The sequence below is a fragment of the Leptosomus discolor genome, chromosome 4 (assembly GCF_034619465.1).
Source record: "Leptosomus discolor isolate bLepDis1 chromosome 4, bLepDis1.hap2, whole genome shotgun sequence".
NCBI classification, from domain to species: Eukaryota; Metazoa; Chordata; class Aves; order Leptosomiformes; family Leptosomidae; genus Leptosomus; species Leptosomus discolor.
This window is the reverse complement of record NC_141394.1, coordinates 83,559,176-83,680,587: the sequence shown is the minus strand read 5'-3', so window position 1 is coordinate 83,680,587 and position 121,412 is coordinate 83,559,176. Positions and strand designations below refer to the sequence as shown.

The 121,412-nt window shown below is 64.7% G+C and overlaps 6 protein-coding genes across 7 annotated transcripts; 4 read left to right on the top strand and 2 right to left on the bottom strand.

The window, feature by feature from the left end:
• The first annotated feature begins 5,546 nt into the window (after positions 1-5,546).
• On the top strand, positions 5,547-16,724 carry LOXL3 (lysyl oxidase like 3). 2 transcript variants are annotated; one of them, XM_086464112.1, is made up of 15 exons: positions 5,547-5,856; positions 6,541-6,704; positions 7,852-8,063; positions 11,240-11,299; positions 11,549-11,768; positions 12,068-12,248; positions 12,531-12,685; positions 13,552-13,725; positions 13,869-14,024; positions 14,281-14,443; positions 14,717-14,960; positions 15,437-15,552; positions 15,693-15,829; positions 16,308-16,419; positions 16,651-16,724. In XM_086464112.1, exons 1-15 carry the CDS (start codon positions 5,547-5,549, stop codon positions 16,722-16,724), a joined length of 2,478 nt encoding a protein of 825 aa, XP_086320238.1. The 2 variants fall into 2 exon arrangements, with proteins under 2 accessions (XP_086320238.1, XP_086320239.1); XM_086464113.1 differs by lacking the exon at positions 13,552-13,725.
• Positions 16,725-19,307: 2,583 nt separating this feature from the next.
• HTRA2 (HtrA serine peptidase 2) lies at positions 19,308-29,669 on the bottom strand. The gene is made up of 8 exons (XM_086463803.1): positions 29,320-29,669; positions 27,212-27,416; positions 26,947-27,141; positions 26,648-26,680; positions 26,080-26,188; positions 25,177-25,246; positions 19,876-19,971; positions 19,308-19,564 (listed from the first exon to the last, which is right to left on the bottom strand). The coding sequence occupies exons 1-8, from the start codon at positions 29,667-29,669 to the stop codon at positions 19,399-19,401; spliced, it is 1,224 nt and encodes a 407-aa protein (XP_086319929.1). The 3' UTR covers positions 19,308-19,398.
• Positions 29,670-30,156: 487 nt separating this feature from the next.
• AUP1 (AUP1 lipid droplet regulating VLDL assembly factor) lies at positions 30,157-40,716 on the top strand. The gene is made up of 12 exons (XM_086464052.1): positions 30,157-30,215; positions 30,641-30,778; positions 31,314-31,464; positions 32,391-32,578; positions 32,666-32,738; positions 35,598-35,671; positions 36,565-36,631; positions 37,203-37,314; positions 37,648-37,794; positions 37,969-38,129; positions 38,339-38,427; positions 40,668-40,716. The coding sequence occupies exons 1-12, from the start codon at positions 30,166-30,168 to the stop codon at positions 40,714-40,716; spliced, it is 1,299 nt and encodes a 432-aa protein (XP_086320178.1). The 5' UTR covers positions 30,157-30,165.
• A 533-nt stretch (positions 40,717-41,249) lies between these two features.
• Positions 41,250-43,441, top strand: LOC147415772 (BCL2/adenovirus E1B 19 kDa protein-interacting protein 3-like). Its single transcript, XM_086464620.1, has 6 exons — positions 41,250-41,271; positions 41,944-42,070; positions 42,172-42,298; positions 42,394-42,488; positions 42,632-42,781; positions 43,106-43,441. Exons 1-6 carry the CDS (start codon positions 41,250-41,252, stop codon positions 43,152-43,154), a joined length of 570 nt encoding a protein of 189 aa, XP_086320746.1. The 3' UTR covers positions 43,155-43,441.
• A 1,083-nt stretch (positions 43,442-44,524) lies between these two features.
• Positions 44,525-119,334, bottom strand: LOC147415770 (dedicator of cytokinesis protein 2-like). The gene is given in 55 exon segments (XM_086463692.1): positions 44,525-44,614; positions 44,684-44,814; positions 45,408-45,519; positions 45,837-46,016; positions 46,018-46,158; positions 46,161-46,301; positions 46,370-46,519; positions 46,873-47,010; positions 47,135-47,218; positions 47,363-47,539; positions 48,860-48,946; positions 49,177-49,261; positions 49,362-49,443; positions 49,608-49,749; positions 50,225-50,329; positions 50,468-50,557; positions 51,068-51,187; positions 51,275-51,365; positions 51,610-51,650; positions 51,946-52,102; positions 52,608-52,693; positions 53,595-53,743; positions 54,609-54,667; positions 54,881-54,981; positions 55,123-55,201; positions 55,662-55,756; positions 56,067-56,165; positions 83,377-83,472; positions 85,512-85,583; positions 86,349-86,476; positions 88,089-88,195; positions 88,829-88,899; positions 95,468-95,579; positions 101,232-101,366; positions 101,534-101,634; positions 102,248-102,337; positions 102,794-102,891; positions 105,637-105,826; positions 108,455-108,558; positions 109,415-109,487; positions 109,991-110,089; positions 110,973-111,097; positions 111,210-111,335; positions 111,877-111,956; positions 112,167-112,242; positions 113,235-113,370; positions 114,489-114,570; positions 115,382-115,536; positions 115,669-115,804; positions 116,273-116,421; positions 116,499-116,595; positions 116,707-116,762; positions 116,844-116,884; positions 117,085-117,168; positions 119,277-119,334. Coding segments are annotated over 55 exon segments (5,874 nt in total). The 5' UTR covers positions 119,320-119,334.
• On the top strand, positions 69,183-79,961 carry LOC147415771 (uncharacterized). The gene is made up of 3 exons (XM_086463693.1): positions 69,183-70,717; positions 74,820-74,894; positions 79,763-79,961. The coding sequence occupies exons 1-3, from the start codon at positions 69,183-69,185 to the stop codon at positions 79,959-79,961; spliced, it is 1,809 nt and encodes a 602-aa protein (XP_086319819.1).
• Positions 119,335-121,412: the final 2,078 nt, after the last annotated feature.

Genomic DNA, 121,412 nt, shown 5'->3' with positions numbered 1-121,412 from the left:
CGTGCCCGGTGAGTGCCGAAAGGCACATTAGGCTTGGAACAGTCCTTGGGAGCCCCTTGGGCTCCAGGCACCCCTCATTGGCACTGCTCAGCCCTGCCGCCACAGCTGAGCCCCTCCAGGACGGGCAGCCCCTGGGCAAGACCCAGTCGGGGGAAGCGGCGCGATGGTGGGGACAGCGCCTGGCTGGGAGAGCTGCAGGCTCTGCTGGGGTGGCTCTGTCCTGGGGGGGCACAGGACCCCCTGTCATCTGCTGGGACAGGCAGTGGGAGCAGGTTGAGCAGTGCCATGGCTCCTGGTGCCACTCAGGGCTGCCATCTGCACCTAAAGGTCCCTTCGCCCATGCTGGCCTCGGCAGCATGGGGCTGAGGGCATGGGGGTGTGGGGAGCCCCAGGGTTTCAGCCCTGTAGGGCTCTCAGATGCCCTGCCACCACGCCAGCTGTGCCGTGGGCCGGGAGGTGGCTCGGGGCCCTGTGCACGCCCGGCCGGAACATTCCTGAGGTTTCCTGGGCAGTGGTGAGGACCTGGGCTGCTCTCCGGCTCCCACGCCCAGCCTTCGCTCAGGGCCAGCCTGTCCTCCTGAGCCCTTTCCACTTGCAGCACGAGTGCTGCCGCGCGTCTGAGCCCACTCGCACGCTGGGGCAGGCATGCTCAGCGCGGCACAGCACGGCACAGGCCGGCCGGCGGCTCTGGCAGGAGCCCCAGTCCCAGAGGAGACTGACCCTGGCCGGAGCAGGCAGCTGGCAGCAGGATGGCCGGGGCGCTGGGGCAGGTGAGGCCGGGCAGGACTGTGCCCGGCTCCTGTCCAAGACATGCAGCAGCAGCAGCAGCAGCCAGGGGACATGCCTGGACACCCCGTCCCAGTCCCAGGCAATTCCCGGCCCCCTGCCCCTTTCACATGTGCTGGCTGGCTGTGCCCAGGCTGCCGGCACCTCTGCCTTTCGCCCTCTCCAGGGGACGCGTGTGGTTCCTGCAGGTTCCTGGACTCTGAAGGCACCAGGGCTCATGTCCTCCCGCTGTGCTGCTGGTGGCACCAGCTGTCCTGTGTGCCGATAGGGTGGGAGCCATCGCCCTCGTGGGACCCTTGCTCTCAGCAGGATTAGCCCATGGAGGCTGGGCAAAGGGGCGCACCTTCCCCTGGCCAGCATTGGCAAGGAGGTGGGAAATCCCCCTTGGGGCTCTTGTGCTGGGTGATCAGCCCCTCCAGGGCAGAGGGACCCGCCCCGGCTTGTCTGTCCCAGCCAAAGAGCCCCAGCCCTGGCACAGATCTTGTGCCCTCTTTGTGCCAGCCAGCGCAGCCGCGGTCCCGTAAGGCTGTGTCAGGGCTGGCCCTCCGGCTGGAGGGAAGGGGCCCCAGGCTGAGACCGGGAGATGCCGCGCACGGAGCAGCCCCGTCCACCGACTTGCAAAGCTGTGCCGCAGCTCCCCAGGATGGCCCCGCCGGGGCTGGGGTGGGCTCCCCGTCCAGGAGCAGCAGGCAGGACAGGCAGCAAAGCCTGCCAGCAGAGCGGGGAAGTCGGGCAGCGTCACATGGCTGGAGAAGAGCAAACGCACGGCTTGCGTTTCAGAAAGTGGAAAAAGTGATCTGGACAATGAGAGCCCTGTTAGCCTGACCTCCCTGGCACATGGACTCGGAGCACGTTCGGAGAGGGAGGTGGTAGAGAAACGGGGAAGCAGCTTGTGCCTTGCCCCAGGGAGTTCGCACTGCCAGACCGTCAGCTCTCCTGGGTGGGGTGCGGGAAGCGCTGTTGGCCTGTGCAGACCTCATCAGGGCATTTCTCTGGGTAATTCCGTGATGAGTGGCAGGAGCTGAGGACAGGCTGAGCTGTGGGGGCAGAGGAAGCGCTGTGGGGATGAGGGACACTGGAGCCTGAGCAGAGGAAAGCCATCACTTGGGAGAAGAGCGCCGGGGGTGACCGCAAGCTGGGGTTAATGCAGAAATGGATGGCAGAAGTTTGAGCAGGTTCAGAAGCAACTGAAGGATGTGAGGAAGAGAAATCCACAGTGGGCTTTTAAACACAGAGGCTGAGGTAGCCGAGCTGGGGGTACCAGAGCGGGGGTGTGCAGCAGGACGTCCCTGCCCTGTCCCAGGACACCTGCTGCTGCGGTAAGGGTTGGGGTCCTGGGCTGTGGGACGTTTGTCCTGGCCTCACATGGCCATATGGCTCTCGCCCAACCACTGCGGTGTCAGGACATGGAGGCCCCCCAGCACCAGCTCCTGGGGCTGCACCCTGTGCCCAGCTGGACGTGGGGCCAGGGGCTTGTCTGGCAGGGCCATGTGACCCAGGCGCGTGGGGCGGCTCCACGTCACTGCAGGGCTGGGGCTGAGACGAGCGGTCCCACTGACGCTGGTGATTTCGGCGACCCTGTTCAGGCTGAGCATACCAGGTCCTGGAGGTCACACTGCTGGGGCTTGGTGGGGACTGGGGCTCGGAGGGCACTGGGTGCTTTGCCACACAAAGCCCAAACACTTTCTCAGGTGCCAAGTTCTGGTTGCTGGTCCTACATGCTTTGTTCCTAAATGCACAGGCTTAATTTTTCCTTGTAGTCAAGGATATTGGCTACATGATGCTGTTTTGCCAAACTGTCCAGGTCTGTCCCCATCACAGTTCTGCACACTCCCACCCATTTCTGTCTTTGCAGACTGTACTAGGAGAGGACTTTTATTCCTCCTCCAGACACACTTTTGCTTTGAAAAGCATGTGATCCTCACCAGAAAGCTCACTGAATGGCGACTTCCCCGTTACAACCACATTTTAGTTCCAGCAGGTGACCAGTTTTAATCCACTTAGTAGAAGGTGCACTGATTTTGTTGAGTGCTAATTATTCATTAAAAGGTGGTGCAAGATGAATTGAATGCCTTTCAGTCTCAGCCTGTTATATCAACACAGTCACTCCAATTAACCAAACCTGTGATCTCATAAAAGGTCATACCAGCTTTCTGACATGGGCTATTTCTGCAGAACTGTGGAAATTGGCATTAATTGTGCTGCTGTCCTTTAGCGTTGTGTTGACCTGTTGCAAAACAGCCCAGAGCCCGCCTGCAGTCTGCATCAGCAGAGATCATCTTGCTCGTTCGGTGCAAGTGCTGGTGAAGCTTTAGTCCCTACGCGTTTGCAGCTTTCCCAGGCTCCCAAGGCCTGTTACAGTTGGCACTGAGAGGGCCCAAATTTGTGTGTCAGGTGCAAAGTGGTCTAGCTCTGAGGATTTATAATGCTTTATTTGGGCAGGAGGGATGTCCCCTCGGTGACCAATGGGCGGAATAAGTGTTTTATTACTGCTGTGAGATGGTGAACTCATCCCATCGCTGCTTTCCAGACAGAGCAGAGATGTGGATGGACCGTTCCTGCCCTGCCTGCCCCTAGCGAGCCCAGAGACCCCCTTCCCTGAGCCACTGGCAGGGCTCGGGTGGCCCTTTGCGCCTGCCCTCCTCTCTTCGGCCATAACAGGCTGATTAAAAGGTTCAGCAAAGCGTTTCCCTGCTGCCTGCCCACAAATATGCTTCCTGCTGGGCTTTGTTTTGTTCTCGCAGTGCCAAAGGAGGCAGCTGAGGCGTGGGGAGCCCAGAGCTGGCTCCCGCCACCCCAGGGCTCGTGGGCTGCCCTGAGCCGGGGCGCGTTCCTGCCTGCTGCTGTGTTGCCATCAGCACTGTGGTGTCCCCCGTGCCCCAGGTTGTGACAGAGGAGAGAGATGGACCCTAGCTGATGCGGTTGCCCCAAGGGGGTTGGCGTGTTTCCCACCACCGAGTCTCGCGTTGGTCTGGCCCGGTGGTGTTGGTCCTGGCTACCCCTTGCCCTCTCTCCCTGAGCATCCCTGCGGGCACCAGGGGACTCGCTGCTCTTGGTGGCTCCTTCAGTGTTTTTTGTTGGTGTGATGGGCATGGAAAAGGGGCTGTCTCTGGACACCGTCCTGGTTCGTCCCTACCTTGGGGGTCCAGGAGGCATTCCCAGAGGCTGGAGGGGGGACCCGTCCTCCATCACCTGGAAAAGTGAACGGAGCAGGAGCGGGGCCGATGCCTGCTAGTGCAGCCTCTGCAGAAACCCTGCCTGGAGAGGCTGTGCTGTCCAAGGGGTGACTCTCCGGCCCCCTCACTCTGTGAGGACACCCTTCCCAAAGCTGCTGCAGGGACCTTGCTGTCACCCTGCAGGTGACGAGGGGCCAGGAGCAAAGGGGCAACACCCAGCCAGGCTAAGGGGAAAGGGGCTCCTACAGTGGCACGTAAAGAGCAGCCGCGGTCCCTGGGGAGGCTCCGATACACACTTGCAATCCCACCAAGCTGGCACATAGGCAGCGAGCCGTGAGAGCAGGGAGGAAGGCTCGCAGAGAAGCGTGCTGGCTAAGGAAGCATGCTGGCACCGTGGGGAGGGTCTGCGAGAAGGGTCCCTGCGGCGCAGCCCCATACCGGGAGCTTGTGCAGGGTTTGCATTTGTTTTCCTTCCTCTGTAACCCCGTAGCTAAACATTGGGGTCTTAAATCACCCCTGCGTGTGGGTAAGCCAGACCTTGTTCTTTTTAACGTTGTGCAACGACAAGCACAATCTGTGTGAGTGCGGCGTGCGGGATCTGCTGTCGAGGTGGGGGGTGTAGGGTGCAGAGACATGTTTCTAGTGGGCCTGTTCTGGAGGCTCCCAGGTTTGGGGGTGTGCTTTCCCACCCCTGGAAGGGACTGGCTGGAAGGGTGATGTGAGGCTGTGGCAGCGGGAGGCAGGCGGGTCGCCATGCTGGCGTTGCTGGTGAGCATCGGAGCTTTGCCGTGAAAAGCACAGCCTGGAGCAGGGCTGGCACCGCCCGTGCACAAATGCTGTTCTTGGGCTGCTGTGGCACCCGCGGGGTTAAATGGTCCCTGACGGGATAAATGGCAATGGTGCACTGGGAAGGGAGGGCGGTTCACAGAGAGGTATTTTCACCGTTTGCCAATGGGACCAGTGCAGGCATACCACATCTCCCTCAGGTATTCAGGGAGCCGCAGATGTTACTGGAGGGCTGAGAGATGCTGCACTGAGGAATGTGAAAGGCTCCGGCTGCCTTGCTCCTCCCAGGAGGCAGGAGCGTGGGCCAGCAGCCCCACAGCAGCCGTTACATTGCTCGTGGTGGATCAAGCTCCTGGTCGGTCCAGCCGGGCTTTCCCAGGCCCTGGTCCTGTCCCAGCTCCCTCTGCTCTGGCAGCCGAGCCCCCTCCTTTCCAGCTGGCTCTACTGGGGGACGCACACCCCTCTGCCTGTCTGCCGTCACTGCCCTGTGCCGCAGGAGATGCGACCCGGTGGTGCGGTGGGATTTCAGTAGCAGCCACTGGCGGAGGGGTGCGAGGTGCTGGGGGGCGCTGGGCAGAGCCTGCACCGGGGTGTGCAGGGGGCTGCGTGCGGAAGGCACCCAGTGGGCAGCGAGAGCGGGCTGGCTCCAGCCTGGGACGGGTGTGCTGGTGCTGAGCGGAGCTGCCTGTGAGCAGGGGTTTAACCAGCACGGGGCTGGAGGAGGGGAGCCGGTGTTTCAGCGCAGCGCGTGCGTCCCGCACACCCTGTCCCTTTCTGCCCTTGCAGAGCCAAGCTGCCATGGGAAGCTGTGGCGTGTGGGCATGGCAGGAGCTGCTGGTGCTGCTGAGCAGTGTGTGGCTGTGGGTGGGCAGCGCCCAGCCCACCCCCCCAGGCCCCACGCACCCCCCCGGACCCCAGCTGAAGTTTCGCCTGGCTGGCTACCCGCGCAAGCACAATGAGGGCCGTGTCGAGGTCTTCTACAACGACGAGTGGGGCACCATCTGCGACGACGACTTCACGCTGGCCAACGCGCACGTGCTGTGCCGGCACCTCGGCTTTGTGGCTGCCACTGGCTGGACCCACAGCGCCAAGTACGGCAAAGGCGTTGGTAAGAGAGGGGCGGTGGGCGCAGCCCCCCACACTGCATGGCTGGGGCCAGCCTGGCTGGGGCTGCTTGTCAGCCTGCTGCCATGGGGCGGTGTGTGCCACAGCGGGTCTGCAGGCGCTGTTGGTGGGGCGGGGGCAGGCAGGTCTTGTGTTTGCCACGTGTGGCAGCATGTGTGCGCGTGTGCGTGTGCACATGTGCGTGCGTGCACATGCAAAGTGGGCTGGGAAGCTGCGCGTTTGTGTGTGAGCTGCTGTGCATGACCCAGGGCGTAGGGCGGTTGCAGGCATGCACTAGAGCTGCGGGGCTGAGCGTGACCCTGGGTGGTGTATGGGCTGCAGGTCCAGGCTGGTGCGGGCATGCGGTGCAGAGGTGTAGCAGGCTGTGCTGCAGGTGAGATGCTGTGCAGACCCCGGGGCACATGTTAGGTGAGGGCTTTATGTCTGGCAGAGCAGCCCCTTCGGGAAGTGGAACCTCCCCATCTGCAGATCCCTCACTCAGGGCTTTACTCTTGGCATTTCGCTGGACTTAGCTTTGTGCCAAGGGAGGGCTGCCCCCAGCCCAACATCCACACTCGTGCTGTACGCCTGCATGGTCCCTGGCCGTGCTCCACGGGCACCTTCCCTGCTCCTGGGGGATGCTGCGTGGGCTTGGACCCCCCTCACCCCTGGCCCTGGTGTCTGGCAGGGCGGATCTGGCTGGACAACGTGAATTGTGCCGGAGGCGAGAAGAGCATTGGGGACTGCAAACACCGGGGCTGGGGGAACAGTGACTGCAGCCATGAGGAAGATGCTGGTGTCATCTGCAAAGATGAGCGCATCCCAGGCTTCAAGGACTCCAACATCATCGAGGTGAGGGAGCTGCTGGCCAGGGTGGGCAGATGGCTGCGCAGTGTCCCGCAGAGCCAGCTGTGCGGAGCACTGCCATGGGGCAGCCCTGCTATGGGGCACCCCTGCCTGGCCTCAGTCCTCCCTGAAGAGTGGGGAGGCAGCTTCCCCACCACACACTGGCAGGCTCCCATAGCCTTAGCCCTGGCACACAGGCTGTCCCCATCTCCCTGTGGAGGGGGGAATGTGCTCCCGCACTGCCCTGGCTCCCTGGACCCGCAGTGCCCCTGCGCCGCATGAGCACCTGTTTCCCTGGGGTGCACCCAGCCCAATCCGGCTCCAGGGCCACAGGGAGCAGCCAGCACTGCAGCAGGCACATCTCTCCCTGCCCTGCCTGCGAGCGCAGTGCTGCCACGGCCTCCCCTGAGCATCCCGAGCTGACGCATCCCCCAGCAGCTTTTCTCTGTGCCAGGTGCCTGTCTCGCGCCTCTGCAGCCTGTTTTCTTCTTTCTCCTGCCTGCTGGGGACCCTCGGTCCCAGACCTGCTCCTCCACACCGCACTCCTCCAGCACGCTTGGCCTCTCCCTCTCTCTGTTTCTCTCTTCAAGGCTGTTTCTCTGACCAGCTCTCGTGACTGCCCTTGCGATCCCAGCTGGGGCCCCTGTCCCTCCTAGCCACAGTGTCTGCGGAGGATGAGGCTCTGCTCAGGACGTGGCTTGGGTGTGGGGACAGGGCACAGCTTGGGGCACGGGATGCCAGGTCTCCTGCAAAGCGAGGGGAGCTGGGGCCATGTCCTGCAGGCTGTGCCCAGTGTCCCGGCACCCCCTGCTGCCATCCTGCTCTGAGTGGGTGCCCGGGCGTGAGGTGGTCTGGGCACACAGGATCCCGAGGTGACCACTGGCCGTCCTGGCTGCACTCCCAGGAGATGCACTTGGGGGCCAGGGAGACATGGGGCACTGGCTACACAGGGTGGGATTAGGTCCTTGGCCACACAGGGCCATTGGATGTGGCCTGCAGGGATGCAGAACCTGGCTGTCGCTGTTCCCCACCTGGGCCTGGGGACCCCATCTCCTGCGGGTGCCAGCATCCTCGGGGCATCTCTGGGAAAGGGCTGGCGGGGAGCCGGGGCAGTGGGGTGAAGTGCAAGCCTGGGCTGGCCTGTGTCCTGCAGACTGAGCAGAGCCACGTGGAGGAGGTCCGCCTGCGGCCGGTGGTGTCTGGGGCCCGGAGGCAGCTGCCGGTGACGGAGGGCATCGTGGAGGTCCGCTACAAGGATGGCTGGGCGCAGATCTGCGATGAGGGCTGGGACAGCCAGAACAGCCGCGTCGTCTGCGGCATGATGGGCTTCCCTGCTGAGAAGAAGGTCAACAGGAACTTCTACAAGTGAGTGAAGCCGGCAGGGAGCCCGTGGGGCTGGGGTGTCAGAGCAGAGCTGGGGGCACGGGGCTGGGGCAGAGCTGGGGACGGTGCCAGGGACACGGGGCAGTGCTGGGGGGGACAGCAGGGGGCCATGCTGTTGGGCGTTGTGGCTCCCCAGCATCCCTCGCTCCCTGCTGCTCACCAGTCCGAGCCCCAGCTGGCCGTATGGGCACTGGCTGACCAAGCTGGGTGGCCACGGCATGGCTGGGGGGCCATGGCTGCCCACCTGCCCTGTGCATTGCTGCAGAGGCTGCTCCAAGGTGGCAGCTTTTGCTCCCTGGCAGTGGCGCACCTCCACATTTCCCTCCAGCGGGGAGTGTGGGGGTCCCCATCCTGAGGGGAGGTTTGCAGCCGAGCTGGGTGGGGGTGCTCCAGCAGCACCACGGCCCGAGCAAGGGGTGCGGGGGCGTAGGCACGGACACGCTGCTCACGGTGTGGTGCCCAGCGCGGTGCCCGGCGCTCCTGACCGGGCAGCTGCGGTGTTGCTCCTGCAGGCGATTGGGGCGCGCAGCTGGGATGAAGGGCCGCAGCCCGAGTCCGGGCAGCAGGTAAGGGGCCGGGGCGCCCCGTCTGCTGAGCCCTTGGCAGAGCTGGGCTGTCCGGCCCCACCGGTCTCTGCTGCCGTAACGGATCCCAGCACAGACAGATCCGGACGGAGCAGACCGAGGGCCCAAGCTGTGCTGGACAGGCAGGACAAACCCCACGCCAGTGGGATTGCCTGTGCGTGCCGGGGTCCCCTGTCCCTCATGAGAGACAATCTTCCTCCCAGGCCGGCCGTGCCCCAGACAGGGCAGCCCCCACCCCGCACACCGGGCAGGAGTCCTGGCTCGGGGCGCAGGGTCTGTGGCGCAGACCCACCGTGGGCAGGACCCCCTGGGAGGTGCAGAGAGGGCTGCTGCGTCCTGTGCTGCGACCCCGCGGGGACCAGGAGGCCTTGGAGCGGAGCCGTCTCTCCTGGCGGATGGGGAGGGAGGGCTGTGGAAATGGGCTGCTTTCTGCAGAAAGCAGCAGTGGGGAAGCTGGGAAGGCTGTGCGCCCCTCCATTCCCCACAGGGTGGGCTGGCGCGGGCATGAGAGCACTTGCTCAGCAGTGCTCGCAGTGCTGGTCACCAGGGGGATGGGCACGGTGTGGCATGCCTTGTCCTGAGTGCTGCATCTGCTCAGGATCTCTTGCACCCTCTGCCCACTCGCTGTTGCTGCTTTTCTGCCAGTCCCAGGGGATAGTCTGGCTGCCCTTTCCCTCCATCCCTGAACCTGCTGCTGGATTTGGTGGTGGGTGTAGTGAGCCAGAGCTCATCCTCTCTGGGTTATGGCATGGCACCTCTCACCTGAGCCCACTGCTGCACGGAGACATTGCTCTGCCCCCAGCACACAACCTTGCCTGGGTCCCACCACCTTCCCTGGTGCCGAAGGTGCCCTACACTCTGGACCCGTTGTGAGCTCTTCATTACTTCCCAGCTTTGCGTCCGCAACAATCGTCCTTGCCAGCTCCTGCAGCCATGCCTGCGCTGGTGATGGAAATCCAGATGGGGTCAGCTGGTGGAGTCTCCTCAGACACCCCCCCCACAGGTCCCCCTCCCTGCAACGTGCTGTTACTGGTCTGGTTTGGTGCCGACTGCCCCTTTTCCAATGAGTGGGTATTCCCCCTGCAGCACTGGGTGAAATGCTTTGCAAAGTCCATGATGCTGCAGTCTGTTGCCTTCCCTCTGCCTGGAGCAGGAACTGCCTCCTGAAAGCCACATGCTGGTTTGCCAGGGCTGATCAATTTGGGGCTGCAGGGCTGCAGTCATATGTGGGGTCACAAGCTAATCCAGGCTAGAAGGGATCTCGGGCAGTCCTGGCCCAATCCCCCACATGGAGCAGGGCCAGCTGTGGGTAAGCCCAGGACTTCATCCAGTTGGCTTTTGAAAACCTCCAAGGATGGAGATCCCACAGCCTCGTGGCCTCTGCTCCAATGCTGAACAGTTTTCCTTACACCAGATCTGAACCTCGCGTTGCCCATCATCATGCCTGTTTTCTCTCGAGCTCTTCGCCCCCACGGCTGGACGAGCCGGGCTCTGGCTCCCTGACAGCCCCTTGCGGGTGCAGGTCAGCTGCTTCCAGAGCCCCCTGGAGCCATCTCAGCCCCAGGCTGGAGCAGCCCCGCGCCCCCGTGTCCTCCTGCCCCAGCTGTCTTGTTGGCTCTCCCCAGGGCTCACACCGCTTAGCTGGTGTCCGTCTTGTACTGGGGGCCCAGCACCGGGTGCAGAGTCGAGATGTGGTTTCATGAGTGTGAACAGGTGCTGCTGTCCTCTGGCTGGCCGTTTGAATCCCGGCTTCTGGCAGCCCCGTGCTGTGGCCTGGGGCTCGCTGGGCTGTGTGGGCTGACGTGAACCTGCCACTGGCCCACAGGGTCAGTTGCCAGGCTTGGTTTTTGCCTTGTCCCTGGGGGGTGTCAGTGCCCTGCCCTGTTTTGGGGCACGACGCTCTTCACTTCTTGTGGTCCCTGGGGTTTTGGCCCTGCTCAGCATCTTTCTCCCCGAATGGAGTGAAGCAAAGCATTTGAGCGTGTTGGGACTGTACCTACAGGGCAGCCTCCTCTTCCCTGCACTGCTCAGCGTGTGCCCGGGGAGCTCCCCTCACTGGCAGTGGGTCCTCACAAGCCTGCAGCGAGTCTCACCATGCCTGTGGCATGGGGGAGAGCACCTGCCGCCTGCCCCGCTTGCTTGGTGCTGTGCTTGCTGGGCGTCCTGCTCCACTTGGAGCACAGCACAGTGACGGTGTCTGATGTCTGGACGAGGACATGGGCACACCTCACTTGTACCCGACAGATCAAATCATTGCCGCTGGTGTTTGATCTTCTGCTGCGTGACAAGGCAGCACGGGATGTTGCTGCATCCGGCACGGTTTCCTGGTGGGATGTGGGCAGGAAACTGCACCACTGCTGTGGAGGGCAGTTGTGTTGCATTGCTGGCAGCAGATGATGCGGTTGCACCCATGCGTGACGCGAAGGGGACTTGCATGAGTCTCTCTGGGGGGCCAACGTGTCCAGTTCAGTGTTCGGTTAAAGCCGGGCAGGCTGTGCTCCCCGTGTCGCTGCAGCCGGCGGAGGTGACAGCCCGAGGCCCCAGGCTCCTTGATGGTTGTTTTCTGTTTTCCAGGCTGGCCTCCAAATCTCAGCCTAAACAAAAGCGCAGGGAGGACGTAGGGTCGAAGAAGAGGTAAATGGCTCCACTGGAGAGCCTGAGTGCCAGGAGCCCTGCTGAGCCCCACCGGAGCTGTGCGTGTCCCCGTGCTGCTGGGGACGTGGGGCAGGCGAGGGGTGGGCACCTGCGGGCACAGCGTGGCTCTCCCGGGGGACAGTGCAAGGGGCTCGGACAGCGAGTGCAGCCGCAAGCAGGGTGACCGTCGACCCCTCCGCTGCCGGCTGGCCGTGCTGGCTGTGTCTCAGGGCTCCTCTCTCTTTGCAGGCTGTTCACGGAGCGGCAGCAGCTCAACTACCGTCTGCACTCTGTGTCCTGCACGGGGACGGAGGTGCACCTCTCCATGTGTGCCTTCGAGTTCTACCGGGGCAACACCTCGGCCACCTGCGGGGCTGGCATGCCTGCCGTCGTCAGCTGCGTGCCTGGGCCCCTCTTCGCCACTGGCAATGCCCACAAGAAGAAGCAGCGCCAACAGCAGCAGGGCCAGGTGAGCCCTGCAGGGAGGGGGTCCAGTCCTGCGGTGGCCTACAGCCAGCCGCTGCCCTGCTGGTGGGCTCTGTCCCCGCGGCTGCACTTGAGAGTGGGTGAGCAGGTCCCTGGGTGACCAACGCATGGAGCAGGAGGCGGGAGCGGTGTCCTGTCCCTGCACATCCCAGAGGCACGGCCAGCAACCTCTGTGCTGTGCTGTGTTGTGCCACCCCGTGCCATGCCGTGCTGTGCCATTCAGCACCGCGCCGTACCGTGCTGTGCTGTCCCCTACTGTGCCCTGACCCTGCTCCCCTGCAGCCACGGATCCGGCTGAAGGGTGGTGCGAAGGTCGGCGAGGGACGCGTTGAGGTGCTCAAGAGCAGCGAGTGGGGCACGATCTGTGACGACCGCTGGAACCTGCTGTCAGCCAGCGTGGTGTGCCGCGAGCTGGGCTTCGGCAGCGCCAAGGAGGCCCTCACCGGGGCACGCATGGGCCAAGGTGAGGGTGCTGGGGTGGAGGGGCCAGGCATCGCCCTCCTGGGCCTGTGGACGAGGGGCTTGTCCGGGTGCAAGGCTCTACTCGGCTGGGGGGCAGCAGCGCAGGTCTTGCCCCGAGCATCCCCAGGGGACTGTGGCCACTTGACCGTGCTGCCCTGGGCAGCAGCTGTGGGGGTGAGAGCGCGCCAGCCTCCCTCAATGCATGCCGAGGAGCAAGGGCAGCCACGGGGACAGGATGATTATGGCCGTCCCTGGGCCCTGAGTCCTGCTACCCCCCCGGCAGGGACGGGGCCCATCCACATAAACGAGGTGCAGTGCCTGGGCACCGAGAAGTCCCTCTGGAGCTGCCCCTTCAAGAACATCACGCAGGAGGACTGCAAGCACACGGAGGATGCGGCCGTCCGCTGCAACATCCCCTACATGGGCTACGAGACCCTGGTGCGCACCGCGGGGGGGCTGCCGGCATCCGTGGGGCCACGGTGCCTGATGACTCCTGGCTTCGGGGCCACCGGAGCGGGGTGCTGGGGGAGGGCCCACGGGACCGCTGTAGGATGCCCCATCATCTCTCCTCCTCTGTGCTCCATTGCACCCCACACATTTCCCCCTGGTCTGAGGCAAGGGCTGTCCTGGGGGGCTTGGGGATTTTGCGGGTGGGAGGCCCAAGCTGCCCCTGGGAGGAGAGAGGTAGAAGGAAGGCCACCGGGGGCTCCAGGCACCCTGTGGTGCCCCACTGCATGGAGTGGTGTGGGGCAGCTGCTCCCTGCTGCTCTCCCTGCTGCCAGCCCCTGCCAGCTCCCCAGCAGAAGCACTAGAAAAAAAAAAAAAAAAATCGCTGTGGGACAACCAAGAGATTTTTTTTTACTGGTGATGAAATGAGCAAATGGAGCCACGTGTTCCTGTTTGCCCTGGCCTGTCGTTTCATCTGCTTTGGGCTTTTTAATAATTTTTAACTCTCTCATACCTGTCATTTCTGAAATGAGAATGCCATTTCAAAATGAACCATTATCTCTGCTTTGGTGAGACAATTCCTAAACTCACAAGCAATTTCTTGGCCCCAAACGTCCCATTTTTTGGTGAATTCCCTGCTGACCAAAGCCGTGCCTGGCTCTGCTCGGCTCCTAGCTGCCATGTCCCTGCGTGCCCCGAAGCCCCCAGCCCAGGGCCAGCTGGGGTGCTGCAGCACCGGGGATGGGGCAGCTGCAGCCGCTGCGGGACGGGCGCTGGGGAGCACCCTCCTGCGGGATGCAGCCCAGCAGCGGGAGCATCACTTGTGATGGTGCTGCTGCCACTGCCTTTCTCTGCAGATTCGGCTGAGTGGGGGCCGGAGCCGCTTCGAGGGGCGGGTCGAGGTGGCGGTGGGGGCTGCCGACGGGGACCAGCCCCGCTGGGGTCTGGTCTGCGGTGAAGGCTGGGGTACGCTGGAGGCGATGGTGGCCTGCCGCCAGCTGGGTCTGGGATTCGCTAACCACGGCTTACAAGTAGGTGCCAGCGCCAGCTTGCCCAGGGCAGCGAGCCACCACCACCACTGCTCCGTGGGGATGGGGACAGGGACAGGATGGGGACGGGACGGGAGGCGGCAGGGTGCGGGGTGCCTGCTCACGGCCCCAGGGCTTCCCCGCAGATCCGCCTGGCCGGCGGGAGGACGGCGTTTGAGGGCCGCGTGGAGGTGAAGCGAGGCAGTAAGTGGGGCATGGTGTGCAGCGACGGCTGGACCACCAAGGAGGCGATGGTGGCCTGTCGCCAGCTCGGCCTGGGCTACTCCCTGCACGCGCTGACGGTAGGTGCCGGCCGGGAGGCCCCCGGTGGCCCCCTCAGCGAGCGCAGGCACCAGCACTTCCCGGGCGGCCGTGGGGCCATATGGAGGCAAAGGGCCGTGGCTGCTCTGTGCCGCGGGACGGGACCCTTGCGGGCAGCCTGGGCGCGTGGGCAGGGCTGCGCCATGGGGGGGGTGCTGGCTGCAGCCTGGGCGTGTGGGAGCTGGGGCACCCACGGCAGCCAGCCCTGCCACCCACCCTGTCTTGCCCTCTCCCCAGGAGACCTGGTACTGGGACGCCAGCAACGTGACGGAGATGGTGCTGAGCGGGGTGAAGTGCACCGGTCATGAGATGTCCCTGAGCCACTGCCAGCACCACGGCACCAGCCTGAACTGCAGGAACACGGGCACACGCTTCGCCGCGGGGGTCATCTGCTCCGAGAGTGAGCGGCGGCAGGGCCTGCGGGCGGCGGGGTCTGCAGGGGATGGTGCTGTGGGGCCAGGGGCTGCAGATGAAGGGGCTGTGAGCAACGGGGATCCGGGCCATGGGGTTTGCAGAAGACTGGGCTGCAGGGTCAGCCTGTGCCCAGCTGATTGGGAGGGCTCGCATCCCCCCCGGCTGATGCAGCCCTGCCTACGCAGGGCGCTCGCCCCGTCCCTGCTGCTGCTGAGCACTGGGGTGAGCACCTGTCCCTGAGCCGCTGCCTGCTCCCCAGCTGCCTCCGACCTCCTGCTGCACGCCCCGCTGGTGCAGGAGACGGCGTACATCGAGGACCGGCCGCTGCACATGCTGTACTGCGCCGCCGAGGAGAACTGCCTCTCCAGCTCAGCCCGCCTGGCCAACTGGCCCTACGGGCACCGTCGCCTGCTCCGCTTCTCCTCCCAGATCCACAACAACGGCCGCGCCGACTTCCGCCCCAAGGCCGGCCGGCACTCCTGGGTCTGGCATGAGTGTCACCGGTGGGTGCACAGCACGGGCAGGGACAGGCCAGGGAACAGCCTGGGCTGGGGAAAGGGTGATGGTGCTGCTGCGGTGGGCCAGGCGAGGGTGACTCCAGGTGAGGGTACACCGGGAGAGGCACCTTCTGCTGCCCAGGGTCCAATTTTACCTGCTTTGGCTCAGGGCTGTCCCTGGATGAGCAGTGCTGGGGCTGGGCAGGGATGGGGCTGCAGACTGTGCCCTGCAGCTGAGCCCCCCGCTTCCCTGTGCCATCTGGCTGGGGACAGCCGTGTCCCCTCCCAGGGCAGGACTGAGCTCTGCCCGACCTTGCAGCGCTGTGGCCTCAGAACAGGGGCTGTAAGGACCTTCCCCGACAGCGAGGGGCTGGGCAGGCGGAGGAGGGGGGGGGGGCCTGGCGTGGGTCACCTCCTCCGCCCTAAGCTCCCCAGCGTCCGGGCACTGGTGCAGCCGGGGCGCCACGGGCTCCCTCTTGCAGGCACTACCACAGCATGGACATCTTCACCCACTATGACATCCTGACCCCCAACGGCACCAAGGTGGCAGAGGGACACAAGGCCAGCTTCTGCCTTGAGGACACCGAGTGTGAGGAAGGTGGGCGCCACGAGGCTTTGCGGCCCCGTCCCTGCCTGTGTCCCTGCCATGGGGCTGCCCATGCTGGGGCCAGGCGATGCGGGGGGCGGCATGGGGGGGGGCTGCAGCAGGGATGAGCCATGCTCTCTTCCCGCCTGCAGACGTGGCCAAGCGGTACGAGTGTGCCAACTTTGGGGAGCAAGGCATCACCGTGGGCTGCTGGGACCTCTACAGGCACGACATCGACTGCCAGTGGATCGACATCACTGATGTCAAGCCAGGCAACTACATCCTGCAGGTGCTGCAGCTGAGCCGCCCTGGCCCCTCTTGCAACCCTCCCACGTGCACCCCGCCTCTGCCCCGCACCCCCAGCTCTCCTCGTGCCCCAGCCACCCAGCCCTCTCCTCCCTTCTCTGAGCAGGCTGGAGCACGGTGGGGCTGGTGGGGTGCGCGCCGGTGTGGGATGGTGCCCGTCCTTGTGCCCAGAGACCTGCAGGGCTTGTGTGGGAACTGCTCAGGCGTGTGTCAGCCCAGGTTTCCCTGCTCTGAGCAACACTGCTCGTGGGTGCACAGTGCACAGTGACAGGGCTGCCCCACCCCAGTGGCAGCCAGCGACTCCTCGGAGCCCTCCAGCACATCCCTCTGCAGCCAGGGAGACAAGTCCTGCTGGGGCTGGGGCGCTGGGGGCCGTGTCGCAGGCAGCAGCTCCACCGAGGCTGGGAAGGTCGAGCTGACAAGGTGTGGGGGCTGCGACCCTCACTGTCAGTGCCCCACAGGTCGTGATCAACCCCAACTTCGAGGTGGCAGAGAGTGACTTCACCAACAACGCCATGAAATGCAACTGCAAGTACGACGGGCACCGCATCTGGGTGCACAGCTGCCACATCGGTAACAGCCCCGGGAGGCGGCACGGGGGGCTGAGGGCACACTGGGGCGGGGGTGTCCCGGCAGGCGTGCCCCAGGAGGAGGGCAGCGAGGGGGCGGGTGGCACTCTGGCCGGGCTGGCGCGGGGAGGCAGGGGCTGGGGTCCTGGGGGCAGCTGCAGTGGGAGCAGAGGTGCTGGCGGGGCAGGCGACGTGCAGCGCCGGAGCTGACAGTTCTTGCCCTCTGCCCGCCCAGGCGATGCGCTCAGCGAGGAGGCCAACAAGCGGTTTGAGCAGTACCCGGGTCAGCTCAACAACCAGATCTCATAGTGCACCGGCCCCAGGGGAGATGGGCATCTCCCTCCCTCACCCTGCACGGGTGGGAGGAAGCTGCTGGGGGGCCGGCAGGGAGGCCTCATGCCCGGCACCGCTGCCACCGCGTCCTGCTGGGGACTGCCCGGGACCCGCCGTCACCAGCTGCCCTTCCCCACCTCAGGGAGCTGGTGCTGGAGGTGCTGCACCCCTGCGCCTCCCAGCCTGGGGCCACCACCCCAACCACTGGCCAGAAGACTCTCCGCCCACGTCCCCTGAGCTGCAGCACATGGGTACAGTCTGGGAGGTCCTGTACCCACCTCACGCCCCCCTCCTCTCCCAGTCCCTGCTGTCCCAGCTGCGCCCCACCTCCTGCTCCCTCCTTCTGCCCCAGTTCCTCTCACCCCTGCAGCCCTCCCCAGGGCTCTGCCCTCAGCTGGCCCCAGCAGGGCCCAGGACTCACCACCCATGCAGGGACTTGCACCCCTGCACAGCCCTGGCCAAGCCCAGGGAGCCCCTTGTCCCCCGAGGATGGTGTGGCTGCCGTGCCCTGGCAGCACTGCCTCCAGCCGCCCGGCAGCGGTTCCCACACCCATCTCTTAGCTGTAATTTTATTTTCTCTATAAAGTTAAGTTCTATTTCCCCAACGGCTGCTGGCTCTTCCCTGGGGTGGGACGAGGAGCCTAGCAGGACTGGGAGACACAGCACAGCTCATGCTGCAGGGCTGGCCGGCAGACACGGCACAGTGTGGGAGCTGCCCCCCATCCCGTGCACCCCCCTCCAATACCCACACGGCCCAGGGAAGCTCCCCCCTGCCCGGGCAAGGACCAGCCTCACACCAGCACCCCGGCAGCTGCTTGCACCACCCCGGCCAGTGCTGGGCTAGAGGAAGACGGTACCAGTCCTGGGAGAAGCCCGGGTGGGTGGGAGGAAGGGGCCAGGAGGAGCCCTGGTGTTGCTGCTCTGGCCTGGCACAGCCCCACAGCACTGCACCAGAGGGGCCACCCGGGCACAGCAGGAATGTGGTGAAGTGCTGCTTCCCCCACAGCAGCTGCGATGCCGACGTTACTGAGCAGAAATCCCACCACGAGGCTGCAACCCACGAGCACTGCAGTCTCTACACTGCAGTAGAGATGGGCTCGACTGGTGTGGAGGGAGCAGAGCCCAGCAGAGGCAGGGGCAGAGACGCTCAGACACAACCCCAGGGCAAAGGCAGGGACTCCCCGTCTCCTGCAGCTCTCGCAGCCCAGGCGGACACTCGGGTCCCGCCTGCAGCAGGGAGCAGCACAGAGGCAGCTTCGGCCACCTCCACGCTGCCGCGGGACAGACGCCTCTTCCCCAGGCCCGGGGGGAGGCGAGGGGCAGCCGGCGGCTCCAGGCGGTGGAAAGCCCTGCGGTCAGCGCTGCGGAGCAGCTATGTGAGAAACGCCGCCCGGCGTCTCAGCTATTTCCCCTGCGAGCAGCCGGCTGGGCCTTGCCGGGGGAGCAAATTCCTCTGGCGAGGCCAGGGCAGCCTGAAAGGAGGCCTGTTCTCCGGGGCGGGAGGAGCGCAGCTCCCGGCCGCCCTTCGCCACAGCACCCCCAAGGAACTGTGCTTCTTTCATCTCCCAAAAATAACAGGCGGGGGCGAGGGCCGGGGAGCCCTGTCCCTGGCAGGGCCTGGCTCGACGCGCACGTTCCTGCCGCCGGAGCTGGGCCGGACGCAGCCCAAGGCAGCCCCCGCCACAGAGCCGCCTGCCCCCCGCAGCCCCTGGCTGGGGCTCCTCCGGGAAGGTGAGAAACAGCCGGAGCTGCTCCTTCCCAGAAGGGCCGGCCGGGCTCCCGGCCACCAGCTGCAGAGCACAGGGAGGGCCTCAACTGTCCCCAGGGCCCAGGCTGCGTGTGGGAGAGCAGAGCTGCAGCACGGACAGACCCCGGGCTGGGGGAGGGACAGGCAGCCCCGAGGAGGTACGTGCAGCCCCGCAGGGGCTCCCGCCTTCGGCCCTCCCGAAGCAGCTGCCCTGGCCATCTCAAGAGTCCAGCATCGACACCCCTTTCACCACTGCCCAGTGCAGATGCCGACGCAGACCTTGGGGCATTTGCAGTGCTCCCAGTGGGAGCAATCTGATCAGACCGATATCTGCCACGTCCTCTGGCCTCACGGGCACAGCCACAGCAGTGAGCACAGCAGGGAGGCAGGAGAGCCGCCCCGGCAAAGCCTGCCCCAGAGGAGGTGGCCTCACCAGCCACCGCTTGACTGGTGCCCATGTGTTAAGAGACAGAGGAGTCAGATCCCAGCCTGTGTGGGTACTAAGTGGGTGGCAGGACACCTCTGCTCTAACACTGCAGAGGTCCCTGGGGGCACAGCCAGTGTGCTCCTGCCCAGCTGGAAGGACCTGTGTGAGGACTGACAGGAGAGGCAGAGTCCCATGCAGCCCAGCCTGCCCTAGGCAACTGCAGCTGCCGCCGTGGGAAGGAGGCCACGTGGCACTGGGGGTCCCTAGAAAAGTGCTTTATTTGCACACAGAGGGGAATGCTTGCACCACAAGTCCACCCAAGCACCGGGCTGGGGCCCCCCCGCCTGGCCCCTTCCAGTCCCTTTCGAGCCCTCAGTCCGTCCCTGGCCGGCGCATGGGCACGGCTCAGCCCTGCGTCCTCGGCTCTCGGCCAGCACCGCCAGCCAGCGCCCGCAGCTGCCTGCGCGACGGCACCGCTACTCCGTGACCTCGGGGACAACGCTCACCAGCAGGGTGTCGTAGCCACGCCGCACCAGCAAGGCCAGGCTCTGCTGCGTCCGTACGGCCTCGTACACGTCCTCCGCGCGGCGTGACGCCTGCCCGTTGATCTCCAGCACGACGTCACCGGCCTTCATCCCTGCCCTGTGGGGAGAGCGACGACAGGAGGGCACAGTGGGCGAAGCAGATGCTCAGCTTCATCTCCCCAGAAGGAGGGAGAGTCAGGCACTACAGGAGCCTTGGGCTGCTGCACCAGGCGTCCCTCCAGCCGCACGGGTTCCTTGGCCCACGGGACATCGAGCCTGGGCAAGGGTCACCGGCTGGTTTCTGCTGCAGACCGACGGCTGCGGGGCCCAAGCCCGGCTGCTCTGGAGCGAAACACCCAGAGCTATACACCTTCCATCCTGGACGGCTGCTCTCTCACACCACCCCCCAAGGCACAGGGCAGCACTTACTGGTGGGCTGGGGAGCCAATGATCACCTTGTGGATTAGCACTCCGTAGGAGACATCGGGGAAGCTGGGGTCACGCAGCTTCAGCTCAGCCAGGATGCTGCAGAGTGAAAATCAGCACCAGGTGAGGAGCTGGGAGGCAGAGCAGGGCTCCCACCCCACCATGACTGCGCAGGCACAGAGACCATGGCGCAGAACCTCTCCTCCTGTGTCCCTGCGTGCTGCTAAGTACAAGTAACCGGCTGCAAACCCCAGGGGCACCCAGACACCACCATCTTCCTGACAAAAAAACACAGGGCAAAAGTCCTAAACTGCGCCAGGGAGAGCTGGGAACTAGCAGAGCAGCTGCCAGTGGGATGACGGCTGCTGGCCCTGCACGTCCCCTACCTGAGCAGCCCCACGTCAGACCCCCCCTCCTGCTATCGCGTCTACCCCTCCCTGCTGCGGTTTCCCTTCCCTGCCTTTGGCGCGCAGGACACTGAACAAAAGCTGCGCCCTCTCTTTTTGCCAGGCATGTCGAGCAGAGGCACACCCACACCCCTCCTCCAGAATCTATAGACTAAAGCAATCCCAGATCTTCCAGACTTCCTGCAGATTAGGTTTCCTAAACCTAGCTTAAATTCTGCACCTCTCACTGCTCCTCACCCCTCCTGAAAGCATCCAGAACCAGCCACAGCACTCCAGCTGGACCTCACCAGAGTGGGGGGACCATGCATCGTGTAAGCACTCTTCCCTCAAACGCTGTGCAGCAGCTCTGATCCACAGCAGCCCCAGGAATTCTCAGCCTCTCTGCCCAGCTCCTTGCTCCTCATCAGTACCTGTTCGGTCCATTACGGCTCCCCGCCTCACAATGGTCCTCACTGAACTCTGCTGTATGTTTTCACAGACCTTGGCAAGCTGACATCCCTTCCTGATTTCACAGGATTGCAGCATGGTTGAGGTTGGAAGGGATCTCTTGAGATCACCTAGCCCAACGCCCCTGCTCAAGCAGGCTCTGTCAGAGCAGGTCACTCAGGACTGTGTCCAGTCAGGTTCTGAGCATCTCCAAGGCTGGAAACTCTCTGACCCCTCAAGGCAACCTGTGCCAGGCTTTGACCATCCTCCTCACGGTAAAGAAGTGATTTCTTGTGTTGAGGTGGAATCTCCTGTGTTTCAGCCTGTGCCCGTTGCCTCCGGTCCTGTCACCGGGCACTACTGACAGAACTACCGATCTGGTGTTTACCAAGTTCAGTCTGTGGCTTCGCCTCTGCCCCCAAAGCTGAACAACACGTGCCCTTACGCAGGTCTCTACAAACAGGGTAAACGCGTGATTTTGTGATTTAGGCTACATAGCACTAAGTGTGGCTGCACCTGGCTGTGGCGAGTTGTTGACCCGGGCTGGCAAGTAAGTCCCCACCCCGTTGCTCAGTCACTCCCCCAGCAGGATGGGGGAAAGAATTTGAAGGGCCAAAGCAAGAAAACTTGTGGATCTAGATAAAGACAGTTTAACAGGCAAAGAAAGAAAAGGAAAGGAAAAGGCAAGCGATGCAAAGGCACTCGCTGACCCGCTCCCACCAGCAGACTGATGCTCAGCTAACCCCCGAGCAACGGCTACCTGGGAAAAACTGCCCCCAGTTTTACTGCTGAGCACGACATCACACAGCACGGCCAGTTCAGGCCAGCTGTCCCGGCCGTGTCCCCTCTGGCCTCCTCCCTGGCGGTGCGGAGTGAGAAACAGCGCAGGCCTTGACCCCGAGTAAGCACTGTGCAGTAACAGCCGAAACATCTGCCTGCTACCAACAGCTTTGGTCACAGACCCGATGTTACTGAGCAGAAATCCCACCACGTGGGCTGCTGTGAAGAAAACGACTCCATCCCAGCCAGACCCAGCCCACAGGTCAGTCAGATGAGGGGTCCGTCTTCCCCACCACCCCATCACCTACAACACTAGCTCTGGGTGACACAGTTCCCCAGATGCCTATGGCCTCCAGCTGCCGGCTCAATGAGCTCCAGAGCTGTAGGCTGCACCTTTGCATTTGAAAGCCAGTAAGATCTTTCTTCTGTAAAAGTCTTCTAGTTGCTCTTTTAACCCCTACATCACCAGCAAGTACTACAGAATCAGAGAATCATTTAGGTTGGAACAGACCTCTGAGATCATCAAGTCCAACCGCTGACCTAACACCACCGTGCCCACTGAACCGCGTCCCCAAGTGCCACATCTACACGGGTTTTGAACACCTGCAGGGATGGTGATGCCACCACCTCCCTGGGCAGCCTGTTCCAGTGTTTGACCACTCTTTCAGTAAAGAAATCTTTCCTGATGGCCAGTCTAAACCTCCCCTGGTGCAGCTTGAGGCTGTTCCCCCTTGTCCCATCACTTGTTCCTTTGGAGAAGAGACCGACCCCCACCTGAACACAACCTCCTTTCAGGCAGTTGCAGAGAGCGATAAAGTCTCCCCTCAGCCTCCTCCACACTAAACACCCCCAGTTCCCTCAGCCGCTCCTCACAGACCTGTTCTCCAGACCCCTCACCAGCTTCGCTGCCCCTTGCTGGACATGCTCCAGCACCTCCATGTCCTTCTTGCAGGGAGGGGCCCAAAACTGCACCCACCATTCGAGGGGTGGCCTCGCCAGTGCCCAGTACAGGGGCACGATCACCTCCCTGCTCCTGCTGGCCACACCACGGCTGACACAGGCCAGGATGCCGTTGGCCTTCTTGGCCACCCGAGCACACTGCCGGCTCATGTCCAGCCGGCTCTCGACCAGCACCCCCAGGGCCTTTCCCGCCGGGCACTTCCCAGCCACTCCTCCCCAGCCTGGAATGGACACCATAGCTGGGATGGATACCTTGGTGGAGAAGGACATCTGCGTGGGGTTGGTGGGACCCAAGGGCAGGACCCGGCACTTGCCCTTGGTGACCCTCATGGCATTGGCCTTGGCCATCGATCCAGCCTGCCCAGGTCCCCCTGCAGAGCCTTCCTGCCCTCCAGCAGATCAACACTCCCACCCAATTCCATGTCATCTGCAAACTGACTGAGGGAGCACTCGGTCCCCTCGTCCAGCTCATCGATAAAGGTGTTAAACAGGACACGTCCCACCACTGAGCCCTGGGGGACACCCCTTGTGACCGGCTGCCAGCCGGACCGAACTCCAGTCACCACCACTCTGGGCTCGGCCGCCCGGCCAGTTCCTGGCCCAGTGCAGAGGGCACCTGTCTGGGCCACGAGCCGCCAGCTTTCCCAGGAGAACGCTATGGGAGACGGTGTCACAGGTGTCACTGAAGCCCAGGTAGATGGCATCCACGGCCGTCCCCTCATCCACTAGGCGGGTCACCATGGGAGGAGATCAGGTTGGTCAAACAGGACCTGCCCTTCATGAAGCCAGGCTGGCTGGGCCTGATCCCCTGGTTGTCCTGCACGTGCCTTGTGAGCACACCCAAGATGAACTGCTCCACAACTGTCCCCGGCGCCGAGGTCAGGCTGATGGGCCTGTATTTCCCCAGGTCCTCTTTCCAGCCCTTCTTGTAGATGGGCGTCACATTGCATCAAGAACCAACTGATGTTTTGGACGTCCCTCTAGTAACACCCCTGACCAGCAGCACCCCCCAGCAGCAGCTTCATGTAGAACCTGTTCCAAATAATCAGTGTCTCTCTGCTTTGCTGTTTTCAAAGTCCTTGGCTCAGTCCCTACTTTGTGCTGAAGATGACTGCAGAGGGCTGTGCTAGCCAGGGCCCTGTCCCTTCCCATGGTTATTTGAGGCCAAGGTGAGGGTACCTACAAGCTGCACCACAGCTGAGCCCAAAGCCACCGCACACCCCCGTTCCCTTCAGGCAGCAGAGCTAAGCTGGTGTTTCAGGAAGCTCCTGCCTGCTGGACCACCTGTGCAGCAGGACCAGGATGCAGAGCAGCTTGTACCCAACACGGGGCTTCTCCTCCTTCCCGTGGCAGGGCAAGTTTGTGGCCTTTCAAATAGGCACATTCAGACAGTGTAACCACCCGATTCCAAGGCGCGCAATCCCTTGCTGGGAGATCTTCCCAGCGACTGGGACAAACAAGCCTTGCAGTCAGATGGCTGCCCTGGACCAGCTGCCAGACTGCTCGCTGGCCGTGCTGAAGCTGGACTCGCTTCCGAGGAGCCCCGTCCCAAGCATTTCACACTCCCTCCCTGACAGGCTTCGCCCCGCATGCCCGTCCAGTGAAGCAGGAGGAGGTTGGGCCCACATCCCACAGCTTTGCAGAGTACCAGCACCATCTACTGGGCACCTGCTGGGCACGCCAGCAATGCTGACGGCCCCCACCCACCCCACTGCCCCGAATCTCAGGAGGCACAGAGCGTGTGCTCCTCCGTTTGTCTCCCAGGCAGGAACCCCAGAGACTGCTCGCGGTGTCCAGAGATGCCGGCAGCCCACAAACTCAACCAACCGCAGGACCACGAGAGCTTTAGGGAAGGGAGAGCACAGCCCCAAAAGGTGTTCCTGCCAAGCACGCCACAACCACCAACCTCACCAGCACGCTGAGCCCCAAGGTCTCCTGAAAGGTGGCTGCAAGAGCCAAGGAACCAGAGCAAGGCACTCTGTCCCTGAAAAGGAGAGCTGTTCTCAGAGGTGAGAGTGCAGGTCTGGCATGCTCCTAACGCCTGCCCTTGCTGCATCCAGAAGGCTGCTGGCAGGCGTTCCATGAGGGTGAAGAGTCTCAGACCCACAAGAAGTCATCCTCTTCCCACTTGCCAGCGCTGTGCTGGTCAGCACCACAATGACTTCCCTCCAGAGGCAGCACCCAGCCTTCCTGCTGAAACCCAGGAGCCTGCTCTCCGGCCTGTCTGCCTCCTCCCTCAGTCAACTCTGCTGCGTTTCTTATTCTGAAAGGCCCATATTCAGGAACTGTTCCTGCACTGCAGCACCTCACCTGGCAGATCCCTCCTCCCAGAGTACAACTTGCCCAACCGTTTCTCACAGCTCTCGGCTGGCACGTGGCGCATCTCTCAATCACACAGTGTCTCTGGGGCCTCTTTGCTCATGCTGCGTGCCAAGGGCTCTTTATCGAACTCCTCCCAACAACAATTACAGACTGATCTGGTCCTCTTGGGGGTGGGTTCAGGGATCTGCTTAGAGATTCTGCCACAAGTGCAGAAACTTGCAAAGTTCTAGTTTACCTCTGACACAGCCTAGAGCCTAAACACAACACGAGCACAAAGAGATTTGAGAGTGAATGCTTAAGCTGTGAAGACAAACCTCCCCAAAACAGGCACTCTCAGTTTGAAAGATCCCATCACACAGTCACCATGTCCCGACAAGGTCCCTTTGCCCCCCGACCTTAGAAGACGTACCTTGGTGTAAGAGTCAGCATCATGACCCCGATGTAACGGCGCTTTGTCTCGGCATTGCCAAACCAAGAGCCTGTCAAAGGAAAGGACGTCAAACGACAAGGCTGGAAACAGGCACGCACTCAGAACAGCGCTGGGCTGAGCCAGACGAGTCACAAAGCCCACACACCTAAGGCGGACATCGTGCAGAGGGAGTCGCTCTGATTCCCTGCCAACAGCTTATTTAAGTTCCATTTACCAGTTACAGCTTCACAGTTATTGCATACTTCGTCTTCCTGGTTCGACTTGCCATTTTTTTGACTGAGAATATCACGCCACGGTGTCAGCGTGAGAACCAGATAGCAAGACCCTGCATTAACTCAATTATCACAAACATAAAGGAACAAAAAGGGACAATGTTCTACATGACTAAATTCAGTACCTGTCCTCTACAATACAGACGAATCCTGCACCCGCATTTCCATCAGCACACACAAGGCTAAGTGGCCCCCAGCGTCCAGGTCATCCTTTCCCTTTCTGAACACCAACGAACGGTCCACTGATTTTCCCATATGAAAAGTAGCAATGGACAAAAAACCCCAAAATAATCCTCACCTACTTCCGGGGCCTTAAGTGCAAGCTACCTGGGCTGCTTTAAGTCTTTATCTGCAGCGGATGCAGCCGCATCCTCCCTGCTCTGTGTCAGGCCGCTGGGGGCAGGGAGTAGCAGCACAGCTTTCCCACAGCAGAGGGGAGTTTCATGCCAGATGGGAGAATCTTCCTACCCCCAAAGACTCCTTCTCCCACCCTGCTTGCCCCTCTCCCAGAAGACGGGCCCAGAGCCCAGCTGTGCCAGAGCTCCCCTCTTTCGACCTCCTCCTCCAGGCCTCCTTCCCCCGGCACCAAGCAGGGAGGCACCCAACTCACTTTTGCGCTGCTCCTCCTTTTGCAGGAACTTCCGCAGCCGGTCCGAGGGGATGGCAAAAGAGATGCCCGATGTCACCTTCATGGTGTTCACCCCGATCACTTCGCCATCCTGCAGGGGAAAGGGCACTGTGCTATTCAGCCTGTATTGCTGGGGAGAGGAGGGGAGCCACCCTGCAAGCCTGGGGTCCTGCCTGTGCGCCCACCCCTTCCCAGCCTGCTCCCCCGGCAGCCTGCCTGACCCCTGGGCAGGGACCAGTCCCATGGGCTGCAGCCCACGCAGCCCCTCCCTCTGCCCTGCCGGCATCAGCCAAGCCAGCCTCACCAGAGCAGGGCTCGGCTCCGCCACACCAGGGTCCCATCGGCTCAGGCTCCCCAAAAAGGACACTGCCCAGGGCTCCCACACTGGGCTGACCCCCTGCTGCTCCTTGCAAGGAGCCTGGAGAACGCACAGTCCCTCCCTCCCAGCAGGCAGCCGTAGCACCCGCAAGTGCTCCCACCGAGGGGCACCGACCAACGGGCACAGCACGCCTCTGCCCTGGCCAGCGAGGGTGCAAGCAGGAGAACTCACCAAGTTGACGAGGGGGCCCCCAGAGTTCCCGAACTGCAGCAGAGGAGAGAGCAGTGAGCAGGCCACGAAAGCAACATCCTCGCCCAGCAGGACCCGCGGCAGGGCGGCAGAGTCCAGAGAACAGGGTCAGGCTGAGAAACGCAGCCAGAGCCCGGGCAACTGGACAGACTCCTGTCACCTTCCAGTGCTCTGTGTCCAGCCCCTTCTGACCTCACGGCACCCGCAGCCCCTCCCCAGCTCCCCCCTCCCCAAAGAGGGCACCCGGGATGAGGTGCTAACCCGCCGCGCACCGCCCTTACGTCGATAGCAGCGTCGGTCTGGATGTACTCCATGTCTGAGGTGGCCAGGCCCAGCTCCCGGCTGCCCCGCTGGGCAGAGCTGACGATGCCGGAGGTGATGGTGTTCTGCAGGGCGAAGGGGCTGCCCATGGCCACCACGAACTCCCCCTGCCGCACCTCAGAGGAGCGCCCGAGGGGCAGGGTGGGCAGCGGGTGCTGAAAGAGAGGAGGGCGGTGAGCAGGTGGGAGGGAACGAAGGGAGCATCTCCACAGCCACGGCACAGACCTTGGGCTTGATCTTGATGGTGGCGATGTCTGCAACCTGGTCCACGTCCTGCACCACAGCGTCGTACTGCTCGCCGCTGGCCAGCTTCACCCGCACGCGCCGCCGGTTCGCCACCACGTGCGCGTTGGTCACGATGAGCCCGTCCGGGGACACCAGGAAACCCGAGCCGTTAGAGATGGGCACGTCACGGCCTGAAAAGGGATGCCTGCAAGGTGGGCACAGGTCAGGGAGGGGTGGCAGGGACCCCGACGCCACTGGTGGAGGGCAGGCAGGGGCCAGGCAGGCTGGGTGGCCCGCACTGGTAGCCCTAGAAAGAAGCGGGGGACAGTGATGATGTCTGGGCAACACCACAATGGGGGAGGCTCGCGCCCTTCCCCGTGAAAGGTCTCCATCTCTAGAGCCTGCACAAACACGCGTGCAAGAGGGGAACAAGCAGGAAGAATCGGGAGCCTGCGCACGCCCGCAAAGGTACGACCCTGCTGGGACCCGTACACGAGGGGAGAGCTGCGATGGACGGTGCAGGCTCTTTGGGAACGAGCAGCAAGGAGGCAAGTAGGAGGGGCTGAGATCTGCACAAAGCAGCCTGACCACATAGAGCCTCGCCTCGAGGCAGGTAACAACCACGTGGGCAGTGATGGGGACATCCTCTTTAGACAGCTAAAGAAAAGGTCATGATGGCAGGCCCTGGTCCCCGTGTGGGACACCAACCACCCTGACCTCTGCGGGAAGGCTGGGCGCTGAGCGGGGCAAGGGACCCAGTGACGGAAGACACAGGAAGGGCCGAGGTGATCCATGTCTTTTTGCCTTGTTCCTCCTGAGTCCCTGCGCCCTGAGGCAGTCTATGGGAACGCAGCATTACGCAGAAGATCAAGGGAGGGATTGCTGAAGCCAACCGGACACGCACAAGCCCATGGCACCACACAGGACACACGCGAGGGGGACGGCTGATGTCCCTGTGAGCGCTCAATGTCACAGAGGGGCTCCTGACAGCTGGAAAAAGGCAAATATCACGCCAGCCTGCAAGATTGCCGAGAAAGAGGGTCCTGAAGACCGCAGGTCAGTCAGCTTCGCCCCCACCTCTGGCAAAGTTACGGTGCAAATGCTCCCAGAAACCACTGGCCATCCCACAGCACACGGGAAAGGGACTGGGGGCAGCCAGCACGGACTCACCAATGGCAAATCGTGCTCGACCGACCTTGCCGGCTCCCACGGTCAGCGAGCGGCTGTGCGGACAAGGGGTGAGTAGCGGATGTTGTTCACCTGATGCAGGGTTTTGGCGCAGCCTCCCACGGCACCCTTCCAGACACGTGGGGGACACGCGGACTGATAATCAAATCAGGTGAACGGAAAAGTGTCTGGACAGCCAAGGCCCAAGCCCAGCTGGTGGTCGGCTGCCAACAAGGAGCCTCAGGGACCGAGTGAGGGGCCAACACCACTTAACGCCTTTCGCGTTCAGGCACTGGAGGACGGGACGCTGCACACACTGGGCAGTCGACACCGCACTGGAGGGAGCAGTCCACAAGCTGACGGGCAGAGCTACTCCTCAAAGGTGCCTTGACAGGCCTGAGACGCAGGATGGCAAGAACATGATTGAGTTCAAATGCAAACACAAAGTCGAGCTTCTGGGACAGAGCAATCCTCTGCCACAGGGCAGCCTGGGGCCGCTGCCTAGAAGGCAGCTTTGCCGAAAAGGCCCCGGAGGACAGGAAGGTGGCAGCGTGACAGCGGCGCGTCCCTGTGGCGAAGGCCGACGGCATGCGCAGGCAGCGGCGTGAGGGGACGGATCCGTCCCTCCCGCGGCACCGGTGGGACCCTGCCCGGAGGCCGTGCCCGGTTCAGGCTGCCTGGGACACGAGATGGGGCGGCAGCGGGAGAGCCCAGCGGAGGCTCCCGAGGTGGCCAGGGCTGGGGGCTGCGCTGTGCGGGGGGGGCTGTGAGGGGGACACTGCAGACGGGGGGATCCCTCCCCGGGGTGTGCGGGGGGCCAGACCCTCCTCGGAGGGGCAGCACGGGAGGCGACTGGGCCAGGGTCAAGAGGGAGACTTCCCCGTCGGGCAGCGGGCAAGCCGGCTCTGCGGGGCCCGGGGGCGGCCGCCCGGTACCCGTACCTGCCCACAATCTCCACGTAGACCAGCGCGGGCGCCGTCTTCTCCACCACGTCGGCGATGAAGTTGAAGGCGGCGCGGGGCGAGGCGGGCGGCGGCGGCGGGGCGGGCACGGCGGCGCGCAGCGCAGGCAGTGCCGGCCGGCGGCCCTCGCCCTCCCGGGTCCACAGCAGCACCAGCGCCGCGGCCCCGGCGCCCAGCGCCGCCGCCAGCGCCCGGCCCCCGGCGGACGGAGGGGGTGGAGGAGGGGGCGGCGGCGGGGGGGGGGCCTCAGCGGCCCCGCACAGCGCCCGGCACCAACGCACCGCGCCTGGCCGCAGCGGGACCCGGGCCCACCGCGCCAACGCCGCCATGCTGCTGCGGGCCGCCGCGGGGCACGCCGGGAGCTACAGTTCCGCCCCGCCGGGGAGGTGAGTCCCTGCCGCGGGGCACGCCGGGAGCGGTAGTCCTGGAACGGAGGCCTGTCGGAGGCCGTGGCCCCTCCGCGGGGCACACTGGGAGCCGTAGTCCCGCCGCCGCCGCCTCTAGGGCCTGCAACCGTAGCGCAGCCCCCGGTTGGGGAGAACAGGTCGGCTTCGTGGGGAGAGCAGCTCACCGGGCCCGCCGGACGCGCCAGCCGCCCTCTCCATGTCGCCGGCCGTGAGGGCCCGCGGGGAGAGGGAGGAGCGGGAGGAGCGGGAGGAGCGGGAGGAGCGGGGGGGGCGGGGGGGCGGGGGGGCAGGCTGGCTGCGCGGTGCACGCCGGGAAGGCGCCGCGGCTCCCAGGCTGCCTCGCGCGGGCCAGGCGGGCGGCAGCGGGGCAAGATGGCGGCGGGTGCGGGGCGTCCCTGAGGCGGCGGGTGCGTCGGGCATGGAGCCTCCTGCGCCCCCGGGCCCCGAGCGGCTCTTCGACTCGCACCGGTGGGCGCCGCGGCGGCCTAGGGGGCGGGCGGGGCCCTGTCCGTTCTCCGCGGGGGCGGGCCGCGGGCGCCCAGGGGAGGCCCGGGCGTTCGGGGTGCCCTGGGGCAGGCCCGCGCAGGAATCTGGGGTGTCCCTAGCGGGAGGTCTCGGGGGTCCGCTGGGGGACGGGGAATCCCACGGAAGCCCTGTGGGGAGGGTCGGGATGTCCCGTGGGGGGACCGGTGAGGTTCCAGCGTGTGCCCAGGCGGCCCGAGGGGGTCCCGGGATGGGCTGGATGTCTCGCTGGGGAGGCCCGGGAGGTTACGCGGAGCGGGGCGCGCTGGATGGTCCCTGGGGAGGGCCTGGGGCGGGCAGCTGGGGATGCGGGTGTCCCGTACGCGTCCCAGCCGTGCTCAGGCCGTCTGTGCTGCTCTTCGGCCATACAGGTTTCCGACCGATGGGTTCCTGCTTCTGGCCCTGCTGCTTTACGCGCCCGTGGGGCTCTGCCTGCTCGTCCTGCGCCTCTTCATCGGCGTGCACGTTTTTCTGGTCAGCTGCGCCCTGCCTGACAGCGTGCTGCGACGGTGGGTGAGCCCGGCGCTGCCCGGGGCGCGGAGCTCCTGCTGCCACCTGGGGCGGGGATGCGGCGTGCGGGGCTGCTGCGGGGCGGTGGGGCTGCCCTCGCCCATCGGGGTGAGCAGCCACAGAGGCTTGCCTCGTGCCAGGGGTTACGGGGACCTGTGCTTTCGGGACTCCCTGTCCCCAGGACCCACGAAGGTGCCTTCTCTGCCAAGACCAAAGCTGGCCGTTGCCTCTTGAGTGCTCAAGGACTGATCTGAAACCCTTGGATCAGCTGGGTACCCCACTAAGAAGCTCTGTGGTGGCTTGCTGCCCCGTGGTTTGTGCTGCGGCTACAGCTCTGCAGGCAGCCTTTAGCCCCAACTGCAGCTCCCCAACAATTCCAGCCCCAGACGTCCGTCGTATCCTCGCCGTTTTGTAGCGGTGTCCTTTGCCGAGTCACACAGATTCCTGGGGCTCTGTTCTGGTGGTTGGATGTGTGAGCCAGCACCGGCTCAGGCTGCAGGACTTGGGGAAAACACTTTCCACTCCCGCCCTCAGGTTTATTGTGCGTGTGATGTGCTCAGTGCTGGGCTTATTTGTGCGGCAAAGTGATCCCAGGCTTCGTGACGTCAGCGTGAGGGTGTATATTGCCAACCACGTGACGCAGTTTGATCACAATGTCATCAATCTCCTGACCTCATGTAATACGGTGAGTGACTTGGAGCCAAGCGTGGCAGGTCTGGAAGCACCTTCTCTTTTCCACGAGGGGTGCACAGTGGGCTCTTTCAGAATTGAGGTGTTGCCGTGGCTGCCTTTAGTTCTTAATGATTAATCCAGGATTGCACAAGCCTTGAGCTGTTTTTTGTTGTTCAGTGTCACGCTCTTGGGGTCTGCATGGAAAAGTGAAACTGGGCGAGGAGGAGGAACAGGAGATGTTACAGTGGGTGTTGATTTTATTGAAGGAGAGTGGGCAAATCCTGGCATCTGTGTCTCTTTCTGGCCTTTCAGATAGGGGGTGTCGGAAGCAGGGTTGATTGCGGGGGGCTTTCCCCCAGCATTGTGTGCGGGCAGCCGGCCGTGCTGCAGGGGCGTGCGGGGGGGAGCCGCACAGTGGGGCAGCGGTGCTCGGGTTCTGCTGGGCTGGTGCTGGTGTAACTTTCCCTGTGCTCTTGTGAAATTCCTTCTGGTGGAGTTCCTGCATCCGCAGGCTATGCCTGGCAGTGAGTCTGTTGGTCCTATATCCTGAACGGTAGATTTGCACCTTACCTGGAGAAGAGTAACTCTTGGAAGTCGTGTGTCCTCTGCCAAGTGTGTCAGGAGCCGCTAGAGAGGACACGGGGAAACTCGGTCGTCGCCCAGGGCAGGGGGGAGAGTTGGTTTCTCCGGCACACAGGGCGCAGCCTGAGCTGAAGGATCCAGATTCCCAGGGAACTGGGGCCAGAGCTGTTACTGGAGCCTGGCAGTAACGTGTTTTCTGCTACTAGTTCTTTTGGCCCGCTGGTTGCTCCCTCAGCCCCCCGAAGCAGGAACTTTGTCTGCCCCTGTCGACTGGGAAAGCAGGCCCTGAGGGGAGACAGGGCAGGACAGGGAAGGGCAGGACGGGTGCTTCTTCCTTACTCTTGTTTCCTCCTGCAGCCTGCACTGAACGGTGCCCCTGGCTTCATCTGCTGGTCACGGGGCTTCATGGAGCTGGGAGTGACGGGCAGCCGCGCAGAGCTGGTGGATTCCCTGAAGGTGTACTCATCCCACGGAGGAAACCCACCGCTGCTGCTGTTCCCGGAGGAGGCCGCCACCAACGGCCGGGCCGGCTTGCTGCGCTTCAGGTGCTGGGCGTCGGGGTTCCTGCAGCAGGGCTGTTGTCGCTCTGGTTTAGCTTTGGGGTCATTCACTGCTGAATTCTTCCTTTTCAGCTCTTGGCCGTTCTCAATCTTGGATGTGGTACAGCCTGTTGCCCTACAAGTTCAGAGGCCTTTGATCACTGTGGTGAGTCAGGGACGTAGGGCAAGGAGGAGCTGTGGAGGCGTGCGCTGTGTGAGGGTCTTGGCGGTGCCGTTAACTCTGCTGTGCTTTGGAGCCTGTGGGTCGTGCAGCCTGGCCGCATGTCCTGCCGCCCAAGGACCAGCTTCTCGCTGCTAAAGCTGCTCTTCAAGCGCCTTTCCCAGGGAACCTGGCTAAGCCCACGCTCTCTTAGGTACACTGGTGATTTTGGTAAACGTTTAGTGGCTCAGCTGTCTAACGGTGTGCCATCTGGCTTCCGTGACCATGGCATCGCTGTGTCTCACCTCCTTTCTGTGAGCTCCCTTCTTTTAAAGTGCTTTGAAAGGGTCGCTCCAGCCACCCTGGAGTTGGCTGGAGTGCCAGCGGTTGTGCAAGGCTCGCTGGAGTGGGTTCTTGAACTCGTGTCTCCCAAAAGCAGATGTGTAACGTGATGCAACATTAGCTTCAGAAAAGTGGCAAAGTTCGTGGTGATAACCCTAGTGTTGCCGAATAGATTGCAATAAAACTGCTCTCAGCTTATTTACAGAGTGAGTTTTTGTTGAATTTCTTGTTTCTTGATATGTTTTGTGACTCTGTCCGATTAAAAGACACATTTTATATGTGTCTGCCTTTTTAGTTGATTCTCTTTTGTCTATCTTTTTAAGGTAGTAGGGCACAGTGGGTAGATTTAAAGCCACTTACCAGCAGGTCACAAAACATGGCTGCCCATACTGAAACGTCAGCCTGCAGGGGTTTGTACAGGGAGATTCTGTAGGGATCAGTTCTTCGCCCAGTGCTATTTGGTGCTTTTATCAACACTGCTGCAGTCCCTGCTGGTAGAGTTCAGCCTAGGGAGTCGTGAAGACGCTGGATTATTGGTAGTGGTCTGGGGAAGTGCTGGCAGCTGCCAGTGACCGGCTGCTGCCTGTAAGTGTGATGTGGTCTGTGGGTGCGTAACCAGAGGAGTATTGGGCAGGGTGAGGAACGGAGGGGTAGCTGGGTGTGTGCAGTGATGGAAAGTGCTAAAATAGTGCGTGACACTCGGGTAACCCTGCGGCCAAGGAAGGGGGGCTGTCGTAGAGAGCGTTCAGGGAGGCCGTAAGCGTGGTGCGGAATCCAGGGAGCAGCACTCAAAGGCACTCGGCTTCACCAGCTCATCAGAGGAGAGGCAGAGAGATTGGTGTGGATGGCTGCTTGCACGTTGGAGAAGAGGCTTAAGAGTGGAGAATTCTTTTTCTGCTACTGACAAAGCACACAGCAGCAGGCTTTGCAGGTGCTGGGGCTAAAAGTTGGTACTGCACCAGTTCAGTTTTGGATTAAGATGCCATTTTCTAACAGTGAGGATACTTTTAATTTTTGAACGACTACTCCAGAGAAGTGGGAGAGCTGTCCTGTCTCACAGGGGAGAATGGCTCACCTTTAGGGACACCAGCACGCACATAACTGCAGATCTGTTTAAAGATACTGGTTATTGTCACTTCTTGGCTCAGATTTTTACCTTCAGCGGTCGAGCAGGACTTTGTGCCCTTCAGGCACATTGGCTAAGCAAATCCTGGTGGATTTCGTATGTAATTTTAAACCATCAGAAGCCTCCGCGGGCTGGAGATGAGATACTTTGAATAGTTTGATCGATGCTTTACAGAAACCTTTCTGAGACACTTGTGTGATATACATCAGACCCTGGGCTGAGCAAACCACCAAATTTGGCATTAAGAAAGAATTTTCTCCAGCTCCAGTTGGCTGGAACGCTGGAGGAGGGTGTTGTTCTGTGGCACAAGGCAGCATAACTGAAGTCTGGATATTGGCATCATATAAGGCCTTTGATTTTAGGTTACTTAGATGTGTTTATCCAGGAGATGAGGCTTCTTTGTGTTACCCTTGGTGGCTGTGGTTTCTGGGCTTTTCTCATGTATAGTGCCTCTTTCCAGGCCATGGCATAAACCAGGCACGAGGCCTGTCTTGGACCCACGCTGCTTTGGTCGAGGATGAGGTCAGGTGTAAAAGAAGCTGGGGCAGCTATGTTGGGGCCGCAGATCTTGCGATGGTGCTCTCACCAGCCTGTGGAAAGTTTGGTCGCTGCAGGAGGAAAGTAGCCAACTACAAAAATCCCAGGAATGGTGTCTGTTCAACAGCAAATTCTTTAGAATCATTGAAGGGTGTAGGTTGGGGGATCCTCTGGATCTTCCTGCTCACAAACTGGCTTCCGAGTGCGGTCCAGCTGCTGGGGCTGTTGGCAGGATGGGGGCCCCTGCTCTGGAGCGCCTGTTCCAGTGCTCTCTGCTGGCAGGCGTCGCAGTACGCCTTGGGGAAAAGGTTGTTTAGTGATTTTCAGAAAAAGGAAGTAATAAATTACAGCTCCCCTTTAATGATTTATCTTCAAAGAGAAGAGTTGCCTTAGACTTCCCAGTGCAGCCGGTTTGGAAATGAAGAGATGAAGCTTACGGGAGCTGGGACGTGACATGGGCTGTTCCCGTCAGAATAATGGAGGATTGTTTGTGATTGTGGGGAAGCTTTAGTAGGTGTTGAGGCATTTTCAGTCCTTTCTAAAGGCACGGTCTAGGAGAGAATATGCGGATATTGAGGGAAAGTCTTGCTGTCCTAGTGGGAGGAGAAGATGGCTCAGAGCAGTGAGAACTTTGGCCCTTGCTCTGCCTGGTGCAGACCAAGGAAGGTGAATCTGCCCTGGGCTTGCCCTCGCTGCGTGCCGGGTCTGCCGTCCCCTCCATCCCGGTCCTCCGCGCTTCTCTGGCTCTGATCTGTCCCTTGCTGCCGTGGCTTCGCCATGTTCTGCTCACCTGCTGCCCTGGGGAGACCCGACTCGCTCGTGTTTCGTGGGGCGTGATCTCATTGTGCTCTCTTCCCCAGAGTGTGGCTGACTCCTCCTGGATTACAGAGCTGCTCTGGACCTTCTTCGTTCCCTTCACAGTTTATCAAGTAAGGTACTATCTCTCTCTCTCTCTTTCATTTGGAGCAGGGTTTAGGGTGGGCAGAGTGCCTGATGTTTTTGCCGCTGCAGTAGGAGATGCTTTGGTACGAGCTAATGCGGACCCTTGTGGTGGTGTCCCAGCACGGCTCTGCCCAGCGTCGTTTGTTCCGTGCTGGGTGCGGCTTCTGGACCAGCCTCTGACGTGGAGAGGGCTCTTGGTTCCTGCACTCAGCTGGTGGAGGAGAGGAGTCTCCGGGGCTCTTGGGTCGAGTTTGCCGGGTGTCTTTCTGAAGGCAGCCGCTCTGCTGTAGTTCACCCCGGGGCTGCTGCGGTCCCATGGGTGCTTCCCTGCGGGCAGCTCAGCCCGCTCATGCCTGCCTCTTCCCTGCAGTCCCTCGGGGATTGCAGAGGTGGTTCAGACACTGGCTGGGGCCCGGGTGAGCCCAGGCTGGCTGAGCAGCTTTGCTGTAATAAGGGGTCCACAGGCAGCAGAAGCAGCTCGGAGTCAAATTTAGGGGTCGGGGTGTTTCAGTAAAGAAAAGCCTTGTGCTGTAGCTTTCCCCAGCTGTATCTGGCCCGAGTGTCGCTGATCTGTTTTCTGCTTTCCTGTTAATGGCACTGTCTCCTCATTCGGGGCCTTTCTGGGGACTTCATTAGGAGACGCTTCGTGTGTTACGCTTGAGCGCTAATAAAGATTCAATGAGCTGGTTTTGTCTTCTGAGCTGTGCCTGGCCCTTCATTTTGCAAGCTAGTGCTGAGGTTTGGCACTCGTCCTGTGGGGAGAGATGTGGGGTGAGCAGGGACGGCTGAGGTGGGGATAGCACCTTTGCACTGTTGATCCCAGGTGGGGCTGGCTCCTCCAGCAGCCCTCGAAGCGGTCAGCCCAGTGCTGTTGTCCCCATTCAGGTGGATGCCGTCTGTCCCCAGACGAGCTGAAGAACTGAGTGAGGATTTTGCGCTCCGAGTTCAGGAGGTAGGAGGATGACGTGGGAGAGGGATATGTAGGACTGCCGCAATTTGGGATGGCCACAGAGGAGAGTGGGGTGCAAGCAGAGTTGCAGAGGGCATTTCTGGATGGGTGTACTTGTGTGATGGGAGCTCCGGCCCATATTTATTGCCCCTTACAGTTATTCCGTTTTTCCGTGGCCTATTTGCTACACCCCATTTACCCTTTCTGCCAGTTATCGTGGCTCTCCCCATTAGGTCAAACCTTTCGCTTCCTTTTCGTAGTACCACAAATCAGATAAAGCGGTTGTTTCTCCACCTCTCCCCTATGTGCTGGATGCTCCTGCACCAAAGTTCTCGTATCTCCCTGTCAGCCTGTTTTGGCAGGACGGTGATGCCTGCTCCTGGTCCTTCATGTGCTCCATGCGACACTGAAATGCATCACTGAGGCCCTGGAGAAATCTATTCTTGGTCCTCTTCCCCCCGCCGTAGCTCCACGCAGGCCTGTACATCTTGTGCTCCCCTGCAAGTCAGGAGTGCCTGGGTCACGCGTGTTGTGTGTCCTGTGCGTGGGATGACTCTTCTCTACGTTTGTGCAGCTCTTGGCCATGGAGCTGGGTGTGGTATCCACACGGCTCACTGCAGCAGATAAGGCTGAACACATGAAGAGGCTGCGACACACGTCGCTTCTCCCCTTTGCTCCAGGTGGGTGTCCTGGGCAGTGTCCTGACTATGGAACTGCCCCTTTGGCTTTGCCTTGGGGAGGCCTCAGCCTGCTCTTGGTTACTGATGCGTGGGGGGAGAGGAGGGGCCATGTTCGACGTCCTCCTGGGGAGCAGGGGCCGTCTGTGTGCTCGGGGCTGGGGGTTGTAGCTGGCTGCCAGGGAGGGGACCACTGCTCCTGAGCATGGACGGGATGGTTGCGTGCAGGAGGTCTGGTTGTTGTCCCCATGCTGGCTGGCCCCAGTGAGAGCGGAGCTGTGGCAGCTCGAAGGCTGCACCCCGCTAGGCCGCCCTCTCATGCCCACTGTTCCTCCTGTGCAGCCTCCAGCCAGCCCCTGGCAGCCCGGCCCAGGGTACCCCCCAGCCCGGCGGGGGTTGCTCCTGAGGACGTGCGGATCACGGCGATGGCTCAGCGGGTCAAGGAGGTGCTGCCTCACGTGCCTCTGGAGGTCATCAGGATAGAGCTGGGTAAGCGACGCGTGGGGCATCAGCAGGGGCGCAGGGTCGCCTTCCCTGCCGAGTCTCGTGATCCCTGAAAGCAGAGACCTTGTCCCTGCTGCGCTGCGGAGCACAATGGCAGCAAGGATGTGTGTGTGTCCTGGTGTAGCAGCTCCCTCTCTAACAGCCCCTCTGTCCTTGCAGCCCAAACCGACTGTGTGGAGACCACCATTGCCAACTTGCTGGAGGGGAGAGTACCCTTCTTCTCTGAAAGTAAGGAGGCTGGTGCTGACCTGCCTGCTCCCTCCGCCGCCCAGGCTGCAGCTGCTTCTGGCATCCAGGGCTCCGTGGTTCTGCCTTCTAAGGTACTTTTGGTGGCTGTGTTGTCTCCTATGGGCTGATGGCTTGCAGCCAGGGCATGGTGGCCTGTGTTCAGGACCAGCCGTGGTGTCAGGGGAACGGAGCGTTTTGGAGTGGAGACCAAATTGGTGTGCTGGGTCCCTGCAGAGCCACTCAGGAGGTCTCCTGGCTCTGTTTGCCTGTCTCCTGATGGCTCCTGTGCTTTCTGTTCCAGCCAGCTACAAAGCAGTTTGCAAAGTCCCCTGTGGAGCGGCATCTGTCCCTGCAGGAGCGGAAACGAGCGTTGTACGACTATGCCAGGAGGTGAGAGTCCACCCCCACCTCTGCCCTGTCAGAGCCCCAAACCGCCATCCCCAGCAGTGCCCAGATACGCCCCGAGCAAGGGTCAGCCCGTGCTTTGCCCCCTGTCCCCGTGTTCCTCTCCTCCGGCCCAAGGCAGTCGGGCTGAGGCAGGAGAGAGGGGGCAGACACTTGTCTGCTTCGCCCCTTCCACGCGCGCAGCCCCGTGCCATCCCTGGGCAGTGCTCTGCCTCCTCAGTGGCCACGGGGCTTCGGGCTTGGGCGACTGGGTGGGATGGAAGAGCTGTTTGCCAGAAACCAGCTGCTGAGGAACAGGGCTTAGCCAAAACCCCTCGTTTGGTTCTTTGGCGTAAGGGACTTGACCGGTAGAAGTCACCGTGGGACTAGAGGTTTCTCTGAAATTAGTATTGATGCTACGGAACGTTCATTTAGAAAGAAGTCTGCTGCTTGGCCACAGGGACAGCGCAGTTAGTCTTGCTCCACATAAGTGGAGAAGTAGAGGGAGCAGGGAGCGAATTTGGCCTCTGTGCAGGGTTTTGGTGAGGCAAATAGTGGAACAAGTGTCCAAGTCTGGTGTCTGGGTGTCTTTTTTAGAAGAGAGACAGAAAATTCAGAATGAGTTTGTAGGGGAAGTTCAGTCTGCTAAACCTGGTGTACGTGAGACGGCACATAGGTGTAATTCTGGGTGAAGGAACTGGGTTCTGAAGGGCTGTTTCATCTGGCAGAGAACAGAATAGCAGCTGATGGTTAGGAGCTGTCGGCAGGCAGCCTTGCACAGTGACGGGGTAGTTGTTTCTGAAAAGGACGTGGATTAATCGGTGCAATAAGCTTCCAGCAGAAACGATGGCTTCCCAGTGCCTGGGTGTTCCCCAGTGAGCCTGGCTGGACCCTTAGATGATGCTGCAGAGGAATTGCATCTCGGGGCAGTCCTGCGGCCCAGGGAATGTGAGACCGTCTTCAGAGCTGCCCCCGGCCTTGTAACGTCGGCACAGACATGGCAGAGGGCTCTTGCTGGGTCCACTGGGCGTGATCTCTCCAACAGCAAAGAAAAGAGGGTGGAAATCCTCTCTGGTGGACACCCCACCTGATTTTGTTGCTCTTCTGTGTGCCTGCCTTTTACGTCCTTTTTCTGAGGCTCCTCTGGCTGTAGAGTAGTGATCTCTGTACTTCCCTGAGAGGGGGGATTTGGAAACGTGATTGCTCCCCATCTTCACTCCGGAGAAGGGCCTTCCTTGCTGTCCTGGGCTCGAGAGCAGGTCCAGGTCTGCCTCAAGCGCTGGGTGAAGCCACAGCCCCTATCACTTGGCCATTCCGAGCTCAGGAAAGGTTCGCAGCTCGGGGCTTGCTGGGTGCTGTGTTTCCGTGCATCCCTCTGCCCAGGCTGCCGGAGGCGCTGGCGGTTCACAGCGAGGCCTGGCTGTTCTCGGGGGAGGATTTGGCTTTCGCAGCACGGTTCATTCCCAGCCGGCCGGTGCTTAACGGCAGCATGCGCAGGAGGTGGTGGAGGGTGGACATCTGTCAGCTGAGGGTGGTGGTCGCAGGAGTCTGGTGGTCTCGCAGCGTCCCCTCTTCGTTCTCCCAGGTGGAGCCTGTCGTTGGTCTGGCACCTTTTCCTGCCGCTGGGGAGCTGTTGTGCTTAGGTGTCTCGTCCAAAGCGAGGCGTGAACCTTGGCTTTCACGGTTGAGGACAGTCACAGCTTCGTACCAGCAGCCCCCCCCGCTGCCCGTGTGCTCTCTGGCTTGCCCAGGGGGAGCACTTGGCCGCAGGCTGGTGCCGTGCCTGGACTGGTTGAACTGGGAATGGCCGGGGCTGCGCTGACAGGGCGGTTCGAGAGAACCCTCGCGTCAGGAGACTTTGCTGGGAAACCTCCATCCCGAAAGCCGGGACCCCTTTGGGACCCGGCGCAGCCGCTGGCAGTCGGGCGGCTCGGTCCGGCTCCGTCCGTGCTCGGTGAATGCCCCGCCGGGCTCGTCCCCAGCAGGGTCTTCCCTCACCCGAGTTTAGGCTCTGGGGGAGCGCGGGGTCTGGGGGGCGGCCTGCTGCCCGCCCCGGCCCCTCGCCCCTCCGGCCCCGCCGCGGCCCCCGTCCTCTCACGCCCCCGGCCCCGGCCCGTTGGGGCTCTCTCCCTCATCGCCCCCTTCCCCCCTCCCGCCCCCGGGCGACGCTCGGGCGGAGCCTCCCGGCCGGGTGTCTGGGCGGAGCCGCCGGTGCCGGTCGGTGCTGACGGCGCTCTCTCCCGCAGGCGGTTCGCCGAGAAGCACGGCGCGGCGCGGGCCGGCGGCAGCCCCTGAGCGGCAGCGGCGGGGCGGGGCGGGCCCGGGAGCGCTCGTGCCCTGCGCGGCCGGGTCCGGGCCGCCCCCTGGCGGCGGCAATAAACGGCGGCAACGTCTGGCGCGGCTCGGCTGGGCTCGGCTCTGCGGGCGCGGGGGGGCGGGGCCGGCGGGGTGAGGGGGCGGGGCGCCGGGGGGGCGGGGGTCCAGGCGGGCTCCGTGCGGATCCGCACGCGCCGCGGCCGCCGCCCGCTCGCTCACCGCACGTAGGCGCCGCTTAAAAGGGCAACGCGGCGTGCCCGGTGCCTCCCGAGCGGGGCGAACGGCGGGCGGCGGCCCCGTGCCCACGGCGGCGCTGGCGGCGAACCCTGTGGGGGCCCGGTCCCCGCAGGCGCTCCCGGCCAGGTGCCGACCCGGCGGGCCCCACAGGACGGAGCTGGTGCCCTTTTAAGGCGCGGGCTCCCAGTGCCGGTGGTTTTATTTACATGGGGGCTCGCGGGCGTCACGTGACTGGCGGAGCGGCGGGGGCTGAGCGCGGCTGCACCCGCGGGGCCATGGCGTGCGCCGGCGACGACGGTCCGCGGGGTGCCCGGGGCGCGGGTCGGGGGGGCACGGGGGGCTGGGTCAGTGGGGGTCCTGGACGGGCTGGCGTGCACCGGGGGGGCGGGGTCAAGGGGGTCCTGGGGGTCCTGGGCGGGCTGCCGTGACCCGGGGGGGCCTGGATCAATGGGGGTCCCGGGGATCCTGGGCGGACTGACGTGACCGGGGGGAATCTGGATCCATGGGGGGCCCAGGAGTCCCGGGCGGGCTGACGTGCACGTGGCGGGGGTCTCGGTCGACGGGAGTCCCGGGAGGGCTGGTGTGCACCGGGGAGAGGGACGAGTCGTTGGGGAGCCTGGGCGGGGAGGTCTGAGGTGCACCGGGGGGGTTGATCCCATGGGGTCCCGGGTGGGCTGATGTGCACTCCGGGCGATCAACGGGGCTCTTGGACCGGCGGGCTGACGTGCAGCGTGGGGGCCAGGGCAGAACCAGGCGGGGGTCCCGGGGGACGAGCAGCTCCAGGCCACCCTGGGTGCTCGGGACCTGGGCAGCGGCGCGGGGGATGCCCCGCGGGGGGCTCCCGGGCGGGACGGGACAGGGTGAGCCAAAGAGGCCTCTTGGAGGGAGTGGGGTGCGCTGGTGGGCCCGGGGCAGAGCGGGGGGGGGCGGCGCGAGGCCAGGCTGGTGCTGGGCTGACGGCCCCCCCAGGCTCCTGGGTGGAGCTGCGGTGCGGCCCAGGGTGCCCGGAGCCCGAGCCCTCGCGGTTCTTCTCCTGCCACGCCGACGTGGAGCGGATGCTGCTGGAGGCCCAGCTGGAGCCGGAGAGCGGCGACGGGTGAGTCCTGGGGAGGAGCCCGGGCACCCGTGGTCCTGCCTGGCCAGGGTGGGCATCGCGAGGCAGTGCGGGCTGGGTGACCGAGGGGGTTATGTTTGCAGCACCCTGCTCACGCTGGGCTCCCCAGCCTGGAACGACGTCGGAGCCCCGGCGAGTGAGCAGCCTGGGGAGGGCGAGCTGCTCCCTCCCTGCAGCCAGCCCCCGCCGGGCTGCCTCCACCCCCAGCAGGTAAGGGAGCTGCCCCCACCCCCAGCAGGAAAGGGAGATGCGCCCTGCCGCACCAGCCGTGCCCCCCGTCTTACCTGCCTTGTGTCTCCTTCTAGCGGGATGGGCTGGAGGAAGGCGAGCGGAGGGAGCGACGCCTGCCAGTGTCCCTCGGCTGGGGCTGCGCCCGCCACCCTCAACGTCTGTCTCCAAAGTAAGGCCCGTGTCCCCCACCAGCATGTCCTGCTGTCCCCTGCCCTTGCTGTCTGCCTTGTGCCCTGTCCTGCTGCCCCCATACCCCCATGCTGTGCTCTGCCCTCTTCCCTCGTGCCCCCTTTAACCGTGCACTTTTCCCAGGGAGTTTGCCTTTGTGTGCTCCCCCCAGCCGGTGCTGTGGAGCCTGCAGGGAGGTGCAGTGGGGAGAAAGAAGAGACTTTTCAGTTCAGAGCTGCTGCTGCTCTTCATCCCCTCGCTGCTGCTCAGCCACGTGCTGACCCTGGGACTGGGGTGAGTCTCTGATGGGCCCGAGCCATGCTGTCAAGCAGTCTCGGCCGAAACTGACCCCTTGGCTGCAGGCAGGGCGAGCCCCGAACTGTTGGGTGCCTGTGCAGTCTGGGGCAGTCCAGGGGCCTCTGGCTGCCCCGAGCCAGGGGACTGTCCCCATGGGGGGTGGGGGAACGCTCCTGGATTTGGACTGCTCATCCCTGGATGCTGTTCTGCGCTGCTTCTCCCAGCAGCCACAGTCATCTCTGTGGCCACTGCCCCCTGCCTTCCTGCGGCCCAGCAGGCTGTCCCCGCGCAGGTGCCCTACAGTCGCTCTCTCCCATCCAGGATCTACATTGGGAAGCGGCTGGCAGCCTCCTCGGCAAACCCGCTGTGAAGAGCTGGGCCCGGCGAGAGACGGGTGGCTCCACTGCCCCGCTCAGGGCGTGGAGGGAGCCCAGGCACCAGCGCAGCCCGGCTGCTCCCAGACGTCGTGTTGGTGGCACGAGGCGCTGTCTCACCCTTGTCCCTTTTTCAGCCCCAGCCTGGGGAGCTGAGCCTGCTCTCTCCCACGTAGACAGGAACCCACTGACGGCAGCTCCCTGCTGCAGGCAGCCCCTGCCCTCCCGCTCCCTTGGTTACGGGTCCAGGTTCCTCCTCTTTAACACGAGACTGTAAATACGATTCCTGAGCCTGCAGCGTGCAAATAAAGAGCCCTGTGCCAGCTCGGGAGGCAGAGCAGTGTGCTGGCAGTCACGGCGCCAGCCCTGGCATGGCCTGGCCGGGGAGAACAAGCGTGCTGGCTGGCAGCGTCGGGTTCCCATGGGCTTTCCCTGCTGCGGGGCTTCAGGCTGCAGGGGGGTGAGTCCCTGTGCTTTGGGGTGCTGGGGCACAGTGCTGGGATGGTGCCTGGCTGCGGCAGGGCTCCTGGTTGGGCCGTGTGTGAGCTGGGATGAGTGCTGGGGCTCACGGGGTGCCCGGCTGATGTGTTAGTCCTTTATTAGTCGGCCGTGGCCGTGGCCTGCTGCAGCAGGGAGGCAGGGACTGGAGCCCAGCGCGGCTGGCCGAGGCAGCAGCACCACCGCGGCGCAGGCAGGGCTGCAAAGCCAGATGGAGCTGGCGCTGCAAAGCGCGGTGCTGCCCGGGGCTGCTCACAGACGTGGCTGGCTCCTGTGCGGTCACTGTGCTGGGGCCAGGAGGGTTTGTCCCGGTGCTGCAGGATGGGGTGGGTGGCCGAGGGACAGGGTGGAGGGTGGGAGGGGAGAGCTCAGGAGGGAGCTTGGTGGTTTCTCTGCGTGTGGTGTGGTCTGCGGGCAGTTCGCGTGGAGGGAAGAAGGTCCTCTTCAGCACAGCAGGGTCGCACCGTGGAGGGGCTGTGTGGGTGGGAGCTCAGTGCGGCTCTGCCTGGGAGCCGTCCTGGCGCAGGCTGGTGCGTAACTGCTTCCCCTCGGCAGGAAGGGGAGCCCGGCCTGGGGGGTGGCGCAGGGCACGGGTGGGGCAGCATCGGGGGGGAAAGGTGGGTCCCAGCCCTGGGGAGCCCCTGGAGGGTGGCAATAGCCAGACCTGGCAGGACACGGGATGGCGGTGCCTGGTGCCACCCTGCGTACCAGGGGGCCCATGGCCGTGCGGGATGCTTCTGGTGTAAATGCTGCGAGGGGTGGTCCAGTGGGCGAGGATGGAGCAGGGCCGTGCAGCCAGCAGCCAGCTGGGTGCAGGGGCACTGTGGGCTTTTCGTCCCGTGGGCAGGGGCGGCTGTGTGGGCACCGGTCACAGCTGTGACACTCGCTTGGACTTCGGTGGCGGCAGCGGCGGCGACTTCAGCCCTTTATTTCCATCCGCTGTCAACAGCATGGATGCCTGCAAGCGGGGAGGGCAGTTACGGGGGGCGGGGGGCGGCAGGGGCCGGGGGCCAGGGCCGAGCGGTACCTTCCCTCCGTTCGTGTCGCTCTGCTCCAGGAACGCCTCATACACCGTGGGGCTTATCTTGCGGGGCAGCGGCGGGACCTTGCTGGCGCTCTTCACTCGGCCGCCAAAGCCGGTAGGGGACGGGGACAGCCCTGCGCAAGCAGGGGAGATCATCCAGCCTGGGGGGCTGCGGGGGCCCTGGGAGGGCACCTGGGGCCCGACGGGGTGCCCTGGGCTGCGAGGTGCCCTGGGCTGCCAGGGCCAGCCCTCCTGCCTGCAGGAGCGCGATGGCTGTGGGCAAAGGGGCTGGGGGTGGCGCGGGGGTGTGAGCCCAGCCAGGAGCAGAGGGCTGGCTCCCGCCAGGAGCTGATCTCGGCACCAAGACCCAGCGGCAAGAGGTCGGGGATCAACGACCCCCAGCTCCATGGGGAGCATTTGGTGAGGGACGTGTGAGCTGCATGGGATCTGCCTGCGGTTTTGGCACCGAGTGCTCGCTGCCTGCTCCCGGCTGCAGGACGTCCCTGCGCCGCTGTGGGGACGGGGCGAGGGTGCCTGTGCTGGGGTGCAGAGCTGGAGGTGCTGGTGCCTGCACTGCTGGGGTGGGGGCACAGCCCTGCTCGCAGAGACAAGGGCCACATGCTGCCTGGGGCTGTAGGGGCTCGGGAAGGTGCCCCCACAAGCCGCGCCAGGAGCAGGGTGGGGTGCTGGGAAGGCACCCCGAGCCGGCAGCTGCTGTGGGGAGTACCTGTAGTGCTGGGCTGAGCACCAGTGGCATCTCGGCTTGGCAGGGGCTGTTTCCCATCGGAGCTGCCCAGGCTGCTGTCGCTCATGTTGCGGGAGAGTCTCCGCTTCTCGTTCTGGGGCGCAGAGGGGAGGATCAGCGCCTCGGGGGGGGCGGGCTGCATCACAGCACCCGCAGCCCCAGGAACACAGGAGCCCCTGGTAGGGTGTGGTGCTCCCCAGCACCCTGCCCGCAGCCCTGAGTCTCCAGCCTTGTGCCCCGCCAGCCGCTGCTCCTGCCCACTCTGCGGTCAGCCAGCTGCGCCCCGCAGCAGGGGCCGCCACCAGCTCCCCGGGGGGTCCCGTCCGTGCTAGGGCCTGGTGCTGCCGGCTGGGGAGAGTGCGAGCAGGGCCCTGGGGAGGAGGGGGGGCACCGGGGCTGTGAGAGCATCACCTTGGACTCTGGCAGCTCCGAGATGGACTGGCGCGGGTCCTGCCGCCGGTGCCCGAAGAAGGTGCTGGAGCGGTTCTCCTTGCGCTCGTTCCTGCGGTCCTCGCTCTCAGAGGTGCGAGGGGCAAGCTTTGGGGTCGGGGGTGCTTCCGTGCTGCAGAGCAACTGCAGCTGGTGAGGGGCAGGTGGGCGGCAGGGGGAATGGGGACGGGCCAGCTGGATGACGGCCAGGAGTGGCTGCCCTCAGCCAGGCACCAGCACCGTCTCTGGCAGAGCTCAGCAGCGGGTGCTTAGTGGGGACAAGACAGCAAGACAAGCATGGATGGCACTCGGGTGACAGTGGTGTCCAGGTGAGCCTGGGGGCTGCACATGGGGTGTCTCTGCTCCATGCCCCCCGTGGTGGCAAGGCAGGATGGACCCCTGAGATACGGCTTGGCATAAAGGGAAGCCGGGAGGGAGGTCAGTGGGCTGGGGAGGTGGGAGAGAGGAGTCTGGGGTGGAGGAAAGTGAGGCTGGCTCCATGGTGTAGGGCCAGCAGAGAGGGCTGAGGGTGGTGAGAGGGGGTGGTTTGGGGCCAGTGCTCCCCACCACAGCACTTGCCTGTTGCCAGCATGGCTCAGCCGGTCCCAGTCGGGTCCCCAGACCATGGATCGGGGTCGTCCACTCCGACGATCCTCGAAGCAGACCTAAGAGCACAGGGAGCCTGAGAGAGAGCCGGGAGGGATGAGAGAGCAGAGCCTTCCCCTCTCCTTCCCTTGGCTCAGCCTGGGCCAGCAGTGCCCTTTCTGCCCAGTCCTGGTTTTGTGCCAGTACCAGCTACCCCACAGCAGCGCTGTCCCCCCGCCCAGGGCACGCAGGGACCCCAAGGTTCCCCGCACGCAGTGCGCCTCACCCTGTTGCTGCTGCAGCTACGGCCCCATCAAGGTGTTCCCTGCTGCCCCAGACCCGCTTTGGCTTGTCCAGTGTCATCCCGCAGGTGCCACACGTGCCCACGCAGCCCCAGCTGTGCCCGCGCCACGCTCACCGCCCTGGCACTCACCATCTCCCGCACCCCATACTGGCTCTCCACCTTGGCCCGCAGCTGCACAAAGCACTGCTCCATGCGCTCGTGGAAGGGCCGCAGGTCCTCCGTCACCTTTCGCCCATGGATCCGGATCCCCTCTGCCAGCAGCGGGGTCTGTGGGAGAACAGGGATGGGTCCGCCTGGGCTTGTGAGGCTGCCCCGGGACGGGGAGGCTGGGCACTTGGCGCCTCAGGGTGGCTGTCCCCTCCGGCCACCTGAGGGATGCCGCAGACTGCACCTGCCAGGCGATCAGGTCCTTCAGCTTCTCGATGTTCCCCTCATCCTCGGGGTGCTCCTGCAGGTAGGACTCCTGGAAAAAGGCCTGCAACGACCTGCTCTCAGTCTCGCTGACGGGCTGGCTCGGCTCCGCGCAGGCAGGGGATGGAGTGAAGCCGTGCCAGTGCCTGCGGCTGCCAGCCCTGAGAGTGCCCACTCTGGCCCTGGCATAGCACCCCTGTGTCCTCACCGTCTCGTACTTGGCGAAGCCACCCATGACAGCAGGGTCCACGATGCCGTTCAGCAGCATGGAGAGCGGGTTGACGGGCAGGCTGGGGTCATTCTGGTGCCGGTTGATCTCGCTCATAATTTTCTCATTTGTTTTCATCATGGTCTCGATGGCATTTTCCAGGGGGGAGATGATGGCCTGTGCCCAGGGAGGGAGGGAAGGTCAGCAGCCAGCTGATCCAGCAACCTGCCCGTCCTGGTTAGGGCTGGCGGGGTGGTCTCTCCCCAGCCCCACAGGAGAGAGGCCCAGGGTTGCACATCTCACCCCACGAAGCCCCTTGGAGCCCTGTCACTGGCTGCCTGGAGCTGAGCCAAGGGTTCCCTGGGGGGACGCACTGGAAGTGCTGGTCCCCAGCTCCGAGCCCAGGCTGTGGGCAGGGTTAGTCCCACAGGCAAGAGGCTGCCGGCCAGGTGATGGGCGTGTGGCAGCGGTGAGCTGAAGGGAAACCCGGGCAAACGTCGTCGTTGTCACCAGGGCAGGGGCAGCTGTGCCACAGGAGCGTGCACAGGCCGAGCACCGCAGCAGACACACGCGTGTGCGGCAGCACTTGTGCAGCTATTCAGTCCCTGGCTCTGCAGTGCGGCTGTCCCCTAACAGCCCAGTGAGGGCATTTCAAGTGTCTCCATCGCTGCAGCGTCCAAAACACCCCGGACATGGGCCCAGCACCTCCCTGACAGCAGCGTGGAGGCCATGTGTGCAGCTGCTGTCAGCAGCAGCCCACGGAAACTCCTCCAGTGCCTTGCTGCTCCCCACACGTGGTCTCCTGCTTCCCACAGAGATGTGTGTCCCGGTGGGTGAGCCACACAAACCAGTCCCTGTCACCAGCTTGATGCTACCGGCACCAGCCGATGGAGGCTGTTGGTGCCCTGAGTGCTGGCGGCTCTCTGTGCCCAGTGTCAGCAGAGGAGCCCTTCCCTGTGGCCTGGGGACACGGTCTGGGACAGTGTTTCCATGTGGCACTGGCCTCAGATCATCCCTGGAGCTGGGCCACGGGGGCCAAGGTGATGCCAAAGGGGGGCTGTCCCCCGCTTTTTGGCAGGGTTGGTAGCTGGACTCTGTGCTCACAGAGGGAAGGGGGCTGTGCTCGCACCCTGCTCTGCAGGCAGAGGGTGTACGTGGGAGCTGGGTCCGTGCTGCCCCGGGCCACGCACGCTGAGGGGCCAAAAGGGCATGGGGACGAGCTGGGGGTGGCAGGGTTTGGGGCCTTGAGTGCTGGGTGGGCTGGATCGGGTCTGCACCGAGAGCAGAGCCTGACAGGGTTCAGGGGCAGGGACAGGGGCAGGGGCTTGGCCGGGGCACGAGGCAGGACACGCTGCCCGCACCCTGGTGGAGCTGCTCGAGCTTGGGAGGCTGGAAGGGGCTGGGGGCAGCGCACCCACCTGGATCTGGGGTTTGTGATGCTGCTCAGGGAAGGGACGCCCTGGGAGGGCCCCGCTCCCCCCACTCCCCCCTGCTCACCGTGGTGGTGGAGGTCACCACGAACCAGCGCAGGATGCCAGGCAGCGGGTAGGCTGTTACGAAGGTCGTCCGCTTGATCCACATGTTCTGCGGGGAGGGCAGCAGTCATCCTGCCGCCCTGCTCCCCATCACCCTGGGGCACCCCTGGCTCCCACCTCCCCTTCCCATGGGCATGGGACCACCACCTTCCCCAGGACGGGGGGACCCCCTTCTCTCCTGCATCCCCCTTTTTCTGGAAGCCTGGCTCCTCACAGGGCCTCCCCAGCTCTCCCCATCCCTCGCAGCCGGGGGTGCCGGCAGCCCCCACCAGCACTCACTGCAAATTCATTGTCTGGATCCTTTGGGCCTTTCTTGAAGGGCCGCGAGTAGCTGAACTTCTGGATGTGGTTGGCTTTATAGAAACTGCCGGGGAGGGAAGGGGCAGAGCGTGGAGAGATGCCCCTGTCGCGCCCCCTCCCACGCAGAGTAGAGCGGGTGCGCCCCGTCCGTGCCGGGCACTCACTTGGTGATCTGCTCCGGGATGCTCCGGTCCTTGAACCGGACCTTGGCTTCTTCCACCGGCTGCACGGTGAAACACTGGATATCTGTGGGAGTGAAGGAGCCACGGGCACACACAGTGGGGGATGGGGGCTGTGGGGGAGAGAGGCCCCAGCAGTACATGGGGGGGGGTGCTGCAGGACACACGCAGGGGGCGATGGCCCAGGGAACGAGCTGCCCTGCCAGCCCTCTCCCTGCACTCGGAGGATACACTGGCCCGGGGAGTCGGTGATGTCCTGGCCAGGTGGAGATGTGCTCTTCAGCTTCTCAGCATTGGGGAAGGGGCTCAGCAGTCGCATCTCAAAATCCTCCCGGCGCTCGTACTCCTTGCCCCGGTAAATGAAGACTTTGTTCTGCAGGGGAGGAAGATGGCAGCCCGTCCCAGCACGCTGCAGAGCGGAGCTGGGGAGCCCAGGAGTGTGTTTGCCAGCAGGGGAAAAGGGAGAGGTGCTGAGCAAGGCCCTGCCTACAGCACTGCGCTGCAGGGACGGGGAGAAGGTTGGGAGGGAGACGGTCAGCGGGGGTCCCACAGTGACCCCGGAGGTACCGGAATCTGTTCACAAATAGCACAGACCCCTCTGCCCCACTGCACGGTACAATGCCCATCTGCCCCTGCAGCCCAGGCACGACATAGTGGAGACCCGCGCTGGGGACATGGTCGTCCCCACCACCCAGGCGAGGGGCCCCATCCCTTGGGACATGGACACCACCGGGTCTTGGCTCACAGGGCGTCACCCCGAGATGGCCACAAGGCTTGGCTGGGGCTGGCCCAGGCAGGTGCAGCATGCCAGCTGCTAGCACGGCTCGGGGCAGCCGGGAGCCGCTCACCCGGAGGAAGGTGGGGAATCCTTGCCCGTAGTAGCCCACAGCGAAGTAGTCCGGGCTGGGCCGCAGCACCTTCAGGATCTTCTCGTAGAACTTGGCTTCCCGCTGCTGCAGGGGGAGAGGGGCAGGAGTGGGGACGCACCAGGGCCTTGCCATGGGACAGGAGCCCTGCAGACCCTCGTCCCTCCCCACGGCGCCCCAGGTCACTCTGCTGGCAGCCACCCCCCAGCCCCTCTGAGCACTCACCAGGATGTCACTCAGCATTTCATAGTCAAAGATTTCGCTCTCGTACTGCTCTGCCAGCTCCTTGCAGATGTGGATGGCCTCCTCCCACATCTGCAGAAGACAGGGCCAGGGTGGGGACCCCGTGGTGCGGCGTGGGCTGGGGCGGGGGGAGCACTGGGGGCTTTCAGAAGAGACCAGCCCCATCTGTGGGGGCACCCACACCGCCACTGCTGAGTGAGGGAAGAGGGCTCTCCCCATGCAGGCTGGTGGTCTGGCTGGGCACGGCGGGCTGCAGCAGGACTCAGCTTCCCGCTATCTCCAGCACCTGAGCCCCCTGCTCAGGTGAGCCCATCTCCTGGGGTGCCCCAGCTACTGGCCCCTAGGCAGTGCCAGGGCTGGGGACTGAGGCTGGGATGGGATGGGACGAAGGACAGCCGCAGCACCGGGTGGAGCATCCAGCCTGTGCTCACCGTGGAGCAGCTCCAGCCCCACCACAGTGGTGGGGTGGGCTGTGCTGAGGCTGGGGGCTTAGAGCAGGATGCAGCAGTGGCCGGGGAGCCTGGCTTGCCCTGGGACAGAGCAGGGCAAGGGGGGCTGCTGGGGGCATGCGGCTGCGCTCACCTTGCCCTGGTCGAAGTAGTCGATGATCTGGTTGTAGAGAGCCTCCTTCAGCTGGCGCTGGGTGTGCAGGCTGGGGCTGTGCAAGCCCTGCATGGGGGCTGTGTTTGCCTCGTCCGACCACTGCGCAGAGGCAGCGGGAGCCCGTCACACCGAGCCCTCAGCCCCCGGCTGGGCGGCCCCGCAGCCTCTGTGCCCCCTGCGCCCCACCTTGAGCAGCCGGGCGTGCAGCAGCAGGGTGTAGGCTCCCTCCGTGTAGTTCTCGTAGCTGACGTGCAGGTCCTTCAGCTTGTACAGGTATCTGGGAGAGAGGGTACCATGTGCGGGGCACGACGGCCGGTGCGGCTGGGGTCTGCCCTGTGCTTCCCCACAGGGCTGCACCCCACTGGCAGCTGGACTGGGGCTGAGACCCCAGGCCCCTGCCCCTCTGGCGGCTCTGCCATCCCCGTCCCACATGCCTGGGGCCAGGGCGGGGGGCTGGGGCAGCCCGGGGCCCTGGGACCCCTCACCTCAGGGCAGTGCCATCTCCCCGGGGCTGTGCTCACCTGATGTACATGGCCTGGCGGTCAATTTCCTTGTAGAAGTTCTGGGGAAGAGCAGACGAGGGTGTTTTGAGTGAGCCCAGGAGGGGTCACGTGCTGCAGCCCCCCACTCTCCCGCGCCCTGCTCTGGGCGATGGTGCTGCTGGGACTGTCCCTGTGCGGGGACTGGGCGGCCCTCAGCAGCGGGGAGCTGCACGGTGTCTCTCGGCAAGCACCTCCCAGGGGACACTGGGTCCGGCACCATATGCACCCCCCCCTCTGCTGTGCCAGCCCCTGGGGGGAACTGGGGGGACAGGGGCTGAGCTCTGGGGGAGCTGGGGCCATGGGGCAGGTGCCCACCAGGAGGTTGACGGTGCAGCTCATGCTGTAGGTTTTGTTCTCGTCGTTCATAACAGCCCGATAGTCGAGGAGCCGCTCCAGGAGCCCCGTCACCAGCGCGACGAAGTCCTCCCCGGGCTTGGCCAGCTCAGGGTGTCTCCGGCAGCAGCTGAGCAGGCTGGGGAGGAGAGGAGGCCACGGGTCTCACAGCATGCTCAGCTCCTCGGTGCTCCCACCACTGCTGCAGCTCAGCTCCCCCAAGGTGCACAGAGCTGGAGGTGGGGGGGGCAGCCCAGCGTGGGGCAAAAAGCAACACCTGGTCTGCAGCGGGACAGAGCAAGCCCCATGCTGCCCCCCAGGCACATCAGGGGTGGGGGAGAGACCCAACGGCTCCAGCCACCCTGCACAGGATCTGTGATAGATACTGCGGGGCAGGAGCGGAGCCTGGGCAGGGCAGGGGCATCCCCTGGGGCAGGGGCACTGCCGGGGGCAGGCAGGGGCAGGCTGGCCGGGGCAGCAGCCTTCCTCCCCTCAGGTCCCACTCCCCTGAGAAGTGCACTCTGGGTCAGAGCACAGCATGAGGAGGAGCGGGATGGCCGAGATTCAGCCGGGGCAGGAGGATGGTAGACAGCAAAGTGTCATGCCCTGCAGAGAAGGTTGCAGGGATGTCACTGCACACTCACATGCTCTCAAAAAGCTGCTTGTACTGCTCATCTCCCCGGCCGCCCTCCACCTCGCTGTCCAGCTTGCGCAGGATCTCGTCCTCGAACTGCGGAGATGTGCGTGAGCGTGTCTGAGGAGCCGAGGGCAACGCCGAGCTTGGCCCCGGGCTGCCGCGGGACACAGAGCCGCAGCGCTGGGACAGGAGGGGCTGCGGAGCTGGAGCCGGCTCGGGCCCCCAGACAGCCCCCCAGGCCCAGCTGCTGCAGCCCCATCCCCCAAGACTGACTGGCACAGACAGGTCCAGGTCCCTGTCCCCCTCCCAGGCCATATGCTCCGGGGTGCGGATGGGTCCTCACACTGCCCCAGCACAGACGGGGCCCCATCCTGCTCTGTGGGTCCCTGTTCTGCTCCTGCATTGGCCTCATCACTGTCCCCCAGCAGCCCAGGCCCAGCTGACCCTGGGGGTCTCTGGGAGGTGCCCTGTGCCCCCTAAAGCCACAGCCTTCCCTGTCAGGGGTGGCAGGGCTGTGCCAGCCTGGGGTCCCCCAACTCCCAGCTGATGCTCAGCCTTCAGGTCCATGGGATTTGTGCTCTTGCTACAGCCGATGGACCCAAAAGCCTGGGGGGTCCTGCACGTGCACAGTATGGGATGGGGGGGTCTGGAGCAGATATCTGATTGCTGGTACACCGCGGTACCCCTTGCTTCCACACTGGGTCCCTCCGGGCTCTGCACTTCCCAAACTTGGGGGACCTTGTCCCCCTGGGCCAGGGGCACTGCCATGGTCAGCTTCCGAGCTGCAGAGCCCCTGTGCCACAGCAGGATGGCTCGGGGACTTTTGTCCCCTGTTCCTCGTCCCTCCCTCCCAGAGCCCCACATTCCAGGATGAGAGAGGGGAAACTGAGCATCACCTCCACCCACCCCGAAAAGGATGGTCCAGCTGGGTGAGGAGCAGGATCCGGCCACACCGGCCTCCTGCTGCAGCCCAGCCACAGCCCCGGCCACTCACCCGGCTGAAGCCCTCGGTCAGCCGGTACTCGCAGAGCATCATGTCAAAGAAGATGGGGATGGTGGACTTGCGCAGCTCCAACTCCGGCACAAGTGTCATCTCCAGGATGGGGCCCACCATGCCTGGGATGAACTCGATCTTTCGACGGCCTGGGGAGGGCAGGGCAGGGCAGGCTGGGGGGCCTGGGCTCTTGCAGCCTGCTTCCTGGGCCAGCCCTGGCCTGGGGTCCTGCGGCTGCAGACGGGCAGCAACGCGTGGAAGAGGAGGGGGAGCAGCGCCAGGAGGGTTGCACGCCTGGGGCAGGCGGCCGCAGCAGAGCTGGCGACCCTCCAGGGCAGCCGTGCTGGCTGGCAGGTAATGCCATACGGCCAGGACAGCTCGGCCGACACTCGGCTGTGGTGCCATGATCTGGGGCTGTGCTGGTGTCCTGGAGGCCCCGGCACAGGTGAACAACCCACACTGGAGCCTGCGGGCACCCGTCGCTGCTCCGCCGCTGCGCTGCAGGCTGCCCCACACGCTCCCTGCTGCTCCCTGCCGGGGCGTGGGGCAGAGCCCCGAGGTGCTGCGTCCTCCCCACCTGCCGGGCCCCGGGATGCTACCGGCAGCACGACCTGCGCTGTGCAGGAGCCCGCAGGACTGGGGAACAGGAAGGCAGGGCTGCAGGTGGGCGCCAGCCCGGAGGGGGGAGGCTGCCGGCAGGGAGGGTGAGCTCATGACCGGCCACAGTCCCGTGGGCTCGCACACCTGCATCCTTGCACGCCTGCAGGCGTGTACATCCCTCAGACTCACATGTCCTGCAGACTTGCACATCCCGCAGCATCCCACAGACTGCACATGTTACAGGTTCCCACTTCCCACAGGTTTGCCCACCTGCAAATTCGCCTGCCTGCAGGCTCCCATGCCCATACTGGCAACACCCCGCTCCCCAGCACACATTTTGGGGGGCAGTGCTGATGAACGTTAGCCTGCAGAGACTTGTCAAGCCTCCTCATTGCTGGCCACACTGCAGCTCACCTAGGTTGTACCACATGTCCCGAATGGCAGCTCCGATCGTGCCTCTCATGTCCCCGTACCTGCCAGGACAGATGCTGGCATCACTCTGCAGCCTGGGGGCAGCACCCAGGCCAGGAGCCTGAGCACAGCTTGACCAGCTCATCACAAAGCCCCTGACCCCACGGTGTGGCAGCAGGCAGACAGGAGCCTGAAGCAGAGCTGCAGAGCTCAGCCCCGAGGCGATGCCGGCAGGCAGCCTGGCCGGGAGGGCCAGCAAGGCGAGGGTGACTCACTTGTCCAGGATGCTGTTGCGCTTGGCCTGGGAGAAGTTCTCCAGCTGCAGGGAATCCTGGGTGAGGAAAGCCACGGCCAGGTGGAAATAGTTGTTCCAAAGCTGCAGTGAATGCACGGGGATGAACGCCAGGCTGGGTGGCACAGGGCACTGCGGGAGCAGGCAGCACCGGGGGCCAGGCTGGGTCCCCTTGCCGGCCCTCGTGGGGCAAAGGCAGCCCTGGGCAGAGCAGCGCCCACTCACCTGCAGCTCGAAGCTGCTGTTGCTCAGGAACATCTCCGTCAAGGTGGCGGCAAAGTGGTTGATGGCACGCAGGAACTCCCTGGGGCGGGCGGTGGGGCGCTGAGCAGGGGCAGCCTTTCTGCCCACAGCAGCACGGCCGAGCGCCGCCCAAGTGCACGAGTCCTGCACGCCCGGCATCCCCATCATGCGCAGACACCCGACGTGGGAGGGATGGGGTGCCCTGCTGCCCCCTGGGAGCCCCCAAAGCACACGGACAGGGCTGCAAAGAGCAGCTCTGCCCCCGGCTCCCAGATGGGGCTGGACTGTCCCAGGACAGAGAAGGAAGTGTCTGGAGCTTCCCTGAGCCAGCCTGAGTGTGGGCCCAGGGCTGTCTAAGGGGGGTTTGGATTTGGAGGGGGGCTGAGCTAGCCTTAGGCTGCCCAGCACGGCCGTGCTGCAGTGCCAGTGTGCCCTCTGCCCAGACCCCAGCATGGCACCCTGAGTTCTCACGTCCAGCCCCCACGTCCGCCTGCAGGTCCCTCCCAGCCCAGGGTCCTCACCGGTTCTGCACCATGTTCATCACCATCCAGTCGGAGGGGTACACTGTCTTGCCAATCAGGTCCTTGAAGAGGATGAAGGTCTCCATGAGGAAGTCCTGATGGGGAGAAGGAGACGTCAGGAGCTGGGCTCAGCCATGATGCCTGACCGGGGTGATGCCGTGCTGAACACCGGGGCTGGGAGCGACCCTCGCCACCCAACAGCGAGAGCTTCACTGCCGCGGAGCAGGGATGAGGGCTGTGCCGGGGTGTAGGGCAGGCAGCACCAGTGCTGGGTGCCCATGTGCAGGCAGGGCACTGGGACCAGTGGGGTGCCCCAGCCAAGGTATGGGGTGGAGAGGCAGGGAGGTGTTTGTGCCAGTGCCAGTGACGGGGGACCCGGGTCTTGCTGCGCAGGGCAGCACTCACCATCAGCTCTGGCCGGGAGGGGAACGCCTTGATGTAGGAGCTGTAGTGGTCCGTGTCCATCTGGCTCAGGATGGCGGTCATGCAGGCCACGTAGTGACTCTGGGGGAGAGGGGCCGGTCAGGCACTGCCGAGGCCCCGTGGCCAGCACCATGGGGTGCCCTGGGGCCAACAGGGGCCCCCATGGCTGGCACCATGGGGTGTGCTGGGCTCAGGGGGTCCCCACGCGCTCTTCCACGTTCCTCCAGCCGGTCCATACCCTAGAGCCCCAGCTGCTCCGGGGGCCCTTCACCCTCCCTGGTACCCCCCTCCCTGGATCTCCAGGTTCTTCCTGCCCCACTCAGCCCCAGCTCCCACAGCCAGCCCCTGCTCTCCCGGTCCCACACATCCTGCTCTGGGGGTGGGACACCTCTGACACCTGCTGTGAGGCTGGGGAGAGCACAGACATAACCCTACAGCATATTTACTGTAGCACACATCCGTAATTCTTAAGGTAATTTAAGGCAACATCTCAATGTGAGTGTGTTTTGAAAATGGCAAGGAGCTTCTTTCTGGAGGCTGATGTGTCTAGACCGCCTCTAGCAAAGGGTCCCAAACGGAGCTGTTAGCTCCACTCCCGGGAGCCCACAGCTTTGCTGCAAGACGAGCAGTGCAGTGATGGCACAGGCTGACCGGGATGCCGGTCTCTGCTGTGCCTGAGCTCCAGATTGTGCTCAGCTGCATTGCTCGTGAAATGAAGGCACAGGTGGCAGGGTGCAACACCCACCTGCTGCTCACCACAGCGTTTCATCTTCCATTTAGCTAATTAGTGCAACAATTTCTTGACAACACTTCTAGCATAGATGAGTCTGCAATAGACTTGCTCTTGGGACAGAACTGTGGGAAAAGGCAGCCGTTTCTGGGGGTAAGAGTGTTGTCTGGCATGCTGAGGAGAAACAAAGGCCCTGCTGTGCCCCAGTGTCACCGACAGAGCTGTGGGGGTCTCCAGGGGTGTTTCAGAGAGCAAAGGGGACAGCCCAGAGCCACTTGGCTGCTGCCTGTGATCAAGTGCCCCAGGTTTGCCCAGCTGGCCCTTGTGGGTCCGGGGAGCTCCTTGGGAAGGGCTGCAGCACACGGTGGGGGATTGCTGCGGGGAAGCACCGTGCCCCACAGCCAGCCTTGGCTGCTGTCTGAGGTGCAGGCAGGTTTGCAGGGAATTACCTTATGAGAAGCAAATGAATCAAACCCAACGCTGGCACACAGCAGGACCAGCAGCACCTGCACACAGGGAGGCCATGCAGCCACGTTGCAGAGATGCCACAGACACCCAGGGCACGGGCCGCCTGCGGCTGCCTGCATGAGTCCGAGTGAGCACAACTTGCCCGCAAAGCTGGAGGCGAGACCCTCCTCGCCGTGCAGCATGGCCTGCTCCCAGGACTCAGCTCAGGGGTTGTGCTGGCAGAGTGGGAGATGGCCACAAATCTACCTGTGTTCTCTCAGCGTCCATGCGTGTGATGCCACGGAGCCCTGGTCTCCGGGGAGACCCCATCGTGGGAGCCAGGGTTGCCTCCCCCACCGACAGAGCCCTGGCTGCTCACCAGGGCAGAGCGGGAGCAGCCTGAGCCTTCGCCCAGGTTCTGGGGGGCCATTTCTCCTGTGCCAGCCGGGGGTGCACGTCATCCACCAGCACCGCAGAGAGAATTGCTGCGTGGCCAGCACAGGCCCGTGGGGAACCTGGGGCAAGGCAGGGAGGCGACGGGAGGAAACTTTTGCAGCGAGCCAGCCTGTTCTGGGGATTTGATGGGATTAGTTCAGTCACCTGGAAACAGCTGTTCCGGCGCTGCTGGAATTAGATTCAGGTGAACTCCCTGCACCGCCTGCTACACCTTCTTCAAAGGAAACTGTATTTACATTTAAATTACATTACCGGGAGCCGCACAGCCAGGCGCTGCTCCACATACGGATGCGGTTTGCGCCGTGGACGGCGTCAGCACGGGGAAGGGGCCGGGGGCAGCCCGGCACAGCATGCGGTCCCCAAACCCGCTGGGCGGTCCCAGACACGAACTGTCCCAGCCAGCCCCCGGCCGAGCCGCAGCTCCCCCGCCCAGCACCTCCCGCAGCCACCGCACCGACCCCGCATGGCCCCAGCGCGGCCGGGACACTCGGGGTACCGGGTCTCGGCACGGCGGGGCTCCGCCCGGGCACCCCGGACCCCGCGTCCCGCCGGCACCGCCGCCAGTGCCCGCCCACCGCTCCGGCGCCGACACCGGCTCCGCCCCGCCCCGCCCCCGCCGGCTCCGCCCCGTCCCGCCCCCACCGGCTCCGCCCCGGTACCGGCGAGCCCGCGCGGCTCCGCCCCGCCGTGCCCCGCGCCCGCCGCTGCCCGACCCGCGCCGCCGCCGAGCACCAGGTACCGGGCGGGCCGGGGAGCGGAACCCCAACCGGCGGAGCGGGGCGGGGCGGCGGCCGGGCCGGGCTCTGCGGGCATCGGCCCTGCGGCGCCGGCTCGCGGCACCGGGAGCGCCGCGGCGGCGGCGGCCGGCACCGGGAGCGGGACCCCGGGGCGGCGCGGCAGCCCCGCGGCCGGGGCAGGGGGAGAGCCGCGACGGGGGGGCGGGGGGCCCAGGGGCCGGGAACCGCGGAGCGGTCCGGGGAGCCCCGAAACCGGGACTCGGCGGCGGTGCGGGGACCCCGGGGCGCCGGGGCGGTACGGGCACCCGCGGCTGGGAGCCGGGAGCGGCGGCCCGAGGGATGCGCGGCGGCCGGTGGGGCCGGGGCGAGGAGCGGGGCTGGGCGGGCGGGCAGGCAGGGGGGTCAGCGGTGCCCCTTCCTCCGCGGCACCGGGGGTCGCAGCGCTCGCCGGGTCCTCCCCTCCTCTGCCCCGTCGCCGAGTAGGAGCCGCCCGGGCAAGTGCGGGAGGCGCGGGGCCGGTGGCGCCCCGCACCGAGCACCCTACGCCGGGCGCCCCGCACGGAGGTGGCCGGTGGCACCGTGCACCGGGCGAGCGGCTGGCTGCCACGGCAGGGGTCTCGGGGGGGCACAGCCATGCTGGAGGCGGTGGCGCGGCGTGCAGCCGGGAGAGATCAATCTGTGTGGGGAGCTGCTGCCTTAGCGGGGCCAAAGACCCCCGAGAGTCGGGCCCCCATGCCGCAGCCCCGCCGCCCGCTCCGCCTGCCCCGCTGTGCGCCCTGGCCCGCGGCAGCTCCGCCTGCCCGGCAGCTCCATGCTGGGAATGCGGGGACGAAGCCGCGCTCGGGAGCAGCCCGCCCGGCTCAGCCCAGCTCAGCCCGGCTCGGCTCGGCCCCGCTCCCCCTCGTTGGGAGACTCGCCTGCGGGCTGCGCTGGGCTGAGCCGCGCACCGCCCGGGCCCCGGGCTGTCCCTCTCTGCGCCGCCCGCCGCGCTGATGCCGCCCAGGGCACGGCTGCTCCCGCCGGAGGGATTCAGCCCACGTTGCTCCCGGCAGCTCCCAGCGCCGCGCTCGTTCGAGGCCTCGGCGTCCGCCGGCGGGGCTGTGGCAGCCGCCGAGGCCGGAGCGGAGCCCGCGGCAGGCTCGGCTGCTGCCCGGGGCACGGGGGGCGCCGCGTTCGGGGCTGCCCGGTCCCTCCACGCCCCGCGGGAGCGCGCACAAACCCGGGTCGAGCTGCGGCTCCTCGCAGCGGCGCGGGGGGGGCTGGAGAAGCGTCTCCGCGGGGCCTTTCTGCCTTCGGAGCACGGGGGGACACGTACGAGCGGTCGCCGGGTCCCGGGCTGCGCCGGCGGGTGCCAGCCGGGCTGCCCACCGCTCCCGGAGGCGCAGAGGTCTCCTTGCCAGGCTGCAGCGCCCCGGGGTCTCCGCACTCGGCACCTCCCGGGGGCACGGGAACGAGCCCCCTGGGACAGCCACGGCGGCAGAGGCCCCCCGGCTGTGCTGCCCGAGGAGAGGGGCCGGAGAGCCGCAGGGAAGCGAGTCCCGGGCAGAGCCGGGCTGAGGCTGGCACCCGCCGTCCCTTCCCGGCGTGTCTCCTCTCTGCCGGGGGTGTCCGGTCCTGACAGTGCGCTTGGGGGAACGGAGTGGATTTGAACGCAGAAGCTCCTTTAGACTGAGGTTATCTTCTTTATGAATCATAATTATTGTAATTATTTAATAGTATGGTAGCATCCAGAGGCCACGAATAATTAGTTGGGTCTCTTCCCATCTGTAGTAACGATACCACTTCAGTCCTACCCACTGCTTTTGGACAGGGTCTGTCTTGCGTGTGTACAAAGATGGTCTGTATCACCCTGGCTGTTCGGTGGGTGGGGAAACCGAGGCACATGGCAATGAAAGACACTTGCTAATTCCTAAATTCCCGTGGTAGCTAGTGTTGTCTAAAGCGCACAAAGATAAAGGGGGGCCGACTGCTAGATGGCATTGGAAATCCACTTAAAGGCAGGAATTTGTATTCTGAAACGACATTCTCCCTATCTGTGCTGGGAGGCTGCAGCCGCAGAGGCCTCCTGCACTGGCTGCAGGACTGTGGCCAGTGAGCGTCGGCGGGATGGTGGGGCTGCCCCACGGGGGGACCGGGGCTGCTGGGGGGGTGCTGCCTGCGCCGGGGGCCAAGGCCCCAGGAGGCTGGGCTGGCACACACGGGGTCGGCTGGGGTGGTGCGGTCGCCTCTGTGAGCTGCTGGGTGGCGAAGTCTTGCTGGCTTTTTCCAGAAACGTGCTTTGTGGACAGCTTGTGGCTTTCTGATAAGATTTCTGGCATGCGAAGGAGCACAGGGAGTCCCAGTCTGCCAGGGCTCCCCAGCCAGTCGGCTGCGCCACTCGCTGGGGCGGGCTGGCTCCCGACGGCTGCCTGAGCACCGTTTCCAAGAGGTGAGACGTTCCTCCCCAGGAGAGCGCGGAGCTGCGGGAGGTCTTGTGATGAGCTGTGTCTCCCGTGGCCGAAAGTCTTGGGCATATGTCCTCCTCCCCTTGTCCCATAATTGCTGCGGGAACAGCCCGTGTCGGAGGCACTGGCAGAGCCTGCATGCTTCGGTGCTGGGCACTGGATGAGCTCTCCTGCTCTCCAGGCCGAATCTCTGCGTTTTCCCACGTCCATGCAGCCACGCAAGGTGGCTCTGGGACTCAGAGGAAGGTGATGTTGCCCACGCCACGTTCTCTGGGAAGGAAACAGCCAAGCAGGCTGTTCTCTTCCTCCGGCAGTGGTCTTTGCTTTAGCCCCTAGGAAAGGTGCAGAACCACAGTGCCCAGCGCTGCTGCGGACTGCGAGGGACGCTCGCCTGTGCTGCCACGGAGGTGGCTGAGGGAAGCCTTGGGATGTGAGACAAACTCCTTCTGACCTCACCCTGCTCCATTCAGGCTGCCTGCCACGGTCTGCCCGTGTTCCCCTGGGTAGGTCACCCTACCTTTTCATGTCTCATTTAAGCTGGTGATATCAGTGCTCCTCTGCCTGGCAAAGAGGAGGGGAAGCAAGCGGGTAGCAGTGAGAACAGAGACGCTACTGTCATGACAGCTGTATTAGCATCCATGGGAGACAGAGGAATAATTTGGCTTCTGCAGGCTTCTGAGAGCTTTGTGCAAAGGCTTTGTACTTCTCTGTGTCTCCTGACCATGCAAAGTCTCCATCTGACAGCACCAGCATATCTGCGGTTGAAAGAGAGAGGAGCGATGCAAGTGGGAGTCGGTGACCTCTGTGTGCTGGGAGGAGGACGTTGTTGCTCCTTCCCTAATTGATGGGATCCCTTCCATGGGGCATTAGCCATGGTGTGCAGCGAGTGCGGCCGGGAGCCTCAGGCGGCCCTGGAGAGGTGCCCGCAGGGCGCCCGGGGGTGTGGGTGCTGCAGGGAGGTGGGTGGTGGGGGCTCCCTGCACTGGCCGGGTGGTGAGAGCCTTCTCCTGGGCCCTGTGGCTGGGAGAGTGACTAATTTTCCTGCAGAGCACTTCAGCCAGTGACCTAAATAGAGATCCATGCGGATCCCTTCGCTCATGCGAGCTGCCGCTTGCACCAGGCCCTGGCTGACGCAGGGGAGGACCCGGGTGTCAGTGACACTCGCCAGAGGCCCCGGCTGATGCTCGCTGGGGGTGCCAGGGTCCTGCGGAGCACCAGGCATCGGGGCATTGCCCTGGCTGCAGGGGACTGCGCCTGCCACCCTCGGCCGGGCCAGCCTGAGTGTTTCTGGTGGAGCCCCAGCGGTGTTTGAGCATAGCCCAAGACCTTGCCTTGAATGCTCCCAGGAGGCAGGAGGTCAAGCGCTGCGGGTGCGGAGGGAGGCTGCGAGGACCGTCGGAGGCGCGGGGAGCTGGCCTTGGGGCCGCAAGCAGAGCTGGACCAGCTGAGCGCCGCAACGTGCGGCCGGAGAAGGGACGGGTGTCCTCGCTGGGAACACACAAGGGCTGAACGCCGAGAAGGGAGAAGAGCTGTTCGAGCAGAAGCACTGTATTGGCACGAGCACAGTCGGATATAAACTGGCCGTGATTAAGTGCCTGCAGGAAATTAGAAGGTCTGTGAGCCTCCGAGCAGCCGGGCTCTGGAAGAGCCTCCAAGAGAACCGTGAGGGTAGGGCAAGAGCCGGCTTTGTGGTGGAGCTTCCTCAAGCGAGGAACCAGATTTTGGGGTTGCTAGCTGCCTGAGGAGATGCTCTTAGTCCTCCATCCTCAAGTCCACAGATGCTCTGATCCGAGTACAAACACGTTGAGTCCTCTTGGAGCCAAGGTGGGATTAAGCTCTGCTGCTGAGTGACGTGTTGTGAACCTGGCTCCTGCCCGGTCCTCCGCAGAGAGCAAATGCCTCATCCTCCAGTGCCGCCCCTCTCCATTGCCAGCAGCACCTCTCCTTTCCAGAGATCAGGAAAAGCAAAGGTTTTGTCCCAAGAGAAGCCATTGTACCCAGTGAGTGGAGCTGGGTAATTAGCTGTTCTCTTCTGCAGTTCCAGGAGAATATGACTTCCTCTCTCATAAATCTAATCTCCTGGCTTCCTGCGTCTTGAGGAGAAGATTTATGTGTCTGCTCTGGTTTTCCCTCTGCCACAGATGTTACCAGGAGGACGAGGTGGAGGATGGGTGGAGAAAGGGCCAAAGCTGGCCAGGGGACAGGCAGGATTGTTCACGGGTGTGGGGGGTAGCTGCACCCTCAGTTGGCACCCAGGGTCCCACTGTTCGATGGCTGTAGCTGGGGTCTGCCCAGCAGCCTCATCCGTCCCGGGCTGGTCTGTCCCACAGGACACTGACAGCCGTCGAGTCAGGAGGAAGAGCTGAGCCAGGCCTTGCTGCCCTGGAGGAAGAGGAGGAGGAGGCAGGCAGGCAGCTGGAGGCTCTCCATCTGCTCTGCAATATTTTTGGTGGACACAGGTAACTTTCCGGACAGGACGGTGTGAAGCAAGGTTCTGTTCCTCTGAGGTCAACCCTGCAGCCCGCGCGAGATGAGTCTCAAGATACAAAAGCAGGAGATGCAGTGCCTGTCCCTCACAGAATTCACCATCCATCAGTACTGGCCAAGGAAGAGTGGCCCAGCCATGGGGCCATTGGCTATCCAGGGGGAGACTCACGAGCCCTTGACAGGCTGCAGGCAGGAGCTGGCAGCGCATCGGCAAAGCACGGGCTGGTGATGTGGGACCAGGTTTTGGATCCCACCATCCAAAGTGGCACGGCACGTTCACGGCTCCGAAGGACTCTGGGCTGGGGATGGCAGCTGGGCTGATGCGTGATTCAGAGCCCCGGCGGTGCTCACAAATCCCCGTCGTTCTGAGCGGTACTTGATGTTTGTGGGGAGCGAGGACACAATCTGAGGACTGGGTGGGAGTTGGCACCTGGAGCTCAGTGGTGTCTGCAGCCGGGTCACAGGAACTGGTTCCTGGGCTCACCCAGCGGAGGAGAAGTCGTCCCCAACTGTGCTGAGCACCCAGCTGAACCGGAGAGCCCGCTGCTGTCATCTATTGCATTACAGTGGCGTCATCTGGTTTTATCCATACATCATCTGACGTGACCTGCTGTCTCACCTTATTCATGTGCTTGTAATTCCCATATGACCACGAGGAGAAAAACACTCAGAAAAATTGAAAAAAATGCCAGGATGGAGGATCCACCACCGTGCAAATCGTTTCTGAGTTGCTGCAGCACCGGCTGGCCTCACTTTTTAAGGAATTCCCTCCTCGGACTGCCCCGTCCCCGTTTTCAGCTGCCATGTTTTGCTGCTCAGTCAGAGAGGAGCCTGGGGCTCTCGCAGCAGAGACCCGCCTGGCACAGCGTCCGCTCCGCACTCGTCGCACGGCTCTGCATTGGTCCTTTTCCTTCCTTGCCCTTCTCTCAGCTCCAGTATAATCTGCACATTCTCTCAGTGCTGAGTTTTCCCTTTGGGGCTGGTGACAGACAGCGCCTGCGTGGGGCCCGCCTGCCCCTCCACAGGACCTGGGCAGAAGCACGGCTAATTGGCGATGATCGCTGGATGATTATGTCTTGAGACGTGCTGGTTAGCCAGTTTTTAATCCACTTAATGTGTGCCACATTGCTTTCGTATTACTCTGCTTTCTTCGTCAAAATGTCAAATGCCTCACAGAAATCCCAGTCTGCTCCGTTGAGGCTTTTACCATCATTGACCAAACTTGGAACCTCATCAAAACAGACAGCAAAGTGGCTCGATGAGCCGTGTCCTCCGTGGCCCCGCGCTGACTGGCATGGCGGGTACACGCTGCCGTCCTTCAGCCGTCGTTAGTCAAGCTCCGAGCCCCTTCCCCTGCTGCTGACCCTGGCCAGCCTCGGCCTGGCGGTCGCGTGCCCCGGCCGGTGCCAGCCCTCCTGCGCCCTCCTGGCCCCGCCGTGCCGGGGCTCTGCCGCTGCCCGTCCCACACCCTTGGGCTCTCCTGAGGCCCCTCTCCGACGCGCCCCAGGGAGGACCCTGATGTCCCCTGTCCCACAGGCACAGAGCCCACCTGGGCTCAGCCCCCCAGCCTCCTGCTTTGCCCTCAGGAGGTGGCGCAGCGCCGCTCCCCAGCTGAGCTCTGGCAGTACCCAGGGAGAGAGGAGCTGCTGCAGCCCCGGGCTCCTGGCAACCGGACCCTGGAAGGGGCTGCTGAGGGTTTGGGACCTCGGAGGGGCCCTGGCTTCATGGGCCCTGGCTTCATGGCACCTTGTCTCACAGCGCTGCCCTCCCGACAGCCCCCGGCACTGCAGCACTGGTCAGACCTGTGTGCACCTTGTTCTGGAGCAGGGTAGCATTAGCAGGAGATGTCCCTGCTCCTGCCCATGGGGCAGCTGGTGGGGCTCAGGAAGGCAAGCGGGGAGCGTGACTGCATGCTGGATGCACAGCGCATGAGCTGGGGTAGCCAAACACGTGCGGGACGCGGGTGAGCACGCGGCCCCGGGACTGGGGCACTGAGTGCCATTTCCCAGTAAATGTGCTTGAAGATAACAGCTGGAAAGTGCTGGTGCGGCTGGGTGCTGGGTGCCTGCGCTTCCTGTGCAGCCCCTTCCCGGTGGCCCTTTCTGCGCATCCGAAATGTCCCTGGAGCCGCGCTTCCAGACGGATCCATCAGCAGAGCGACTTTCTCGGATTCAGCTACAGTACGGGGGGGCCCATCAGATACCACAGCCACTGGGTTGCACAGTCCTGGTTCTGTCCTACAGCAGGACTCGTTATCCGCGCTCGAAGATGCCGGCACCCTGCAAACAGCGCCCGAATGCGGCCCTAAATCTGCCCGTACCATAAAGCACACACAGAGAGACAAGTGGGAGGGTCCTGGCTTTTGGTGTTTGACATCCTCAGAGCTGTTCCCAGATGGAGTTAGCGCATGTATAATTTATAGACTTTTTCTTTGTCCTTGTGGCTTGTCTCTGATCTCTCCAGCGGTGCGGTTCGGGAGGCAGAGGGTGCCTCGGCGGAGGCCCCGCTGACTGACAGCATCGCGTTTGCTGCGTAGGCAGTGGAACGGCCTCATCTCGCTCTGCCGTCAGCCGTGCCCCAGTGGGGTCCCCGCCGTGGGCTCACGGGAGCTGTATCTGTGCCCGGACCATGCCAGGGGTGCTCCTGCCCCGGGCTCAGCAGTTGGAGGGGCTCCTGGCCCCTTCTGCCCCGTGACCCTTAGCGCTCTTGTTAAGGAACCCTCCGGAGCAGGCTGCCCACGTGCAGGCTGCCCTCCAGCAGTGCCCAGCCCGGCTGCGCTGGTCCCGAACCCTGCTCAGGTGGCCGATCCGGTGCAGAGACGTGCCAGCCGGCCCCCCTCTGCCACCCACCGTGTTGCCCTCCCTGGCGCAGATACCGCCGGGGATGCTGAAGTGGTACCTGGGCAGGGGCCTGAGCTCTGGGCACCGGCCATAGCTGCGGCACGAGCAGGGAGAGGTGTCCCGGCAGCTGTGGCAGGGCCTCGGGGAGGGCTCGCCACACAGCCCCTTGCTGTCCTGGCAGGCTCTGCCCCGTCCCATGCAGGTGCCAGCATGGCCCCTGCCCAGCCCAGGCGCCCGCTGGCCGGCATGAACGTGGCTGCTCCTCCCGGGCTCGCCCGCAGCCTGCGGCAAGCGCGGGGGCCGACAGCGCTGGCTCCGTCCCCGAGCCAGCTCTCTCCTCCGCCTGTTGCTGCCCATACTAACGAGGTGCCCCAGCCCTCCGCCGTGTCTCCGTCGCGTCCTGCCTCACAAACATCTCCCGGTGTCTGGGCACGGCTCCAAGCTTGGGAAGGAAAGCGCCGGGCGGCGCGTGGAGCAGCATCCCGACGAACGCCGGGCAGGGGGTGCCGGGGCGCTGGGGCGTGAGGTGCCGGGGTGGGGGCTGGGAGGGCTGCGTGAGCCCCCCGCTCCGCTGGGTGAGTGACTTGCTGCCGGCCTGGGGAGGTAGTGGGCACCATCACGCTCAGCGCTCGGGAAGTTTGCTCGTTACCGGTGCAGGGTGACGCCAGGCCGCGGTGCTGACTCAGCTGCTTCGTTACAGCGGGAACAAGGCAAGACGGTGAGGGGGGCTGGGGGGGCTGGCTGGTGCCACGTGTCCGTCCGCAGCGAGGGCAGGAGGGCTGCGGGGTGAGCAAGGCTCTCACCTCGACGTGCCGAGGAGGGTGCAGGGGCACTGGGGGAGCACCGGGCTGTTGTACAGGGCGGGGGTCACGGTGCTGCGGGACATGGCGGGGTGTGAAGGGGCGAGTCCGTGCTGTGGGGGAGCCCACGTCGCTCTGCTCCTTGCCCATGCCACAGGTACGTCTGGGTGTCTGCAGACCTCGAATGCTGGGAGACCAAACTGCCAAGCGAGGCAGCGTCACTGCCCGCTGGGGCTGGCATCTCCATCTCTCCTGCCTTGTCCCTGGCGCTGCTTCCCAAAAGGAGCTGTTAGCCTCCTCTGCACCCCGGGGACATCCCAGGCAGGGCTCCTGGTGTGTGCCCTGTGCTCCACAGTGTCATGTGCCCGGGCAGTGCAACAGGCTGGGGCAGCAGCTGGTGACCAGGGTGGGCAGAGGCAGAGCAAGGTGGGCACAGGGGCTTGGTGCTGGTGGGGCGGGCACGGTCAGGACAGGGCTGCGGAAGGAGGTTTGCCCTGCCTGTGCGGGGAAGAGCAGCCCTGCATAGCTGTGCACGAACGATGGCAGGGACAGGGGACGATGGCAGGGATGGGACGTGGCTGGGTGTGATCCCCCTCTGTGCAAGAGCCCCTGCTGCCCCCCAGGTCCTGCTCCTGTGCCACCTGGGGAGCACTGCTGGTGACAGGGACATGTCCCCAGGCATAAGCTGTAACCTCAGTCCTGCAGCCAGGTCCCGGCAGCGGCAGGGAGCTGTGCCGTGTGCCTGCACATGAGGCAGAGCGGGCGAGAGCTGCGGTCCGTGGGCAGGCAGACTGCCCCGGGCTGCACGATGGCAGAAGGTACAATGGCCCAGGGAGACCTCGCTCTCCAGAGGCGGCCTCAGTGCAGCACCCCGAGCCACAGCCCTGCGACAGAACAGGGGGTGAGAGCTGGAGAGAAACCAGCAGCTGCCCTTCTCCGCGGTGAGGGGCAGGGAGCAATCCCCTGGTCTCACCGAAGTCGCCATCTCAGCCACAATGCCTGTTCTCCCTCTCGGCTGGTTCTCACACACCCAAAGCAGTTCAGTGTCCCTGAGCCACGGTCTCAGCTCCTGCCCCCAGAGCTGGTCCCCCACACCTGTAGCCCAGCCAGCCCTGCCACACCTCTGGCGGGCACCATGTGGAGAATGGGGCCCTGTGCCCAGTCCGGCCATGCCCCACTCACGGTAGGTCCCCTGTGCCCAGTCCGGCCATGCCCCACGCACGGCGGGTCCCCTGTGCCCAGTCCAGCCATGCCACACGCACGGCGGGTCCCCTGTGCCCAGTCCGGCCATGCCCCACGCACGTTGGGTGCCCCACACCTTGTCCAGCCCTACGCAGAGCTGGTGCCCCGTGTCCAGCAGGTGCCCCGTGTCCATCCAGCCCAGCCCAGCACTGCCCCGTGCCCGCAAGCAGCAGCCCCCCGTGCCTGCCCCACGCCTGCCCTCCTGCTGCCAGCGCCCCGCCAACACGAGGCACCCGCCCCGGCGAGGCAGAGCTATTTTTAACAGCGGCTTCTGCTTGATTTGAGCTGCGAACTTGTAACGTGTTTATGCTAAAGGGGTTTCTTTTTTTCCTTCTCTCTTTGTGCTGAAGAGGCAGCGCCGGAGATCAAAGCTTGTCTCTTCGCGTTGTGTGATGGCGGGGCTGGGAGGGAGTGCGCAGAGGCGGGCAGAGGCCAGCGGCTCCGCGGGGCAGCGCAGCACATGGGGGACGCTCCCGTCCTCGGGGGACCGCGGTGGCAGGGCCGGGGCTGACGCACCTCTCTCTGTCCCCACAGGTCCAGGAGCCCAGGAGCCATGGGCAGGGACGGCCGGCACCCGGCGCCCCGGGCAGCCTGCCGTGGGCGGCACTGAGCCGGGCTGGACGGCGACGGGACCATGGGCTGCCGGCACCGGCGGGGAGGCATGGCGGCGGCGGGCAGGGCTGCCAGGGCGGTGTGCCGGGGGCTGTAGGGCTGGGTGGCGGGCAGCATGCCCGGCGGCCCCTCGCCCACCTCCCGCGCAGCATCCCCTCTCCGCGGTGGCATGGGATGAGGCCCACCGCCGCCCCGGGCAGCTCCGGGGACGGGCGCAGCCCAGGGCTCCGGCCACCGGTGCTCGGCCCCCTGTGCCCCACCGCAGCGCCCCGCCACAGGGCAGCAGCCCTGGGGCCCTGAGCCATGGTCAGCCGGGAGCCCCTTCCCGGCCCGGCCCCCGCGGGCGAGGGCAGCCAGGAGAAAGCCATGACGGTGCGCTCGGTGCTGCTCAACCGCGACTCGCCCGACATCGAGAGCCGCCTCAAGCGCCGGCGCAACCGCACGCAGCAGGTCCGCTTCAAGGACCTGGTGGAGGCCGGCGTGGGGCGGGCGGCCAGCCCCCCTCCAGGGCCCGCAGCCGCCACTGGCCCCAATACCCCACGTGCCTCGCCGCCCCCCAGGGATGCCCCTGAGCCGGCGGCTCTCTGTGCCTCGCGGCGGAGCTGGCCCCAGGCCCAGCCGGGCTCGCTGACGCTGCCCATGCCCAGGAAGGCGTGCATGAGCACTGCCATCCAGACCTCCCCCAGCCTCCAGAAGCCCTTCCCGGCCTCCCAGCCCCGCAGCAAGAGCATCTGCGATGTGGCCGGGGACATGGTGCTGCCCGCTGCCGCGGGGAGCGCCCGGTGCCCTGACGGGGCTGCGCCCACCGGTGCCGGCCGGGCTGTGCCCTTGCAGGCGACGGGCAGCCTCCCCACGCGTGGCCATGCCGCAGCCCTCGCCCAGCATGCCACAGCGTGCCACGTGCCACCGCCACCGCCCAGGGATCCCTGTCCCCCTTATCTGGCCACGGCCAGGTGCCCCGCTGCCCGCTGCGCCTCCCCGCCGCAGAGCTGCACCCCCGAGCCCTGCCCACCACCCCCTGCCTGCCTCCGGCTCCGTGGAAACCCCGGGGGCGGCCGTGGGGCACCCCCGCGCCCAGCCTCCGTACCCTGCGGTCAGCCCCGGCTGCCCACTGAGCCGCGGGGGCTCGGCCGCAGCGACTCGGAGCGGAGCCTGCCCCGCGGGCGCCCACCGCCCCAGTCCTCACCGCACCGCCAGCAGACCGTCCCCGCCACGGACACCCACGGCCTCCACCAGCCAGCTCAGGGCAACCCACCACGGGACACCCCACCACCCCAGCACCAGCTCTGCGGCATGCCCTGGGGGGGACCCTGCTGCACCTCTCCAGCCCCCATCCCACCAGCGCCAGGCTGGCACGGCTCCGCCACCACTGCGCCGGAGAAGACATCAGCTGCACTCGGCCACCTGGACCCCCGTAGCATCTGCAGCCGGCCACATGCCGCCGAGCCTGGGCATGGCCGGGCAGGACCGGAGGGGCCTCGGGAGCCGCTGCCCCCGGCCCCACAGGGCCCCGGCATGGGGACACAGCAAGCCGGATGGGCACCGGAGGTCCCCCAGTATGTGCAGCCCTGCCTCACCGCTGAGCAGTCGGAGACGCTGCACCACGTCCAGGACCTTCTGCAGCTGGTGGTGGTGGCCAAGGGGCCGGTGGGACCACCAGTGGGGAGTGGGGACACCCGGACATCTCAGGGAGAGGGCCCCCGGGGGCCCGGGGAGCAGGGGGACCTGCAGTCCCAGCTGCAGTCCCTGGAAGGGGTGCTGGAGACCAGCCAACAAACCATCCGGGTGCTGCTGGATGTCATCCAGGACCTGGAGAAGAAGGAGGCCCAGCGGGACGGGTGAGCAGGCAGGGATGGAGTGGGGGACAGGGGGGGTGATTTGCCTTGGGGGGGGCCTTGCCAGAGACTTGGGTGCTGCCACCTCCCGGATGCATTTCCCTCTGAGAAACTCAGAGCTGCCATCCAGGCCTACATGGCACCATGTCTTGGTGCGATGTCTCACCCACCCCAGCTTGTTCTGCATGTGCCAGCAGTGCCCTCCCCGCGCCCAGGGAAAGGGTGCGGGGGGTGCAGGCCGGGGGGCGAGGGGAGCAGGGCACTCTGCCCGGCTCCAGCACAGCTGACGTGCCCATCGTGTCACTGGGAGCAGAGACGTGGGATGTTGCATCCAGACACAGGGTCAGCCCTGCCATGGCGGATGCCCCGGGGACAGCCACCATGCCCCGGGGACAGCCTCCCTGCCGTGTCCCAGGGACAGCCACCATTCCAATTTGCCAAGCGGAGCAAGGTGTTAGAGGTTAGTCTGTGATGGCCCAGAGCTGAGACCCTCCAAATTCATCTCACGCAAGGGCTACCAACCAAGGAGGTGCAAGCTGCTGCTCGCCCCGTGCTGGTCCTGGCACCCTCCTGTAAAACCCTCTGGGGCTGATTTCCCATGCCCCGGGACAGGCAGCTCCCACCAGCTCAGTGCAACGATCCTTTCATTAAATTAAGCCCGTGTTGGCCGTAACTGAAGTGCAGGCAAAGCTGCCCTCCTGGAGCAGTGCTGGTGGGAAGGGACCAGCGCAGGTCTCCGGCCCAATGCCCACCGGAGGTGGGTGCAGCCAGGACAGGCTGCTTGGGACTTTCCCCAGCTGCGGTTCAGCATCCGAGGGGATGGAGATCCCCCACCTCTTGGGCCACTGTCATCACATTTGACCACCCTCGGGGTGGAAACGTGCTCCCAGTCTCTAGTACTTGTGCAGCTCATGCCCTCCGCTCCTCGCAGGGAAAAAAGCAGCCAAGATAAACGCACGTGCATCCTTCTCGGTACCAAGCGCTGGCTGCAGCTCAGGATATTCCCATTAAGGTCCTGCCGCGATTCCCCTGGGTCAGCCATCAGCCTGGGCGCCCATGCTGGGAGCGCCGGTGCTGGGCTGGAGGGATGGCCTGTGAGGGTCTGCGCGGAGTGTCACGGCTTGGCCTGTCTTGCCCTCAACGACCCGTCTGCCTGCGAGGTGGCCCTGGGGCACTGGGGACTGCGGTGGTGGGGAGCATCCCCAGCACGGCTTATGGGCGGCATTTCAGGTACAGCCGTGCTGTGCCTCAGGCGTGTGGGGACAGCCCAGGGCGCTGGGACGGGAGAGCTCGTTAGCTTGGCAGCTCGTTAGTTCAGTGGAGAGGGACCCAGCTTGCTGGGGACGCTGTGCTCGGTGTGTGCCATGGCAATATTGGTATGTCTCATTTGGCATGCGGTTTTGGGGAGGCAGGGTGGCACACGGGAGGAGATCTGGACCTGCCAGATGGGCAGCTCCTGGTAGTCCTGGCCCTGGTGCCTGCACACTTGTTTAATTGTTTTATCTAAAACAAATGACTGCTAAGTACCTCCTTCCAATTAGGGCAATAAAGGCAGTGTGGAGCCCGCAGAGGTGTTAGCAAGGGCATGCGAGCCGAAGCAGCATTTAGGCAGGGTGTGCAGCACCACGCTCCCTCCCCGGCACAGGCTGCCCGGACGCAGGCACAGCCCCTGTGTTCCCTCCCAGCCGGGAGCCACCAGCAGCCCCAGGACACCGGCTCCCATGGGCCCTTCCCTGTACTCTGAGCACCCGTTATCCCCGGCCACACACGAGCTGCCTGCCCCGGCTGCCTTCATGGGTACCCGTCTTGGGGCCGAGCACAGCCGTGCTGCTCCTGCCCCTGCGGGCAGGGACCTGCGAGCGGTGCCGGGGGCTCTGGCCAGGACCAGGGCTGGGGTTTGCTCCTCCCGCGAGCGCCGCTGCTGCTGTTGGGCATGAGCGTGCAGCCCCGGCCCAGCCCGCGTGCTCCTCGCCATGCAGCCCCGGCACAGCCCTCTCGCCCTTCACATGTCAGGGTTGCACAGGGGTCTGCTGCCCCCAGGGCTGTGCGGCTGCTTGGAGGGGAAAGGCTGGGGAGTGACCCCTGCCCGCAGCGCTGCCCTCGGGGTGCCCGCAGCCCTGCAGCCGTGCCGTGGCCCTGCGGAGCCTTGTCCCTGCGGGGTGCAGCGAGTGCATGTGCCGAGCGGAGCCTGTCGAGAGGGCAGGTTTGCCCCCACGGCCAGAACTGCGCTTGTCTGCTCGGGAAGCTGATTTAGCTTCACTGTGGGCAGCTTAATTATGATCTCGGCTCCATGTACCGTTGCAGTCAAATGAGCAAACAAGATGCCTGGAGACATAAGGAATGGGGTAGGAAATCACATAAGAAATTATCCTGGTGTCCTTATGCTGAGGAACAGCGTGGCCTCGTTTGCCACGGGTCAGCGTCCTGCAGGCGTGCGGTGGCTCTGAGGCGCCTGCCATGCACCAGAGCAGGGCCACCAGCCCCGATGCTGCTCACGGTATAATGTGTCCTCACAGAGCCCAGGCGTCCACTGCCAGCACCTTTCCACACCACACACCTATCCCAGGATGAGCTCGTCCTGGTAGAGAGGCGCAGTTTACACAGCGTTAGATACCCACGCACGCACACACACACACACACATACATACCTTATATATATATATATATATATATATATATATAAAAGGTATCATGATCTAATTTATGTGCTAACAGTGTAATCCCAATTGTAATATATAATTTGGTGCATCAAAAGACCTAGTTTCTGAGGGCTGAGAACAATCATAATCAAGGTCAAGGAACAGGAGGAAGATTTAAACAGGAAAATGTGACTACTATGTGGGACATGGGGGTGTTTTCTCAGCTGTCCCCCCAGAAAGCCGCAGCCTGCTCTGCCTAAGAGCGGCAATGGAGACGTGGGGCTGGAGTCCGCAAGGGTGACCAAAAGCATTTCACAGGGGCCTTTTCTTACAGCTCTGAGAGGAACCAGAGTCAGGTCACCAGCTGGGAGCACCCACCAGCAGTGCTGAGGTGCCAGGGATCCACAGGCAGCAACCAGGCACAGCCCCGGCACAGCCCTGGGGGCCTGGGGGGCTGCAAAGCCAAAGGCACACCAGCTCCGTGCAGAGAAGCTGCAGGAGAGGCAGCGGTGGACCATTTCCCTGGGGAGGTAGTGGCGGCTCTCCTGCCGGCAGCCAAAGCCAGGGCCGACGGTGGCACATGGAGGCTACTGGGCTGGCACTGGGGCCGGGCAAGAGGTTCGCTGATGGTCCCTGGTGCCCCGTAGCTGCCCGGCCCCTGGGACATCGGGACACTCAGTCTGCGTGGCGGGGCCAGAGCATGGAGCGGGTCCTGGGGAGCAGGCGCCCCGGGGAGCTCCGGGCGGGAGGGTGGCAGCGCAGGCAGCCAGCGTTCGCACGGTGCCCGCTCCCGGCACAGCGTGCGGCTGGCCTGGGGACGCGTCGGGGCTGGTGTTCACCGTCAGCGGGAACACTCAGGGCACGGAGACCCCCTGCAGAGACCGGGGAGGAGGGCTGCGCTGGTATGGAGCTGAGCTTTGGCACTCATCAGCTTAGTTTGAGCCCTATGAACCTTGTCTGGAGGAGGATGCTTCTCTGGTACAAAAGCACCACAAAGAGATAAATCCTGAGTTTGGCGTAGACTGGGGATTAGTCTGGAGCATCTCCCCCTGCCCATCTGTCAGGGCACTGCTGTGTGCCCGCACAGACCTCGCGCTGCCCACGGTCCTGCTCCCTGCGTGGCACCGTGTGTGGGGAGGTGCGTGGTGACCAGCGGTGGCTGCGGGCATGAGGCACAGCTCTGGGATGGAGACAAAAGGAGGCAGACACAGCGTGAAGGATTCGGGGCTTCTGCCGTGCCTGTCTCTGGTTTGCACCCATCTGAGACCTCTGCAGAGCTGAGAGGCACCACACGTGCCCTGGCACCAACAGGATCACACAGGATGAGAGGAGCTGGGACCCAGGGAGGAGAGTCCTGGCTGCTGACTGCTGGAGTATGAACTCCAGAGGCAGCTGAGGGGCCGGGGGGGGGCACAGGCAGATCGAGGCCGGGTCTCCAGGCTCACAGCTCTTCTGCTCTGTCGCAGGCGACACTCGTACCGGACTGGGCAAGACATCGCCAACTGCGGGACCTGCCGGGACTGCGCCTGTATCATCTACAGGTAAGCGCCAGCTCTGGCCCCTGCACATCCCCCGTGGGGGCCCGGCTCTGCGCTGCCCCTCAGACTCCTAATTGGGCTGTGAGACAGAGGTGCGGGGTGGGGGTTGCGAGTCTTTGCTCCTGGGGACCGCACTGGGGGCAGGAGGTCCCTGTGGCAGGGTGGATGCTCAGGGCACCCCGAGCCACGAGAGGCTGCAGGGTCTCGTTCTGTCCAGGCCCGAGCTGTCCCTGGGAGGACATGGCACTAACACAGTCACAGCTTTTCCTCTCCTGTCCCTCCTAGTGCAGGAGCTCTCTGTTCGTAGCAGAAATGCCTCCAGCACATTAGGACAGGCACAGCCCGGCTGTACGGGGCCAGCTAAGTCCCCCTGGGCCAGGTCCTGTCCCTGGCAGAGGCCGTTGCAGGAAGCCCAAAGGTGACAAGGCACGTGGGGAGCATCTGTCCCCATGCCATGTGTGCAGCACCGTGTCCTTGTGCCTTGTCCTGCTCATCCACGTCCCAAGAGACCTGTGCTGTCTGTGGCCCCACAGCAGCCGGGTACGCAGAGGCTGTCAGCCCTGCAACCGCCCCTGCTTCTGGGGCGCCACGTACAGACCGCTCTCGGTGCCAGGAGCACGACGTACGGACTGCTCTCGGCCATCTCGCCCTCATTACAGCCACCAAAGCCACCCAAGCCCACTTCAGCGTGAAGGCCTTTGCCACTGATCACGAGTCACGGGGGCAACATCCCGCAGGGAGGAGAGGGCCAGCGCCGCACAGCCTGCAGCACACCTTCATCTCGCACCAGCCTCGGGGGACACCTGCCTCCAGCCCCTGCCAGGCTGCGGGTGAGGGCCAGTGGGTGCTGATTTGCCAAAGAAAGGCCATTGCCCAGGTCCCTGCACCTGCCGGGAGGGTCCCACAGGACTGGAGAGAAGATGGCAGAGCCTGTCATGCCAAAAGACAGTTCGGTGCACAATGCAGGCAACCGTGCACCCCGAGGGAGGCAGAGGTGTGCCCATCGGCGCTTTGGGTGGCACAGGGTAACCTGGGGGCCCGGGCAGAGCTGCGGCAGAGCGGGGGATGTGGCAGAGCTGGGGATGGGGCAGAGCTGGGGCTGTGGCAGAACTGGGGATGCATTCCCGTGCCTTGGCTGGACCCAGAGGACCATCACTCCCTGGGCTCTGCTGCCACCAGGGCAGGTGGGACCGGGGCAGCAGGGACAGATGCCACTTGAGCCAGAGCCTGGGCTGTGCTGTGCTGAGGGCAGGGCTGTGCAGCTGCCTGTCCCTGGACTGTGTCTGTCTTTGCCGAGTGACCCCTTCCTGGCTAGTCAGGGCTCACAGGCTGCTCCCACCAGCAGCAGGCTCCAGCCGTGAGCTCGCAGCCTCCCCTCTCTCCTCACAGCTCTCTGTGGCCCTAAGGGCAGGTGACGCCGTGCCAGGGCATGGTCACAGAGCTGCCCTGCCAGCCCCGAGCCAGGCAGGACACTGCAGCCACCTCTGGGCACGGCTGGCATGGTGTGCCGGGACTCCTCAGGGGCAGGTTTGGAGGGTGTGGGTGCTAGCACGGCGTGGGTGCTCGCTGTCCTTTGAGCAGGGCTTGTCTCACTGGGCCAGCCCAGGAGACGTTTGGGCACACCGGTGCCAGCTCTTCCCCCAGTGTGCTGCCGGGGCTCCCAGCAGCGGTGCAGCCACCTCACCAGTCTGCAGCCAGCTCCTTCCACATGCCGAAAGGCCAGAGCAGGTCCTGGTGTTACTTGGCCTGAATGTGGTCCCTTTATCTCTGCGGGAGCAGCTCCTGCTCCCTGGAGCAGATGGGGTGATTTCCATGAAGGACAGCTGGCTGGCTGCAGCTGGAAGGAGAGGTGCTCTGGTTCGACAACAGAGCATTTATCTTCTGTAAAAGCGATGTATCGGGGAAAGCCTCATTAGTGGCTGGTGGGTGGGCTTGCTCGCTTGCTCAGAGTCCAGGCTGCAGCTCGTTGTCCCTGTGCCAGCTTTGCACAGATGCTGCAGGCGGACTGCTGGTCACACAGGGGGTTCCTGCCCCTCGCCGGGGTCTGGGACCTCGGGGCCTTGGCTCTGCTTCTCCAGTGTTGCCTTTGGGTCAGGGCATGGAAGCCCCTTCCTCCACTGCCCTCTCTCCTCAGAGCCCATTTGGTCTACAGGGTGTCTCACACCCTCCCGGTGCAGGCAGTGACGTGGCCGGGGCCCTCTCCCTGTCAGTCTGGTGGGAATCGGGGAGCTGCAGTTTCGCCCGAGCCTTCTGCCCGTCCAGGTGTCCGTGGAGGTCCGGTGGTCCCCTGGCCGTGCCGCCTGCCGCCTCCCGCTGCGCGTGCGGTGGCTGGCCAGGCGTGTTCTCGGTTTGCTGTGAATGAGCCTTGCTCTTGGCGCGGAGCTGGTGCTGAGCAGCGCTCGGCAGTGCACGCACGGGGCGGCTGAGCCGCTGCCCTGCTGTGTTGCTGTGAGCGCCCGCGCGTGGCAGGGACGCACGCCACTCACCTCCGGGCCCCTCCGGGCTGGGGGTGCCCCGGCTCTGGCCCCCGCTGCGCACAAGCATCCCCACACCCCCTGTGCCAGCCGCCCTGTGTGCCCACGCCGCCACGGCAGTGCTGCGTCTGTCTCTCTTGCTCTTTGCTTATTTACACCACGAGCTCCCCCGCTGTAGCTCATGGGGGACTTCAGTGCTAATTGGGTCTGACGAGCCTGTCTCCACGTGGCATCGTGGTGGAGAGAGATGTCACATCTGGGGGAGGTGGCTCCCTGTAATTGCCAGGCTCCCGCTGGGGACTCCCCCTGGGCTTCGCTGCCGTCCGCGTGATGAGAAGAGGCTCCGGTGGGACACGGGGCAGGGGGAGCGGGGGCAGCACCGAGTGTGGAGTGTACCAGGTGCCAGGAGCTGGGGCAGTGCTCCCGGCACTGGACCCTGGGGATTGCCCGTGAGGGCGTCCCAGGGCCACGCACGAGCGTGCCAGCTGTGCACCCCCATAGCAGTCCCGAGCCCTTCCACTGCGCCTGTGCCGGGGAGTCGGGGTCCCTTCCCACGCTGCCCCCTGCTATGGGACTGTCTGCTGCGGCTCGCCCTTTTTGCGAGAAATAGCTGGGGACAATCCATGTCCTAGCAGGGCGAGGTGACGGGAGGTGACAGGAGGTGACAGGAAGCGTCAGCGTGCTGTGCTGAGCGGGGGCTCATGGGGCGCTCCCCGTGTGCGGGGCGGCTGTGCCACGTGCCTGGTCCTGGGCACACACCGCGGCACCTCGCTGATCCGATGGGACGTGGCTGGTGTTAGGAGACTGGAGTGGTTTCCATGTGAGGGAGCATCACGGCACATGGCCGCCAGCAGCCAGCCTGCACGCCGCGGGGTGCTGCGGGGACACCGGAGGGCTCTGGCACTTGCAGGAAACCTGAGGGCTCTGGTGGGGGCACAGCCCCCCTTGCCTACCCAGACCCAGGGCGCCCTAATTCCTTGCATCATCAGTGGTGTGACAGGCAGCAGCACAGCCCTTGCATGCTCATGCCAGCTCCGTGGGGGCCAGGTGCAATGCTGGTGGCAGCAGAGGCAGGACGAGGTACCCTGGCCCCAGGGACATGCAGCCCCTCTCCGGGGGGCTCATAATTAACTGTGGTCCCCCAGACCCTGGGCTCATCCCCCTGCATCAGCACCAGTCCCTAGCTAGGGTGGTTGGCCGGCTCCCCACTGGTTGTGGGAGCCCCAGGGGGATGGAGCACCACAAGAAGCCATGTCCTGCTCAGGGGAGCACATCGTGGTCCTGCAGCAAAGGAACGGCAGCGAGGGAATGGTGTTGCTGTGGCCAGCGACTACAGGGTGCACGGCGTGGCTGGAGCCTTCCTCTGCCCTCCCCTCCGTGCTGGGAGCGCACCTGCCTTGCCAGGGGGGATGGCAGCCCCTGCAGCAGTGGCACCGGTCCCTGTGGGGCACTAACAGGCATTGCCACGGATGGTGTGGGCAGAGCAGAGCAGCCGCTGCACTCCCGCTGCTGCAGGAAACCCCAATTACCCGGTGCCCGAGGGCCACCTAAGTGCCACCAGCACAGTGTGCCGGGAACAACGCCCTGGCACTTCGGAAGGCCCCGTGCAGCAGATCAGCCCCCACCCCAGGAGGGACTTGGCAAATTTGTCCTTGTTTAGGGTGAAGGAGCTCTGCTGAGCGGGTGAAACGGAGGAAAAAGCACAGTCAAGCCCAAGAGAAAGGCAGGGGCAGCACCAGGCTCTGAGGATGGACGAGAAGAAAGGTGGGGGGGAGCAGCTGAGGGTGACCCATCCCAAAAGACCCCCTGCTACCAGGTCAGGGGTGGTTTATCAGTCTGTCCCTCTGGAAGGCAAGATCCCTGGATGCTCTGGCACATCTGGTCTAGCCGTGTGGTGCCATGTGCCCGGCTGCAGACCGCACTGCCGCAGGCGGGACGGCTCTTTGGGTGGATCTGGCCCCCACTCACAGCCTCTGAAGATGAGGGTGGTGGGCAGGAGCTGTCTGAAGGTGCATGCGAGCAGGATGTCCCCTCACAGGGGCGCACGGTGACCCCAGGAAATCTGCCCATGGGAAGTGCCGAGAGCCCTGGCAAACGCTGCCAGAGAAGTGCCCAAAGGGCTGCTCTGCACCACAGGCTCCCGGCCGCCGAAGCCGGGCTGGTCCCCACCGCGCGCACCGTCCCCATGCAGCAGCCTCGGGAGCGCCGCGGGGCTGAGCTCCCCAGAGAGCTGCGGGGGGCTAAGCTCCCCGGGGGCTTGTGGCAGGGCTGATGCCCCTGGGGGTGTCAGGGGAGGCACGGGGGGGGAGGCGGGCGCCGGGGAGCAGAGCCGCGGCAGGCGGGGGGCTGCGGCGGGCGATGCCCTCTAACGCCGTCCCTTCGCCCCGCTGCCCGCAGCGTGGAGCACGACTTCCGACAGCAGGAGGGACGCTTCCAGCAGGTGCTGAGCCACATCGAGGGCGACGCGACACCCGGCTCCCCCGCGGCGGCGGCAGGGGCCGTCCTGCCGCCCAGGCAAGAGCCATCGCCGGTGACGAAGCTGCCTGCAAAGCTGGACGTGAAGAAGTCCAGGCGCAAATGCTTCTGGTTCCTGTGAGCCGGCGGTGCCCGGTGGGCCAGGAGCACGGGGGCACCGTCCCAGCACTGACCCCCTGCCCACGTCTCCTTCCTCCTCTCCCTCCCTCTGACGGTAGGGTTTGGGTAGCACCAGCTTTTATATTTTTAACCGTTCAGTTTATTGTATCAAAGCCCCCGTGTAAATAAGGTGAGGGGAACAATGGCTGTATTTAATGAGAATTCAATAAATTCTACGGAGACGCTATTTTTGTTACATCCTCTCCCACCTGTGCGCTTCTGTTCTGGCTGAGGATGAGGAGGGGCCGGTGGCCGTTCCCCCGCATGGGCCGCAGCGCTTGCCCAGCCCCAGGCACCCACAGCCCCTCGGCACGGGCACCCTTGGGCCCTCCTCTGCCTCGGGGCTCCCCGACAGCCGCCTGCAGCCCCAGTGCTCCAGTGCTCCCAGACTGCCAGGATGAAATCAATGCCCGTACCTGCACCCCACAGCAGGGGCTGCTCACCCCCGCCCCCGCCTGCTGCCTGCAGCTTAACCAGGAGCACCGAGGAGGTCTCCTGCACCCCCGGTCAGAGATGGTGGACAGTGGTCTCTGTGGGACCCTGGCCAGGGGAGAGGAGACCTGTCCCCAAAACCTCCTGGCTGGGAGGGCAGGCAGGGTGGGTGTCCCGGGGGACATGGCTCTCCTTCCAGCAACCATCTCCGCGTGAGGCCGGGGGGCTGAGCCCCGCACAGCCTGCCTGTACCGGGGCTGCTGCAGGAGCGGGGTCTGCGGGGGCTAGAAATTCCCTCCCCCTCTTTGCAGCTGGCTGGCAGGGCCTCCCTGGCTGCAGGATACACTGGCTAATTACAGCAAGAAAGGAATTAGCAGCTCAAATATTCCAGCCTCTGCGATGCTGCCCATGAGAGGAGAAATTCAGTGTCGGTTTAATGAGGGTCCCAGATCAAAGCGGCCGGCGGCAGCGGTGGGCGGCGAGCGTACGCCGAGCACGGTGCAGTAAGTGCTCCCCATGCTCCCCCCAGCCCGCGCCGTGCCCCGGCCACCCTGCACCGCCGCGGAGCCGCAGGACGAGCGCTCCCCAAAGCCCGGGGCTGGGCGATGCGCTGGTGGCAGGAGCAGTGATGGCTCTCCAGCAGGGCCACCAGCCCTGGAGAGGAGAACATGGCCCACCCTCCTCTGGGAAGTGCCTGGCACCCCGGGCCACAGCAAGCGGGGGCTGCAGCCCCAGAGGTCCGGCGAGGGGGAGCAGAAGGTGGGAAGGTCTCGCCACGGCCCCTCCAGCCCGTGCCCACACTACGGGACCCCAAAGCAGGAGATTTGCATGTGCAGGAGCTGACACGGTGTCGAACCCCATCCCTTGTGCCGGGGACCCGCCTGGGGCTCAGAGGCTGCAGCCCGGCAGTGCCGATGGGGGCCGGCAGTGCCGATGGGGGCCGGCAGTGCCGAGGGGCCGCCGTGGTGCCAGGGGGCCCTGGCTGCTCGGCCGTGGGAGATGCTGCAGCGCCCAGCACCGGCCCCACTCACGAGCCCCGTGGATCGGGGCCGAGCTGTGCAGGCGAGGGCAGGGGAGGTCGGAGGCCTCTCAGTGCCCGAGTTCCTGGGATGGTGAATCGGGGGCGCTCCTCCCTTCTCGCTCGGCAGCAATAGGATGGATGGAGGCCACCCCTGGCGTGGGCACATGCGTCTCTGGTCCCCTCAGACCTTCCTGGCAGCCAGAGGTGCAGGAGCAGCCTGGGCTGAGGGGCCTCAGACCCCAGGCTGAAAGCACGGGCTGCAGCAGCCGCATGGGAATGGTGAACGCCACGGCCGGGAAAGCTGCCAGACGGCGGTTGTGGAGCCCAGCGCACGGGAAGGGGAGCAAGGAGCGGGAGCGAGGCGCAGCCAGAGGGTCGCTCCCCTTCTCCCTCACCGTACACGGGGCCATGCTCCAGCACCCGGCGTCCCCCCTCGGCTCTGTCCCAGCTGGGCAGAGCACACCCCGCAGCTCTTTTTGCTCTTGCTTCCTCTGGCGCTGAATCACGCAGCCTGCGAACAAAGGCTAAAAGCGAGACGGTGCCAAATGCAACCCTGTACGCTGCTCCTGCCTGAGTCACGCGTGAATCATGCTCTGACGCCGAGAGCCCGCTGCGCCCGCCCAGCACAGCCCCGGCGGCAGAGCTCTCGGCAGCAGAGCTGGGGACGCATCTAGCGAAGCGGCGCTGCCTGGCCACGAGGCCACTTGCGCTCAGGCATGTGCCAGGGACTGCACCCGCCATCGGCTCAGCCCATAAGGCCACCCCAGGATGGCAGAGCCACTGTTGGGAAACATCACCACAGGGCTGCACCGACCAAGCGGGCAGGGGAGGGCAGGCTGAGCCGCCTCTGTCCCTCAGGCGTGTGAGAAAGGGGTCACTGGGCAGGGAGCGGCGATGCCGGTGCCTCGGCGTGATGGCGAGAGCGATTCTGGCACCCAGGAGTCTCGCAGACCAGGGCAGCCCCATCCGCTGGAGAGCACGGGCAGGGCCAGCAACGATAAAGCTCCTATCCTGCCCGATGGCTTCACCGCCTCGGTTCAGTTGGGTCTTTATCAACGAGAACAAAGAGCAGGATGGCGAACCCCCAGGCTTAGCCCAAGAAGGCCCAAGCAAAGGGCCGAGCCACCGCTCCAGATGCCCACACCTCCCTGGGCATGGTGTACAGCACGGCACGGCACGGCACAGCACGGCGCTCCCCCACAGCATGGCGTTTCCCTGCTGCTGCACGGCACTTCTCGCCCCAGGCTCCTGGAACGCGGTCGGACCCAGCTCCTCGCCCACCTCTGTGACCCAGAGCAGCTTGTCGGGCCCCCTCCTTGCTGCCCGGCCGAGCACACTGGGTCCGCCGCCACGTCCACATCAGAGTGCCCATGAACCCACAGCCAGAGCTCCCTTTCCCCCTCCTTCGTGACCAGATCGTTGCACCCGGCGCAGCTGCTCTGGGCGAAGCTTCACCTGAGCAGTGCTCCGACCTGCCTGCCGCTCCCACGAGAGGTGGGTGTCCCAGCACATTCTCCCACGTGTTCTCGGCACGTAAAACCGTGACGGTTCACCAGGTCCAGTGGCCTGTTCTCTGGAGAACACAGCCCAAACCCCTCATCTGCTTCCAAAATGGGCTTCCTGCACCACAAACCCTCTGCCTGCACCTCCCAATGCACCCTCTGCTCCAGACCGGCTCCTGGCACAGCTGCCCCTTCGTTTTGGGCTTTCTCGTGCCTCCCGCTGCATTACATACCTGCATGTCCAGCCCCCACCAGCTTGGTACCAGGCTGCAGTGCCAGCTGAGGACCAGCGCTGGTCACCCAGTCCCAGACCCCCAAATCAGCGGCACCTCTTCCCTCTCATGCATCGCCCGAAGGCACCGTGGGAAGCGGCGCAGTCCCGACGCCTGGCGCCGTCCCGACGCAGTGGCGGTGGCACTCACCCGCAGGGTGTTCTCCCGGTCCAGGACGATCACCCTCCGATTGACAGTGTGCAGCAGCCGCTCCAGGATCAGCTGGATGTGCTTCTTCACCTTCACCTGCAAGGCAAGAGTGTCATGGCTGTGCCTGACCGCCCGGCGCTGCCTGCCGTGGTGCCGGGAGGAGGGCACAGGTGACAGCACCGTCACCACAGCTGACGGGACTCACCCCTGCGGTGCAGAGGCGGCACACACGCCCCAGCCCCTGTGGGCTCCTGGCACTGGCAGGCTGGGCTGGGGGCACGCTCACCAAAAAAGCAGGCAAGGAGGTTGTAAAGTGTTGGCAGTTACTGTTGGCAGAGGGTGCGGGAGCAAGGACGGTGGGCACAAGTTTCCTCCACACCCCATAGTGCCCCGTGCAGCGGGGAGGAGGTGGCTCTGCTCCAGCCATGGGGAACTGTGGCTGCCGGACAAGCCCTGGGCCCGGGATCCTCAGCCACAGGACCAGAGAGCTCTGGTCCGTGGTGGTGGCCGGGTGGCAGCACGCTGCTGTGAGGGTCAGGCTTGTGGCACCTTAGAGATGGGAAATCACGAGCTGACTCTAAAGACTGGTAATTTATATGAAATACTGAAATGAAAGTCTTGTCCACTCCAGCACAGCAAGTGCGGCTCGTTTGATCACCACGTGGGGGCTGGCAGCATCAGGGCGACCAGCTGGAGCTGGAGCTGGAGCTGGAACAAGGCGATGTAAATACAGGGCTCAGCCTCATACACCGCCCTGGCAAAGCTGGCCACCCAGCGGGGGACAGCTGGGGACAGCTGGGGATGGCTGGGGACGGCTGGGGATGGCTGGGGACAGCTGCATCCACACTAGGCAGACAGAGGTGGGTTTCACCTCACATGGGGTTGAAACAAGAGCAGTATCTTCACCCATGAGCATCGTGACCATCCTCCCCTTTTGGCTATTTTGGGTTTAAAAGTTAAGGCCAAAACGAGACATTTCAACCACAATTTCCAAGCTTTCCCTCGCTGGTGGCCCAGGGACACGGCCCGATGCCAGCTGCAGAAAGGCAGGGGACGGAGGGCAGCACCCAGGCAACATGGGGAAAGGGGGCTGGCTACTGAGGTACGGTCACGCCTGGCCCCCCGAGGTACCCCAGCCTGGCACCACAGCGATGTGACCCAGCATCCCGCAGGGTGCCGCGTTTCTGTGCCGTGGGAAACGGAGGAGGAGGGTGACCCAGGGAAGGAGCCGCCAGTGCAGTTGTGCAGGACTGTGCTTGTGCCTGTGACTTCCACGTGCTCAGCCCAAACACCCGCGGTGCCAGGGCAGGAGCCGATGAGCCGTGACCACAGGGGACGCTGCTGGGGCCACAGGCAGCCACCAGTTGTGCTCTGTCTCTTGTGTGCTGCTCCCAGTGGGCCAAGCCCTCGCTTTATCCTTCCTGCGCCCTAACAACAGCAATCCCGCACCCCTGGATCTGCTCTGCCAGCCCTCCTCTGGCACCACGGCCATCTCTGTGTGACCCCAGCGGCCCCGCGTGCTCCAGCGCTTGGGGAGCAGCGAGTCCAGCGGGGCCAAGTGGGGACTCTGGCACCTGGCCGGGCTGTGACCCAGCTCCGGAGAGCTGGCACGCCTCGCACACGCCTCGCACACGCCTTGCACACGCCTCGCACACGCCTTGCACATGCCTCGCACATGCCTCACCTGCTGTGCTGGGAACACCACCAGGCCACCCCGCAGCCCCGATGTCCCCTGAGAGCCATCAGACCTCACTCACCCCTCACTTGGGTGAGGAGCGGGAACGGCCCAAGCCCACCCGCCGGGGCACAATGAAGCACCAAGGCTGCGGGGGGCCAGGGCGAAGGTCTGGGCACAGACCCCCCCCCCACCAGGGCGGGACATGGGGCAAGGGGGGCTCACAGCAAGCCTAGAGCCACACAGACCCCCGGCCTCCCAGCCCTGCAAGGCACCCCCCAGGCCTGACCCCGTCACTGCAGCACCCCTCCAGCAGCCCCGCTCCCCGCCGTGACTCCAGGTGACCGTACAGGGTTTGTCACCATAGTGAGATCCAGATAAGCCCTGCCCGAACTCACAGGGGTGCCTGGCTGCTTCCCACCACCTGCCGGGTACCACAGCCTGCCGGAGAGGCACTCACCAGCTCCGCATCCCCACGGTCCTCGTGCCGTCCCCCGCCTGCGCCGCGCTGCGCTCGCAGCTCCTCCGCTCTCTGCAACAAACAGCACCCCGGGACGTCGGGCTGATCCCCAGCAAGGACAGCCCCGTCCCACCAGAGCCCATCCTGGGACCAGTCATGTTTGGCAGCCAGGTGCCCGCAGCAGGACCGTGCCAAGCCAGCTGCCCAGCCCGCCCAGCCCCGAGCTGCAGCCGGACTGGTGTATTACTGGGACCCCGTGCTCTGGTCCCCCACGCCAGCAGGCAGGCTCTGGCAGGCAGCGCGGGGGGAAGGAAGGCGGCACGTGGGGCTCCCCGTCGCCTGGGCATGGCCAGCTCTCGGCTGCGGGGTTCTGGGCTGCACCCCCCATGCCACAGGGCTCTGGCTCACGTTTAGGGCCATCACTGCTAGTTTTGGAGCGCAACGCTGCCCAGGGGCCAGCGGGCGGTCGCTGACCAGCTGCCTCCTCCCCTGCCCTCACCTTCCCCCTGGGTCTGCAGAGCAGGGACAGAGAGGGGCACGGCTGGCGAGACACCCCCTTGCCCTCGGGCCGGTGCTGCCCCTGAGCTTGGAGGCCTCTTCCCCGCCGATGGGGACTGATGGGAACTTGCCAGAGACCAACTGAGGTGGAAATCAAAAGGGTTTTACCCCCATCTTGGGCAGGTTCCCACCAACAGCCCCCTTTGGGTGCCCACAATCAGTCCCAGCCATGTCATAGCCAGTAATTTGTGCTTAACCCTACTCAAACGGGTTTAGTCAGGTCACTTCCAAGGCGATTACTGAGAGGGAAAAGGAGGCAGCAGAGAAGATGGGATTTACCTTCTGGGCCTTGTACAGCACCTCCAGGATGTTGCTGAGCAGTTCGATGCAGGCGTCTTCCTCCTCCCCCCTCTCGATCAGCTCCTGCAGGATGGGCACCACCGTCTGCAGCAGCAGCTCCCGGCACTCTGCAGGGCGGACAGGGAGGCACCGGGCTGGAGGGCGCTGGCACCACCCCAGCGCCGGAGGGGACCGGGCAGGAAAGGGACCAAGGGGATGGACGGGACCAGCACAACGCCTGGGCTGGGCTGCGACCCACACGCACGGAGCTGTCAGCTTCCTCCTCGGGTGGAGCCGTGGTTTTGGAAAAACATTAAATCTGGTGGGAAGGCTCCAAGATGGAGACTCCATTGCAACCTGTACACAGCTGCTCACCCTGCCCGCTAAAATAAAGTGAAATAAGGTAGAAAAGCCTCATCTGAACCTCGCTTGCTTCAGCTTCTGCCAGCGGCCTGCGTTCTGCTTCTCTGCTCTGTCCAAAGCTCCTTTGGATGTAACAGACAGAGACTTTTTGAACCGGACACCATCCACAAGCACTAGAGTCTCTGGTGCTGAATACGTGCAAACCCTGCGGCTCTCCCTGCTGCGCCCCGCTCTGCTCCTCTGCCCGGGGCCAGGATTTGTGACACCGCGCTGCACCCACGGCTCCACGCTGCTGCTGTCGCTGCGATGGCACCGCTAAAGTGGGACTGAGGGGAAGGAACGTGGTGGGAAACATTTCTCCATTGTTTTCTTGCTGGCGCGACCATCTGCTTGTCATGGGGTATGGAGGGGTGGTGTTGTGCTGGCTCCTGGGGCACAGGGCAGGACGCTCCCCTTCTCTTCGGCGATGCCGTGTGGGTATCTGGAAGCTCACCGCATCTCCCCTGTGCCCTCTCCTGCCCTGAGCCCTCAGTCGCTCCTTCCTCACCCTGTCTTCTGAGCTCTGCTTCTCTCACTGCTTTCTTCTGGACTCTCTCCGGTTCAGAGACATGTCCCTTGTGCCACCCAAAGCCACATGCAGAAGTAAGCCCAGACGAGGCCTCGGTGACACCGAGCAGGGTGCAGGGTGCTCCCCCCGCGAGGGCTGCACCGCCGAGCCCCCCTGCTCCCCCGGGCCCAAGCCCCTCCTGCAGCACTGCTGCCTCCCTGTGCTCTGGCCCCTGCTTGCTTGGTGATTGCTTTCATACCTTTGGTTTTAGTTTAAATACAATCTATATCTTTCTAAGCCATTTCTCCAATTGGTGGGGATTATTTTAAATGCTGAGTGTGTCCTCCAGTGTGCCTCCAGCCACTTCTGCCCTGCAGGGCAAAATCTACCCAGTCTACTCTTTTTTTCCACCACCTAGATTGCTCCCAAGAATACTGAACAGCACCAGAGTCAGGGCAGGCCTGGGGAATCCTACCCGCTACGTCCTTCCAGTCTGACAGCCAGCCCCCACACGCCTGCTAAACTATCGCCCCACTGGCTGCCTATTGCTCCAGCCACACCGAACTTCCCCCCCTGCAGCCTGGCAGCGCTTCAGGCAGCGGGAGAGGTTCGCCCCAGCAGCGCTGGCTGCACCCCGGCGCGGGGCTGGGCTGCACGTGGCTCCAGCCCACGCTGGAGGGAATCGCCTCCCTCTGCAGAGCCACCCCGGGCGCCGGCAAGAGGCAGAGGAGGGGTCCCTGCGGCGGGGACTCACCCCCGTCCCATGCCACGGCCCTCCCAGGGGAGCTCAGCGCAGGCAGTGCCGCCAGGACCCCGGAGCCCCCTCTCACCGTAGGACTGGAAGACTTTGCTGTTGACGATGTCAGTCAGGGACTGCAGCTTCTGCCTCAGCAGGCGCTGGGGCGGCAGGTTCCCCACGAAGTCCCGCAGCAAGGCCCTGCCGTCCGGGTGAGAGGGTTTAATGAGTGTTAAATCATTAAAATTTAAAGACTGCCATTTTGCAGTCCTGAGCCCCTGCAGCCCCCTCCCTTCTGCAGAAGACCAGCGCCGCAGCAGGGGGTCAGGGCCGGGCTGCCCCCGTGTTTCGGGCGGGACAGGGCTGCGGGCAGCAGGGAGCAGCTGGACGGGGGCAGAGCTGTGCGGGGCGGCACAGGGCAGGATGGTCCCACCACACAAAGCCGCAAGGCACCCCGTGCCCACCGCAGCTGGCCGTGCCGAGACACCCAGCGTGAAAACCCTGCCTGAAGTCCCAAAATGGACCCGACTGGGACCAAGGGTTTCCAGGCTCATCCCCTGCCTGAAGCACAGGCTACTGCTAAACCTGAGCAAAACCCTCCCCTGGTTTTGCACTAGGAAGTGGATAAAGAGGCAATTCCCAGGAATTCATCAGGAAAACCAGACCCCTCCGTCTGCCCTTGCCCTCAGCTCAACAGCATCAGCCTGCATCCCTGCCGGCAGCTCCGGGACAGGGGTCCACCGTGGGATGGGAGCGGGGGCAGAGGTGGCTGCAGCAGGCACCAAGCATGCTGCAGAGCGGGGCTGGGGATGGCGGGGGCAATGGGGACCCTACCCCAGCACAGAGGAGTCAAAGATCCCAAACACGTCCTCGAGGATGGAAGGCAGGTACTTCAGGGCTGCTCCCTGCAAAGAGACGAGAGAGCTGCCTGCACCGGCCCGGCTTCGCCACTCACCCGCGAGGTAGCCTGGCGGTGTGTGGGCAGGGAGGTGACCCCCGGGTGCACCAGCACCGCCCTTGTTCAGCCCCCGCCTCAGTGAATCAGCACCGTGCCCAGCCTGGCCCGCAGCTGCCCACCCATCGGCCTCGCCGTCCCTGGGGAAGGGGCGTCCGTCCGGGGGCAGCGTCCTCTGGCCAAGCCACCAGCGTCCAGCAAAGCACCCAGAACCGCCACAGTCACACACCTCTACCACTGTCAATAACGATCTCCAGCTTCTACTTTGGAACCACATGAACTCCTACCACACGACTATCAGGTATGTGGTCCCTGGCTCGCGGTGCCTGTAAAACCTTCCAGCACCGCTCACGGTGCCTCAAGTCGCTGCTGGAGCCGGCCGGAGGAGCGGGGCTGCCCTTGCTGGGAGGCTGAGAGGGTGGGGGACACTTGGCTGTTTGTTTTTTGGAATAGCAAACACACTGGCCACAAATTGTTCTGCATTAAAATCTACTTCATTATGTCTGTGACATGATTAACTACCATAAACGACCCGCCGAGTCCTGCTTCTCTCTAGCTTTGCCAGCACAGCTGGTCCTTCAGGCTTCCCCAGGCTTCAGACTGTGCTGAAAGCGGCGCTGGGGACCCTCCAGCCTGTGGGTGCAGCTGGGTGCCAGCGGTGGCCTCCACTCGCTTCTGCACTTCAACACCAGTTCCAGGAGGTCCGATGCCTGCAGATCCACACGGGGCCGACCACTATGCGATTCAGCTCCAGGAACTTTTACCCGGCGGTTTCGGCATTGAGTCCATCACCTTCCTCAGAGTTACCACAGGAGTCTGAGAGACTGGTGCCTGCCACAAATTCACCCAGTTTTAAAAAGTGCTTGGGCCAGTTCGCCTCAGACACATCCCTCGGAGCACAGCGAATACGGAGGTTATGGGCACAGGCTGGGCGAGCCCCTGAAGGGTTTGCCCTGGATGCACCCCGCTGCGGGACCGAAACCTCTGCTCGGCTCTGGCCCCTTCTCAGGGTGGACCCTCAGCCCGAGCCGGGACGTCTCTGTGAAGATCTCAGATGTGACTAAAAACTCCATCCCAGAGGCCCTGCCGCCCCACAGCCAGGTCCAGTGGCGGTCGGTCGCCTGTTCTGCCGCCCGGCGCCGCGTTCCTGGTGAGCTCGGTGAGCTCCAGCGCCCTTCGCTGGGCTGGGCTCTGCCTCCGCCTGCGGCACTAAGCGATGCTCCAGCCACGTCTGCTGCAAAGGCTGCCATCAGCTTCCCCGCTGCCTCCCCCAGCTGACAGCAATGGTGTTCGTCGCCATCCAACACACCTGACCCCGAGCCCCTTCCGCAGCTCTCGCAAGCCCTTCCCCGATCCTCAGGTACCTGCTGCAACTGAGGGCAGTGACGCTGGGCGCATCGTCCTCCAACAGCCCCGTGTGACCCCAGATATTCCTGTCTGACGCCTCTTGGCATACAAACCCAGGGACTGGCTTGTTCCTCGGCAGCGACACCAGAGTCGCCTGCAGCCACTCGCTGCCGGCAGCTCCCAGCTTTGCTCCCAGCTCCGCTCCGCAGCCCCAGCCCCAGCCCCTCTCTGCCCAAGAGCCCGAGCACAGAGCAGAGGCTTCGCCGTTACCCTGCGCCGCCGCAGCCGCCCGTGTCCCCTGCACCAGCCACGGCCACGTCGGGCAAATCGGCAAACTCGCCGAGAGACAAGTACCCTGGGACCCAACAGAAACGCCCATCCCGGCACAGCGGTTCTCCTTTTGTAATGGCCTCTTCTAGAACTGAGAAGACTTACATTAAGCAGATTCAAAGCAGCTATTTTAATAAACTCGCACAATGCTAATTTTAAATCAGAATGCTGTATCAAGTCAAAGAGTTGTTAGTCTCGCCTATTATGTCAGTTATCTTAGTCAGTCACATTTGTAACCTCAAAAAAGTAACAGCTAAATTTGATTTTGTTTTTATTAAACTCCATACTTGGTGAAGCTGGACGGATTAACGTTAATTACACTGCCACCCTTTAACTCTGAATGATTGCACCCTCTCCACGGCTGAGCCGGGATCAATGGTCAGCCTCTTCGCTCTATGGTCAGAGGCCATCTGCTTCACTTTTTGAAAAATGAGCCAGTAGAGAATTTGTCACATTCCTCGAGGATTTTTCCAGTGTTACAAGACTTCTTAAACACCGGAATCTAAGTCTGAGAAATTATGTCTTCCTGAAACTGGCTCTGGCTTTCTCCAAGGGAAACTGCCAGGCCTTCAGAACTGACGCTGCCTTTCCTTCACCACCGGGGATGAGCCCCCTCTGCTGATCTCCCGTGGCAGGAGCGTGTCAGCCTGGCCACGACATACGAATCGTGTCCCATTTCTCCCCAGCTGCAGAACAGCAGTGTTTGGCGAACCAGCTGTCCTGTCCGTGCCGTCACTGGTGATGTTCTGGCCGCGCTGGTGGAGCCGGAGGATGGACCGACTGCCGGTGCCCACCCGCCGGGTCCGGTGGGATCGGGCAGGAGACGGCGGTCAGGGAGCCCAGCGCAGAGTGGGGATGGGCGCAGAGCTTGGGGCGGGAGCTGCCTCTGGCGCTCGTGGCAGCGACCGTCACCTCGGTGCAGCGCCGGCGGCACAGGGGTGTCCCGCAGAAACCCACATGCGTGGCAGCAGCCCCTGGGGCAGTGTCAGAGCAACATCAGCGAAGCTCCAACCATGGGCACTGGCAAGCACCCCCACAGAAAACGCAGTCCCTGACCCGGGAGCGGCCACAGCAGGAGCCCCGTCTGCGGGCTGGAGACGTGCGAGGCCGCTGCCGGCGGGGAGCAGGCAGCCTCCCGCCTCCTTCGTGTCAGGGGCACCTCTGGGTCGCAGCGGCTGCTGGGCATGTGGGAGGCGTTTGGCCGAAGAGCTGGCTAGGTCCCCCAGCTAGCACCACGCCAGGGGTTCGGCCCTGGCCCCCAGCCTGTCCGACACCAGTAAGCAGATCCAAAAGAGACTCAGCCTCCTCTCCACGGTGCCGAGAAGTCAAAATAGCTCAAAACCTCCCAGCCTGAAGCAGTCGGACAGAGGACCGGCTAGCTCCACAAGAGAGGTGGCCTCTGCAGGAGTGTTGCAGCTAACGAGCCACTACCAGCTCTGCCTTGGGCTGATCAGATAATTGCAGCTTTAGCGGAAAGAGTGGGCAGAGCGGGTGAAGCTGCAAAGCTTACGTCAGCCCCCAGCAGCGCTTTCAGGTATCACCTTCAGCTGCCAGACGGGAGCTGGTCGTCGCAGCTAGACGTGCGGGGGGCGTGCAAGCTCTATAAAGCAGCTACAGCTTCCACACAGAGAACAAGACAAAAAAGTCCTCTCCTTGGAGTACCGGCTTGAGATGTTCAGGAGACCCACCAGGGCTGGGTATGGCAAGACCCAGTGGCTGGGGTCCAGCAGGAACCAGTGCAGGAGGCAGCACAAGAACTGCAGCCGTGGGCCAGGACACCAGGGAAGCCGCGGGACCCTCCGAGGCCGGACAGAGGCACCGGGAGCCTGGCAGCAGGAGGTGGGCACTTGGTCTGAGGCTCAGCAGGGAAGAGGACGGGACCCCGCTGGCTCACAAGCCCACAGCGGTTCTTCCCAAGGTCAGGGCCTCTTGAAGCAGGAACGTCTTCATGTTTAAATGATCCTGGCTGGATTTTTTCCCACAGATCAGTAGAGCTGTTGGCAAAGCTGCGCAAACTTTCAGCATCCTCAGCCTGCTCCGAGGAGCAGATACAGACCATCACGAGGGCCTCGACAGCGTCATCACACCCCAGACAAACAGCACTGCTTTTGTGCATTTTGTGAGATGCTCCTTCCCTCCCAAGTCGGGAGAGACCTTGAGCAACCGTTTCGGCCTCCTACGCCCCTCTCCGGATCAGTGGCGAGTCCACAGCTCCCTGTCCCAGCTCCTTGCTCGTCTCTTTTCCAGGATGGAGGGGTCTCGTCTGGCCAGGTAGGTGATCCCACCTGAAAGCTGCCCCATACACCTCATCATCCTTCGCTGGGGCTTTTCCAGCTCGACCGCACGCTCCAAAGTGTAGGCACCAGGTGCAGATGTGCCACAGGGATGTTTTCTGTTTTCTTCTCAAGTCCCTTCCTGGGAAATCCCACCCTTGTGTGAGCGCTCCCTGCTCGGTGCCCAGCGCGGAGCCGACATTGCCAGAGCACTGTCCGTTACAGTCCCAGCCTCATCCATCAGCGCGTTGGTCAGCTTGGAGCCCATCACCGTGCATTTAAAGTCGAAGGATTTCTCGCTTTTCAGACCATTTTCTGATTTTCACTTCCACATTGAATAATATCACCTGGGCACTCTCTCCCCCAGCAAAACACTTTGTCGGTGACATGGGTGAAACCACGGAGCCTGGGGAGCAGCAGAGCTGGCGGTGAGCACCGAGGAGGACAAGTGGCGGCGAGGAGGAGACCTGGCTGACACCTCGCTCAGGCGAGTCAACACCGCACATGGCGACACAGCTGAGCACAAAGCCGCCCTCAGAAATACCGAACGCAAGCTGCACCGACAAAAACAGCAACTTTAAAGCTGGGGGCGATGACCAAAAATGACCTGGGGGAGGTCAGTGAGAAACCACCCCGACATCGCCCCACTCTGATGGCACGAGGGCCCCTTTCTGCCACCTCCAAGGAGCCACCACCAAGCCAGTGACCCAGTGACAGGATCTCTGAGCCCAAGCATTCACACTCAGAAGAGACGGGAGCAGAGGGAAAGTCTCTCTGAAGGAATGAGTCCTGCTGCCGGGCAACACCAAGGGCCACTACAGAGCATGGCCCCAGCACCTCAACCTGCTCGAGACTCCAGCGATCCCCAAGGGAGAGCCTGGGGGGCTTCCAAGGGGGGCATTTCCCCTGAACAGAACAGCACAGATCCGCCAGAAAGCTGCAATGTCTCCTGCTCTCTCTAACAAAGTAACAGCAATCCGAAAAGTTGTTTTCACAGAGGAAGCTCCTGCTAGGCAGCTGCAAGCCTGCCGCAGAATTTGGCTGTTTCGGGAGAAAGCGTGGTCAGACTCTGCAAACCTGGTGGCAGCAGCAGTGGAGGCAAATTCCCGAGCCCCATCCCCACCTTCCTGCAGGCTGCTCTGGGCGGAGGGCAGCTCCTGCTGAGTCCTCGCCCCAAACTAAGGGGTCCTCGCCTCGTCTTTTCCAGGTAACGCCGTCTGCTGCGAGGCTGCAGCCTCAGGGCGCACGGGGTGAAGCACACATGTGTCCCCCAACACCTCGGCTGGACACCTGGCATGGACGGACCCCGGACATGGGCTTTGTCTGCTCCCGACAGTCCTCTGCCGCCTCCCCAGCGCTCTCAGCAGGCAGCTGGCGGACCCAGCTGCACCGGCTGTGCCTCGGGGCAGACCCTGCCATGCCACGTGTGCCTCACGGCTGTTATTTTATTACTGTTATAGATCATACACTCCTGCCCGCAGCAGCTGCAGGGATGCCTTTTCTGGCGACGCGCAGGCAGACCTTCCCCCTCAGCCCTGGCCGCTCCATCCTGGATGTGCGCGCAAGAACTGCCGCCTGCAGACCTGAGCGAGGAGCTGAGCGAGGCAGAAACGGCCCAGGTGAATGCGGTAAGAGCGCAGCGCCGCGTCACCATAGCAGGGAGTCTCTAGAGCAACGGTACTGAGATGGGAATCAGAATAACATCAGTGCAGATGCGACAGGGGATAAGGAGGGACAGGTTAGTTTATAAGGGAATATCACGAAGCAATGCAAGGAGCAGGAGCTGCCAGCCGTCCCGGGGCCACCGCGCATCCCAACCCGCAGACGAGGTCCCCACCCGCACCCTGCGGTGCCTCTCTCCAGCTGGGAGACCGTGGGTGCAGAGGGCGTCCCCGTCCTCGCCCCTGGCACAGTGAGACCAACTCAGCCCCGGCACCAGCTCCTGCCTCTCTCCCTGCTTGACTTCACAGGGTGCAGTGGCTCCATCGCGTTCTCTGTTCAGCTCCCACCTCCGGCAGCGACACACCGGTGGCTGGAGGACCTCGACACCGGCTGCCGGTAAAGGATGCAGCCGCGCTCACGGTGCAAAGGACACCATTGCTGCTCCCCCCGACCCCCCTGTGCCAGCCTGGGCGCAGGGAGCGGGGCCAGGCCAGCTCCGGGACAGGGACAAGCACCAGCAGCCCTCCCGAGACTCTCTTCTCCAGGTGCCGGCACACGCATGGCCGGGAGAGCACTTGCCCAGCAGCGCCGAGCTGCTGACCCAGACTCGCGCCGCAGCCCCAGGCACCAGCGCAATGTGGTGTTTTGTGCCCGGGGGCCTCGGGGGGCTTTGCACCGGGGGCACAAGTGGGGGTCCCTGGGGAGAGCGAGGCACCACACCAAGCGGCAGCTCCCTTCGACACCCCGTGCATGGGGGGTCTGGACGCAGGACGGCTGGGGTCGCCCCTGCATGGGCACAGCCGGCATCACCCTGGCATGGGGACAGCCAGCACCCCGGCTGGGGCACCATCCACCCCACCACGCGCCAGAGCTGAGCCCCCTCCCAGCACCAGCCCCGCACCGTACCTGGGAGAGCAGCGTGGGACCCTCCAGCGGGGACTTCATCAGCTGGTTCAGGGAGAGGAAGAACCGCTGCAGCGAGCGCTGGAACTCGGCCATCTCCTTCCCCTCGTAGAGCCTGCAACAGCCAGAGTCACCGCACCGCCCTGCACCGGGGCCGCCCGCACCGGGGCCGCCTGCACCGGCCGCCTCTGCCCGGGCATCACCCGAAATCCCAATTAATTACGCTCCTCGGTGGCCGTTCTCCATGGCTGGGTCTAGCAGCGAGCCCCGGCACAGCCAGCGCCCCGGCACGGCCACTGCCCAGCCCCGGGGCCAGCCAGAACCACCACTTCAGAGGCGCAGAACTGCCCGTACCAAGGACCGCTGGCTGCGGCCCCAGCTGCACGCACCGCTTACATGTGCAGCAAACCAAGCGCGTGGGGAATTGTAGCCGTGAGGCGTGCAAAGTGGCGAGAAGGTTTTGAAGCTGCTGGTCAAATCCATAACCATAAGAGCAAAGTCACGGTAACAACTTGTTGTGAACAACAGGGCAGATCTGAGCCCGTTCGCCCCATCCACTGACGCAGCGAACAAAGCAGCGAGCCTGGTGGGGAGCGACTGGCAGGTACGGATGGGGAAATGGGGGATAAGACCTGATCTCCCCACGGCCACGGAGACAGACACCGTCCTCCAGCCCGACCTGACGCCTGCACGCTGGCTGCCACCACGGCAGCAAGCAAAACGCATTTGGTTTTCAGTTGTGGTTTGGTTTCTAACTGTGCACGCAGCAGCAGCAGAACAAACAAGACCTGTCACTTTTTGCTTACCAGCTATTTTTGTTGAGTCTAGTTTTTGTAAAATCTTTGCTGCTTTGTTTTATAAAATTACAGTTGGAGAGCTCTCCACTCAAATTCACCTTTCCTGCCTGGTAAAGGAACCCCAGGGCACACACGGAACATCCAGGTTTGGCAGCGGGAACGAGCCTGTCGATCTGCCCGAGGCAGCTCAGATGTGCTCAGACAAACCTGCGCCTGAGCCACGGCTGCTTTATGGCCCTTGACCGACTGCCAAGTCAACCAGAGCTCAGACTGACTCCAGAAAGGTCCCTCCCTCTCATCCCGCACGCTAAAGCTACTGAGCGGTGGGAGCCCCCAGCACTCCCATCCCCGCAGCCCCGTCCCATGGCCCTGCAGCCTGGCCCAAAACCCCACCAGGGGCCTGTGTGTCTTAGTGACCAGCAATGATGCTGCACCATGATCATCATTTATTAGGGATTTGTTAGATCTTTCACAGTCCTTCTGTTCAATGCATCTCCCCACAACCGGCTGGCACGGACTCGCAAGCTCCCCTCCACCGTAAACTCTTGCCCACAAAATTCTGTATTTCTATCACACAGAGGGCCCGCACGACTACGACACTGTTGTAAGACAGGTTGCCAACACTGATTTCTGAACCTTTTAAGTGTGTAAAGACTCAAACCAGAGCAGTACAAAGCAGCCGGAGCGTGCAGCTCGATTAGGCCAAGACAACGGCTGATTTGCGCGGCTGCAGCAGACGTGGGGCAGCGCAGTCTTGCATTTAACAACCTACTGGTTTGGAGGTTTTCATCAGGAAAACCAGCAGGCGGAGGCTGGCCCTCGAGCCCCAGGCCTCCCGGGACACTGGGCACCCTCCCGCCTCCGCTCCTGCAGCTTCGGGCTCCGACACGCAGCCGAGTTCGAGGAATGGCACCAAAACCCAGCCAAGTGGCAGGGAAAATTATCCAGCCACCAGCCTACTAAGCAAATCCGTACGGACCGCAATAGGAACGTGCTGAACGAGAGGTGCTCGAGAAGGGGCAGCGTGGTTCTCGGGAAGGGAGGCCCTGCCAGCTCAGACTGCGGTGGGACCCGAGCAGCCGCCTTTGGGGACCCCAGGGACCCCAGCAAGTCCCTGTGGGAGGGGGGCCGGTGGGGATGCTCAGTGGCTGCGGGGTCCGGTGACTGGCTAGAGGGTGCGGGGGGCAAGGGACCGGCCCCCACAGGGGTGCGGGCCTGCCCTGGGGACAGGAGAGGGGATGAGCGTGGCCATGGCAGAGCCCATGGGTGCTGCCGGAGCGGGGCTGGCGGCAGGAACCGGAGGGGCTGAGCGAGGCTGGGTGAGGGGGCTGCGAGCGGCAGAGCAGGGGCTGCGGAGGGGTGCTGGCGAGAGCAACCCCAGCCCCCCCAGCACCGGCGGGAGAGAGGACTCCCCACACGGGGCAAGCCTGGGGTGACGACACTTGCAGGAAAAGCACTTTCAGGAAAACTTCGCCACCCTGGGTAGCAGCCAAAAAGCAGAAGCCGACGGAGGAACGGGCAGGGAGGAAGCAGCGAGCAGGGACCATGTCACCCGCTGTCGCCAAAACCCGGCTCCCCCAGCCCCCTCCCCGAGGTGACGGAGCCACGCAGGTGCCAGGGGAGCTGCGAGGGGATTCGGGGCTCCCACGGCAGGGGACGGGACAAGGTGCCCAATGTCGGGAAGGGCACGGGGGGCTCCACCGGTCCCCGCCTGCCCTGGCGCGGTGCGTGGGGTGCCGAGGGGGGATGAGGCTGGAGACGCAGCGTGGCGTCTCCCTACGGAGCGAGGGCGGGGGCGCATTCCCGCAGGAAAGCACATTTCGGGCACAGAGCTCCCATGGCCAGCACCAGGATCCGGCCCCTTCACAGCCCACCGGCTCCCACGCCCCCAGCCCGAGGCAGGCGGGGAACCAGGGGGCCCTTTCCCCGGCCACAGACCTGACGAAGGGGCTCGGGCAATGAACCTCCTGCCCGGCACCGGCTGGGCCCCGCTTTGATCGTCCTCGCAGCAACCTGGGACCCTCGTACGAGCTACTTGAGCTGCTCACCCGATTCCAGCGGTAGCACGCATAATCAAACAGGCACAGCGATCTGCAGTAACTTATTATAATTACAATCTAATTTCTTTAAATTATAGACTGTGTACAAATTGTAGCACCATTTAAAGTATTTAGAAGATCTGAGGAGTTCCTGTTATTGCACTGTTAAGATCGCAAAGATAAAGGGAAGATGAATAAAAACACTAAATGTCTTCAGGGATGTCTTCATTCCAATGCAAACTAATTCACAGGGCTGTTTGCAAATGCTCCATATAATTATTTTTCTCTACCAGAAATCCTATAAGCTGGGGAATTTGCTCTGTATTTTCATGTATGATGAGGAGGCAGGTACCCTGGTCTCATGCAGGAGCACCCCGGAGCCCTGGGGCAGCTGCCTGGCCATGAACGAGACCCTGGGAAGGGCCAGCAGGCGAGAGCGATGAGGAAGGACAGAGAGGGCTCGCAGCAGCTCACACACCGGCAGGCCCCGTCTCTGCTGCGTGAGCTGCACGGGGAGTGCCCGGCAGACAGCAAAGTGAGACGGCGAAGACAAAGCCAGGGCAAAGTGAGGTCTGAGAGTCCCTCGGGATGTCGGGGACCCGACACGGCTCCTCACTGCGAGCAGGGCGCAGGGCGCCGACGGGGATGCCGACATGCGTCCTGGCACCCCTGCGCGGTGCTCAGGACTTTGGGTGGAGGCGGCAGACCCTGGGCTTCCTGGAAAACGGCTCAGGACTTGAGGTGGAGGCGGCAGACCCTGGGCTCCCTGGAAAACAGCCGCCTGCCGAACCGCAGCCCCATAGCATGGGGCAACCCGGCTGCTCTCCCACCACAGGCTGGCGACGCCACATGCAGAGGGCCCTCGCCGCCCACTGCTCCCTTGGGACACTTTGGCTTTCGGTGCCGCGTACTTGGAATGAAAGAGGAACGTAACTTGCTTTTTCTGGTAACTCTGCTTTTTCTGGTAACTACAAACTCGTGTTTTCAGTTTTGCACTTCAGCCCGTCAGCACGGCCGGGCTCACCCTCGCCTGCCCAGGGGAGGCTTGTTTGTCCCATTGCGCAGATTAGGACAGGAACCCCGTGCCCACGGGGAACAGATGAAACCAGGTCTCATGAGGACTCTGGAGGTACCTGGTGGGGGACCTTGACCTTATCCCCAGCAGCCACAAGGAGCCATGAAGGCTTCCAGTCCCTTACGCGGCTTATCACAGAACCACAGAATGGTTTGGGTTGGACGGACCTTAAAGACCATCTGGTTCCCACCCCCTGCCCTGGGCAGGGACACCTCCCACCAGCCCAGGTTGCTCCCAGCCCCATCCAGCCTGGCCTTGAGCACTGCCAGGGAGCGGGCAGCCACAGCTGCTCTGGGCAGCCTGGGCCAGTGCCTCACCGCCCTCACAGGGGGGAACTTCTTCCTAAGATCTCATCTAAATCTTCCCTCTTTCAGTTTGAAACCGTTACCCCTCGTCCTGTCACTACAGGACCCGGTATAAAGTCTCTCTCTCTCACAACCCCCTTCAGGGCTCGTGCTGAGCTGGGGGATGAGCTGCTGAGCCAGGACAGGTCGGGAGAGCTGGCGCAGGCACTCTTTCCCCAGGCCCTGGGGCAGGCACCGTGCCACCCCTGTTTTGCTGCAGCACGAGGGACCCCGGAGACTGAACATGCACGTTGCGTTGGAAATGGTTTGAAAGCCCAGCGAGCGGCGGGAGCGGGCGAGCAGCCTGGGACGAGGCCCGGGAGCCGTGGGTGCTGCTGGAGCTGCAGAGGCAGAGGGTTCATCAGAACGCTCCAGCGCCAAGCACATGCCTTCGCCAGTGACGTGCCAGGGCGGCCCTCGCTGCCCGGATCGCCGTCACCACACCCGCCGCCATCCGCACCCGCTAAAGGCGGCGTTAGAGCCCAGCAGGAGGCTCGCAGGTGACGCCGTCGGCAGAGCTGGGGATGCCACGGGGGCGGCACGGAGGCCAACGCCAGGCTGAGGGCTCAGACAGCCCGAGCGGAGCGGAGCACTGCTCCGCAGCAAGGTGTGCCTGGCCCAGGGTGAGCGCAACCTTTCCCTCCCCAAGGGAAAATCCACGAAGAAGCTCCTGAACAGCACAGGCTGCGCAGGCAGAAGCTGCCCAGGAACGAGTGGGAAGGCTGGACGCCAGAAAACCTTTCCAGCCACAGTGCCGGCCGCGCAGGGGAGCAGGCTGCCCAGGGAGGTTTTCCCACCTCCTTTGTGGGAGGTTTTTAAGGGCACGCTGGAAAAACCCGGGCAGAGCCAGCCCTGCCTTGGGCCGGAGCTCACTGCGGGTCCCTCCGGCCTCACGCACGTGGCGCTTGGGTCAGCCCGACACAGAGTGGGCCAAAGCCGATCTCACCAGCACCCCGCACCAGCGCTCCCAATCGGCCCGACGGGCGGCAAGCCACAGGCTCGCCCCGTGCTTTGCAAACACGGTGAAACGCCGCTCGTCGGCCCGAGCGCGGTGTGTGCAACGGCACCCGTCCGGCCACAGCACCTCACGCTGGACCACAACTGCCCCAGCAGCGACCCGAGGCCGGCGCGCAGCAGGAACTGCCGGAAACCTCGGGGAGAGGACGTGGGGCAGCGGCGGAGGGGAGCCTGGCCAGGCACCGGCCAGCACAGCAGCACGTCTGCAGCGCGCCAGGGGCTGCAAGTGCCACCCCTGGGTGCCACATCCAACCTGAGCAGCCGGCACCAGCACCAGGCGGGTCGAGACACCAGTGCTGCATCCCCAGGACTGACAGTCGGCACCAACACCCCTCCTGCGGCATAGGGACCCCCACGGGACCTTTCCTTTCCTCCCTCCCGCAAACCCCACCGCGGGGGGCCGATGCTCCAGCGGTGCTGCCGACGCGCGGCGCTGGCCGAGCAGCTTGGCAGAGTGCGGCACCTGGAGCGGTGGAAGCGATGGCCGGTACTTACTGGGCAAAGAGGTGCCGGGAGCGGACGATGAACTTGAAGACGTACTCCAAGGCCTTGAAGGTGCGCATGAGCGGCTCGCAGGGCTCCCCACGGCTCGCGTGGTCCATGTACTGCGTCAGCACCGAGATCAGCTTCCTGCAGGATGGCAACACGTGTGGCCAGGACTCGGCGGGTTCCCCGGCCTCAGCCGAGCAGCCTTTGGGGCTCAGCTCCTGCCGGCGAGCCCCGCGCTCCGGCTCCGTCCCCCCCGTCCCCGCCGTCCCAGCCCCGTCCCTCCCCACACCACAGCCGCCGGTACCCACTTGTAGGCGAGCGTGGCACTGAAGTGCTGGCGGATGTAGGCCTCCAGGACGGTGTTGAAATGCTGGAACTTCTTGTCGGCCACCAGCCCCACGATGAAAACCTGGGGGGGAGCGGGCAGTGGGACGGCTTGGTGCAGGCAGCAGGATGCCTGGGGACAGCCAGGTGCCTGCAGCCACAGCCAGAGCGGCATTGACCCCTCATGGGGGCTGCTAGGGCCACCAGAGCCCCCTGCACGGCCGCCCAGCCTGCCGGGACAGGCAGACCTCCAAGGTGGAAAGCCCAAAACAAGCCCTGAGCCCAGCAGCCACAGGACGACTCAGGGCCAGCTTGTGCAGAGCTGGCACCATCACTGACCCTGGGTGTCTCACGGGAGCCGTCCTGACCCCAACCCTCCCCTGGTCCTGTCACTGGGGTCTCTCTTGTCTCGGTGTTGGAGAAACGCCTTTGAACCTTGCTGGAACTGGCTCATCAGAGGGACAATGTCCCCGTGAGCCACAGCCCTGCCCTGTGCTGGGTCAGCTGGGCTCTACTGGCCCGAGGCACGGCGGTGGAGCCAGAGGCACTGCTCAGCCCAGAGGCGCTGCGTGGCTCTAGGCACGGCTTGTCTGGTCAGATCAGCAAGCCCCATCTCAAACCTGCCCCAGTCCCCCCCTGCACTGGCCAGTGGGGTCAGACCCATGCTCAGCACGTGGGGGGACACAGGTCCCGCTTACCAGGGCATCAAAGACAAGTGTGTCATAGACATCCGTGTCCGAATTCTCCATCATGATGGAGAACAAGGCATCCAACGTGTCCTGGAGGAACTGGGGGAAACAAAAGGACCGTGAGGGCTCGAGCGTTAGCTCCCAGCATCGTCCCGAACCCACGCTCAGAGCTCCTGTGCCCATCCTCAGCCTCTCTCAGCCCTTCACCAGGACACAACTCTCCGTCTCAGCCTGTCCCCTGGCAGTAGACCAGCACTGTCCCTCCAGCCACCACTCGCCCCAGTGGGGCTCCCCGGGACCAACAGGGCAATCGCCCAGGCAGAGGCAGCACCTCTCCCCGGAGAAGAGGCACTGAGGCCATGCAGGATGCTCCCAGTGCGCCCAGTTCAGCCCCAGCCCAGGGCGGCTGCCCCAGTGCTGACACTGCCACCCCCAGGAGCTCTCACATCCCTCTGCCCCCCCAGGGAGCAGCCATTGGCGGGGGACGACGACGACATACAGCCAGGAGTGCAGGAGCAGGGAAGGGGGGAGGTAGGAGGGAAGACCCGGCCGTACCTTGATGACCTCCCCGCCATCCACGTTCATCAGCTTTTGGAGGTTCCCGGCGAGGAGGCTGGGCTTGGCGCGCCACTTCAGCAGCCCCAGCAGGTTGACTGGGTGGGAGGAAGGGGAGAGGCAGCACAGCTCCACTTGCTGCCAGACCCAGGCTCCCCCGTCCCACCCTCACTGCCCAGGGCAGCCGGACAGAGAGGCCCCATCCCTGGGGGCTTGGTGCCACTCGCCGCCAGCCTCTTCACACCCCCACGGGAGGGAAACTGAGACCCGAAACAGCAGGACTCAGCCGTGGAGCTGCGGCTTCCCCACAAACCCATGAAGCTTTTGGAGAAGGGATCTTGGGGAGGGGGCCATGGGTCACCATCGTCCCCTGACCCGTGCCCTCCATTGGCTGGACTGTGCCGGGGATGGGACCCAGGGAGGTTGCCCACACCCCCTGTGCCTCCCCAATGCCCACCCCGGGCACCTGCCCCCCACTCCCGGCCATACGCCCACCCGCAGCGGCCGCGCCGCAGCTCCTCTCCTGCGCCGGGCAGAGCTGACCGCGGCCGTTCCGGTGTGCACGGGGCCGTGGGCCGACCTGCCAGCACCACACCAGCCGGTGGTCGGCACAGCGCTGCCAGGGCAGCCAGGACCCGCCGACCCCCGACTCCCCACACAACGCCTGCTCCGCACAGAAAGCTTCCCGACTTCAGTGCCATGGCAGCGTAAAACCCAGCTGCGTAGAGGGTTGCTACCGTAGAAGCTGTAACCGTGCTGCAGGAGGGGAACTCACGGAGCAGCAGCGGCCCTGAGCCCCGCTCACACCGCACCGCTGCGGCCCCAGACCCCGTCAGCGGTGAGTCACCGCACTGCGGCCCCCAAGCCAGGAGGCTGCCGTCCCCCAGCATCGCGCCAGGGCCGCAGTTCCCCCAGCTGCGTCACTGCACTTCAGCGAAAGGAGGACGAAGCGTTTGCCTCCATCAGCCTCGCAGCAGCGGTGCCGCTGGGCAGGAGGGACCCGGCTTTCCCCTGGCCAAGCGCCACTGCCGCTCGCCCCCACGGCACAGAGCCCGCTGGCTCGCGGTGCTCCCACGCAGCGTTGGACTCTCCAGGCAGCTGGAGACGTTACCCCTAGGCGTCCCTGTCGCCCGCCCCGAGGACCGAGCAGCTGCTGGGGGGCTTTCTGCGGCAACGCAGACACACGCTGAAAACGTGGCGTTGGCCCGAGCGCCGGCACCGTCACGCAGCACAGCGCGGTGAGGCCCGGCGAAGGGCTGGGATGCTTCTCCCTGTCATGGCAGAGGTGCGAGTGCCGCGTTTCCCCCCAAGCCGGACGCCTGCGAGGGCACTCAGCTGGTGCAGCCCCCCAGCCCTCCCGTCCCGCAGGGCTGGTGCCCGGCTGCTCGCCACTGGCCCCGCTCTCCTCTCCCCGCTCGCTTCCGAGGGGCAGGGGCAGCCGTTTGATAACCGCCAGCGCTCGCCCAAGGTTGCGACACCTCCTTGTTCTGCCGCCTCCCAAACCATCTCGAACAAGGCAGAAATCCCACCTGCCACTGCGGATGCGCCTGTGCCGAGATGGCACACGTGCTCTTGGCTGCCCTGCCGTGAACTGCGCAGAGCACCCCAGGGCTGGCGCCCACGCTAGCTCACCCAGGACGGGGGCTGAAAACAGGGAGTCCCAAATCCCACCCTGATTTCAAAGGGCCCAAGGTCACGGAGCTTTCGACAGCAACAGTCAGCAGCTCGCTCCAGCTCCCAGATCGGAGGCGGCAGCTCAGTTCCCCCGTGGGCCAGAGCAGATTAATTACCATCTGCAAGGGCTTGTGCCAGCCAAGAAACTGCTAACTACCCACAGCCGCTGGCAGCAGCTCCGCTCCCCCAAGGTGGGAGAGCGCCTGGAAACACTTGCAGCCTGTTATTGTTTGTTCTCATTCCCCCGCCTTGGAAAACTAATCTGCTGCTAACTCAGGAGGGCTCAGGAGACAGATAAGCCAAAAGACAACCTTAATAAAAAAGAGAAAAAAAATGAGGAACTCTCTGAGTTACAGTCTGGAGCTATCAACCCAGCGATGTGCAAACAGAGCCTGCAGCAAACCACATCCCGGCGGTGCGGGCGCCGGGGCAGCACGACGCAGGGTGCCGTGGCAGCGGTGCTATGGGGCAAGGGCAGGGAACCCGGACCGCTGGGGCGGCGGGCAGTGCAGCACCGTCCCGCCGCAGGCGCTCCTGCTCGCTGCCACCCCTCTCCAGGGGACAGCAGCCCCCAAAGCCCCCGGGACCGCGCTGCCTGCCAGCCTGCACCCACCCCAGGAGCAGCATGGCCGTCCTGACCACATCAAAACCTCTCCTGCGCCTTTGGCACGCCATCCCGCTGCCCTTCACGACGGGACTGAGCCCTGGCATCGCACGGCCGTGCTGGAGGGGCCCAGTGCCAGCACAGCACCCAGCGTGGGCAGCAGCCGGGCTGCCCCGGGGACCCTGCACAGCCCCCCACTCTGCCTCCTCATGTGGGGCCGGGAATCCCCCCCAGCCTGGTGCCCTCCAGGGGGGTGACCGCCCTCCCTGCCCGGGTACAAGCTGTGTTCATGGCACAGGTTTAGGAAGGAGGGCAGGGCAGGTCCCTGGCCTGAGGACAAACATCTCAGCTCCGGTGGGCAGAGCCCAGCCTTCCCCCATCCCCAGCAGGGCCTCCCGGTGCTGCCACAGCGGCGCTGGCACCGTGTCCCGCAGTGGCCGGCACGTGCCGGCAGACCGCAGCCACAGAGCCGGGTGCTGGGAGAGGAGCGGTCCGGCGGGTGGGAGCGCACCGGTGGGCTGGGGGCACAGCCCCGCCGCCGCCCCCGCAGAGAGCCGGCACTCACCGTTCTGGGTCAGCTTCGTGGAGCAGACGAGCGTCGAGATTTGGAAGGCGTCCCGGGCCGACGCGGTCAAGCCCGATGTGGCCCCACTCACGCGGAAGGAGGACCCGGAGAGGAGCTTGGGCTCGGACAGGTTCCTCGTGGAGGGCAGGCTCAGGTACGCGCTGGCGTCCTCCAGCTTCCTGCTGTCGCCCTGCAAGGCAGAGCACGGCTCGCACCGGGCAGCGCAGCCCCACGGGACACGGCTGGCCCCGGGCTTGGTTTTCACCCCACGACAATTCCCCTGCGCGGGGGACTTTCCTGGGCAGGATGGGGCAGGGCAAGGAGGTCGGTGGAGCCGCGCACGGGTAACGGTGGCTCCCAGCTCACGGCATCCTTATGGCCCGGTAACCTCCGGCTCGTGGGAGTCGCTGGGATACGGGAGCCGGCCCGGGGGAATCGCGGCCCACGGTGCAGAGCCCGGCACAGGCAGCGCGGCCGGCTCGCCTGACGCAAATTTCAACAGAGCATCCAACCGAGCTGCTCCCCGAGGGCTCTGTGGGTCCGGCTGGGACAGCGAGCCAGGAGAGACACCACGTCCCGGCCAGTGGCACTCAGGGAGGACACAAGAATGACGGGAGGAAAAGCACGGGGGGAGGCCGGCGACACGGAGGAGCCTGGGGCCAGGCAGCATCACGCCAGGAATGAAACGTGCCTGAGCGCTGCCAGGGGACGGACACGCAGCAGGACACCGACCGGGTGGCCGGCGCGGTCCCACGGCGTCACCGTCACCAGCCTGACGGGACACTCCTGCCCACGCGGGCACACCGGGGTCTCCCTCCGCGGCAGCAAAACAGCCTATTCCTCTGAGTCCCCTACTCCTAAGTTGCAGAATGAAGACAGCGTTACAGCTAGGAGGACTCACTGGGGTGACTCTCTAAATGATCCTTCCGTGCTTGTTGGCAAGACTGGGACACGGTGGATGTCCAGAGCCGGCTGGACACGTGACGATGGACCACAGCCGTGCCGCCACGAGCTCACCAGCGCTCGCTTACAGCTTGGCAACGGGGCTTTTATCCTTCCCTGCCTGCAACCTCGCACGATAAAATTCTTCCTGCTGAAGGTCAGATGAAGATCACAAAATTGTTCGCTGTTGGCATTTCTCTCCACCGAGCAGGGCCACGGTGGCCAGCTGACTCGCGGGAGGCACTGCACTTCTTCCGAGGGCAGCTAAGCCCTCGTGGGGTAAACTGGCTTAATTTCAGACATTTCTCAACCAGCATGAGATCAAGAGGTCTGAGGAGCTAAAAGCATATAATTCACATTCCTCTGGCAAACAAAGATAAAAAGATGAAACAGCTCCTGACTCCCAGAATCAAGCCCCGGTGTTTGCCGGGAAGAGCAGGAGGCAGCCGGGGAGGAGACGAGGAGAAGCGCGCCGGCTTTCACTTGCTCGGGGGCAGAGGACGCTGGTGAACGCAACGGTTCAGCGAGGGCAGCCACAACCCTTCGAGGAGAAAACGCCTTCGGGAGGGAGATGCGCAGGGTTTGATCTCGCTGCCCCAGCCGGCACCAGCAAGTCCCGGAGGCTCTCGGTGCTCCTGCCGCAGCACAGGCTGCGGAGGGGACAGTCCCCCAGAGAGACAGGGGTCGCGTCTGCAGCTCTGCAAGCCACGGCAGCATTTAAAGAATTTGGGTGTTTTGCCCGAAAAGAGCAGGGAGGAGGGAGATGATACCGATTTCAAAGGCGTAGGAGCTGCTGGGGAAGAAAAGGGCAGCTCTGTCCCTGTCCTCAGGCCGGGCAGGGCAGGGCAGGGCAGGGCAGAGCAGGCTCCCTGCGGGAGGGAGGTCGGGCATCACGAGAGCGATAGATGAGGAACGGGAACGGGAATGGCAGCGCCGGGACGGGCTGGCTGGGATGTTCCGTAGCTGCAGAAGCAGCATCGGGGTGCTACGAGGGAAGCGCGGTGAGGAAGAGGAACAACTCCTTCGTCAAGCTCACGGGAAGCCTCGGCTAAGGCACCACGGCAGGCGGGAGGCAGATCTGCTCGTCCCAAAAAGATGCAGGACTCGGGAAGGGAGAGGGGTGAGCCTCGAGCAACTGCGGTCGCATTGCCAGGAACAGCAGCAGGGAAAGTCAGAGAAAGCTTCAGCAAAATACCAGGGCAGGTGAGGGGCTGAGGTGGGAAGGTCACCTCCTGGGGAGGCGGGAGCCCCACTGCCGGTGAGGAACACTAAAGTGGTGCCGACGCACAGAGGAAGAGTCCTGAGCTCGCCCTGCAGCGGGGACCAGCTTGCACCTCCTGCTGCCCTGGCCGCAGCCCGGGGAGAGGGGGACACCGAGACAAGGGGGGCAGCACGTTCATGGGGTCTTTCATACCCCGGCATCAGAGCCCACTGAGTTTTTTCCAAATGAACAGTGAATTTTCCCTCCACCCTTTCTCTCTCTGCTCTCTGAGAAGAAAAACTAAGCAGTTTAAAGTAGAAAAATGCTGGTGAAATCAGGTAAAGCGCAGCAAATCTCTTCATGGGGACGTTCCCTCCCAAGTCAGATACGTTTAAGTTACCTTTTTCTAAACAAAACTTGTCATTCGCAGGGGAGCAGTGCAGAGATTAGAGGCGCCATGTGCAGGGAGCCGTGACAGGAGCCCCCACCATCAAGGACAGAAAGGACAGGAGGGAGGGAGGGACTGGAAACCCTCCAGGGGGACTTTGGGTACGTGCCACCGGTGTGGCAGCTCCGGCAGGGACTGGGACCCCAGCCCCACGCAGGCAGCTGCCAGGAAAGCTGCCGTCCTGCAGCCTCCCCGCTTCGAGGGGGGGTCCAGCTGCCCCCCCATACCTTGTACAGAACCAGGTCATGCTCCCCATCACGCAGCGTGGTGCCGTCCGGCCGCATCAGCTTCACGAAGGCCATGGAGAAAATCCGCTCGCTTTTGTCTTTGGCTGGGAGAGGCAAACACGGAGCGAGGTGAAGCCAGCTCGAAGCAGCCCGGGGACGCGCCGCACGGGCAGGGGACGGGCAGCGTGGCCGGGGGCTCCTGCCCTCCTGGCACCCGCAGCGGGTCGGGGAGGGGACTGCTGGGGAAACCGCGTTTCTTTGCCCGGAGCCCGCAGGCTGTGCCCACACGCAGCAAGAGCCCCGGGGCAAACAGAGAAGCAGCTGCTGCGGCTGTTTGGGAACCTCGTGGGGGCAGAGAGGGGAGAGGCGGCAGCGACGAGCCGATACACGGCCAGCGGAGCTGGCGGCCATCGGAGAGCCGCCTCTGCGGGAACAGGACGAGCTGGGGGCAGGCAGGGTCAGACTGGCGAGCAGCAGCCTCCGCTGCAGGTCTCCGTGGTGGCCCTGGGGAAGGTCCCCGCAGTGGCAGGACGTGCCACACCGCGTCCCGTCCCGTGCGGTTCTCAGCTCTGCGAAGGCACCGGCAGCAGCAGCTCTGCTCCAGGAGCAGCCCGTCCTCCTGGCCGCATGCACGCTGCACGCTGCAGCCTGCAGCCAAGCACCACGGGACGTGGAGTTGGTGCCGCGGGGAGCCGAGCACAGGCACCCCGGAGCAGCTGCCTGCAAGAGGCTGCCTCACCACAGGCAGCGGGGACAGAGCAGAACAGGGGGGCGGCTTCGTTGTCCCCACACGTGAATCCAGACTTCACGGCACCCCTGGTGCATCCCCGCACGGTGCGAGACGAGGGCCACTCACAGGGCCCTCCTGTTCCTGCGGCCCCCGAGGCACGGACAGCCGCCTCCATCACCGCCCTGCTGGGAACGGTAGCAGAGGGAGACCTGACGGAAGGAGGTACTCACAGTCGCTGGAGGAGCGGTGCCGGAAGGTGAATCTCAGGTGGGTCTTGTGGACGTCTTCGATGGGAACAGCAATCTGCGAGAGAGCACACGTGCCCGCGTGAGGATGGGGCTGAGCGACCCGCCTGGCCAAGACCCCCCGTGCTTGGGCAAAGGCTGTGCTGAACCACCAGTTGCTTAAACCCCAACCCACGTGCTTCCCTTCAGTCAAGCCTCAACTGGAGACGCAGGCGTCTGTGCAGGGCCGGCGGTGGACGTCCATCAGCCCGTGGGGAGAGGCAGGAGCGATGCAGGAGCGATGCAGGAGCACCACCGGCGGTGCCAGGCACCTGGAGCCCCTGCCCCAGCGCTGCTCGTTGGGCATCGCCTCCCTGCTGCGGGTCACCCTGGGGTCCAGCCAGGGGTCGAGCCGTGACACCGGCACCATCTCCCACCCTCCCCAAGCCAGGGAGCCGGGGACTTTGCCCCCTGAAAAGCCAGCCCTGACGGAGAGAACCCTCCACACCTTGGGGCGGCTCAGCCTCAGGGGGTGACAGCCCCAGTCCCACCTTGGTCCCCGTGCCCAAGGCCGGTACAGACCTTCACCGTCTCCATCCACCGCTGGTGCCGCTGCTGGTAGTAGACCACAGAGCGGTACTCGCTCGCCGGCTTGTCCCCCGCGCCGTGGTAAATCACGTTCTGCCGAGAGGGCAGCAGCAGAAGAGACACTTCATGGTCAGATCAAATAAACTCGAAGGGCTGAAGACTTTTGCATCCCCTGCTAACCTGGGCCAGCCCCCGAGCGGTCCAGACCCCCCAGATGCTCTCTCCTGCCCACACCACGGCAGGCCCCTCCTGAGCCCCCTGGCACAGGTTCCCCTTCACAACAACCCAGCCGGCGCAGGGACTCCTCTCCATCCCTTCCCAGCCAGGCTCAGAGGGGCAGCAAAAGGCTTCCCCATCCCCATCCCTCCACCTCTGCCAGGCCTGGTGCAACCTCTGAAGGGAGCCAGCAAGGGATGCACAGCCTGCACGGGCACCGCTTGGCTGCCATCGCCCCGTGGGAAGGGCATTACCGGGGGTGGAGGAGGTGGGGGCTGCACCCCTGGGCCAGCCCAGAGGGACACTCAGCAATTCACAGCCTGTTCCCCAGGAGCCAGGGGAGAATCGCATTTGAAATGAAAGCAAACACCCTGGAGAGACAGACAAGGCAGCAGCCAGTCCTGGGGCGGGGGGAACTGGGTCTGAGCCTCCCCCTGCTACTGGCAACTCCTCGGCTCCTTCCCCCTCCCGCCTCTCCTGGGGATGGAGAGCTGGGACACCCCACACCCGGGGGCCTCCAGGGGTGGCCAGGGGGTTCTGGCTGTCCCCAAGGGAGGACAATCTTCTCTCTAGCCCTTCCCACCACTTTCCCAGATCTTTATTCTGAAGGACAGCTTCAGGGGCTCCAGCGGCCAAAAAGGTCAGTTCATGCCGGCACCAACCCTGGCACCAGCATGCTACGGAGCTGCTGCCTCTGCCCGACGTGGGGGGTTGTGGGGGACAGTCCCCCACCCCAGGGCCGATCCAGCGCCTGCCGTACCTGCACCACGCTGCCTGACTCGTCGCAGACACACACCGTCACCTCCACATTCTTCTGTGTCTTCTTGTTCCCTTTGTCGAACTCGCCCTGCACCAGCGTCAGGTAGATGTCGTTCCTGATGTCTCCTGGGGGGGCAGCCCCATCAGCCGGGTCCCCTCTGCAGCGGGGCACCCCGTAACCCACCGCTGGGACCCTCAGAGACCATTCAGGGATGGTCCAGCCTGCCGCCCTGCTTGCCTGGCATGATGACCTCCGGGTAGCCCAGCTTGCGTGCCACCACCGTGCCGCGGTCCACAAGGTGGGGATGGTCCTTCCGCACTTGGCTCAGGTCTCCCCAGAGCATCTTCAGGGACACCCAGAACCCTGTCAGGGCAGAGCACGGGACATCGGCCCCACGGCCCGCACCAGCTCAGCCTGAGCTGTGCCGTGCTGTGCCGTGCCAGGTAAGGCTGCCGGCCACGCACACCCCCTGCGGAAGCGGCTGTCCCTCCCTGGGGCTCATCTCCAGATGCGTTTGGGTGGGTGGTCATTCCCGGTCACCCCATGGGGCTCTGATCCCAACGGCCAGGACAATTCACACAGAGAGCCCGGGCCGCACCCAGCATCAAGCTCACACCCTCGTGGCTGCTGCAGGTTTTCAGTGAGTGACAGCGTGCAAGAGCCTGGGGGAGGCAGCAGGAGGGGGGCCAGGGCTGGCCAGGGACAGGAGAGAGCTCCCAGACCCCGCGAGGAGTGGCACAGGGGGGCTGCCCCAGCACGGCAGCTGGGAGCCACTCGGGACCCCGAGCACAAGCAGCAGCCACAGGGAAACACGGGGTGGGCCCGGGAGGGCTCTCACCCCGTCCCCCACCATGTACCGCGGCACAGCGCGGGCATGCCAGGCAGGGGGGCTGCAGGGCTCTACCTTGTCCCTTGTGGTTGATGTCCTTCCCCTCCACCGCTTTCCTGATCATGTTGTGCAGAAAATCGTTGTCAGCAGCCGCCCTGCAAACACCAGAGCGGGGCGATTCAGAGGAGCTCCCCGCCGGGCGCACACAGGGAGCCCTGCACGGCTGCTCCCCGCAGCCGGGCACCGACCACCAGCAAACAGAACAGCAGCCCTGATCCCGCTGCGGTGCCCAAACCTGCCAGCGGTGCTGCCTGCTGCCCCCTGCCCGCTGCCCCCTGCCCGCTGCCCAGCCCTGCAGCACTCACAGGTGCACGGGGATGAAGTGCTGCTTGTCCTCGTCGCTCTCGCACTTCCCCTTGGTGATGTCGGTGATGTCCATCACTGCAGCAGCACAGAGGCGGCAGCGTGGGGCAGCTGCCATGGACATCGGCAGCCCCAGCCCCCAGCGCCAGGACCCTCCGTGCCAAAGCCTCCCAGGACCAGTGCCTAGGACAGTTCTGTCCTTTCCTGCAGCCACCACTTCGCCTGTGCCCCGGACGGTGCTCCACAGGGAGGTCCTTGCGCCCCACCGAGACCCCTCTGCCACCCCCCGCCAGACAGCACCGAGCTGCACGGGGGTCTCAGCAGGGAGAAGCCCCAAGCCTGCACGGCTCCACTGCCAACATGGGCTGGGACCCAGCATCCCGGCACAGCTCACCCATGGAAAACGCTCCCAGGGGGCCCTGTGGCAGCACCGGCATCAGCCCCCAGTGCAGGGAAGGGTCTTGTGCTGGGGCACAGCCCAAAGGCCACCCACCCCTCGGGCTCTCCCCTCCTCGCCCTGCACTTCTCTGGCCGCCCCAGGGCAGAGCTGGCTGCTTGGGGCTCACACCAGCATCCCCTCCAGCGGCAAGCCTCTGGGGAACAGCACGCAGAGATGGTGCAGCCACCAACCAGACCGTCACCACAGGTGACCTCAGAGCTCCAGGACAGATTTTGGCCAAAATAAGCCATATCCAGAACCTCTTCATTGGCCAAGGACAGGGGGTTTGGTGCAGGACGGACAGGGCACCGCAGAGGGGGCACCAGGGCAAATCCATCTGGCCCCTCCCTGGGGACACGCTCAGCTCAGAGCGCAATTAGCCACCGGTACGTTCATAATTCACCTGGCGATTTCTCTGTGGCCGAGGTCCTGGCACACACCGATCAGCCAGGTGACATCAGTCCCAGCCAGCCCATCCGATAGGGATCAACACCCAGAGCAGGTCTCTGGGTGGAGGCGGAGGCAGGGAGCTCCTCGCTCCACTGGGGACAGGCACCGTGGAGGGGCCAGGGCTGCTCCTGGGGGCCCCTCCGGCAGCGCCAGGCTGGGGTCCCCCACGCCATGCTCTCACCTGAGATGCCGAAGGGCCGCCGGAGGCCCGTGCTGAGCTTGCGGCTGTAGGTCTCCCGGAGGTCCATGCGTCCCACCCGGATGATCTGGCACACCAGGAAAAGCCTCTCCCGCTTCAGGTCTTTGCTGCCCAGGTCCTGGGGGCGGACAGGGGCTGTGTGAGCCGGGCGCTGCCAGCACCCCACGGGGATGTGCCACTACTGGCACCGGGAGACTGCGGGGTACCCGGGCCGTGCGGGAGGATGAGTCAGTGGACGCAGAGCTGCTACGAGTCCCTGCTCCCGGCAGCCCGGCTCTGCCTTCAGGGGCCAGGGAGTCCCCCTGCTGCTGCACCCTGCAGAGGGTCTCAGCTCGAGGGCACGCAGCCCCGCTGCCCCAGGGAGCCTGGGGTTTGTGTCACCAAACTCAAGGGACGTGGACAATGCCAGGGCTTGCGGAGACTCATGGCCCCACAGGGCACCCACGGGCCAGGCAGCGCGGCCAAGGGGGCACGCTGCCCTGGGAGGGAGCAGGTCTGACACGGCGTAGGGCTCGGTGGGGTGACCGGCTCCGCCTGCCCTGGGGGTGCCAGGTCCCAAGGGTGCTGCTCCTGCGCAGAACCTTCCTGTAGAGCTGCGGCACAAGGCTGCGGCACAGAGCAGGGTCACGCCGCAGCGCACCGGGACGCGCAGCCGACGCCAGCAGCGGGCAGGGGTCGGAGGTGGGCGAGAGCTGGGGGAGCTGGACCGCGGGGGCTGGAAGTGCTGATGCTGCTCATTAGCATTGATTTTCCCAGCTCATCTGCATATCGATGGCTCCACTTGGGCCGGCCTGAGGGTCAGCTCAGCTCTGCTGGTGCAGCAGGAAAAACGCTGGGTCAGCAGGCGCTGCCTGCGCCTCCTCCCACCCGCAGCAAGGGACCCCCGAGCCCGGCTGCGGGCGAGGGACTGAGCGGAGACGGGGGCATGGGCACCCCGACCACCCCACCCGCCCTGCACCCGGGAGCAGCAGCTCCACAGCGGGTGCCCACGTCCCAGTGCCAGGGCTGGGGTGTGCAGTGCGGGGCTGGCCGGGCTGGGGGGCGCGGGAGGAACGAGCAGCAAGGAGAGAGCAGCGGGAGGAGCTGGGGGTCGGCTGCTGCGGGGCGACGTGGGCTGCGGCGGGGCCTCGAGGCCCCATGCGTGGTGCTGGATGCACCCAAAATGCTGAGGGTGGGTCGAGTGGGCACCTCAGCAGGCAGCAGCAGCAGTGCTGCTCCCGGGGGCTCTGCACTCACCGTGAAGACAGCCTTGAGGTTGTTGAGCAGCTCGAGGTCCTGGGGGACGCCCGTGCTGGCCCAGCGGATCACGTAGTTCTCGCTGCGAGGGGAAGGCGAGGGGGTGAGGAGCCCGCGGCAGGGGCCGGGCACCGGCACAGCAGAGCCGGAGCTCGGTGTGGCCCCAGAGGCTGCCGGCAAGCAGCCCACGAGCCAACACCACGACGCTGGGCTGGAGTGCTTTGGGCACGGGCAGAGCGATGCTCAGGCCCCGGTTCACGTGTCCGGTCCCTGCCAGCTCCCACTGCGCAGACCCCTTGTCCGACCTGTGGCCCCAGTCCCGGCACACAGACTGGCCCAGCCCGGCATCCCCAGCAGCGCAGGCTGCCAGCCCAGCCCTGCCTGCAGCACAGGCAGCTTGCAGGTGCTCTGGGCACGTCAGCTCACCGGTCCTTTGCACGGGGCCACGCTGCCACAGCGGTACCCGGCGTCTGGCACGGGCTGAGCCGGCATCTGCCTCCGTGAGCAGGTGGGCGCAGGGCAGCACGCCACAGCACGCCTGCGACGGGCCCCAACGCCTCGGGCACGCACCACCCCGGGCAGGACGAGCCACGGGCTGTCCCGTGGGACATGGCTGCACGCCTCGCACGCTGCCAACAAACCCCCACTCCGGAGGAGAAAACCCCGTGGGAAGGGACGTGCCTCTTGACCCCGTGAGCTGTGCTGGCTGTGCTGAGCCGGCCAGCAGCCGGGCTGGGCAGGACGGGCAGCAGCCGGGCACAAAGGGACAGGGGCTTCCCCCGCGGAGAGGGACAAGACCAGGGGACGCCGCAGGGAGCGGCAGGACGGGCACCCAGCCGAGCCGGTGGTGGGGGTCCGGCAGTGGGGACGGTCCTGCTCCGCTGGGGCCGCACCTGATCATGCGCTGCTCGGCAGGGTCGTACAGCGCCATGAGGAGCTGCGCCTCCTCGCCGATGTTGCAGACGAAGTTGCGGACGCAGAGGTAGAGGCTGTGCGAGGGCGAAGCTGCCAGGCGGGCGCTGCGGCCCAGCGCGCTCTGCTGCGGGCTCTGTGGGGCACGAGGCTGCTCAGCCCCACGGCACGGCCCCACGGCTCAGCCCCTGGCATGGCATGGCCGCCATGGGGCAGCAGGCTCTCGGCACGGAGGGGCCAGCGTGCCGGCACCGGCGCTGGCTCTCACCATCTCCTCCTGGATGCGCTGTGTGATGGTCTGCGCAGCCTTCTTGTGCGCCTGGAAGAGGCTGATGACGCTGGTCCTGTCGGGGTCCAGGATGTTTTCATCCTCATCCCGCACCACCAGGTCCAGCGCGAGGATCCTGCCAAGGACAGGACGAGGTGAGGCAGGACCCAGCCCTCGGCTGAGCCGGGGGGACACGGGTCTGTGCATCCCACCAGGACCCGCCTGCCCCTGCACAGGCACTAGCTGGCATGGGGTCTGAGGGTGCAGGACAGATGCCCATGGGTCCCAGCCAGCAGCAGAGCCCTGGCAAGGGGACAAGAGCTGGACAGCACCAGGGAAGCTCTCCTGCCCCAGCCAGGGCTCGTCGGCGATAGCCCTTGGCTCAGCGGCTTGCACACCCACTGTCCCCGGCCACCACGGGACAGACAGCCAGGAAAGCAGAGACACAGGGTGCCCCAGGGACAGCCAGCCAGGATGACGGGGACACAGGGACAGCCAGCCAGGCCAGCAGGGATGCTGCAGCAGAGGGGCCGAGCGTCCCTGTGCAGCCTGGGCCAGGGGGGGCAGACGCCTGGACCCCCCCGCACTCCATCCCCGCTCTCACTTGTTGCCATAGTCGATCTTGCCGGTCACCTCCTTCTTGAGCTGCAGGAGCTCGTCCTTGGGCAGCGTCCCCGAGAGCAGCTGCGAGCGCTGCTCCATCAGCTCGTACATCATCTGCTTCACCTGCCGGTACCGCTCCGTCTGCCCTGCCTGCGGGCAGCAGCGCCGGGTCACCGCCTGTCACCGCGTGCCCCCGCCGCCCCGGCACCCCAGTCCCCGGCCCTCACCACGTAGAGCTGCTTCCAGATGGCGGCCCACTCGCGCAGCGTGGTGGTGATCTCCTGCACCATGGGCATCTCGGCGGGCACCACGCTCTCCTCCACCCTGGGGAGAGGCGCAGGGACGCCTAGAGCCCCGCGGCACCGTGCGGACCCCCACGCCGGGCAGGCAGATGGGGTGGGGGGGCCCACCCACGCGCCCGCACCTGGTACCTACCCTCTGCGCTCCACCACGGCGCCCTTCAGGTGGATGAGCGAGGCCGGGAAGATGCCCTGGGGGAGCCGCAGCCGTCAGCACCCCCCAGCTGTGCCCGCGCGCCCCCACGCCCCAGCCCCCAGCAGCCCCTCACCTACCCGGGCAGCCCGGTTCCTGAGCGAGTACCCGCGGTACCAGCCTGCAAGGGGAGCGACGGGGACGCCGTCAGCCGGGCTCGGGGAGCTGCAGCCCGCGGCGGGGCAGGGCTGGGCGCCCACTGGCAGCGCGGCCAAGAGAGGCTACACGAAGCCCCGTGCCAGGGTTCAGCCGGGCGCCCAGCCCAGCCTGCCCGCGGCAGGGGACGGCGCAGGGCCCACCCGGGGTGCCGGACCCCCTTACCCTCGGAGGCCTGCAGGATGTGCACCGTCTCCCCGATCTGCAGCGGGAGGTGATGCTCGCTGGTGCGCGGGAAGTTCCACACGGCTGCAAAGGGAGCGGCCGGGAGCCGTGGGTGGGGGTCCCTCACCCAGACACCCCCTCACCAGCACAGCCCCCCCCGGGCCCTGTGCACCTTCGGGGCAGCGTGCACCACGGCCAGCCTCCCCGCACAGGGCAGAGCTGCCTCAACTGGCATCGCTCAGCCCCGAGACACGGTGCAGAGTCCCAGCCCCACACAAACTGCATGAGACCCCCGAGCAGGCACAGTGCGAGGAAGAAGAGCGCTGGCCGCAGCGGAGCCGGGGCAGAAAGGGGACCTCGGATTCCAGGAGAGCCGCAGCACAGCCCTCACAGTGCCGGGCACAGCAGGAGCCGTCAGCCCCCCTACTCCAGGACACAGGGGTCCCCTGCCCAGCGTCCTCCCCATCACGCTACCTGCCACCCACACGCTGGGCACCCAGCCCAGCCGCACGGGCCCTAGCAAGGGCCGAGCCCGGGGGGTCCCACGCCCACCACAAGTGGCACAGGGAGACAAGTGCCAGCCAAGTCCCCTGCCTGGGTGCGCAGGCCAGCCTCTGGGGACAGCTGGAGCTGGCGGCAGGGCACATGGGGTGAGGGGGGGCGGCGGGGCGGGGGGCGCGCAGGAGCTCGCTGGCAGCCAGACGCTTCCTGCCGAGGCGTGGGCTGCACCGGGCCGGGCTGCGGTCAGTCCTGCCGCTATTTCTGGTCCTGGGGACAGTGACAGCCCTGTCTGGTGGAGGCAGCTCTGGCTTGGCCCCAGGACAGGCTGCACCCTGCACCGGCGGTCAGAACCCCGCAGACATGCCCGCACCTGGGGGGGTCCCTGCTGGGACACTGCCTGTGCCCACCGCCAGCCCCAGCCAGGGCCAGCTCATACTGCAACACCCCCAGACCCACACAGCTCATTGGGACCCCTCATGCTGGCCCCAGCACACCTTGCAGCACCGGGAGCCCTGAGGTCCCACAGGACCCCTCCTGCCACCCTGCCCTCCACACAAGGACCCCGAGCCAGCCTGCACCAGCACCCGGCCCCAACCTGGGCTCGCTCCCCTCCAGCCCCTTCCCACCCCCCCAGACCCCAACCGGGCCAGACTTTCTCTTAACGCCCATCGGGCACAAGCAGGAACCGAGATGAGACCTTGCTCCGGATGCTCCCCAGGACCCCACAGGGCTCAGCCCTTGCTGTGGGTACTCCCCAGGACCCCATGGGGGCTCAGCCCTTGCTCCAGATGCACCCCAGGACTGGGCAGGGCTCAGCCCTTGCTGCGGGTGCTGCCAGCAGTGCAAGGGGAGGGTGTGGAAACAGCCCCAGCCAGAAACGGGAAGAGGTGCAGGGCTGCAAGAGCTGGTGCAGGGCATGGGGAGCTTTTGCTCGCCCAGCGAGCCTGAGCTGGGGGGTGGTTCAGGGAATGGGGCTGCCCCAGGTTTTGCCATCACCGACGGCAAGGCTGGGAGCAAAGCCCCAGCTGGGACCTGGGGCAGATCATAGGGGCAGCTTTGGGCTCCCCAGGGCCCCTCCCTGCGAGCAGGTCATGCACGAGGTAACGATCCTGTCAACAAGCTAACCACCCCTTGGGTGGAGGCTTCTGCGCTTCAACAGCCAGGCTGAGCCTGGACTCCCAGCTCAGAGGGGAGGCCCGGACCCTGCGCCGAGCCCCCTGCAGTGCTCTGCCCCCAGCCCCGCTCAGCCCCACAGCTCCCCATCCCCACCCAGCATCAGCCATGCTCAGCCTCTGCGCGTGTGGGTCCAGCTGACACCTGCCCTGCTCAGCCCCCCCATCTCCGGGCCACTCGTCACCAGCCCTGCAGCCCCCCACCGACCCCCCATTCATTCCTGCACCCACTGGCCCACCTAGCGCCAGCACCACGGGGACCCTGGCCCCCGCCTTGCATCGCCGCCAGCCCCACCCAGCCCGGCACCGCCAGCACCGTTCACCCCGCAGCCCCGCACCATCGCCCAGCCGCCGTCACCAGCCCCTCTACAGCCTACTGCCAGTGGGCCACCGCAGCCGGGGGCACCGTCAGCATCACCCCAGCCATGAGCTCCCCATCCCACCAGCCCCGCACCCCTCCGGTGACCCGGGGAGCCCAGCGGGGCGCGGTGCCCGCTCAGCCCCGGCACCTGCACTCACCCACGCCATACTTCTCCTCCTTGGTGGGCACCCACGGGGCCATGGCCGGCTGTGCCACAGGGACCGGGGCCCTGCGCAGGGCGGCTGCTGGTTCCTCCTGCCGCGCTCCCCGGGTCACGTGCACCTCACCGGCTTGGGCAAACCTCCGCTTCCTCAGCGCGCAGCTGGGCGCCGCAGGGACCCACCCGGCCACCCTGCGCCCCGCCACGTGCCGGGTGCCAGGGACGGAGCTCCCGCGACCCTGCCACGCTGCCCAACCGGGGGCCCAGGCTTGGGTGGGTCCCTGGCCCGGCCCGCAGGGCACGGTGGGGCTGCTGGCCCCGGGCGATGCTGTGGCACTGTAAGCCCCTCCAACTGCGCACCACTGCTGGGGCCTGGCAGCCAACGGGGCTGGAAGCAAGCGCAGCTGCAGCCGCCCCACGGCATGGGCAGCCGCCCCACGGCACGGGCAGCCACGGGGAGCCGTGTGCTTGGGCCAGCCACGCCGCCCCGGACCTGCCGCCGGGGTGAGGCCTCTGCCTCCCTGGCCAGGGCTGGCGAGTCCCCGTCCCTCGGCGCTCAAGGCTGGGCGTCGCGAATGCCAGCGCGGTGCATGGCTGCAGCCAGGGCTCTGCAGGCCCGTGCCCAGCCCTCCGCTCCCTCGGCACCAGGACGGCGAGCGAAGCAACGGTTCAGCATCGACCACTTCCTTCCTCCCGCGGCTGCAAACCGGCTGTCCGGTGCCCGCAGGTCCGCGGGGACTGGATGCCCGTCCTCTGGCCCTGCTCGTCCCCGAGCCAGCGCTGACCAGACCCTCTGCCCCGGGACCCCGTTCCCCACGGACCCGCCGCTGGCACGCTGCAGCCGGGCTGCCGCTCCCGCCGTTTGAACCGTTTCTCCATCAGCCCCTTTGAGGCAGCGCCAGGCTCCTGCCCTGCGCCGCCCCTGCCCGCTTGCAGGCCCCCACCGCTCCCCGACGGCCTGAGCCTGCTCCGGGGTCACCCCTGGGTGCAGCTCCCCCATCCCACGGCAGACACCCCTGGCCCAAAGCCTGCTCCGGGTAGCCCTCACGGACCCCTCCAGCCTGAGGAAGAAGGGATGGAAGGGACGGGGATTCCACCGGGGAGCCCACCAGGGAGCCCCAAGGGCCCCGTCCTGCTGCGCGGGGTCACTCGGTGACGAGCCAGGGCTGGAGCCACGGCCCCGCGGGAGCAGGGACCCGCGGAAGGGGCTCACCGGGACCGGGGGGCAGCCCTAGCGAGGGACGCCGGGGTGCCGTGCTGCACCCAGGGCCCGCAGGCCGGCGGAGGAGGCAGCAGCCCGGTGGGGCACGGCAGGGACCGCCCGGTGCTGCCCGGCTCCGCCCCGCTGCCGGTCCCCGCCGCCGCGGCCGTGCCGGCGGGAGCTCCGCGCTCAGGGGCTGCGCGGGCCGGGCCGGGTCGCCACGGGCCGTCTGCCGGTCTGGCAGCTCCACCTGCCGGCCCCCATCGGCCGCACACCGGGAGCCGCCGCGGGCTGAGGGAGCCCGGTTTGCGCGCACTGCCCCGGGCACGGGATGCCCCGCAGCGCCACCGGGTTGCCCAGCGCCGGTGCGGGATGCCGGTGGGCACGGGACCGCGCACCCGGGACTCGCAGCGGACGGGCACGGGGCAGCGAGGGCTCCGGGCGGGGACCGTGCGCTGCCGAACGCGGTCCCGCCCGGGACACAGACGGCGGCCGGAGCCGGGAGCGCTGCCGGGGCGGGTCCGTCTTTCCGGGGGCGGGAACCGGGCGGCTGCTCCGCACGAACGCCCCGGGGCGGGCGGCGGGGGGAGCCCGGGGGAGGCGGGGCTTGCCGGGCGGGCCGGGGTCCGGGGCTCCGCCCCCGCCGGTGGCCGCGCCGCGCCTCGCCTCGCGGCGCTGATTGGCGGCCGCGGGCGGGGCCACGTGACGGCGCCGCGGTCACCTGACGTTGTCCCGAGGCAGGGCCCGAGGTGGCGGCGGCGGCGCGCGCAGGTGAGCGGCGACCGGGACAGGCCGGAACCGGAACCGGAGCCGGAACCGGAACCGGAGCCGGAGCCGCGACTTGGGGGGGCTCAGTCGGGGGACCTGGCCCGACCCCGTCAGGTCCGGTCCCGGTGCTCAGGTGCCCGGTCCGGTCTGTCCGTCCGTCTCGTA

Bases quoted from the DNA above. Each gene is read 5' to 3' on its own strand.
- LOXL3 (XM_086464112.1), top strand. From the start codon at position 5,547: ATGGGAAGCTGTGGCGTGTGGGCATGGCAGGAGCTGCTGGTGCTGCTG. The intron at 11,300-11,548 runs GTAAATGGCTCC...CTCTCTTTGCAG, and splicing joins GACGTAGGGTCGAAGAAGAG to GCTGTTCACGGAGCGGCAGC. The intron at 15,553-15,692 runs GTGGGCGCCACG...TCCCGCCTGCAG, and splicing joins GGACACCGAGTGTGAGGAAG to ACGTGGCCAAGCGGTACGAG.
- LOC147415772 (XM_086464620.1), top strand. From the start codon at position 41,250: ATGGCGTGCGCCGGCGACGACG. The intron at 41,272-41,943 runs GTCCGCGGGGTG...CGGCCCCCCCAG, and splicing joins GGCGTGCGCCGGCGACGACG to GCTCCTGGGTGGAGCTGCGG. The intron at 42,299-42,393 runs GTAAGGGAGCTG...GTCTCCTTCTAG, and splicing joins GCTGCCTCCACCCCCAGCAG to CGGGATGGGCTGGAGGAAGG.
- HTRA2 (XM_086463803.1), bottom strand. From the start codon at position 29,669: ATGGCGGCGTTGGCGCGGTGGGCCCGGGTCCCGCTGCGGCCAGGCGCG. The intron at 26,681-26,946 runs GTAAGGGCGGTG...CCTCTGCTGCAG, and splicing joins AGACCGACGCTGCTATCGAC to TTCGGGAACTCTGGGGGCCC. The intron at 25,247-26,079 runs GTGAGTTGGGTG...TTCCTTTGACAG, and splicing joins AAAGGAGGAGCAGCGCAAAA to GCTCTTGGTTTGGCAATGCC.
- LOC147415771 (XM_086463693.1), top strand. From the start codon at position 69,183: ATGGTCAGCCGGGAGCCCCTTCCCGGCCCGGCCCCCGCGGGCGAGGGC. The intron at 70,718-74,819 runs GTGAGCAGGCAG...GCTCTGTCGCAG, and splicing joins AAGGAGGCCCAGCGGGACGG to GCGACACTCGTACCGGACTG. The intron at 74,895-79,762 runs GTAAGCGCCAGC...CGCTGCCCGCAG, and splicing joins TGCGCCTGTATCATCTACAG to CGTGGAGCACGACTTCCGAC.
- AUP1 (XM_086464052.1), top strand. From the start codon at position 30,166: ATGGAGCCTCCTGCGCCCCCGGGCCCCGAGCGGCTCTTCGACTCGCAC. The intron at 32,579-32,665 runs GTGCTGGGCGTC...CTTCCTTTTCAG, and splicing joins GCCGGCTTGCTGCGCTTCAG to CTCTTGGCCGTTCTCAATCT. The intron at 37,315-37,647 runs GTCCTGGGCAGT...CCTCCTGTGCAG, and splicing joins CCCCTTTGCTCCAGGTGGGT to CCTCCAGCCAGCCCCTGGCA.